Source organism: Cervus canadensis, chromosome 17 (genome assembly GCF_019320065.1).
Source record: "Cervus canadensis isolate Bull #8, Minnesota chromosome 17, ASM1932006v1, whole genome shotgun sequence".
In the NCBI taxonomy this organism is placed as follows: Eukaryota; Metazoa; Chordata; class Mammalia; order Artiodactyla; family Cervidae; genus Cervus; species Cervus canadensis.
In genome coordinates, this window is record NC_057402.1 from 62,325,768 (window position 1) to 62,451,633 (window position 125,866).

Consider the following 125,866-nt stretch of genomic DNA (forward strand, 5'->3'; position numbering starts at 1 on the left):
AGAGGGCTTGGCCGGGATTCCAGCCTGGCTCTGTGTACTCGGCCTCTGAGCTCCAATAACTCAGCAAGAGGGAGGGTGTGGAGAGGATGGTAGACACAGCAGGCCCTTGCTCTGCATAGAGCGCTTGGGGGGCCCTGGCAGCTCGGGGCCCCTACCCTACCCTCTCCTGGGAGCTGGCACGTCAAAAACATGCCTTTGCCCAGTGCCTTCCAGTTCTTAGAATACTGGCCATCAGATAGGTGGGTTTTCTTGACATTTCTGACATTTGACTTGGCAACACGCCACAGTGACTGCCTGCCCCCAGAGCCACCTTGCAGCCTCGAGGCTCACGGTGCAAGGCCTCAGTCAGCTCGGGCTGCCATGATGAAATACCGCACACCAGAGCCTCAAACATGAGACAGTTATTTCTTGCAGCTCTGGGGGCCGGAAGCCCAAGGTCAAGGTGCCAGCAGATTTGGTTCCCATTGGGAGCCCCTTCCGGCTTGCACACAGCTGCCTTCCCACTGTGTCCCCACACGGTGGAGAGAGCAAGTGAGCTGGGGTCTCTTCCTCTCCTTCTAAGAGCTCTAATACCATCTTGAGGGTCTCACCTCCCCGACCTCATCTTAACCTAATCACCTCCCGAAGGCCCACCGCTCAGGCCATCACATTGGAGGTCAGGGCCGCAGCCTGTGACCTCAGGGAGGACACAGACATTCTGGCTACAAAACTCGTTCAGGTTCTGAATGTCCAGTGTCACTGGGGTGCACGGCGCACATCTTCCTTCGGTCCCAGTCTGCTCCTGCCAGGGGGGCAAAGGGCACAGGGCGCCTTCCCTGTGGCTTCCTGGGAGGCGTCAGAAGGGCAGAGAGGCGGTGAGGGGTGGGGAAGGGAGGCTGGCTTTAGCTTTGAGGTGTGTCGACTTCCACCCTGACACCCTGCCCGCAGCGGGGGCACAGGCCGGCATGGCGCAGCTTCCTGCTCTGGGCGGAAGAGTAGAGCAGGGGCTGTTCCCAGGGCGGCGTCTGGGCAGGAGCACATCTCACAGCAGCTCCTGAGGCCTGTGCAGTGGCGAGCAAGGGCCCTGGGAGGCAGCCTGAAACACTAGCTAACACATGCTTGGAGCTGAGCCTCTAGCCCACGTTAATGGGGCCGACTGCCCCTCCCTCACCCCTGGTTCAGGCCTTGCTTGATTTATTCCATTTTTCTTCAGCCACTCAGTCCTGTCCGACTCTTTGTGACCCCAGGGACTGCAGCACGCCAGGCTTCCTGTTCATCACCAACTCCCGGAGCTGGCTCTAACTCATGTCCATTAAGTCAGTGATGCCATCCAACCATCTCATCCTTGTCATCTCCTTTCCTCCTGCCTTCGATCTTTCCCAGCATCAGGCTCTTTTCTAGTGAGTCAGTTCTTCATATCAGGTGTCCAAAGTATTGGAGTTTCAGCTTCAGCATCAGTCCTTCTAATGAACACCCAGGACTGATCTCCTTTAGGATGGACTGGTTGGATCTCCTTGCAGTCCAAGGGACCCTCAAGAGTCTTCTCCAACACCACAGTTCAAAAGCACCACAGTTCTTTAGCGCTCAGCTTGCTTTATAGTCCAACTCTCATGTCCATACATGACTATTGGAAAAACCACAGCTTTGACTAGATGGACCTTTGTTGGAAAGTATTGTCTCTGCTTTTTAACATGCTTTCTGGGTTGGTCATAACTTTTCTTCCAAGGAGCAAGCATCTTTTAATTTCATGGCTGCAATCACCATCTGCAGTGATTTTGGAGCCCAAGAAAATAAAGTCTGTCACTGTTTCCATTGTTTCCCCATCTATTTGCCATGAAGTGATGGAACTGGATATCATGATCTTAGTTTTCTGAATGTTCAGTTTTAAGCCAACTTTTTTACTCTCCTCTTTCACCTTCATCAAGAGACTCTTTAGTTCTTCTTCACTTTCTGCCATAAGGGTGGGGTCATCTGTGTGTTTGAGGTTATTGCTGTTTATCCCGGCAATCTTGATTCCATCTTGTGCTTTACAGTCAGAGGGCCTGAGCACCTCACTCTGTCAGGGGCACCCCCTTATTTCTCTGAATCCTATCTCTCCCTTCCTTGCTGCTGCTGTGATAACTGCCCTGGGAATCTGGCTGGAAGGGTGGATCATTCCCACAGACAGCCGGGCCTGTGGGGAGAGGCTGGAATCTTCTGTCGGTAACAGGGCCACATTTTTCACTTGCATCAGCATTGAGAAGCTGCAGAGCCCAGTTTTCCTGTAATTTGCTCTTCCCACTCTTGCAGCCCCTGGCCGGATGATGTCATGAATGTCTCTGTGTCCACTGCTTCCTACAAGGATTTCTTTGGCAGGCCGTGTGGAAGCCTGAGGCCCACCAGAATGTTCCATCTTGTTGGACTGTCCTTCCATTTCTCTTTTTCCATCACCCTCTTGGTCCACCCTGAGACTTTCTGAATCAAATCAAGGCAGCGCATTCTGGCTCAGCCTTCTCCGACCGAAAGTTCACTGTTTGCTTACAAACCAGGAAGCTTCATCTTGAGAATCTCTGAGAAACTCACTCAGCTGATTACAACATTGCTGGACTTTTGGCAGAACATGTGTTTATCCATTTAATTATCATTATTAAGTTTCTCTCCCACTCAAATTTTTGGCTTTATGTATTATATCATTTTTGGCTGAGTGTGCCTAACTGGGAGGGGGTGGGGTGGTATATGGAAGAGTAAAAAGATATAATTTGTTCTTCTTGATTATCATGCTGTGTACTTAAACATTCATTTTCTCCCAAGGACAACTATCTGAGAGCTCCCCATGGCACTAAGCAAATACTCCTTTCTTGAAATCAATTTCTTTTGTTTCCCTCAAAAACTCCCTCCTATTGTTTCTGCCCTCCTCAAGACTTACTCACACTCAATCACTTCCTACTGGGGTTATAAATAGTTTTTGTTTCACCACTTGTCTAAAATGATGTCTTTTGAATATCCCAGAAACCAGACAGAGAGAAGAAAGTTTGAATCTCAGCTCTGGAAAGTAAAATGTTAGTCATCTGCTTTACTCACTTGTGAAACATGGTGAAGGATTAAAATCCAACTCGCTTGTCCAGATTTCCAAAGTTTCCATAGTCCCACTTATTCCTGTAATTCAAATCAACTTCACCTGTTACATACGCCTTCTTTTCTTTGGTATATTTGCATTTCCGTCGACTGTTTCCAAGCCACTGGCAGGGGAGACAGTGGGGAGCTCTGGATGACGCTCCTTGAGAACACAGGCCTGCCCACTTTCCCACTCAGACCCAGAGGAGAATCTGTGCTGCTACCTCCCAGGACTCTCTTGCCTTTGGGGTACCCTGTTCTGAAAGGATCCCCACATTACATTTGGTTCTGCTGTAACCTAACACACCCCGTTCTCTCTTTTGCTCACCACCAATCCTCACGATAGCTCAGTTGGTAAAAAACGTACCAGCAAGGCAGAAGACACCAGCTTGATTCCTGGGTCAGGAATATTCCCTGGAGAAGGGATAGGCTACCTACTCCAGTGTTCTTGGGCTTCCCTTGTGGCTCAGCTGGTAACGAATCCGCCTGCCATGCGGAGACTTGGGTTCGGTCCCTGGGCTGGGAAGGTCCCCTGGAGATCTTGGAAAGGCTTCCCACTCCAGTATTCTGGCCTGGAGAATTCCATGGACTGTGTGTATCCATGTGGTTACAAAGAGTAGGACATGACTGAGCGACTTAAACCCTCACCAGGGTCCCCTGTTGTAAGTTTGCTTCACAGGGTGTAGGCGCCAGTCTAGAAGGCTGCAGCCAGGAGACAGTCCACAGTGCTGAGGACCCATGCTGTTGCCGATGTGGCTGACATGTCTCCCATGTCTGGGATCCTGATGGATCTTCTCTTTCTCCTCTATTAAGTGGTCCTCAGGTGGTGCTAGTGGTAAAGAACCCACCTGCCAATGCAGGAGAGGTAAGAGATGCAGGTCTGATCCCCTCGTTGGGAAGATCCCCTGGAAGGAGGGCATGGCAACCCACTCCAGTATTTTTGCCTGGAGAATCCCCTGGACAGAGGAGCCTGGTGGTCCCTGGGAGGGAGCTCCAGAGGACTACATTTCCCATCTCCCTGGCATCCAGGGGAGGCCTTGTGACTAGGTCTTGTGCTAGTGGCATGTGAGCAGCCATGCCATGTGGGCACCTCTAGGTTATGTTCTTAAGGAGCAGATGTTACTTGCCTGTCCTACTCTCCATCTGCTGGCTGGACAAAGAGCAAGTCTAGGGCATGGTTGTTATTGTTCAGTCGCTAATTCATGTCCAACTCTGTGACCCCATGGACTGCAGTACAGCAGGCTTCCCTATCCTTCACTATCTCCCAGAGTTTGCTCAGATTCATGTCAATTGCAGAGAAGGCAATGGCAACCCACTCCAGTACTCTTGCCTGGAAAATCCCATGGACAGAGGAGCCTGGTAGGCTGCAGTTCTTGGGGTTGTTAAGAGTCGGACATGACTGAGCGACTTCACTTTCACTTTTCACTTTCATACATTGGAGAAGGAAATGGCAACCCAGTCCAGTGTTCTTGCCTTGAGAATCCCAGGGATGGGGAGCATGGTGGACTGCCGCCTATGGGCAGTCCAGAGTCGCACAGAGTCAGACATGACTGAAGCGACTTAGCAGCAGCAGCAGCAGCAGCAGCATGTCAATTGAATCAGGGATACTAATCTAGCCATTCCATCCTCTGCTACCCACTTTGCTTTTGCCTTCAATCTTTCCCAGCATCAGGGTCTTTTCCAATGAGTCAGCTCTTCACATCAGGTGGCCAAAGTATTGGAGCTTCAGCTTCAGCATCAGTCTTTCCAGTGAATATTCAGGGTTGATTTCATTTAGGATGGACTGGTTTGATCTCCTTGCTGTCCAAGGGACTCTCAAGAGTCTTCTCCAGCACCACAGTTCAAAAGCATCAATTCTTTGGCCCTCAGACTACTTTATGGCCCAACTCTCACATTCATACACAACTACTGGGAAAACCATAGCTTTGAATATATAGATCTTTATCAGCAAAGTGATGTCTCTGCTTCTTAACAGGTTGTCTAGGTTTGTCATAGCTTTCCTTCCAAGGAGCAAGTGTCTTTTAATTTCATGGCTACAGTCACTGTCCACAGTGATTTTGGAGCCCAGGAAAATAAAATCTGTCAGTTACTACTTTTTCCCTTTCTATTTGTCATGAAGTGATGGGACCAGATGCCATGACCTTCACTTTTTGAATGTTGAGTTTTAAGCCAGCTTTTTCACTCTCCTCTTTCACTTTCATCAAGAGGCTCTTTAGTTCCTCTTCACTTTCTGCCTTTAGAGTTGTATCATCGTATCATCTGCATATCAGAGGTTCTTGATATTTCTGCCAGCATTCTTGATTCCAGCATGTGCTTCATCCAGCCCAGCATTTCACATGATGTAACCTCCCTGGTGGCTCAGAGGTTAAAGCATCTGCCTGCAATGTGGGAGACTTGGGTTCGATCCCTGGGTTGGGAAGATCCCCTGGAGAAGGAAATGGCAACCCACTCCAGTATTCTTGCCTAGAGAATCCCATGGACGGAGGAGTCTGGTGGGTCCACGGGGTTGCAAACAGTCGGACATGACTGAGCGACTTCACTTCACTTCACTTCACTCTGCATATAAGTTAAATAAGCAGGGTGACAATATACAGCCTTGATGTACTTCTTTCCCAATTTGGAATCAGTCCAGTTCTAACTGTTGCTTCTTGATCTGCATACAGGTTTCTCAGGATACAGGTAAGGTGGTCTGGTATTCCCATCTCTTTAAGAATTTTCCACAGTTTGTTGTGATTCACACAGTCAAAGGCTTTGGCATAGTCAATAAAGCAGAAGTGAATGTTTTTCTGGAACTCACTTGCTTTTTCTATGATCCAGCAGATGTTGACAATTTGATCTCTGGCTCCTCTGCTTTTTCTAAACTCAGCTTGAACATCAGGAATTTCTTGGTTCATGTGCCACTGAAGCCTGGCTTGAAAGATTTTGAGCATAATCTTGCTAGTATGTGAAAGGAGCACATTGTACAGAAATTTGAACATTCTTTGGCGTTGCCTTTCTTTAGGATTGGAATGAAAGTGGACCTTTTCCAGTCCTGTGGCCACTACTGAGTTTTCCAAATTTGCTGACATATTGAGTGTAGCACTTTCACAGCACCATCTTTTAGGATTTTAAATAGTTCAGCTGGAATTCCATCACCTCCACTAGCTCTGTTCATTGTAATCCTTCCTAAGGCCCATTTGACTTTGCTCTAGGTGAGTAACCATGCCATCACAGGCATCTAGTTCATTAAGACTTTTTTAGATACAAGATGGAAGCGCCCCGGCCCCTGGCATAACACACGGGGGAGAAGCTGCCCATTGACCCACAGTGGGACTGTCATGCCCTGAGACGTGGGGTCTGCAGTGGGGACCCAGCACCGAGCGGTGGGTCCTCTGTTACAGCAGCCTGTGTTCCCATCCCGCCCCCCTCTGTGGCTTCCCTGGAGCTGCCGCCCACTCCCCCATGGGGCCGACTTCCCACAATGGTTGACACCAGTGCCTCGAGGGCCAGCCGCACAGGCAGTCCAGAACCTACAAATCTTCTGGCCAAGGGACCGCTCCTGTCCTTGTGGGTTCTTTCCAGCCATTCTCTGTCCCCACAGAGACATGCAGGGCGCTCACATGGCACGGTGAGGCAGGCCCAGCCTGTCCCTGCTTCAGTTCTCTCACCTCACTTAGCACCCTCACACACTCACCCACACACACACACACCCTCACACACTTAGCACACACTTTAGCAATGAGGTAACAGCCTCTAACCCACAGGGAAACTGTGAGGCTTTCAAGGCCCAAGTCCCTCCAAAGTACTGGGAGCAGACTGTGGGCCTGGGAAGCCTTGACTCTATCCCACCCGCTGCCCACTCCCCTCCCCGAAGAAGAAATTCACACACAAAACTTACGCTGTCTGCTGGAAAATCACCTGGAAGAACAAGGGGGTCAAACCCCCCTAAAACCCCAAGCTAGCCAAGCCAGACCAGGCACGTCACCTCCTGCTGTGCTGTCCTGGTTGGGAGCCCAGCAAGTTCCAGGAAGGGCAGGGGCCTGGGACTCATCAGGAAGACCATCCAGGCCCAACCCTACTGCTCATCAAGCTCTCAGCCCCGCCAGGAGCCCCGGAAGGGGCCACAGGTGCTGCGTGGAGCCTGGGAGCCCCTGGCACCATACCTGGGCCTCCTGCTGACAGGAGGAGGATGTCCCAGAGCTCGGAGCCCAGCCCCGCAGGGCTGCGGCCGCCTCCCAGCCCAGATGCAGAATCAGCACCGCCCCTTCACTTGTCTGCATGCGGTCCGAGCCTCGACTCTGGAAACCTACCGCCGCTTCCCCGCAGCTGTGCCGAGGGGACCTGTTGCTGCTCTCCCCGGCCAGGCTCCAGCTCTGTGTCCTCTGGACCCAGCCGCCCCCTCCCTGGCCTCACCCTCAATGCCTCCGGTGCCCTGGGCAGCCCACTCTCACGTCCTGAACTCAGCAAGAACACCCGCAGGGACCCAGGCCCGGGCACCTGCTTGTCATCCATCATCGTTTCAAGGCTCTGGCCTTTGCGGAAATCTTTCCACCTGAATGATGCTTTCCAGAAGCCCTCTCACTCCTCCAGAAGGTAGGCTCTCGGCAAACCACAGCCATGGAATTTCTTAAAGAATGGAATCAGATACTGATAATGCAGGACTTCTACCCTGCATCAAACCCTGAGCCACTGAATATTAGCCAAGAAAAGCTCCACATGGAGGAAAGCTGGTTAAGTTCTGACACTGCAGAGCTCATCAGCAGAAACACCGTTTCTTTCTGAGATGTTCCCAGTTAGGAGAAGGAATTCACACCCTAGATGACTGTTCTTGTGTGAAAGGTTTGACCTTATGCCTCCGTTTCTCAATTTGCAAATGACTCCGAGAGGACACTCTGAAAGGACATGCCGCAGGGTTTGTGAGAGAGCCTGGAAGGAGGGTTGCCTGGGGCACACACACTGTGTGACGCATGGCAGTTTGGAGGAAACTGCCTTGCCAGCCTTTGATCCTAGGACTCCATCCTCACCCTTGCCTCCTGGATGATGTTTTTGTCTCTTTCCCCTCATCAGAGGATGATGTCTGGATGATGTCAGGAATTGCCTTTGAAACATTTTAATCACTGTCTCTTCATCAAGTATTATAACGGATGGATACTGAGCATTCATCGTCTTAAAACTTTGTGTTAAGTGCCAAGTACTGGATAAATAAGGTACATGGGCCTCTGTCCATGAGGGTCATGGTCTGATGTTGGAGAGTCCCACAAGCTGGAACTAAAGAGCAGACAGGGACCAAAGAGACCCGACCTATGCTCAGGATCAAAGAAGGCTTTGGGCTTAGGCCAGCAGGATGCCCAGGTGTGGACCAGGGGCAGAGAGTGTGAAGTGGGAGGGGATCAGGTGTGGACCAGGGGCAGAGAGTGTGAAGTGGGAGGGGACCAAGTGTGGACCAGGGGCAGAGAGTGTGAAGTGGGAGGGGCCCAGGTGTGGACCAGGGGCAGAGAGTGTGAACTGTGGACAGGGCCCAGGTGTGGAGCAGGGGCAAGAGAGTGTGAAGTGGGGAGGGGGTCCAGGTGTGGAGCAGGGGCAGAGAGTGTGAATTGGTGAGGTGGTCCAGATGTGGACCAAGGGCAGAGAGTGTGAAGTGGAGAGGGGCCCAGGTGTGGACCAGGGGCAGAGAGTGTGAATTGGTGAGGCGGTCCAGATGTGGACCAGGGGCAGAGTGTGTGAAGTGGGGAGGGGCCCAGGTGTGGACCAAGGGCAGAGAGTGTGAATTGGTGAGGTGGTCCAGATGTGGACCAGGGGTAGAGTGTGTGAAGTGGGGAGGGGCCCAGGTGTGGGCCAGGGGCAGGGAGTGTGAAGTGGGGGAGGGGCCCAGGTGTACCAGGGGCAGAGAGTGTAATTGGTGAGGTGGTCCAGATATAGACCAGGGGCAGAGTGTGTTGAAGTTGGGAGGGCCCAGGTGTGGACCAGGGGCAGAGAGTGTGAAGTGGGAGGGGCCCAGGTGTGGACCAGGGGCAGAGAGTGTGAAGTGGGAGGGGACCAAGTGTGGACCAGGGGCAGAGAGTGTGAAGTGGGAGGGGCCCAGGTGTGGACCAGGGGCAGAGAGTGTGAACTGTGGACAGGGCCCAGGTGTGGAGCAGGGGCAAGAGAGTGTGAAGTGGGGAGGGGGTCCAGGTGTGGAGCAGGGGCAGAGAGTGTGAATTGGTGAGGTGGTCCAGATGTGGACCAAGGGCAGAGAGTGTGAAGTGGAGAGGGGCCCAGGTGTGGACCAGGGGCAGAGAGTGTGAATTGGTGAGGCGGTCCAGATGTGGACCAGGGGCAGAGTGTGTGAAGTGGGGAGGGGCCCAGGTGTGGACCAAGGGCAGAGAGTGTGAATTGGTGAGGTGGTCCAGATGTGGACCAGGGGTAGAGTGTGTGAAGTGGGGAGGGGCCCAGGTGTGGGCCAGGGGCAGGGAGTGTGAAGTGGGGGACCCAGGCCATGCCAGACTGCAGCAACACTGGACCCAGAGAGGTGAGCGTGACTGCACCCCAGGAGGTGACCTGGATGCACCCAGAACTTGGCACTAGTCGGTGGGAGTTTGAATGTCTCCCCAAGGGCAAAAGGGCGCACACCTGGCATTTGAGTGCTAATGGGTCAGCTATAGACGTCAGTGACTCCCAGCTGCCATCAATTTTAAGCCATCTCAGAAATGTTGAAGTGTAAAAAGCTGTATACATATTCCAAGATGAGAAGTGTAAGCCTCAGAGCCTGACAATCTTTTTCAAGTCCAGAAAGGATCCACAGGCGGGTTTAGAGGACAAGGAGAGCCCATGGGCTTCCTGAGGGGGCCCCACCCCCACCACGAAGCTGCCTTTCTCGCCCAACCCACAGCACCCCGAAAGTCTCCTCAGCGCCGTCTGCCCCCACCCCCGACTGTGATGCAGCGGCTCCCCTCAGTGCTCAGCACCACTGATATTCCCTGTTCGCATTTTACCCACATTTTAAAAAATTTATTTAATTTTTTATTGAAGGATAATTTCTTTACAGAATTTTCCTCTTTTCTGTCAAGCCTCAGCATGAATCAGCCATGGGTATACATATGTCCCCTCTCTTTTGAACCTCCCTCCCATCTCCTTCCTAACCCTCTAGGGTGATATGGAGCCCCTGTTTGAGTTTCCTGAAACATACAGCAAATGTTTCAAAAATCACAGTGCCTCTAACAACCAGTATGGACATTGAAGGTGATGGTGTTTTTCTCCCCAGAAAGCTGTTAAACTGATGGTGTCATTTACAACCTGGCCTTAGGCTCTAGAATATTTGGTAATCCACAGGCCTAACAGATTATGCTGTGAGGACTGTGATTTACTTAAAAAATAAATAAAATAAGGCACTCATGCTTGTTTTTCTTTTTAAATACTGCTGTCTCCAACTCATCTCTCCTTTTTGTAAATGTGCATGGGAGCTACTTATAAACAAGTTTCAGCTTCTATTGGGTAATTCCTCTCAAAAAGAAAACAACTGAGGGATATCTGGACGGTTACAGGAATTAGAATCCCAGATATTTTAGAGCGTGCCTTTTGCACCCACACGACATGGTAGAGCTTTTGCAGAGGGAGGAAAGACCAGCTGGGCGTCTGACCGGCTGCAGTCTGCTCCACTGGCTGCCGGATGTTTGATGGTGCTGTGTGACACACGGCAGCTTGGTAATCGTCACAGCAGTCCTGTGACTCCTGCTTGGTGGTGGAGACTGAGTCTTGGGGACCGGGGGGTCTGCCTGACACCACAGAGGCATGCAGTCAGGGCTTGAAGGCAGAAGCGTCTAATCCTGCAGAAGCACAGAGATCCCAAGGGCGCACAGTGTCCTCGGAGCTTTAACCCATGGTGCAAATCAGCTTTCCTTAATCCTCTTCCTGGGGGAAACTGGCGTGCACGATTCGCCTCCCCGCTGCAGAGCGTGTCCGTGTCAAGTGGGTCCCTGGGTGAGGGTCAGCTCGCGGGCCTGTCTGCCTTCTCTCTGTCTCTGCCCCCAGCTCATTGCTGGGAACGGGCTCTTGGCAGGCCTCGTCATGTTCTGTCCCTTCCAGAGGGTAGTGAGGTCCATGCGGAGAGGTCAGCCTCCTGCCTGGTGTACCCAGCACTTCTCTGCCTGGAGGCGGCAGGCTCAAGAGCCACCTCCCTTCACCCCTGCAGGCTAGGGCCCGGGGGCCATCAGGGCGGTGTTGGGAGCACTTCTGTCTGATGCAAGGACCTAGAATGGGGTAGGGGGGTCCCCACCTTCTCCCCAGCCTGGTGTGACCCCTCAAATCCTCACACAAACCTCAGCCAGAAACGCGTGCCAGTGTCTAGGTCAGGTGGGCAGTGGTCTGGTCACTCCACACCATGCCCTTTGGGGACCTCAGCCAGCGGCCAGTTGGGCAGTCCTCTCTTGGACAGCCTGGATTCTGGGGTGATTATTAACAGTCCGCCTCCCTTACTTGACTGCGCGGGTGGGGGGAGCCACAAAGTCTGCCAGTCCCTCCAGAGCAGCCTGTGCCAACTTAGCCTTTGCCCCTCCCCCCACCCCAGTCCTCTCTTCCTACTGCTGGGGGGCAGGGCTGCTGGGGACGCAGCACGAGGCGCTGATGGGGGTCGGGCAATTCCAGCTGCTCTTAGGAGGCCTTCAGGGTGCTTCCTCTCCAGGCCTTCCAGTTACACAAGCACAAGCGTGGCCTTGTGCCAAGCCCAGCCTGGGATGCTAGAAGAGGGTGCCGGGGAGCGGGACTGACTCTTCTGAGGCAGAAGCTTATGCGTCCCCTTCCCATCTTCTGCTCATCGCCCTAAAGCTCAGGCGCATGTCCATCACTGCTAGCACCGCAGCTCCACTGTTTCACGGCCTCCCGTCACTTTGCTGAGCAAACACTGAAAGGTGAGTCCTCATCTTTTCTGTCTCAATCGAGTGTCCAAAGACGCTGGGAACTCAACTCGACAAAGGAGGCCTCAGACAGGAGGCTTAACGTGGTGAGTGTTTTGGGCTGAGCTGTGTGTCCTGCTCAAATCCCTGTGTTGAGGTTCTAACCCCCAGTACCCCCGAGAATGTAACTTATCAGGAAACAGGGTCTTTGCAAATTGAACCAAGAGGAGGTCATTAGGGTGGGCTCTAATCCACTATGACTGGTGTCCTTATGCAATGCAAAAACTTGGATGCAGAAAAACACACATACAGAGGAGGATACCAGGTGAAGACAAGAGTGGGAATCAGGGCAATGTTTCAAGAAGCTAGGAACGCCCAAGGCGGCCAGCAACCACCTGAAGCTGAGAGGCCTGGCTAGAGCTTGTCACAGCCTCCGGAAGGAAGCAACCCTCCTGACACCTGGATCTCAGACTTGTGGCCTCCAGAACTGGAGGACAATACATTGCTGTTGTTTATGCACCCAGTCTGTCTAAACTCACACAGTGACCAACATCCTGGATTCTCCAGGAAAGTAACAATTCCAAATGTTCTGAACCTGAATCCTCAAAAGCTGCTAAAATGTTGCAGAAGTTCAAATTTCAGTTAGAAAATATTCTTTCTCAAGCTCTGCCTCCCAGATTCCTTAAAAGCATCAAAACCCACTGAGGGACCATACATCTTGATTTAGGGTTCAGAAAATACAAACACCACTGATACAAGCCTGCCTTGCCAGGACTGGCTTTGCTCAGAAGGGGAGCCACCATGTTCCTCCTGCTCTCCAAACACACACGGGACGGTGTCAGGGCTGGGCCCACCCTGAGGGAGGCCTAGCAAGTCCTTGTGGTGCCCACAGACCGCTGACTCTTCTCAGCAGAAGGCTGGAAGCCCTGTCAGGGAGAGCCAGCATGCACAGCGATGATGCTACCAGCTTGAGCTGCCAGGTCATGCTCTCACGGTCCGCGACATAGGCATGGAGGGCACACACAGGAGGCCAGCCCCAGCTGACTGCTTCCATGATGTCCGTCACCGCCTGTCTGTGCTTCAGCAGGTCTCAACCCCACTGCCGTGACCCGATCCACCGCAGTGACAAGTTAGGGTAATTCTAGTAAAACCAACCTCTGGCTTTCTGGGGGGACAGGGTAGGGGGCAGGTTTCATGCACCATTAAGTTTCTCAAGCCAGACCGCTATGGGTTTTGGTTGGGTGGTGCTACTTGGCTTAGGTAAGGACATTCTTGTCTGTCCTTCTCCAGATGGGCTGAGAAGGAACCCAACGCCCTGGCAACATGAGCAGCACAGAGTGTCCAAAAGTCTCAGTGGGCTTTGTCTGAGTGGAGAACACCGTTCACTGTGAAATGTGCTCAGGCGGCTTCCATCAAGACCCAACCAGTGGTGGCACATCACCCAAGTTCTGGGTGAATCGTTAGAAATGCCCCCCGGGGACCCCAGCCAAGGACTCAGATAGACCAAACGCAGTGCAGTGCATGTCTGGGTGAATGTGTGTGTGTGTGTGTGTGTGTGTGTGTTTAAACACAAGCAAGTCTGAGTCACAGAATTAAAACCTAAGGAAGGGAATCTTCAAGTGAGTCTCTTCAGCTCTATCTCTTTGGGACCAACCAGCTTCAGTCATCCATTCACTTTGTTATTCAGTCTTTGGCCTAAGAGGTGAAACACATGATTAGCAAAAGAGAGGCGGTGGTGGGTCGGGGAGTGGTAGAGAAAACCACCATGTTTACAGAAACGAGGAACAAACCCTCCATCCAAACCCAAACAAACAGGCCTGGCCAGGCCATCCCTCCACTGGCTGGCCTGCTGCCTCACCTCACTCCAGCTCAGAGTAAACAAGCTGGGAAGGGAAATGCGAGTCGGGTGCAGTGCTGAGCATCCCCAAAAACTGTCTAGTTCCTGGAAGGGACACAAGCCATTCCCAGCCTCCACTAAATGGCCAGATGTTTTCCTCATTAAGACTTTCCTAGGGTAGAGATGACCCTTGCCTGTTTAATGCAAGATTAGTTGTCTTTCTGTAAGGCCTAGGAGCTGTCTACTTTCAATTGCCTTTAGAGACAAAATTCTTAAAATGTCTTCTGGTACACAGCATCGTTTATGAAATATTTACCCTGACTCCAGCCTAGCTGTCAGACTGACCTCCAGCTTACAGGAAATACCAACAGTAAATGATGAACAAGCTAAATGACATAAAGAATAAACAGTCACACAAATCCAGATTATGAAACATTCTCTAAGGCAACTCTTCTAGACTCTTTACTCAATCTCAGGAAACTAAAAATCAATAATAGATAGATAAGGTAGTGTTCTAGACTAAAAGAGACACAGTTAAAAGTGATGTATAAACCTAGATTAACTTTTGATTAAAAATATCAAAATAGTTACAACAGACATTCTTGTGGTAATTGAGAAAATCAGAATATGGTATAGATACTACATTTGCTATCATTCAGTCACTTAGTCGTGTCTGACTCTGCGACTCCATGGACTGTAAGCACGCCAGGCTTCCCTGTCCTTCACTATCTCCCAGAATTTGCTCAAACTCATCTCCATTGAATCAGTGATGCCATCCAACCATCTCATCCTCTGTCGTCCCCTTCTCCTCCTGCCCTCAATCTTTCCCAGCATCAGGGTCTTTTCTAATGAGCCAGTGCTTCACATCGGGTGGCCAAGGTATTGGAGCTTCAGCATCAGTCCTTCCAATGAATATTCAGGGTTGATTTCTCTTAGGACTGACTGGTTTGATCTCCTTGCAGTCCAAGGGACTCTCAGAGTCTTCTCTATCACCACAGTTCAAAAGCATCAATTCTTCGGTGCTCAACCTTCTTTATGGTCCAACTCTCACATTCATACGTGACTACTGGAAAAACAACAGATTTAACTCTACAGACCTTTGTCAGCAAAGTGACATCTCTGCCTTTTAACAGGCTTTCTAGGTTTGTCTTTCCCAGCATCAGGGTCTTTTCCAATGAGTCAATTCTTCGCATCAGGTGGCCAAAGTGTTGTAGCTTCAACATCAGTCCTTCCAATGAATATTTAGGTCTGATTTCCTTTAGGATTGACTGGTTGGATCTCCTTGCAGTTCAAGGGACTCTCAAGAGTCTTCTCCAACACCACAGTTCAAAAGCATCAATTCTTCAGTGCTCAGCTTTGGCAAAGATTGAAGGCAGGAGGAGAAGGGGATGACAGAAGATGAGATAGTTGGATGGCATCACCGACTCAATGGACATGAGTTTGAGCAACCTCTAGGAGTTGGTGATGGACAGGGAGGCCTGGCGTGCTGCAATCCATGGGGTCACAAAGTGTTGAACACGACTGAGCAAGTGAACTGAACTAGGTTTGTCATTGCTTTTCTTTCAAGGAGCAAGCGTCTTAAAAATTTCATGGTTGCAGTCACTGTCTGCAGTGATTTTGGAGCCCAAGAAAATAAAATGTTTTATTTTTCCTGTTTCCATTGTTTTCCATCTATTTGCCATGAAGTAATGGGACCAGATGCCAGATCTTCATTTTTTGAATGTTGAGTTTTAAGCCAGTTTTTTCACTTTCCTGTTTCACTTTCATCAAGAGGCTCTTCAGTTCCTCTTCCCTTTCTGCCATAAGGGTGGTGTCATCTGCATATCTGAGGTTATTGATATTTCTCCCAACAATCTTGATTTCAGCTTGAGCTTCATCAAGCTTGGCATTTCACGTGATGTACTCCGCATATAAGTTAAATAAGCAGGGTGACAATATACAGCCTTGACGTACTCCTTTTGCAACTTTGAACCAGTCTGTTGTTCCATTTCTGGTTCTAACAGTTGCTTCTCAACCTGCATACAGGTTTCTCAGGAGGCAGGTAAGGTGGTCTGGTGTTTCCATCTGTTTAAGAACTTTCCACAGTTTGTTGTGATCCATACAGTGTTCTCACACTGTTGAGAAAGTTCTGGGATCCACTACAGACTTCCCAACCTGGGGGTCTGGCAAAGGGGACTGAGAATCCTTAGGGAATCTGACTTTGAAGGTCAGTGGGATTTGATTACAGACCATCCACAGGACTGGGGTAATAGAGACTCTTGGAGGGCACACACACACACACACACACACACACACACACACACACACACACACACACACACACACACACACACACACAAAGACCCTGTATGCACCAGGACCCATGAGAAATGAGCAGTGACCCCACAAGAGACTGAACTAGACCTGCCTGTGTTTGGGAGTCTTTGGCTGAGATTGGGAGGGAACACAGCCCCACCCGTCAGCAGAAAATTGGATTAAAGATTTACTGACCATGGCCTTGCCCACCAGAGTAAGACTCAGTTTTTCCCATAGTCAGCCCCTCCCATCAGGAAGCTTGCACAAGCCTCTCATGAGGGCAGACAGAAGGAAAACCACAGTGACAGAAAACTAACCAAAAAGATCACATGGATATTACATTAGAATATGGATCACCATTATTTTCTTAGGAATGATGTTGGCATATGTTTATATTGAATATATAATGTCTTTATTCTTACAGGGTATTTAGATTTGTTTTGATGTCCACAACTTACTTTTTTACAATTATTTTTTTACAATTGTCATGATGTCCACAACTTACTTTTAAATGATATGTGTATACACATAGGGATAAAGCAATGATGTTACAATCTTCACAGTTGTTGGGTATACATGGAGATACTCATCATAGAATTTTTTCTACTTTTTTATGTGAAGACATTCATGTTAAAAAGCTGGTAGGAAAATAAGCAAAATAAAAATACAGAGAAAACCAAGAGAATAAAAATAAATAAAAGATAAAATATTTTTAAAACTAAAATTTTTTTTAAAAGGATGGGGAACTGGCTGTAATTAGAAGACCCATTCCAGTACTTTCCTTCTGAAAAACAGTGGAGAAAGTATTTCTGCAAGCACATATACAGGATTTCACTACAGCAGTTATCTCTCAGTACCTGTGGGTGACTGGTTCCAAGACCCAGAAGAAAGCAAAATTCAAGAATGCTTACATCTATAAAATGGCATAGTATTTGCATATCACTGACTGCACATCTTCCTCTATACTTCAGGTTATTTATAATATCTAATACAAAGTAGATACTAGGTACATAGCCATCAGTACAGTGTCAATGCTATGTACAAAACTGTTGGTGAGTAGCAAATTCAAGTATTGATTTTTGAAACTTTCTGGAATTTTTTTCTTCCAAGTGTTTTCCACTCATGATTGGTTGAATCTGCAGATTTGGAATCTGAGGAGATGGACGGCCAACTGCACTAGTGAAACAGGAAAGAGCAGTGTTATAAAATCCCAGTGCAGGTCAGAGGTGACGTCTCAGGATGAGGGAGGGGCACAGATGTCAATGAATGCTATTATCAGTGTTCTCGTTCTTCAGTTGTGTGGAAGCTAGTACATTATTAATAAATGCATAAATAAAATGGGCCAGGCACAAACCAAAGGTGGTAGCTCAAATACCAAGTAAAATCAAATAATGCCCAGTTCCTATACTTGGTTACGTGAAAATGAGAAAATGTCCTCATGTAGGAGTTAAATCCTCTGAACACTGAAACAAGCTATTATACTCATTATTTGAGTATAATAATAAATAGAACCATTTCGCTTATTTATTCAGTCTACAAATATTTACTAAGGGTCTGCTATATTCCAGGTGTCTAATATGTATTATAGTATTTACTAAGAACTAAAGAGCCTCTTGATGAAAGTGAAAGAGGAGAGTGAAAAAGCTGGCTTAAAATTCAACATTCAAAAAATGAAGATCATTGCATCTGGTCCCATCACTTCATAGCAAATAGATGGGGTAACAGTGGAGGCAGTAAGAGACTTTACTTTTTGGGCTCCAAAATCACTGCATATGGTGACTGTAGCCATGAAATTAAAAGACACTTGCTTCTTGGAAGAAAAGCTATGACTAACCTACACAGCATTTTGAAAAGCAGAGACATTACTTTGCCAACAAAGGTCCATCTAGTCAAAGCTATGGTTTTTCCAGTAGTCATGTATGGATGTGAGAGTTGGACTATAAAGAAAGCTGAGCACTGAAGAATTGATGCTTTTGAACTGTGGTATTGGAGAAGACTCTTGAGAGTCCACTGGACTGCAAAGAGATCCAACCAGTCCATCCTAAAGGAAATCAGTCCTGATTACTCATTGGAAGTCTGATGCTGAAGCTGCAATTCCAATACTTTGGCCACCATGCGAAGAACTGATTCGTTCGGAAAGATGCTGATGGTGGGAAAGATTGAAAGCAGGAGAAGGGGACGACAGAGAATGAGATGTTTGGATGACATCACTGACCTGATGGACATGAATTTGAGCAAGCTCCAGGAGTTGGTGATGGACAGGGAGGCCTGGCGTGCTGCAGGTCATGGGGTCGCAAAGAGTCAGACACGACTGAGTGACTGCACTGAACTGATAGTATGTGTTAAACATATACATATATATAGATATATAAATTATTGCTTATATATATATAAATTACTGCATGCTATATTCTAGGTATATATTATTATGTAGGTAATATATACAAATATATGATATATATTTACTGAGTTGCTGTTGTTTAGTCACTAAGGTGGGTCCTACTCCTTTGCAATCCCATGGACTGTAGTCCGTCAGGCTCCTCTGTCCATGGGGTTCCCCAGGCAAGAATACTGGAATGGGTTGCCATTTCCTGAGGGTCTGCATAAATCAAAGGCTATGGAGATAAAATAATGGGTAAATACACATGTGTATAAAAATATAATAAACAGAAATAAGACTAAATCACATTTCTGTCTAAAGTAACTAGGACTATTCTGGAAGTTTAAGGAAGCCCAAGAAAGGGGTCAGTGAGCAGTTCTACTTCTTCCCCTGGTTCCTTATCCATGGGAAACACAAGAATCGTCTATTTACCTATGTGTCCATCCACATGTCCATTCAGCTATGCAGAGATTCAATAGGTTTGAGCTTCTAGTATTTGTCAAATACTGTTTTTAGTGCCGGGGCTGTATCAGTGAATAAGATAGGCAATGCCATCGATTTCATGGGGTTTACAGCTTAATGTAGATAATTAAAACACACATTAAGCAAATTTCAACCTGAGAAAACAAAAGCTCTCAATGATATAGTGATTGAGAAGCAGGTTGGATACTTTGGATTCTAGAAAGAAATTAGCAAGAAACAGACAATACAAAATAGTTTCTGCTATAACCTCAGTCCCTGGAGAAGCACCTGGCACATGGAAGGGGCTTAATATACATAAAAGAAAAAAATTGAATGCAGAATGTTATTAAGCTATTAACAAGAATTAGTTACATCTATACATCTACATTTGGTAACATGAAAGGGTCTCTATGAGTAGAGATGAACTGCAGAGAGATCATTTTGTAAAACTAAATTCATAGGGAAAGAGCTGTTAGAATTCATACTACATAGTTAACACTGGGAGGAAAAGAGAAAGGACTTCCAGTTCTTAATACATATTTATTGTTTACATTTTAAGGGTATACACTCATTCTGAAATAACAAGGACTTTTTGAAACACACACAAAGTGACTGTGTGCATCAGGAGGGACAGCCTGCAAGTGGAGCATGAAAACTGGTGAGGAATTTGACCCAGTCATGAACATTTACACCAGATAGTCACTTTACCGGTGAGGGCTCTTCAAACTTTTGGGTAAGCAAGCTCCCTGATGCTCCCAGGGCCCATCATGTGTTCAAGAAAATACCAGTGTGGAGCATGCTACACTTTCTACACATGCGTATGTGCTATCTCAGAAAAAAGGAGCAGAAAGCACAGTATAAAACCAGAAAATAGAGAAAACCATTTCAAGTTTCAAAGTACAGCATCTGGGTGGCACTATTGAAGTAAAATTGCCAGGACCTACTGTATTTAAATTATCCAGATTGTCACCTTGAAGGAAGATTAGACTCTGACTTGATGAACTCTCAATCCAGGTGAATTCTCTTTCAAGTTTACAACAAAAAAAAGACGGGGAGGAGGAGGTTGTAATGGTTTCCCAGTCTAGAGAGACCTGCCGCGTGGTGGGAATATCAAACACCTGGAAACAAAGGCATCTCATGCAGATTTTTGTGGAAGGATTAAAAAACTAACAAGCATGCGCTCCGTAAATTCTCCTGGCCAGTGGTGGCCCAAGAGCCCCACCACGGACAGCTGCACACAAAAACGGGTGGCTGGGATGCCGGCAGGAGTGTCCGGGGTGAGGGCTCCCTGACCCTGGAGGCTGAGCAGGGCAGTCACGGGGCTCAAACTCCTAAAAGATCCTGTAATTTTCAGTTGACTAATGGGGGGGAAATCAACATGTGAATCACCTTTCAAGTATTTAATTTAATTAGACAAGGAAAATGAGGCTTCTTTAAAATTCTTACTTGGTATTAACTTCTGTCACGAAGCAGCCTAGCGTAATTGGTAAAAGTGAAAAAGTGATTACTGAGGCTTAAGCTTATTTATCACAGCTGTTGCACTTTTACAAAGTGAGTTTTATGGTGTTAAACCCTTCGCCAGGGCGGTTCAGGCCCCGAAGCATGGATTCCAGTGTTTTCAGAAACCACCTCTAAGAAGCTGCAGTAACAAACAGTCTGGGTGGGGACGTGAGGCGAGCAGAGGAACGCACAGCCGCCCGCTGCAGCCCACCGGGTCCACCGCCCGGGTGCCTGTTCTCCCCGGTCCTGTCTTCTCTGCCACTTTAGAATCAGACGGTCATGGCAGGTGAAGGGGCTCTCAGCTCGGTCCCTCTAATCTTTGGCAAACAACTTGCCCAGGGTCACACAACCAGTTACCAGCAAAGCCAGTTAAACCTAGGCCGCGTGACGCCCAAGTCACAGACCTTTTCTGTCTCCAGCAAGCTAATCAGAAAGCGCAGCAGCATCTCGGGAGCTGGAACCAGCCGTGCTCCTCCCAGCGCTCTGTCTGGGGCTCTCCTGTGGCCTTCCTGCTTTCTCACTGCACTGGTCACTTGCATTTCCCTCCTCATCTCCCCAAAGGTCCAAACATCCGGAAGGCTTCCTGACCCCATCCTGCTTCAGTCACTAGAGGGCTGACTGCAGCGGTAGGAGGCACCAGGTCCAACTAACTGCATGCCAAGAGAGACACCTCCCCACACTAACAACTGAAGAATTTTAGGAGGCACTTTCCTCAAGTGGACCAAAACTTCCACCTAATGAGTGGTTGTTAGCAATGAGCCAGTCTCTGTGTGGGAATCCAAACACTGAGGACAAAACAGATCCAATCTGCAAATAACCTACCATCAAGGGGACAAGAAAACAATTTTTCTTTTCATTATTTGGTAAAATGTTAAACGAAAGCTCAGAGAATAATAGCACAAACACACATGTACTCCCGACCCAGACATCTAAGTTTTGTCATATTCATGTGGCCTCTCCCCAAGCCAGATCCCAAATAAATAAAACCAATATTACAGCACACCAGGGTCTTTGTGAATCTGGACCACCAGGCTGGGGATTCCCTTGCATCGCCCTTTAGGAAAAGACTAGATTAGACATATTGGGAGATACAGGAGTTGGAGAGTAGGACTGGTAAAATCCTTCCAAGAATTCAAAGGCCCTACATATTTCATGAAGCCTCTTCACCCGATAAAGGGTCTGGCCCTCTAACTCCGCCTCAGCCGCTGCACCCTCCTTAGAGTCCACGTGGCCGGCAGGGGGTAGGCTGCCTGCAGTCAGCGTCCCAAGACCTGCCCAGCCAGGGTCTGAAGCACCGGGCAGGCTGAGACCCCCTCGGGGAGGTCCTCACTGGGGATGCACTCTGCACTGTCCTTGCCTCGTGGGTTCCAACCTGTGTCTCCTTCCAACAGCCGTCCGCTCCTCAGGACAGTGACCTGGGCCACTCCTTACCTGTCTGAGGCAAGGCCTGGGTCGCCTGCAATGGCCTGTCACACTGAGAGGAGGCACTTGGGACATTTCCTTTCCTTCAAGTTCTCTGTTTTTCCACTTTCCAGTGATAACAATCAAACCTATCATGTTGTAAACAATAAAATGTGCAATTTTTCCATAATAATTACACCTCAATAAAACTTTTTTTTTTTTTAACGTAACTGATTCTTCCTTTTAGCGGTCAGAGGACATCCCAAGATGACTCCATGCTGGTGGCTCTCAAGAGTGGCTCCTGGGCCGGCAGCAGCCCCACTGGGTACAAACCTACACTCATCTCCTAGCTGATTCATTTGATTTCCTTTTTGAAAGCAGGGAACGACAGCTTAGCCCCCAAGAAGTCCAGGCTGCATCCGTGGGCTGGGTAAGGGTTCGCGGGTGCTGGGTTCCCTTCGGGGCTCCCTGGGACCTCAGGCTGCACCCAGCCTGACCACCTGCCATCAGTAATTCGGAAAATGCTGCTTATCCTTCTCGCACCTTTGGGACGCACCGCCGGCCGCCTGCCTCGTGGGCGGTGCCAAGGCACATGCTGGCTGGAGCAGCCAGAGCCAGTCTCCCCCACCCCTGAGCAGGCCAGAGCTGTCGTTATTAATGTTTGGCAGACATATTATCTACAAGCTGTTAAACTAGGTTGAAGAATAATAACAGCAGGATAATAGAACTACAGGCTACTGGTTTTGTCTGTGCCCAACTTAAATTAAGCAGTTGCAAAAGATAATTAGAGACATAAAGGCCTAGACATAGAGTCAGCTTGTCATGTGGTAGGAAAGATTTGTAATCTTTAATCACATAACACATAGAGAGCTATTCAAGGCTGCCCATAAACTTAGTTGCTGTTCAGTCGCTAAGTCACGTCTGACTCTGCAACCCCATGGACTGCAGCATACCAGGCTCCTCTGTCCTCCACTATCTCCCAGAGTATGCTCAAATTCACGTTCATTGTCCATTGCTGTTCCATGTCCAATTTTAACTGTTGCTTCTTGACCCACATACAGGTTTCTTAGGAGACAGGTAAGGTGATCTGGTAGTCCCATCTCCTTAAGAATTTTGTTCATCCCTTGAATCAGTAATGTTATCCTCTCATCCTCTACTGCCCCCTTCTCCTTTTGCCTTCAGACCCTGATGCTGGGTCTTTTCCAATGAGTTAGCTCTTCACATCATGTAGCCAAAGTATTGGAGCTTCAACTTCAGCATCAGTCCTCCCAATGATATTCAGGACTGATTTCCTTTAGGATGGACTGGTTGGATCTCCTTGCAGTCCAAGGGACTCTCAAGAGTCTTGTCCAATACCACAGTTCAAAAGCATCAATTCTTTGGTGCTCAGCCTTCTTTATAGTCCAACATTCTCACATCCATACATGACTACTGGAAAAACCATAGCTTTGACTAGATAGATGTTTGTTGGCAAAGTGATGTCTCTGCCTCTTAATATGGTGTCCAGGTTTGCCATAGCTTTCCTACCAAGGAGCAATTATCTTTTAATTTCATGGCTGCAGTGATTTTGGAGCCCATGAAAATAAAGTCTCTCACTGCCTCCACTGTTTCTCCATCTATTTGCCATGAAGTGATGGGACCAGACGCCATGACCTTAGGTTTGAATGTTGGGTTTTAAGCCAGCTTTTTCACTCTCTTCACCTCATCAAGAGGCTCTCTAGTTCCTCTTCACTTTCTGCCATTAAAGTGGTACCATCTGCCTATCTGAGGTTATTGATATTTCTCCTGGCAATCTTGATTCCAGATTGTGAATCATCCAATCTAGCCTTTAGCATGATGTACTCTGCATATTAGTTAAATAAGCAGGTGACAATATCCAGTCTTGTTGTTCTCTTTCTCCAATCTTGAGCCAGTCTGTTGTTCTGTGTCTGGTTCCAACTGTAGCTTCTTGACCTGCTACAGGTTTCTCAAGAGGCAGGTCAGGTGGTCTGGAACTCCCATCTCTTTAATAATTTCCCACAGTTTGTTGTGATCCCTTGAATCACAACAGTCAAAGGCTTTAGTGGAGTTAATGAAGCAGAATTCCCTTGCCTTCTCCATGATCCAGTGGATGTTGACAATTTGATCTCTGGTTTCTCGGCCTTTTCTAAACCCAGCTTGTCCATCTGGAAATTCTCAGTTCACGTACTGCTGAAGCCTATAAAACAAGGGACTCATTTCACATGTGGCTTCTAAGAATCACTAGAACTTCTATACACACAACTACGGACAAGTAGGTAGGCAGTTTCTGTAACATCTCATAGTAACTGTCGGATTTTTCTCATTCTCTCCCATTTGCCATGGAAGAGCCTAGATTTAATACCCAAATGCAATGGTTCTAAGGGAGCCTCCAAACCAGCAGTGTCTACATTATCTGCATTAGAATCACAGATTCTCAGGCTCCATCCCAGCCCTAAGGCATCAGAAACTCTGCACGGCTTGGCAGTATTTTAACTAGCCCTCTAGGGAATTCTGATGTCCACTCAAGTCTGAGCCCCACACCCAGTAATGCACACAGAGGTGCACCAGAATTCCACACTCTTTGAGTTTAGAACGTGGAGGTCCTCAGTCACGCACAGCCCTACCCAGTCTCCACATACCTGGTCTCCCCACCGAAGCCCCGTTTCTTTCTGCTCCCAGGCACACTCCTCATCATCTGGGCTCCCATGCTGGCTGACTCTGGTGCTGGCATGATGCTGGCCCCTTTCTGGTGCTCCAAAAATATGTGTTGAATGGGGAAGCAATCCTCAACTGATCAGCTCCAAACTTTACCTGATTTTGTAAACATCTCAGTAAAGAACATGAGGGTGGAGTCTGTTCAGGTTGTGTCAGGAACCTCCCAGCAGCACTAGGCTGGGGTTCAGCTGCATCAGGAAGACCAAAGAACTGCTCTCAGGAGCTTTATTACTGTTAACAGGGTCCAGTCTGACTGGAGGAACAGATCAACTTACCTATCATGTAATGTTGAGGTTCTACTAAGCAAGAATTTTATTTCTGTCCATTAAATCCATTGAAACAGAAAGTGATTGAAGAACATTTTAATTTATAAACATTTTAAATGAAAAAGGTAGTAATGGTATCAGTTAATCTCAGGTCAGGTCAGGTCAGATTTTTTTTTTTTTTTCTTGAACCTCCTAATAACTTCCTAAACATCAAGCATTTCCATGAAACTAGGCAGTTAATTACAGGCTTTATGAGTAAGTGCTTCTACAGAATAATATATGGTTTAGACGTTCCATACTGGAGTCTGTGTACTTGTCCTTTTATCTTAATGCATGAAAGTGTCAAGAACAAGGGGTTACATACTTCGGGGAGCCAGCCTGGCTCAAGAGTGGGAACTGAGATGGCATCCCCTGATCCTGCTTGCTGTGGTCCCCTGCAGGGCCCATTCTGGCAACAGGGACCCTCTGGGTGGCCTCAGGCAGATGAGTAACATCAAGCCTCACCATCCAGGACCCTCCAGGTTGCTCCTGTTCCCATCCCAGTCCTGAGACAACATGGGACCCTGCAGAGGACTGAGCGCGTGGTGACGCGGAGGCTGGACCAGCCCACATTCCCTGCTGCCAGGCCGCAGGCAAGGCTGGCAGCCTCTCCTGGGTCTGTGGCATGGGACCCCCAGGTCGCCTCCAGCTTCACAGGTCTCTCTGCACCCCCTTCTCACTGAAGACAGAGCCTGGTCCAGGACCGATATGGAAACAGTTAAGCCAGGAAATGACACGGTGGGGGAGGAGGGTGCCCAGGGAGCAGCCCCCAAGCCCTAGCCCCATCAGGGCCCGAGGGGGACTCTGCGCCCGGGAGGCAGGAGGTTTGCACCATGCTAGTCGCTGACCTCAGTGTGGCCTTCGGGCAGGACCCCCAAGGTGGTGGGCGAGCCGCCCTTGGCACTGGGCTGGCAGGGAGACAGATGCTCAGAAATGCTCCAGGGGTCAAACAATGTGCTGTTTCTGACCCTAGGGAGCTACATATCCCTCTGACGACGTGACGGCCCAGACTCTCCTCCCTGGAAAAGTCGTGTATGCACACGTACAACGTCTGCACACCCTGAAGAGGGTTTCCTAGTTCTGCATGAAGAATTCGAGGAGCAGAGGCACAGAGGAAAAACAGCAGCTGGGACCTGTGATGAGAGAGGCAGCGGGAGCTCCTGTTGGGAAGAGACATGAAAACCTGGCCCGGCAGAGCTGGGGGGAGAGCGGGGTGGGAGGACTCCAGTTCAGCCCTGACTGTGCAAACGATCAGGACACCCACGGAGCAGAGGGGAGGCGAGCACTGCGCGGGAGCAAGTGCAGAGCCCACTTCCGGCTTTCTTGCCTGGCCCCAGGGCTGTGAAGGGGCTATCTACCTGTCTCCTCACTCCCCAGACATCTGGGAACCACTGCCTGCCTCCTCACAGGTGTTGGTCCTGCTGGGCCATAGAGCCTAAGGCAAGGCCAGATCCCTGCCTTCCAGATGCTTCTGGTGTGGCAGATGGACACGCAGACGACTTTCTCCCCTGGAAAGAACTACAGGGCGACCCCTTCAACGAGGACGGGGAGGGAAGGGCATCCTCATGGCTGGGACAGCAATGTCTTGGAGAAGCCGCCCCAAGGGACACCAGCCTGGGACAGGCTGAGTGCCCAGCAGGGTGGGACCCCTCCTGTGCTCCCACCAACCACAGGACTACCAGCTCCCAGGTACTCACAGCTGGTACCAGCCCCCTCCATCAGCCCCTCAGCTTCCCATCCCCTCCAGACATGACCAGCCCAAGTTACTGTAAGTCCACAGGCGGCCCTCAACACAGAAGCCCTGCTCACAACTACACAACTACAGCTGATCTCTCTGCAGAGGGGCCACAGGCCTATTCCCCTCCCTAGGGAGGAGAGAGCCATACTCTCCTTTCTAACACATTTTCTTTCATCAGAACCTCATACTGCCATCTCAGGCATTCTTTCTAAGCCACACACACACACACACACACACACACATCCCTCTGGGCTAGATGGCATCACACACCTGTCATTTACATGTTATGGAGCAGATATACCTAAGGACGGACTTAGGAATCAGGACAAAAGACAAGCGTTCTGAACAGGCTCCAGCAGAGTTGCTGCTTCCGAGGCCACGCTGGGTTGGGACACAGCAAAGCTGGGCAGGCTCGGGCAAGGCAGTGTACCACGCTTTTAAAGGGCCCAAGGCAAGGCTGCGATGGCTACCAGCTCTGCCTGGCTCAGAGCCAGGCTCCTGGGGCACCTTGTCTGTCATCAGACTGTGGCCATGGCCCTGGTCCACTGCTCCCAAGGGGCCTGCTCTCCCCACACAGAGAGGCCAGAGGCAAGGGACTCGAATCTCTCCATCTCTGACATTACTAGGAGCTAATGAACCAGGATGAACTAGGAGGCCCTAACCACTACGCCTCATGCTCGAGAAATACCTGCCGGGGTGGGGATGTGTGGCGACTGTCACTGGGTTCAGCAGGAAGCTGAAAGAGAAATGACTACCTTGATACTGATGTCTCCACTGTAATTTTAACCGTGAGACCTCAAAATGTTCTATGGACAGTATAACGAATCAGTTACCTCAGCCTCAAGAACCGATAAATCAGGGTAAACTAACAAATGATAGCCTCCAAGTCGGCAGCTCCACTTAGCTCACCATATCTAAATGAATTTTCTATTTGCTGGAGATCATTATCTGACAGATAAACTTATCAATCAGCTTCTTACAGGAATTTCAACTGAGGCCTCTAGGTAAGAAACACCTATTTTGAAGTGTACACAAGTGCTATGTAACACAAGGATATTTATGTCAGTTCAACCTTAATTCTAAGTCAAAACACCCAAGTTCCTCTCTCTACTCCTATAACTCTCAACGGAAAAATACACTGTGAATTTGAGGGATCATAATATATGATGAAAAGATGGTGGTGGATCAATCTCTTAGCTGCCTGTAATGAAAACTGAAACAAACAAAAAAGCTGAGTATAAACACCACTGGCATCTCTGTGCAGCCTCATACGTGCAGTTACTCAACTTGCCCTGTAAACACAGAATCAAACAAACACTGGCAATGCTGTTCCTAAGGGTGCCCCCCAAACCTAATTTCTTACAGTCAAGATTATTCAAAAAGCACAGTGAAGACCAAGATGGAACTCTCAGCAACTGTTTTGTAGGAAATTAGTCTTGTGGATGCATGGGCTTTAAATCCAGAAGGGATAAAGTCCTGAGCCCGGCTAACTTTCGCCAAAACGTATCTCATTCCATCACTGTTAACAAGTGACCGACTTCTGTTCCACAGAAAACACACCTGACGTGAGTGAGGGCTGAGCTGCAGGCAGGCCAGGATCGCGAGGACCCCGGGGCTGGGGAGCTGGGGCCGAGCCTTCACTGGCGGTCACTGGGGCAGGGCCACAGCTCCCAGCCACCTCAGTCCTCCACTCGTAAGAGAAGGGCTCCTTTGCCTGTAAAAGAAAGGGTTTGGACTGGATTAACTCACTCGAAGAATACTGACTGAGCGCCCACTACGCGAGGGGACCAGGCGGGCACAGCAGAAAGGAGCAGCGGTGAGATGCCGTAGCCAGCAGGGCTCCTCCGCTCCCCAGACAGGGAGGGCATCCACGCCGCACGGGAGAGGGCGAGGGCACACCAGGGGTGGCGGGCCGGGCGCTGCACCTCAGTCCCCACCGAGCTGCCCGGAGACGGGTGGGGGCGCAGCTGTGACCCGTGAAGACACCTCAGTGCGCTGGACTTGCAAGGGGAGGCGGGGGAGCCTTCAGAGGCTCAGTGCACTGTGGGGGCCCTGGGAGGGGGACTCCCGGCGGGCAGGATGCCCCATGACCAGAGTCCCGGGGCTTGTTTGGGAGTCTGCCACCCCGGTGCCCGCATGTCACGATCACGGGGGTCCGCTGCTCAGGGACCATGTCACCGAGGGGAGGGGAGGGCTGAAGGGTGGGGGCGCAGGAGAGGAAGGAACAGCAAAACACAGTCCTGGCAGGAGGTGCCTGAGATCTGGAGCTGAGAAATGCTGATGCTGCCGTCCACACGGCCCTGGGCTCCTTGAAGGCTTGAGGAAATAAAGTAACTGGCTGACAACCAACTGCCACAGGCACCTATGGCTCTTTCAGCAAATACTGTGTGAGACCCAGGCAAATGAGACCCAGGATCTGTCCTTAAGGAGGTCACCGTGCAATGGATTTAAAGAAAATGACTTCTTCAGAACATCGGTAGTAAAAAAAATTTTTTTAAATATAAAAAAGAACATCAGTAATAAACTAGGAAGAAATGCAATTTGTTCTCTCTGGTGCTACCCAAGATGGAAAACGGATGTAGCCCAGTCTTATTCGTCTTCTTAAATGATATTACACTATATTTCCTAATGATATTAAGCTGCATTTCCATCCATGTAAGGAGGGAACTAAAAATCTTAAAAAAAAAAAGCAAGTGGGTGAGGCCATGCCTTGTGCACATGTGTGTACTTCACTAAAGGGTTAAGGGGACAGAAGCAAGAGAGGGAAAATTTAGAAAACCTCTACAGAAATACAAAATGGTCATGTACAGTAAGTCCACCCCTACAAGTGTTCTTTTTTTTTTCAGTAAAGAAAAAGAAAATTAAGTGGTGACCTGACCCAAAACTATCAGAGGAAGAAAAGCAACATTAGTTCAAGACTGAGAAGCAAGAAAAATCTGAGTCTGTTTGCCAGATAAAATAGGAAGTATCTGCAGCTGGATTCCCTGTGCCGGTCACAAAGCGTCAGTTTACTCATCACGTAACTGAGCTTCTCAGCTTCAACTGATCCCCTTGTCCAAACGCAGCCATCTCACTTCTGATTCATAAAATACTATTTCACAGAAAGTGAGTCATTTAATGACTACCTAATGTAACATAAATTAGACTTTTATGCATTTAAAACAATTTCCTAATTACAAGGAAACATTAAAAAAAGGTTCCGAGTGTGATTTTTTAAGATGCTGGAACAAACCAAGATTTAATATAAAATATATATAATAACTACACATGATTTTTTTTTTTTGAGGCCGTATCTGCAACAGAGTAGAAATATTTTGCTTTAATCTGATCCTTTACTTCTAATGGTTTATGGGTCTTCAGAATTGATGAAGCACTTAGCCTGCGGGTGCAGAATTGAAACCCAGCAGGAGACACTCTAGGCACAGGCGAGTAAGAAATGGAAACACCACACTTGGTAGAAAACACTCCACAAGAGGAGTTCACGCACTGCAACAACACTGCCACTTTTGGGTTTTATTCACACAATGATCTCTCATAGGACTTCAGTCTTTTCAAATGGGATTGAGCATTGTTAACTGTCACTCAAAAATCAGTTTTTCTGGAAGATAAATATCTACAAAATGTACCATGATCTTAGAGAAATATAAGACTTTGATCACTATTTATCAGCAGAGCCATATGCTGGTTGACCTTTTTGTTTTTTATCTAAGAATCAAGAGATCTTACTATAAACCTTACTGGTAACGACAAAATAATGATAAAATAAAGCCAAACTGTCTTTGTATCTTAGGAGTCTACATCAACCTAAATAACAGTATCTGGCAGTGGATATTTAAAATCTTTACTGGTATTGAAGCTAATATAAACTCTGACATCAAAATATGTAAGATGTGTTATGAGAACATAAAGCCACATTGTTACATAAATACAAAATGATATAAGTCCACTTTCTTTTATCTTTGAAACCCAACTACATGGGATGTGGAGACTTTTTTTTTTTTTAATCAACTAGATAATCTGTTTTATCAATAGCTAGTAAGCCATTTTTTGTAAATTGTCTTTCAGCTGAAAAAACAATACACTACTTACATCATATTGGAAAAGGAATGACCTCAAGATTTCCAAGCAACACAGCTATTTTTCACATCTGAACTCCCCTGCTGATCATTAGGAATAGTTTCAAATGTCCCATTCTTGGCTTCCATTTGTGCCAAATCCTGGACAAGTCTGTAACAAGGTTATGGCTGCAAAACACTGTGTTTCTGCACGAGGTGCTAAGTTGTCTGCCCTCCCTTCTTAGCACACCATCACTCATTAGTCTGAGGCCTCTCCTAAATCAAGCTGTGCTTATGGGACACAGAGGAAGTATGAAATCAAAGCTGTTTGTTATATCTCTTGCAAGCTAATAAACTACCTCAAATTCATTATTTAACTGAATATACTGTTCTGTGCTTAGAGATGCTGTGGTCCAAACTGTCCTCAGTCAGAATGAGGCAGAGGTGAATCTGGCCCCAAAAGGCTCAGTGGCGGATCAACACGCAGAAGAAGGGGATAGATAGTCTTTTGTTGGAGGGTATTTGAAGAATGTGTTAAAAAGCAGGGTGGGGGCGGGGAGGATTCTTAAATGATCTAAAATAGTGCTACTTCCTGTATTACATTCTTACCCAATTCTTAATTATCTAAAATGCTGAGTTCACTTTCTTTCTTTTGACCAAATAGCTGGAAGTATTAAAAAGTTAAGGCAGACTAGAAATAAAACACAGTTCCACTATGTTTTAAACCAGATTTAAGTGATTTTTTTTTTTTAATTCAAACTGACCCAAAGCAAAACTTACATTACAAAGGAAGAACAAAATACATTATGATATAACACACTAGGAGTTACATGAGAGCTAAATTTGTGGGCCAAGGGCCTCATCCCAGTGACACTCTGGGCTGATGTGCAATTCTGCAGCAAAGTTAGAACCTCCGTTTTTGTATGGTCCGCTGTGGTAATTAAACTACACATTCTCATCTTGTAGGGTGTGTATCTGACAAACCAAGCTAGACTCCCTCATGCTCCAGATGTGTACTCTTGCTACTGCCAGAACACTGAATTCTCTAGCGGAAATGCTGCTCCAAGCAGGACTGATAATGAATTAAAAAAACAGAATTGTCAAGTCCTCCAAACTAACAAGCGTGGATTATTCTGTAGTAAATAGTTTAGAAATATGGAAATTAAATAATCTAAAAAACACCCTTACTCTGCTGTACATTTATAAACACAAATATTTACACACACAAAAAAAATCTTCCGTTTGCAAAAGATGAGGTTTGCAGTTCATTAATGATCATAATCTTTTATGAGCTGGTGTCTTTGGTGTACTTGCCAAATACATTTTTATAAAGGTTTAGTAACAGGCTTAAATAATAAATTTCAAAAGAAACACAGAAGGATCAGTGACAAATTTGATACTATTCTGAACATTTCAGTCAAGATTCTGGAAAAACCAGTTGATTTTCTGAAAACATCTGTCCTCATTATGTTACGACAGAGTGCTTCTCTGCCAATCAAACTGGAGAGCAGACCTGCACATTCATCCCTGTATTCCACCAGTTACCAACTTTGAGACATTTTAGTTACTGTTAAAGATGATATGTGATTGGGATTCTAGTAACAACAAAAATAAAACATTCTTTTCAAGCTTCCAGAAAAATCAAACCTCAAACAAATAATGGAATTACACACTTCTTCATTAAATAGAAATTTGGATTCCAGGAAGAGCTCTCATAATTTTTTTTTTCCTCTTAAGTCTAAGCAGCAATACAGAGCAAAGAATTTACCTTAATCTGATCTTTTTACTTGGAATTTCCTGACTCTAAGTCAGCGGTGAACTTAGTTTTGGAGATCTCCGAATGGCCGGGGAAAGAAAATCATTTTAAACTAACTGAATAAATTAATAGACACATGAGGAGATGAGCCCTGTGCGAACATAACAGTAACATCACTGCTCAAAGGCAGGGTTCTGCCTGCCTTCCCACATCCCTGTCTCCCTGGCCTGGGTTCAGGGAGAAGCAACACCATTCATTTCCAGCCAAGCCAGGTCCCTGATGCCAAGTGTGCCTTAGCTCTGACCTGGCTATTGGTTTCCAGAAGGAGAACACAGCTCAGCTCCTAGCTTCACAAGGATTCTCTCTCAGAAGATAACTTTTTGGAGATATTTTTATGGGAAAAAAGTCAGAATACCCATTTCTATCGATCACACCCCAGTTACAGTTTTTGGATGGTTGCAAAACTGGCCACACACTGAGTGGTTCCCTGCGGAAGAGGCTACGTACCCCATCCGTGATCCCTCGCATCACCCTCTTCCCGAAGCTGCCCACTGCTCAGAAACCTGCTCCCAGCCCAGGCCCAGCAGAGCAGGTATCTGATGCCAGAGCTACTTCGCATCCAAGAGAATAAATTTTGTGCTTGAGGAAATATCACTGTTGGCTCTGATAAAGGATAAAACCAGAGGAGACTCCTAATTCTACCTAGTTATACTTTTCAGGTGAAATAACTTTATACTTAATGACTTAAAACTAGAAATTGAGACAAGAGAAGCCCTTTCTTTTGTAAACTTCTGATAATAAATTTATTACTAGTGTGTAAATATTCTGAAATTTCCCAAAGCACTAAGGACAATACTGGGATAGTTTTAAAGCTTCTTCTGGAACTAATACGATGACACATCAAGCACAGGGCTCATTTCCAAGGGCATCTCCATAGATTCCTAATACCTCTGGAACCACTGTTATTCACACTTTATCATATTTATGTTTACACTGCAAACATATGCCGATCAACCCAGAAAATAACTGTTCTGAAGAGCGTCACTGTGTATAACTTTAAAAGATAGGAAATGCTTAATTAGCATATTAGAAATTAACCAGACTTACAAATGTGCACCCATTAGAAATTTTACCCTTTAGACATTTTATTTCAACTGGGACGAAATAAACACCATGAAACCATCCCAAATTATTTATCCATTAAAGCCAAATGATTTAACAGTATTTTGGCTATTTTTAGGGAATACTCTACCACCAGGACATGAAATTTTCTGCTTAAACTGAAGTAAAAGACAAAGCTTAAAATGGAAATTGCAACTGACACTATGTTCTGCAATTAAAATTAAAGTGGCAGTTCCTGTTCTCACAGGCATGTCAAAGCCAGCTGTGGAATGAGGAACATCAAGTGAAATAATGGATAAAATACACCAGAAAGAGTTTGCACTGGAGGCACTATTTTAAAAACAGAATACACGGGCTTTATAAAGTTTTTTTCTTTCCCACTAATTGTTTTAAAAGCACAGTTCAACTAGAGACAGAAGTTGAGACTCAACGTCTCTGGGTAGTGTACTACAGCTGTTAAAAGTGAGTTAGAACGAGCACACCAACAAAGGCAGAGGGATTGTAAGTCATCCAAAGCTACATTAATTAGGAAAAGAACAGTTTGAAACAGCCAATTTGTACTCATTAAAATGAATGAGGTGACGGCATTACTTAAAAAATTTCTTAGGGCATTTTCCAGTAGGACCCTGGATGCCCTGGCTGAAATTGTGCCTCCAAACTGTAACAAGTGCTCTGCTGGTTTATAATATTGTGCACGCCAATGAAACCATAAATTTGGAAAGGGTCAATTCTCCACTCCAAACCTGCTTGTGTCATTTTGGAAAAACAATTGTTTTAAATGCAATATTGTATAGAAAGCTTGGACCTCTTAAACTTGGACCAAGAAACCAAATTAAGACCTTCAAGCATGTGGTGTGTGTGTGTGTGTGTGTGTATAAAAAAACCTCTCCCCTACAATGAAAACCAACCAAACAAACAAAAAAACCTGTAAGTGTATACCTGCTTTCTGACTTCACAGCAAATCAGAAATTGCATAGGATATACTTTGTGCAAGGCAAAAAGCCTTTTAAGTATCTGGAATATAACTCCTAATCTTGCTCACAGTTCTCTGTGTATCAGATATCATCAAATTTGTGTTTTAAGTAGTCTTTCATGACCTTGGCAATTGGTAGTTCATCAAGTAGTTTTAGGTTTTGAAGGCCTATACACTGTCGAATTTTAATTCGGCACAGGTCCTGCAAGTTTCTGGGCTGTCCTAAAAAGACAGAAAAAAGAAAATGTTACAAAGCTGCAAAACACAACATTTAAGGAGGGCTTTAAGGTTCTGAAAGGAGTATTTTATTTCATTGGGAAGTGTCTCTCTACGGACTTTACATGCAAAGGAGCAGAGAGATGAGCTAGGAGGATGCATCCTGGGTACCATTACATGGCATCTCACTGATCCTTTTCACAGCGCTGGATGGTGGGTAGTTTCACTTCCATTTGACAAATCGGGACACTAAGGATCAGTGATTTTAGTCAACTGCTCAACATCAGACAACCAACTGAAGTGTTTGAGACTGAGACTAAAACCAGTTCTTCTGATTCTCAGCCTGGTTTTCTTACCATTACAAATCGGAATGTCAGCTCTTGTCCCAGGTAGGCCTCTAATATGCGGGTTGAACCTGTGTGAGCAAATCCCTCTTCTGGGCCTCAGTGACTCCACCTGAAAAGTGAGGGAGCTAAGTTCCTCCTATCAGCTCCCTGTCCAGGGCATGGACCCCAACCCCGGGGAGTTCTCCCAAATGAGGTGTGCCCCTCTGTTCCCCATGATTCTAGACACAGCAGAACCCTGCTGTGGGGAGAAGGGAATGGACTGGGAGGGCGGGCAGGGAGGTGGAAAAGGCATAGCAAGCTATCCTGAATTTTCGTGTCTTCAAATATGCCATCCTGACCATCTGCCAATAAAAACCTATGCTATAAATGAACTCAAAAAAAAAAAAATTACACATTGTAATTTCTTTCACCTTTGAATACTGTGTTTCACCAAAACAATAGAGATGACCACAAACAAGAGCAAAATTCTTTGCTACCAAGCCTCAGAAGTGTTTGGATTCACATAAATTTCTACTTTTGTATTAAATGGCAATAATGATACAAATTAACATATGTTGAATGTGTAGTAGTCTTATAGGCTCCTGACATACACTAACTTGTTTTTATCCTTTTACGAGGGAAGTACTTTGATCATCAACCCCATTTTACAGACTGCTTGCATCTCCAACATTAAGTAACATGCTTAAAGTCAAGAACAATGCCATACTTCAGCAGTTCTCAAACTTTTTGGTCTCAAAACCTCTTTACGCTTTAATTACCATGCAAGAAGTTTAAACAGAAAGTTCAGAAATACATATTAATTCATTTACAAATAATAAAGATAAGCCTATTACATTTTAACATAAATAACACTGTTATGAAAGTAACAATATTTTCAAAAATAAACAAAAAGAATGGCATTTTTTCCCATTTTTGCAGGTTTTTAAAGGTCTGGATGAATGGATAATAGCTGAAGTCTCATGTATGCTCTCATATCCAACCTGCTGGGATGAAACCACATCACCCAGTCTCTGAGGAAGTTCACTTACTCTCGTAAAAGAAGGAATGTGGAAAAGACAAAAAATGTCTCAGTATTACAAGGAAAATCATTTTGATCTCAATATCCTGAAAGGGTCTGGTTAATTCCAGGAGTCCCTGGGCCATCCATGGAGGACTACTGCTATACTTCGTACTTACTTGAATTGTACCTGTTTATAGGGATCACCATTATTAAAAGTTATAAATGAAAAAGGGTCCTTAAAACTCAGACCTCTGCACTGTAAGGCCTGTGTGATCATGCGCTTTCCGAGAGGCCCTAAATACATGGTCTCCTAGCAGAATCACAGCTGAAGCTACTGCTCTCCTGAAGAACGGCTGTAAGCCAGCAGCACGGATCTCCATGGATGTCCGCCTGAGGACTGTGTGAGGCTGCTGTGCGCTCTCGGTGAGGCTACATCCTCCTCACCATCCAGATCTCCGCTAAAAAGGCCACGTCATCAGAGCAGACGAGGTCAGGTTCCCTCTCAGATACTTCCTGAGTTCCGTTTCTCTGGAGTACTGAACACGGCTATGATTTCACATTTACTCGGTGATTACCCATTAATGCCCATCTTCTCCCTTATACGTTCCATGAGGGTAAGACGATTTCTGGCTGCCAACACCTGACACAATCAATACTCAACAAATATTAGCTGAACAGATGAATACTTAATAAGCTTGTCCTAAGAGTATAAAACAGTCAACTGACTCATTGCAAAACACACCCATGTCAACAGCAAATCATTTCTTATTATCTGTTTTGAAATATTTTTCATCACCATTCATGGGCTACCTTTAGGAAGAAAATAAATTATCAGTCATTTTTCAATAAATGCTTAAACTATTTGATCTACAAATGCAAACCAGAGTATGAATCATATTTGAATCTTTTTTTAAAAAGAATTTGATTTTCCTAAAAGATGGCAGGTTCTTTTGAAGTACAATATTAATGAAAAGAGCAACCACAATGTATTCAAGGCAAAACAGATGAGATAAAATTGACATATATAAATATACATGTATACTTAAATGAAAACATCATCTAACAATGTGGAAAAATTACTATATTACTGGAATTTGCTTAGCTAAGGTAGAAAAGATGAAGACAAAAGGTCTTGTTCTGTGGAAGATTACAGTCTCCAAAAATGAGCACAGTATCTCCAAAGACCTCACGCTCTTCTTTAAATAACATGACTGGATACCCCAGTGTTAAGAGACAGTATCTGGGTTCCCTCTCCTAGAAACTGACTATGGTGAAACTCATAAATCAGAGCTCCCAACTGACTCTTGAGACATTCACTCCTGGCACACAACTATCACCAGGCCATTAAGTCTACAAAAAGGAACTGAGGTCACCACCCAAAAGTCCAGGCTGAGCTCCTAGCCAACTGCCTACACAACTAGCCAGGCATCAGAGTGAGACATTTTGAAGGTGGAAAGACCCCAGTCAAGTGGAGTGACCCCAGGAAGATGACAATGCTTGGTGCAGAGAAATAAAATAATCAACTGTTATCATTTTAAGCCACTCAATTTTGCAGCATTAGATAACTGAGATTCTGGAATGTGGAAGTAGGGTGTTACCATTAAAAAAAAAAAAAAAAGAAATCTAATAGGTAGCTTTGTCATTGGGACCGGGAAGGGGGAAGAGCTTTGATGAGGCTGACAGTCAGGGCTAAAAGTTTTTAAAATGTTACTAGAAGCTAGAGGACAGGGAAGATATAGTTTGGCAACACTGTCACCTGGGGTAAGGGGAAAACTGGAAATGCCCTAACAATCTAGGTAAGAAAATTTCCCAGGCAGAATATTACAAGTGCCACTGGCTCTCCTCATTGGCTGTGATAAATCGAAAGAGGGCCAAGATGAGCCAGCAAGTTGAATTCAAGGGACACAGCTTCAGAAAGCCACCATCCGCAGGAGCTACTGGTGCATGAGCCTTTCCAGGTGAAAATGTGCTTCCTATGCCTGAATATCAGAAAGCTTTACTCAATTTGCTACTGAATTCTCTTCTTCTTAAGCAGTGTGTTGCAGCAGTCTCAATGTTTGAAGATTTCTTGACCATATGTAACTCCTGTCTGCAGAAATACCTCGAATAGTAAAAGCCACAGTTAAACCACCAACTGTTATACCCAGTAGCTCTTGGGTGAGCTACTTAGCCTTCTACTTTGGTTTCCACATCTAAGAACTGAGGATGACCTACACAATAGGCCTTACAAGCATAAGAATTAGTTTTGGTAAAGTGCTTACAACAGGACCAGGCATATAGTAAGAGTTATAGAGTATTTGGTATATAAATGTTAAAACAGTAATTTTAAATACTGGAAGGATATAATGTTTTGGTTCTCCTTCTCAGAAAAGTAGAGGGCTCCTTCTTGGAAGGAGCTCTGTTTTCCTGCTGCTAAGATGATAAGAAAATGAGTTGACAGTTTCATAGTAAAGGAGCATGATGCCCAGTTCTAGGCAAACTGATGGAAATTATATTCTGGAAATCACTACATGACTTGGATTAGGCAGAGATGGGGGAACCTTGTAGAAGAAGCTGTGCAGTGATGAAGTGAGGGGTGTCCACAAATACACAGCTATGTCCTCACCTTGGCAGGTAGTGGCACTGGGTGAAAAGCAGGCTACATGATAAAAAGTAATAAAGACTACTCATTGTAATGATTGCTATTTCCAAGACTATTTAAGGAGCCATTTTTTTCCAGGAAAATCATTTTAGGAATAGAGGATTATGACTGAATAAAGAAGTACAGGCATACCTTATTTTATTGCACTTTGTAGATACTGCATTTTTACAAATTGAAGGCTTGTGGCAACAAGTTGAGCAAGTCTATCAATGCCACTTTCCCAACAGCACTTGCTCACTTCATGTTTTTGCATCACATTTTGGTAAGCCTTACAGTATTTCAAATATTTTCTATTTCTATTATTGTACTATTATCTCTTATTATTTTATTATTATGTTATCTGTGATCAGTGATCTTTTTTTTTGAAGCCACTGGCTAAAGGCTCAGATAATGATTGGCATCTTCTAGTAATAAAGTACTTTTTAAGTTAAGGTATGCACATTATTATTACTTTTTTTTTTTAGACAAAATGCTATTGCACATTTGGTATACTACAATATAGTGTAAATGTAACTTTTCTATGAACTGGGAAACCAAACAATTTGCCTGACTCCCTGTACTGCAGTGGTCTGGAAAAGAACCTGCAACATCTCCAAGGTACACCTGTACTTACTTTCTTGTCAACACATCACTCAAAAGTCCTTACTGAGCACCTACCATGTACTTAAAAATGCACTGTCCCAAAGATTAAAGGGACAAAGGAAAGGAGGAGACAGAGGAAAAGAAGGCAGAGAAAGAGAATAAAAGGGAACAACAACAAAAATCAATACACGTACACGCTGTTTACTAGGTGTCTCACTCCTGTGCTGTTAAACAGCAACTGCCGTGTTCAAGGGATCACAATAGGGGACACCGAGGGAGACATCTCTCTCTCTCACACACATACACACACACACACACACACACACACAAGAAGTATAATTTAAGGAACTATAAATGCTATGGGGGATGCAGAGACACTACAAACTATTATTCATACTAATGAATTACAATGGGATTACCTAACACTTCAAAGGGTTATTAGTTTTTCCACTTGGTAAAGAAGCCCATCATTAGTAATAATTGGGCTGGTATAAAATAGGAAATCAGCTTTTGAAGAGCCTGGTCTAGAACAAATTACAAAACCAGGGCTGCAGCATAATTTCAAAAGTTAAACACCCTAAAGCATTAAATATCTCCTTTTGACATGACCACCTCTGCATTTGCCTTAAGCCAAAGAAAAGCACATACTGCTTTGTAACAAATAACAGAAATTCTTAGAAGGCTACACAAGAAACAGAAAGTAATACAAATATGATAGAAATGGTACAGAATAAGGTCATACTTTCCATATCAAAGACCTTAAAATGTAGTGTAATCTGACTTAGAACTGTGCACTGTATCATCCAAGCTACTGCTGCTGCTGCTAAGTCACTTCAGTCGTGTCCGACTCTGTGCAACCCCATAGACGGCAGCCCACCAGGCTCCCCGTCCCTGGGAATCTCCAGGCAAGAACACTGGAGGGGGTTGCCATTTCCTTCTCCAATGCAAGAAAGTGAAAAGTGAAACTGAAGTCACTCAGTCATGTCCGACTCTTGGCGATTCCATGGACTGCAGCCTACCAGGCTCCTCCGTCCATGCGATTTTCCAGGCAGGAGTACTGGAGTGGGGTGCCACTGCCTTCTCCAAGTCATCCAAGCTGACGCTGTGTAACTCTGGATTCCATCCAAGAGTGAAATCAAAGTAGCCTTTTACTTTTCAATACCATGATTCTTATTTTGAGGTGAGCTAGCAGCAGTAGCAGCACTACCTTTGTCCTATAAAATAAGATTTAACACATTTCATACTAAGCCAGTAAAGGGCGTTCAGGGACAAGAGCAAGAGAATAAAGCGTGCTCATGGAGGATCTTAAAAGGGAAACTAAGATAAGATGGAGGTACTGGGAGACCATTCCAGATGTTGACCCAAGATGAAAAGTGCTAAGTAAATAAGGTTAGCCTATTATAAACGCAGTGTACTATTTATTTCTAAAAGTAATTTTAATAATTGATACTAAATAACCTAGGAAGACTACAATGCAGAAGTGTAGCAAAATCCCCAACTAGAATAAAAATCAATAATCAAAAATAATCTTTGTTAAAATGTGTTACACAAATTATTTCTCCAAAGAGCTATACTAAGTATCACTATTTTGATAAGTCATACTAAAAAAACAAACAAAAGAAAAAGTCAAAGAAATTGGTAACAGAAGCATGTGAAAGGAACACAGGAGTAGTAAGGGCACCTGGGGCAGAGGAGCTGCTATGATCGCCTGCTTACACACCCGTTGCTGTACTGGACTTAGCCCAGAAAGTCACAGCCTAAATTTCACTTTCTTAAAATTACTTTTAAAAGTACTTGACAGATTGTCATTGCAAAACGATTAATCCAACTCATTCCCATTTACCTCATCTTTTTTCTCTCAGAAACAAGAACCCTTTATTTTTCAAATTCCTTCTGATCAGTGTAATCATTAAAGCATTTTTATTTAAATAAAAATATTTTAAAATTATAAAGTACTTAAATTATCAAATACATTAAAATTATTTAAAATTTAAATAATTAATCCCTTTTATTAATTCCTTAAAACACACAAATCAAAATACAACCCAGCACTACCTTTTACATACCACTATAGCATATTGAGTGGTTGCTTCAAGCACTGGAACAGCAACTACTAGAAACACAGATTATTACATGGACTCTTCTGAATATTAAACACAAACCCAACTGGCATGTTCTCTGCCTTAAGAATAATTTCTGCAAGAGCCTACCATGCTATGTAAAATAAATAAACAGACAGATAAATAAGGTGTTTAAAAACTAGTTAAGTGGTTAACTTACTCAAGGACTCCTTCACCTCTGACATGCTTCTGTGCACGGTGAATCACTGAGACGGCATCTACAATCCAGGGCACTAGTCTTCTAAATGGACAATGAATCTGTTTTACCCCCAGAGCACCTGACAGAACAATCACTGATCTCTCTCTACAGATCCTAAGTAATAAGTGTGCTGGCATTGACCAAGCAGTAATTTAAAACTTCCCATCTTATTCACAGATTGTAACTGCAAATGGAAATATGTTAGAAAATCATTAAATCCTAAAACACTAGGTTAACAGTGTGTCCTTAAAATTTTGAATGTAGAAATTGAACATTGCTAGGTCTTAACTTTTTTAGTTTTAGGACCTCTTTGCACTCTTAAAGTTGGAGGACCTCAAAGAATTTTCGTTTATGTGCTGTTGTCGAGTTGCTAAGTTGTGTCTGGCTCTTCACAACTCCGTGGACTGTAGCCCACCAGGCAAGGACACTGGAGTGGGCTGCCATTTCCTTCTCCATTATGTGTGCTATATCTAACTATATTTACCAAATCTAGAAAATTTTAAAATACTGATTCCTTAAAATAAGAGTGATAAATTATCAGCTGAAATAAATTTTTATGGGGGAAAAAAAAAGCTGCTTTCCAAAACAAGAAAGATTTCATGAGAAGAGTGGTACTGTTTTACATCTTTGCAAATATCTCTTAGGTCTGGCTTCAGAGAAGACAGCTAGAATCAGAGATCTGCTTCTGCATACCATCTGCTGTTAAAGAATATGCTGTCTTGATTGAAGTAAATGAAGAAAATCCAGACTCACAATGGTAGTGGGAGGAGGAAGGGATACTTAATGGCCTTTACAGATAACCATGGATCTTTGATACTACACCAAAACTCAACAAGAGGTGCTTTTTAAAGGTTAGATGCAATATGGAATCTGACCCCAAATCAGTGAACTTTTTTATATCCTTTCATATTAAAATCCGATTGGTCTATTTTGCCCTTTGAAGGGATCTTTTACCCATGCACGATTGTGTAACATCATGCATTAGTCATCTGGAAAACACTGATTACCTGAGTTATGCAGATCTTTCCAATGGTGACCCAATTCATTGCATGATAGCAAAAAATTACTGTTGTTAATAGCTCTTCTGATTTTGAAAAGTTTTTACATATTGGTAAACTGTCAATGTCCTAGCGGCAAATATAAGCTTTTCAAAATTCTAACTTTCACTTGAAAGCTCAAAATTTGTTGCTCATCATAAATACTTTCAGTTGTTTTCCTTAAGGTGACAAGTGAGCTTTATTCATTTTCAAGAAAATGTTTACGAAATACCAAAGCCTAACCAGCTTGGCTGTCCATCTCGTATTTTAGGTAAATATGGTATTCCATCAAAAAAAAGTTGCTGGTTCAGATCAAACAAATCACAGATATACTTTCCCTTAATTCAATCACACTTTGTTACAGAGTAAGAACACTTTCAATTTCCATCCCACAGAATATTAAAAAAGGTACATACTCAAATGGATAAGAATTTAATAAAATTACATCAAAGACATTCCTAGATGGATCTGGAACACTCTACTCAGACTGCCTTCTGGTGAAGAACACCACTGCCAGCAGCCTCTGGGCCACGACTTTCATGCTTGCTCAGGTGCCTGCTGTTCCACCCATCACCGCTCACACGTCAGTGCAAAGTCAGTGCAGTCAAAGAGGCCCGTAATATCTTAGCACTGTTATGAAATTAGTTTTGATCTCATGTCTTGAGGACCCCCGAGAGTCCACACCGTTCTGTATGAATCCAAAAACAAAATAAAATAAAACCACAAGCAGCAGGATATCATTCCCTTTAAGAGTGGTTATTGGCAAAAATTTTTAAAAGGAGGGACCCCACAGACTCTTAATTCCCCTGATTTTCAGAGAAGGCCACAGCCCCGTGGGGTGGGTGGGAGGCTAGGCAGCCTGCCCAGGCGTATCAGGTAAGTCAGACGCTGGGGCAAGAGCCCACTGTCTGCTCTCCCCGCCACAGGACGCAGCTGACCTAACAGCAACCAGACACAGGCCCCGCTGAGAAACCGTCGGGGTGCCGTGAGGGAGACACGGGCCTCTGAACCCAAGAGGGCAAACGCTGCTCAGTCCTAGGGACCGAGGACAGGATGATTTTCACATTGTGGACGATTTTCACGATGTAACTGAAAAATGATAAAAACAATGAACAGACTTCTGGTTTCAGCTCCAACATAAAAGAGAACTTGAAGTAATCATAATCACTCCAGTTCCTACATGAAGAAAAAGCTGAACAAACTCAGAATCAAGGGTGTATCTAGGACCCATCAGTAAATGGATGTAGAGGGCAAACCTCCACCATAGAATCTGGAGAGAGAGGCAGATCTGTAATCAGAGCTGAAATCGGTGCACTTGGGGCAGAAGCTACTGGAGCCACAAACTAGTAGGAATACTTAAATGGTCCTTTAGATAAGCAGCCAAGCACTGTGCGTGGCCCAGTCTGTGAGTGAGAGCCACAGTCTTAGGAACGACTCACATGTTCTGAGCTGTCCTTTCAGGGACCCCTCAGGTTCTCAAGGGAGAGGCAAGGAAGACCCCTGGTGGCTCTGGCAGGAGGAGGGTGTGAGCACTGACCCGAGAGACACTCGGAAACTTCACAACAAAGGTCTGTGAGCCAAGGGAGAGACCTCACCAGAGTCCTAGCCTACCTGGAGAATAAACGTTTCTCTGACCCCTCCACCACAGTCCTCTCACCAAAGTGTGGGTATTTGGGGGCGGAGTACCGGGTAAGGCAGGAAACAGCGGAAAGGACAATACTTTCCTCATGGACTTTCTCTCTCTCTCCTAAAAGACGTTCATATTCTGAATACCTCCTTGACTAGGGAAATTTACATGGTAGGGCAGGGAGCTGACAAGGGGGAAAGAGCACCAGCTTATAATCCAGTTGCTCAGGGAGGTTTTCATTATTATTAAACCATTTCCTCAAGGGAAGCTTTCCTTATGAAATAATCTTTCTTGAAGTTTTGGTCTTGTACCTCTTTTAACATTTTCTTGTGCTTGCCATTTCTTGTGCATAAATGTTAATTTTTTTCTTTTGAATTGGATAAACATTCCGACAATCTCTGCTCTTCAGCTAGAGAATTTTTGCCCCTTCCTATATTGCCAGAATTTCCATGATCCTCTTAGCTCTATAATGGTGTTTTTGCAAACTACACATACAAATTACCCTAATTAACTGCACACACTGGCACAATCCTCAGAATGAGAGTTCTCAACAGGCCTCCGTAAGGGGTCTCCACCAGGACGCCTGCTGCTGCCTGTCACCAGCACGTCTTCCTGCCCCCGTCACACCTTCACTGACCTCAATCATGCGTCTTTAGTTTTATCTGCTCCATTGTCTCTGCTTTCTTTTTTTCTCCAAGTAAAAGAACTAAGACCCAAAACTAGCTTCTTTAAGGAGGAAACATCCTTCCCTCAGCAAGGTGATCCTCATTCTCTAGGTATGATCTTTGGCTCTTCTTGGTTGTATTCATTATTCCCAGGCACAAAAAAGCTGGTCCTTCAGTTGACTGGCTTTCTGGAGGAGGCCACACTGAGTTCTGGACATTCAAGAAGGCAGAGGTTTCTGGAAGTCTGTCTGTAGAGTAACAGCAGCTTTTTGTGGCTTCTCCTTCTACTGTGATCAACAAGGCGCCTGCACATACTACTTTGTAACTAAGCCACTTGATCTGCCCTGTTTTTATGGAGTGTGTATCAGAGGTTTTATGGCAACTTTTCTAAAAAGCCACAACAACTTTTAGGTTCTAAGATTACAACTGTTTTGAGCTCTTCCGACTTAAATAATGTGCTCTCTAGTCAAAGTGGAACAATGAAAACTAACATGGTCCTGAACAAAGACCACCAAGTGCCTTTGCTGTTCTTACACCTCAGGAGTCTCTCAGATCAGAGGCCGAGGATGCGGGGCTGAGGGAGCAGGGGCTCCGCAGCAGCACAGGCAGGAAGGAGCTCAGGGACTTAACCTGACGCTCCCTGAAGCACCCAACCATCTTTCACTCTGGTTTTCAAGAGAGCCAGTACAGAGCTCCAGTGAGCCATCAGTTACAGTCAGTCCTTCCAGCACACTAGGAAAAAGAAAACCTCATAAACAATGCACAGGTGAAGCAGAAACACTTCATTTGCTTTTGGCAGAAGACACCACTGATGGCAAAGTCAAGATTAATGAATTATGTCACGGCATCTGAAGACAGAGGCTAAGTGCAGCCTTCCAAGGACAGGTGTTCCTTCGCTTCTGAAAAGCATGCCAAGTTTGCTAAGCCACCATCCTCATGGTTGCAGTCAGCCAACCCACCTTTTCTGCGGACCTACTAGGTGCACGGCTTTGCTCCAGGTGCAGTGGAGAACTCAAACACAACGAGGCAGGCATGTCAATTTTTCTGTCCTCCCTAATTTTAAAGGTACGTGTGCATCTCTTTTTAACTCAACACTTGCTCTCCAGCAGCACTCCATGGTGGCGCTGAGCAGCTCCAAAGGGCCGGGGACAAAGGGCCGACTCCTCCCATCCCTCTGGTAGCCTGTCTTCACAGGCAGACCGCACCACAGTTTAGAAAGCTGAAAACAGGCAGGGCAGAATAAGAATCTAAGGGATTCGATCCACAGGTAGTAAGTCAGCCCCTGCTGTTCATCCACCTTCATTTAATACTTTATTTTCTTTAAACAAACAAACAAACAAACACACACATAGCACTTATAATGTGCCAAGTATTGTTTTAAGTGCTTTATACATATTAACTCATTCAATCCTCACAACAGGCCTATAAGCCAGATATGATTACCCAAATTTTAAGATAAGGACACTGAGGCACAGAGCACTTAGCAAACCTACCCAAGGTCACAGGTAGTATGTGGTAGAGTTAGGGCTGGAGCTAAGTCTAGTCAGTTGAGTCCTAGTCTACGACATTAACCACTGATCAAAGTCTTTAACAGGCTGCGGCATTTACGTGTGTAACAAGCCTTCCTGAAGGCAGCCAGGTAATCTAGTATCAAAGTTAAAGCAACAAGAAGACACTCAGAATTTATGTATAAGATACACTGTATAGGCTATACAACAGAATTCTAGCCTCAAGTCCAAGAGTAATTTTATCTTTCACAACACCAACAACCCCTATCAGTCTGTAACTGAAAACTACTAGAATATTTGCTGAAAGAATCAGCATTTGAACTTTTGCTGAAGTCTTTTCCTAAAATATGGCCTGGATCTGAAGTCAGCGGGGAGGAATCAGCACACACAACACCTCCTGTCTCTTGAGTACATCACTGTGTCTCAAAAGCTTTCTGCAAGGACTCACCTACCAAACAGCTCAAAATACCTCCCCCAAGGCAGGCATATCTGTGCTGAAGAAGTCGACAGCCACTTGGCACTTGCAGATATTTAAATAATTTATAAATACAATAAAAAACATTTCCTGTGTGGCACTTGCCACAAAATAAGAGCTCAATAGCCACATGGGGCTAGTGGCTACCAGAATGGACAGCACAGAGACCATTTCCATCATCACTGAACGTTCTATCGGACAGCGCGAGTTAGACCCTGAGTGTGATTTTTCTTTTGCTTGAGTCTGAATATACTTAGTGGTAATAATTTCATCCTGTCTTTCTTATTAATAAACAAAATCCAAATTATATCTCATTTCTTCATAAATTTTCTACTCCCAAATTCAGTTCCAAGGAGGACAGTGGATTATTTACAAGCAGGTCAAGTAAGCTCCTAATCCTCTATTACCTGGGACCTAGAATGTCTTTCTTCTTCTATAACAATGAATGAAACAAAAATCAGTTGAGGAAAGGGGAATGCATTAAAAATTATGGTAGACAAAATGCTTCGTTTATAGACAATAGCTTCATGTTGAATATGAAGCTCCCACAAGGAAGTCGGAGAGGAGAGGGTAGCTACTCCACACAAACCAATTCCTCCACCAGAAAGACACCACACACGTACCATTAACACGGGGGACCAGACACTTCGTGGCTTAAAAAAAAAGTGCCTACACAGAAACAGGCCAGTTACACTGTCCTGTGTGGGCCAGAGGCAGTGGCACCAGATTCTTTACTGGGAACAAACTTTACTTACAACAATTTCTAATTTCTAGCATCCTTAATCTGTACTCCTAGGATGCCTAACAAATAACACTGCTATTCCATTCCATGTGTGTTCACACTGTAAAGAAGCAGAAACGCAATGATAAAACACAAGCACAGCTTAGGAGTAAAGCATAAGTCTAAGACACTTCCATTGCTAAGGATGCTAAGATCCAAAATTCTCCTTCTAATTCCTCATTCTCAATTTCATGAAAGCCTGGAAAAACTATGTTTATGACTAGTAGGAAATGCCCTGTTCTAGCATTGATCTCTGTTAATTAAAAAAATTCTGCTCTTTGCATCCTTTTCGCCAATTTTTCTCTCACCTATCTATGCCTATTTACTTTTAGTAACACGATTATTTTTATGAAATCCCGTGATATAGAGCTTTCTTTTTCATTTCAGATGAGTGGAATGAGCAGCGCTAACAAGAATCATTAACATCTGGTCATTTTAAGTTGTAAAAACACCTTAAGCTCCTCAGAAGATGCAAAAAAATTTTTTTTAAATGTAATAAGAGCAATAATTAAATTACATACTTGTGACTTCTTGTAAGAAATCCAAACATGGTCGACTACTTCCAGAAATGCTTATTGAAACAGCCAGTGGGGTCTGTCCTTCATAGTTCCTTGTGTTCGTGTCCGCTCCATAATTATATAACATCCGTGCACAAAGCACATCGTCCCTAAGGGCAGACAAATGTAAAGGAGTCTGTCCATCTTCTAAGCGACCCAAGTTTGTGTCTGCTCCTCTCTGGAGGAACATTCGGCAATAAGAGTGATTGCTTTTAATCACAGCGTATCGCAACAGGAAACCGTTCTGAATGTCGATGTTGGCGTTGTGGTCCAGGAGGATTTTCACACAGCTTGACCGCTCTCGGATAATGGCGAGCTGAAGCGGCGTTGTACCTTTATCACTGAGCGGGTCAACCTCAGCCTTGAACTCCAGTAGGAGTCGGACAAATGAGTCCCTACCATAGTGAGCAGCCACATGAAGGGGAGTCCAGCCATCATTGCTTTTTGCATTAATAATGTCGCTCCTGTATTCAGATTCTAACATCAGGCGTGCAATCCGGGCCCGGCCATGCATGGCTGCATAATGAAGAGCAGTGAAGCCTCCGATTAAGTCCTTAACTGTGGGATCAGCTAGAGTTAAAACCAAAATGAAAACATTAGCAGACTCTGGGAGAGAAAGCAACAAACTCTGCCATGGCACAGCACATCTTAGCCAATTCTCACATGAAATGCAGAATGATTAAACACATAATGAGCATCAAGTCCTTCCTGCTTCCGCTTAATTGAAATAGTTTTAATGGAAAATAAATTTTAGTAGAAAGCCATCAAACCTGGATCAACAGGATGAGCATATGACTTACAAAGCATTTAAAAGATAAATACGGCAAACACAGAGCTCAGATCGCCACACCCCTTCTCTGTGCTAACTTAACCAGCTGCCCTTGGCTTCCCAACTCCCTCATCTCTGCACTGTTTCAGGTTTCTCTTCTGTTTTGAACTTTTTGTTTTATTATCTCTTGTGCTGCTTCTTGGTCTTAAAAAGAAGCATGTGTAGCAACATCTGCTGCTCTAAATTACGGATGTACTGTGGTCTGGCAGACTGTGTTATTTTAGGGTGTATTAGGTAAAAAAAAAAAAAAAGTTTTTTTGTGGTCTACAAAAATTCCAAAGTATGTAAGGTATATATGTTAAGTGATCTTGATAAATCATGTTTCTATAAGATAAAGGTCTATTCTGAATTCTTTGTTTTATAAGAACTCTGGAGTTTTACAAGAATTAGGCAGCACACATTGTGTGAAAAATTGGGAGAAACTTCAGCACTGTGTAAATATTATTTTCTAAAACAGTTCCAAACCTCTCTTCTAAATCAACAGATTTCTGGAAGAAAGAAGTAAAAGAGAAGACAGAAACTAAAATGACTTATCAGTTATGTGACTTCTCTAGCCAGAGACTTTTGTCCCCTGTCCCCAGTCCTTCCTGAAGCTAAGAGTCAGCTCTGCACCACTCGCATCCCACTGGCCTTCCTGGGCAGGGGACAGATGAGGCGAAAGAACCTTTATTCACTGCAGGCAGGTCACTTACTTCCCGGAGGCCGGCAAGTCCACGTGAAGATAACTGGTTGGACCTAACTACCTAATAAAATGCTTTCTTCTTATAAAAGTCACCCTTAATTCTTCGTTCATTCATGAAAGAGAAAAATTCACGAGTGTTTTTCAAACAAACAAAAAGCCTCCAGAGTTATGTGATTAAACACTCACGTATTGCTTAGTAAAAATATTTTTTTTAGTTCTATAACATTTTATGACAGTTTGGGCTCTTAGAAAAACCTATGAGGCAGAAAAGTATATGTAAAATAGTAATAATACTGTGGAAAATACAAATTTCAATTAAGAACTAGCTACAACAAAAGCTATAAAATGTTAACACTTCTGAGGTAAGTTATATCAGTTGAATTTCTAAAATTATTTCATATAAACTGATATTATACAATAGTAATAAGACTTTTCTGTGTTTAAAGAAAAAAAGGGTATCATATCTGCCCTGGTCTTCACTGAAAGAAAAATATAGTATCTATTCAAGTTGCGACTTAAAAAAATAAATAAATAAAAGCAAGAACATTTAAACAAAGCACACTGCTGCCATCTACTGGTAAGACGTGAACACGGGCTACTAATGTTTCCATTTTGACAGAAGATGCCCTCAAGTTTTTTTTCAGATACCTTACTTTTAGATCTAGAGTGAGGACAGGCATGAAATCTAAAAGAACCTCTACTATTCAAACAAAACCATAAATCTTGCCAAGACAGTCATTTCTAATCTATATCCAACCAATCAACTGTTTCCAAACACTGTCTCTTATCTGTTAGTGAAATTCAAGTTCAATACTTTGACTTCTCCCACCTTTCATCTACCATGGGTGCCTTTAAAAATGCCAGCAAATAGTCTCATGTGTTATTTTACAGTAAAATTAAAATTACGTTACATGAACCTGCACTTGCATCTTTGGTTTTTCACTTCAGGTTTTTTTTTTTTTTTTTGGTTCTACTTATAAATTAGTGCTATACTGAGCTAGGAAAAACAAATATTAACAAATACAGCAACGATCTGTTTATTCTAAGTAAAAAACATTAAAATGCATTATTTGAGTACATACTGGAAACAAAGCATAGAATGAAGACTGTAGGTTAACAACACATGAAATCTGTACAGTTACTTTTCTCAAGAAATTAACAAATGGAAAATATAAGACAAATAAAGATGAAAACAAAAAGTTATTATTAGCCAATGCAATAAGAAAAAATCTTAAATGTAGTAGCAGAAACAACAAAACACTTAGATAAAATTCTATAAGAAACAGGCAAGACTTTCTTTGACTTAACTGAATTCACTTCATCTGTGTCTGTTCAAATGTTCCTTCATCAGAAAAGCCTTCCCTGAACACCATCAACCTTATAACTTTACTTCAGGAAGCTTTCTCTCCCCAGGTGCACGTATTTAATACAAATTATAGAAGTCTCAAAACACCCATTTAAACTTACTGAAAAGTTTAGCTATATATATATATATATATATAAAAGCAGAGAAACATTCCCTACCAATATGACTTCTTTCCAATAGCTTTACCGTGGTACAATAAAATGGAGACATTTTAAGTATACAGGTTAACAAACTTATGAATCATATAGTCATGTAACTACCACCACAACCACAATAATTCCCATCCTCTTAAAAAGTTCCTTCCTGCCCCTTTAGAGACAATTCCCTGCCCAGACTCTAGGCCCCAGGCAACTACTAATGCTTTGTCTTTCTAGAATTTCCTAGTTTAGGCTTTTGCATTTGACTTACTTCAGTTATTGTGATGTTTTTGAAATTGATCCCCATGTTGTTGTTGCTCATCAAAAGTTCATCCCTTTGTACTGCTGAACAGTATTTCATACTATGGATATACAGTTTATTTATACAGTCATTAGCAAATGGACAAATGGGTTATTCCTAGGCTATAATGAATAATACAAGTCTGTGGATTTATGTTTTCATTTCATTTGGGAAACGACCTAGGAGAGAACTGCAGGCTCACATGTTAAATATACATCTGCAGGATTCCACGGACAGAGCAGCCTGGCGGGCTATGGTCCATGGGGTCACACAGTCAGACACGACTGGGCAACTAACACTTTCACTTTTCAGTCACTCAATTGTGTCCAACTCTTTGAGACCCCACGACAGTAATGTAGCACGCCAGGCTCATCTGTTCATGGGACTTTCCCGGCAAGAATGCTGGAGTGGGTTGCCATTTCCTCCTCCAGGGGATCCTCCTGACTCAGGCACCGAACCTGCGTCTCCCACATCTGCACTGGCAGAAGGATCTTTTTTTTTTTTTTTTTACCACTGAGCCCCTTAAGAATCCCTAAATATAAATTTAACCTAAAAAAGGTACCAAACTGCTTTTCTAAATGACTACACAATATCACAGTCCCTAGCAATGTATGAGAATTCCAAATGTTCTACATCTTCACTAATACTCAGCATTATTAGTAATGTTAACTTTACCAGTTCTGTTGAGTATAAGGTGGTAACTTGGTGGGATTTTAATATACATTTCCCCAATGACTAGTGATATTGGGCTTATTTATATACACTCTTTACGGGAAGTGTCTCTTGAAATCATCTACCCATTTTTATTATGTACTTTTACTCATAACTGAGTTTAAAACCCAACTGTGTATATATTCTGGATACAAGCCTTTTTGTCTTGTATTTTCTCCTAGTCTACTGCTCGCCTTTTCACTTTCTATAATGTGTCTTTGAAAGAGCAAAAATTTTAAATTTTGATGAAGTCTACTGTCATTTGTTCTCTTTGACGGTTTGTGCATTTTGTGTTCTGTTTAAGAAATCTTTGCCTAACACAAAATCACACAGATTTTCTGTTTTCTTCTAGAAGTTTCATAACTTTAACATTCATATTTAGAGCAATGATCCACTGCTAGCTGGTTTCAGTGTAGAGTGTAACATCAGATCAAGGTTCATTATTTTCCATATAAGTGTCTATCTGTTCAATCACTATTTGTTTACACGAAGCAAGAACTTTCAGATGTACAAGTTGCATTTAGAAAAAGCAGAGGAACAAGATATCAAATTGCCAACATTTGCTGTATCAGAAAAAGCAAGGGAATTCCAGAAAAACATTGATCTACTTCCGCTTATTGACTACACTAAAGCCTCTGACTGTGTGGATCACAACAAACTGAGGAAAATACTTAAAATGGGAATACTAGACCATCTTACCTGTCTACTGAGAACCTATAACGCAGGTTAAGAAGCAACAGTTAGAACCAGTCATGGAACAACAGACTGGTTCAAAATTGGGAAAGGAATACGTCAAGGCTGTACACTGTGACTCTGCTTATTTAACTTCCATATAGAATATATCACGCAAAATGCCAGGCTGGATGAATCACAAGCTGGAATCAAGATGCTGGGAGAATTATCAACAGCCTCAGATACGCAGATAATACCACTCTAATGGCAGAAAGTGAAGAGGAAGTAGTGAACTAAAGAGCCTCTTCATGAGGGTGAAAGAGAGTGAAAAAGCTGGCTTAAAACTCAAAACTGAAAAAACAAAGATCATGGCATCTGGTCCCATCACTTTATGGCAAATAGAAGGACAAAAAGTGGACACAGTGACAGATTTTATTTTCTTGGGCTAAAAAATCACTGTGGACAGTGACTGCAGCCATGAATTTAAAACATGCTTGCTCATTTCTATGATAAAACTAGACAGTATATTAAAAAGCAGAGACATCACTTTGCTGACAAAGGTTTACACAGTCAAATCTATGGTTTTTCTGGTAGTCATGTACAGATATGAGAGTTGGACCATAAGGAAGGTTGAGTGCTGAAGAATTGATGCTTTTGAATTGTGGTACTGGAGAAGACTCTTCAGAGTCCCTTGGACAGCAAGGAGATCAAACTAGTCAATCCTAAAGGAAATCAACCCTGAATATTCACTGGGAGGATTGATGCTGAAGCTCCAATACCCTGATGCTGGGAAAGATTGTGGATAGGAGAAGAAGGGGGCATCAGAGGATGAGACGGTTGGATGGCATCACTGACTCAATGAACCCGAGTCTGAGCAAACTCCAGGAGATAGTGAAGGAAAGGGAAACCTGGGGCTCTATAGTTTATGGGGTTGCAAAGAGTCAGACACAACTTAGTGACTGAACAACAAACAAATTTGTTTAAAAGACTACCTTTTCCTCAATTATTTATCCTGGTGCCTTTGCCACAAAAGTTTACCATACAAGTGTGGATCTATTTCTGAACTCCATTCTGTTTCACCAATCTAAAAGTGTAACCATACACCAATACCTGATTATCTTGATTACTGGAGCTTTATAGTAAGTTTTGATAGCAGGTAACATCCTCAAACTTTCTTTAAAACTGTTTTGGCCAATAAAGTTTAGAACCAACCTACCAATTTCTTCAAACAAGCCTGTTAAAATATTGATTGGAATATGCTAAATATTCCAAAAATGTAAACCTGTTCCAAATTATCTAAATACTATTTATTCTTCTAAACGTGAATACAGAACACCTCTCTAATTATTCAGATCTTCTTTAATTTCCCTCAGCAATATTTTGTACTTTTCAGTGTATTAAGTATTGTACATCTTTCATTACACTTATTACTAAACTTCGCTGCTATTATAATGAATTGCTTTACAGTTCATTCTCTAAATATAATTTGCTGGTACAGAGAAGTAAAATTGACTTTTGTGTATTGGCCTGTATACTCTGTAATCTAGCTAAATTCACTTTATAGTTCTAGACATCTCTGTAGATGTCTTTCAATTTGCTAAATACACAATTATGTTCTCTGCAAATAAAGACAGCTTTACTTCTTCCTTTCCAATTCCAGGACTTTTATGTGAATAACAAAATGTGAATAAATGTAGTAAAAGCGTATACACTTGCCTTGTTCCTGATCTTAGAGGGAAAGCATTCAGCAGTTCATTTACTATGATGTAATTCTGTAGTCTTTGGAAAACCTGCAGTTTTCCACAAGTGCCTTTCTTTAGGGTTTGGAAGTTATCTTCTGCTTTTGGCTTGCTAAGAGTGTTACGATAAATGGGTATACTATATTGTCAACCCCTTCATGGATCACAGCCTTGGTGTGGTGAAGGGGCTTGCATAACTCAATGAAGCTATGAGCCATGCCGTGCAGGGCTACCCAAGACAGAAAGATCACTGTATAGAGTTCTGACAAAATGTGGTCCACCAGAGAAGTGGCAACCGACTCCAATATTCTTGCCCGGAGAATCCCACGGACAGCATGAAAAGGCAAAAAGATATTTGACTCCAGTATTCGTGCCTGGAGAACCCCATATACAGTATGAAAAGGCAAAACGATATGATGCTAGAAGATGAAGCCTCCAGGCTGGAAGGTGTTCACTATCCTACTGGGAAAGAGTGGAGGGCAATTACTAACAGCTCTAGAAAGAATGAAGCAGCTGGGCCAAAGTGGAAATGACACACAGTTGTGGATGTATCTGGTGGTGAAAGTAAAGTCTGATACAGTGAAGAGCAGTATTGCATATTAACCTGGAATGTTAGGTCCACTGTTAGGGTAAATTGGATTGTGGTCAAGCAAGAGATGGCCAAACAGAACACTAACATCTCAGGAATAAGTAAACTAAAATGGACGGGAATGGGAGAATTTAATTCAGATGACCATTACACCTACTACTGTGAGCAAAAATACCTTAGAAGAAACAGAATAGCCCTCACAGTCAACAAATGAATCTGAAACGCAGTTCTTGGGTGCAATCTCAAAAATGACAGAATGATCTTGGTTCATTTTCAAGGCAAACCATCCAACTTCACAGTAATCCAAGTCTATGCCCCAACCACTGATGCCAAAGAAGCTGAAGTAGACTGGTTCTATGAAGACCTACAACACCTTCTAGAACTAACACACAAAAAAGATGCCCTTTTCATCACAGGGGACTGGAATGCAAACGTAGGAAGTTAAAATGTACCTGGAATAACAGGCAAGTTGGGCCTTAGAGTACAAAATGAAGCAAGGCAAAGATTAACAGAGTTTTGCCAAAATACACACTGGTCCTAACAAACATTTTTTTCCAACAACATGAGAGACAACTCTACACATGGACATCACCAGACAGTCAATACCAAAATCAGATTTATGGTCTTTGCAGCCAAATATTAAGAAGCTCTACACAGTCGGTAAAAACAACTGGAGTTGACTGTGGTTCATATAATGAGCTCCTTATTGCAAAATTTAGGTTTAAATTGAAGAAAGTAGAGAAAACCATTAAGCCATTCAGATATGACCTAAATCAGATCCCTTATGATTACAGTGTGGAGGTGATGAACAGATTCAAGGATTAGATATGGCAGACAGAATGCCTGAAGAATTATGGATGGAGGTTCATAAGACTGTTCAGGAGGCAGTGACCAAAACCATCCCAAAGAAAAAGAAGTGGTTGTCTGAGGAGGCTTTACAAACAGCTGAGGAAAGAAGAGAAAGATATGCCCAACTGAACACAGAGTTTCAAAGAGCAGCAAAGAGAGATAACAGCCTTGTTAAATAAACAATGCAAAGAAATTGAGGAAAACAACAGAATGGGAAAGACTAGAGATCTCTACAAGAAAACTAGAGATACCAAGTGAACATTTCATGCAAGGGCATGATAAAGGACAGAAATAGTAAGGACCTAACACAAGTAGAAGAGTTTAAGAAGAGGTGGCAAGATTGCAGAGAAGAACTACATAAGGTCTTAACCACCTGGATAACCATGATGGTGTGGTCACTCACCTAGAGCCAGACATCCTGGAGTGTGAAGTCAAGTGGGCCTTAGAAAGCATGACTATGAACAAAGCTAGTGGAGGTGATGGAATTCCTGCAGAGCTATTTCAAATCCTCAAAGATTATGCTGTTAAAGTGCTGCACTCAATATGCCAGCAAATTTGGAAAACTCAGCAGTGGCCACAGGACTGCTGTGGAAAAGGTCAGTTTTCATCTCAATCCCAAAGAAGGGCAATGCCAAAGAATGTTCTAACTACCATATAATTGTGCTCATTTCACATGCTAGCAAGGTTATGCTCGAAATCCTTCAAGCTAGGCTTCAGCAGTATGTGAACCAAGAACTTCCAGATGTACAAGCTTGGCTTAGAAAAGGCAGAGGAACCAGAGATCAAATTGTCAACATTGAGAAAATAAGGCAACTCCAGAAAAACTTCTCCTTCACTGACTATGCTAAAGCCTTTGACTGTGTCAGTTCAGTTCAGTTGCTCAGTCATGTCCAACTCTTTGCACCCCATGAACTGCAGCAGGCCAGGCCTCCCTGTCCATCACCAACTCCTGGAGCCCACCCAAACCCATGTCCATTGACTGTGTTAGCCATTGACTGTGTGGCTAACAATAAACTGGAAAATTCTTCAAGAGACAGAAATACCAGATCACTTTACCTATCTCCCAAGAAACCATGGGGTCAAGAAAACAAAAACACACATAACCAATAATAAGTATCAGGTTTTCACTACAGATTCCGTAGACACTAAAAGGATAATAAGGAATATAATGAGCACCCTTGCAGTTCAAGAGTGTAACAGTTAGAACCAGACATGAAACAACTGACTGGTTCAAAATTGGGGAAGTGCTTCCCTGATGGCTCAGATGATCAAGAATCTACCTGCAGTGCAGGAGATCCGAGTTCAATCCCTGGGTCAGAAAGATCCCCTGGAGAAGGGAATGGCTACCCACACCATTATTCTTGCCTGCGAAATTCCATGGACAGAGAGGAGCCTGGCAGGCTACAGTCCATGGTGTCGTAAAGAATCGGACACAAGTTAGCAACTAAACAACATATTGTCGATTCCGTTTTCTGCATCTATTGGAATGATCATTTGGTATTTACTTTTATTCTATTAACAGGGTAAATTACTCTATATTTTCAGATATTAAGGAAAGTTTGCATTCCTGGGCTAAACACTCTTTAGCTGTGATATATTCTTTTTTACATAATGGTGAATGAGACTTGATAGTACTTTGTTAAGGGTATTTCTATCTGTTGTGGTCTGTTGTTTTCATTCCTTGAAATATCTTTACTTGGTTTCAGGGTACTACACACCTTATACAATAAGTCTAGGATCATTTCCTCAGTTTGTTAATGTTTATGCCTTTATTATTTGAAATAATTCAACAGAAAAGGCAGCCGGGTCTAAAGTTTTTAGTGTAGTTTTAGTTATGAACTAAGTTTCTTTGATGTAAACTAATTATTCTGTTTTTCCCTTGGGTCAGTTTTCGCCATTTGTGTATTTCAAGCAAACTGTCCATTCCTTCTAAATGGCAGAAGGGTGCTCATTATATTCCTTATTATTCTTTTAGTGTCTGCAGGATCTGTACTGAAAACCTATACTTGTTATTGGTTATGTGCATTTTTTGTTTTCTTCATCACCTTGAGGTTCATCAATTTTATTGATCTTTTCAAAGAACCAGCTTTTTCTTGGTTTCATCCATTTTCTCCATGATTTGTCCATTTTCAATTCCACTGATTTCTTTTCTTCTATTATTTCATTCCTATTCTTACTCTGAATGTAATTCTAGTAATACATAGAAACTGTACCCTGAGAGCCCCTTCCTCTCCCTTCCTTTGCACTGTTACTGTCATATACATTACATCTTTATATAAACCCAACAACCGTTTTATAATTATTTATGTTGTCTTTTAAGACATGAAAAGGGGGAAACGTATTTACATTGTCTATGGCAGCATGCTCCTAAGGGGGCCCCTCCCATAATCCCTGCCTCTTGATGCTCATGCCCTTGTGTAAATCTATCCCCATGCATATGAGCAGGACCTGTGACTTCCTGCTACCCCAAACAACCTGGCAAAGGTGACGGAATGCCACTACTGTGTATGTCATGATACACGAGGCTCCATCTTGCTAGCAGACTCACTGCAGCAACTCTCCTTGCTGCCGTCATGAACTAACAGGTCTTAGTGGGAAAGCCCACAGGACAAGAATCTGCAGTTTATCTCTAAGAACTACTGGCAACCATCAGCGAAGGCCCTCAGCCCTACACACCCAAGGGAATTATTCTGATGACAACCTGAGTGAGTTTTGAAGCAAGTTCTTCCCCAGTTAAGCCTACAGATGAGAACAGTCTGGCCAACACCTTAAAACTGGGAAGTAATAATAGCCATAGGAACAAATATACTGTTTTTTACATGCATAGTTACCTTTACCAGTGATTTTTACTTGTCCTGTGAATTTTGATTACACATGGTACTTTTCTTTCAGCTGAAAGGACTTCTTTCTTTGCATATGATGGTATGCTTAATAATGTTCCACAGGTTTGTGGGGCCCCTGAGTGAGGCTCTGACACTGCTTACAGCAAGCAAGAGAACCACCTCACATGTAACAGAAGACCTGGCAAATCAGACAGCTATATGGGCTTAGATAAGCTGACACATATTCCTGGAAATTTGGAAGGCTGATGCATGCTTAAGAAAGACCAGAGAGGACCCCAGTTATCTACTCATCTCTGGTTAAACATGAGGCCAGAAAATGAAAGTTGGGGCATACTGGTAAATTATCTGATTACTGAATGTGTCTCAAGCTAATACACAGATCTCATTGGCAAAGTAAAAGTCTTGCTGCCTCAAATTGCTTAAGCACAACCTCTGACCAGTTACTGGTCAAACATAAACTATTTTGACCATAAGCTATGTTAAATATCTTATTGTCGTTATTTTTCAAAGTTCTTTTTTATGTATGTTCCTCAGACTGGATAATGTTTATTGATCAATTTTCAAAGTCACCAATTCCTTCTTGGGCCAGTTCAAATCTCTGTTAATCACTCTAATGAATTCATTTGTTACTGTACTTTCAATTCTAGAATTTTTATATATATATAATTATCTATATTTTATATATATATACACACATATATACATATATAGTTGCTGTTGTTCAGTCGCTCAGTTGTGTCTGACTCTTTACAACCCCATGGACTGCAGCACGCCAGGCCTCCCTGTCCATCACCATCTCCTGGAGTTTACTCAAACTCATGTCCATCGAATCGGTGATGCCATCCAACCATCTCGTCCTCTGTCGTCCCCTTCTCCTCCTGCCCTCAATCTTTCCCAGCATCAGGGTCTTTTCTAATGCGTCAGCTCTGCACATCAGGTGGCCACAATATTGGGGCTTCAATTTCTTTATTGATCATCCCTATTTGATGAGTCACTGTCACATGTTGACATTTCATTCTTTGAACATGGTTTCCTTAGTTCTTTGAACACCTTTATAATAGCTATTCTGAAATTTTGTTAAATGTAGCATCTGCCTCTTCACAGACACTTTGTATTAGCTAGTTTCATTTCCTATGTATGAGCAATACATTCCAGTTTCTTAGTAAGTCTCTTGATTTTACTGAAAATTGAACATCTTAGACTATATCACAGCATCCTTGAATTTTGATCCTTACCTCTTCTAGGTCGGCTGCTGTCACTATTAGTTTTAGTGAATTGCCTAAACTAATTCTACAGTTTGTCTTCCTTAAGAGTATACAGGGTGTCTCTGCTCAGTTGTTATTATCAAAGCATGGCTTCTAGGGGCTGCTCCTAGGAGTAACTGATGTTTGACCAGTAACTGGTTTGAGATCGTGCTTAAGCAATTTGAACCAGTAAGGTCTCCATTCTTTGTCAAGGAGGTCTGTGTGTAGGTTGATACACACATTTAATAATCAGACAATTTACAAATATGTCACAGCTTTCATTTTCTGGCTTCAAGTTCAAAGAGAGATGAGTAGATAACTGGGGTTCTCTCTGGTCTTTCTTAGCATGCAGCGGCCTTCCAAATTCCCGGGAATACATAGCAGCTTATCAAAGCCCACATGGCTATCTCGTTTGTCAGGTCTCCTGTTAAATGTGAGTCGGCTCTTTTGCTTGCCTCAACTGGTATTAGAGCCTCAGTCAAGTAGCTGCGCTGCTGGCCTTTGCAGTTTATTCACCACCTAGATCAAGACCAGGGTTATTTTCAACGGCAGTCCAGGCACGGGGCATTTCCATGGGCTCCAAAATCAGGTCAGTCCCTTCCACCGCAGGATTCCAGCTCTCCTGACACTGTGACACGGAGCTTGCTGGAGAGCAGACAGAGTAAATGGGAACAGCCACTTTGGGCTCTATTTCTTCTTTTTCAGGTTTAAGTTAAAAAATAACTGACTTAAGATGGCTTGTCTTTCCTACTCAAACATCTAAAGCTATAAATTCCTCTCTAAGCACTGCTTTAGTATATCCCACAAATTCTGATATGCTGTGCTTTCACTATCGTTGAGCTCAAAATTTGATTTCCAAACGCCTGAGGCTGTCCTAGATATGTTATTGTTGTTGATTTCTAATAGAATTTCATTGCAGTTAGGGAATATACCCTTAAACTTCTACTTTTAAACTTTTACTTTTAACCTTTACTGACACTTACTTTATTGCCAGCATATGGTTTATCCTAATGTCCATAACATGCACACAAAAAGAATGTATATTCTGGAGGTGCTGGGTGCTATTTTCAAAAATAATATGTCAATGTGTTTGATGATGTTTTTAAGATTTTCTTTAGATATTGATATTTTAAAGCTAGTTGTTCTATCAATTGCTGAGAAATGTTAGAATATTCAAGATTGTGAAATTGTCCATTTCTCCCTTTCGTTGTCAATTTTTTGCCTCACGTATTTTGAAGTCCCCTTTTCGGGTGCCTGCACATTTTGTGAGTGTTATTCCTCATAGTGAAGTGCCCCATTTGTCACTATGAAATGTCTCTGTTTAGTTCTGATAGTAGCCTATGTCTTGGAATCTATTTCATATGCCACTAACGTAGCCTCTCAGGCTTTCACATGCTTGCCATTTGCATGGTATATTTCCATGACATATCCCACCCATCTACCTACTTTCAACCTACCTGTACCTTTATATTTAAAGTGTATCTTTGTAAGCAGCATATAACTGAGTTTTGTCTACTTACCTTTCTGATAATTTCTAGATTTTCATCAGAGTGTTTTGTCCATTAATGTTTAATGTAATTACTGATATAATTGATTTAATTTACCATTTTATTATTTGTTTTCCATTTGTCTCCTAGTCTCTCTTCTTTCCTTTACTACCTTTTTTTAAATACTATCAGAACAGTTTTTAGCATTCCATTTTAATTTCTCCACTGATGTTCTAGCCATACTTCTTGCATTATCTTTTGGTTTTTTTTTAAACTGGTTGCTCTAAGGATTAAAATATATACACTAATTTGGGCAAAAACATTACCAGAATATTTACAGAGGTTATTATATGCTTCCCATCTGTGTTTAAAAGCTCAAATAGTTTTGGACATTATAAAATCCTAAAAGTGGGAAAGTCAGAATTTTACAGAATATATGTAAATAGGGATAGTGTGACTGCAGAACTGAAGTTTTTAACTTAACTGGTAAATACAGGCATATATTTTACTGCACTACACTTTACTGCACTTTAGAGATACTGAGTACGTTTTTTAAAAATTGTAAGTTGGCAACATCACCTACAGCAAGTCAATCAGTGCCATTTTCCAACAGTATTTGCTCACTTTATCTCCCTGTATAATATTAGGATAATTCTTGAAATATTTCAAACTGTTTCATCATTATTACATTTGTTATGGTGGTCAGTTATCTTAGATGTGACTATTTCAATTATTTAGGGTTGCCCCAAAACACACCCATGATAAGACAGTCAACTTAATGAATGTTGTATGTGTCCTGACTGCTCCACCAACCAACCATTCCCCAGTCTCTCTCTCTTCTCAGGCCTTCCTATCTCCTGGGACACAAATGATCAGGCCTTTAATTGTTGAAAATGAAGAGTCACATGTCTCTCACTTTAAATCAAAAGCTAGAAATGATTAAGCTTAGTTGAGGAAGATGTTGAAAACTGAGACACGCCAAAAGCTAGCTTCTTGTGCAAAACAGTTAGCTAAGATGTGAATGCAAAGGAAACATTCTTGAAGGAAATTAAAAGTGCTACTCCAGTGAACACAGGAATAATAAAACTGTGGAGCAGCCTTTTTTATGATATGGAGAAAGTCTGAGTGGGCCAAACAGAAGATCAAACAGCCACAACATGCCCTAATTTAGCCAAAGCCTAATTTGAGAAGGCCCTAACTCACTTCAGTTACATGAAGGCTGCAAGAGATGAGGAAACTTCAAAAAAAGAAAAAAAGATCTGAAGCTAGCAGAGGTTGATTCATGAGGTTCCAGGAAAGAGGCCATCTCCATAACATCACAATGTAAGATGAAGCAGCACGTGCTGATGTAAAAGTTGCAGCAAATTCTCTAGAAGATAATTAATAAAGATGGCCACACTAAACAACAGTGATTCAATGTTATTGGAATAAGAGGCTACCTAGGACTTTCATAGTTAGAGAAGTCAAAGCCTGGCTTCAAAGCGTCAGAGGACAGGCTGATCCTTGTTAATGCAGCTGGTGACTTTAAGTTGAAGCCAGTGCTCATTTACCATTCCAAAATCTGAAGGCACTTAAGAATTATATCAAACTACATTGCCTATGCTCTATAAACGGAACAACAAAGCCTGGATGACAGTACATCTGTGTATAACACAGTTTACTGAATGTATGAAGCCCAAAGTCAAGAACTGCTGCTCAGAAATAAAGATTCCTTTCAAATATTACTGCTCATTGGCAATGCAACTAGTCATCCAAGAGCTATGCTAGAGATATAAGTAAGATTAATGCTGTTTTCACACCTAACACAATATCCATTCTGCAGTTGATGGGTTAAGGCATAATTTCAACTATGACATTTTATTACTGAAGAAATACATTTCCTAAGGCTACAGATGCCATAGTGATTCCTCTGATGGATGTGGGAAAAGTAAATAGAAAAATTTTTAGAAAGAATTCACCATTCTAGATGCCATTTAGAACATTCACAACTCAGAGGAAGGGCACAAAATATCAATATTAAGAGTTTGGAAGAAGTTGATTCCAAATCTCATAGATGATGCTGAGAGGGTCAAGACCAACGCAGGAAGGAACTGCAGATTACTTAGCAAGAAAACTAGAATTAGAAGTGGAGCCTAAAGACCTGAGTGACTGAATCACTGCAATCTCATGATGAAATTTCAACAGATGAGGAGTTGCTTCTCATGGACAAGTAATGAAAGTGATTTCTTAAGATGGAATCTCAAGTGAAGACGCTGTGGAGGTTGTTGAAATCACAACAAAGAATTCAGAATATTACATAAACTTAGTCGATAAAACAGCAATAGGGTTTGACAGAATTAACCCCAATTTTGAAAGCCGTTCTGCCGTGAATAAAATGCTATCAAACACACTGCAGGCTATAGGGGAAGTCATTTGTGAAAGGAAGAGTTAATTGATGTCAATTAAGTCAAATGAAGTCAAACTTCATTTTTTCATATTTTAAGAAATTGCCACAGCCACTCCAGCCTTCAGCAGCCTCCACCTTGATGAGTCAGTAGCCATCAACATGAGGCGAGACCCTCTGCTAGCAAAAGGATAACAACTCACTGAAGGCTCAGATGACGGCTAGCAATTTTTTTAGCAATAAAGCATTTTTTAACTCAAGTATGTACATTGTTTCTTTCGACAGGTCCCAGACTACACTACAGTATAAACATAACTTTTATATGCACTGGGAAACCAAAAAATTCCAGTGACTCCCCCTACTGCAACATTTGTTTCACTGTGATGGTCTGGAACTGAACCCTCAGTATCTGAGGTATGCCTGCCGCTACACATGCTATAGACAGCACAGGTTTAGATTAAACTAAAGACAGCCTCATATTACCTTTTTCCCCTCTTGGAATACAGACAGTGTTAGTTAATACAAAGTTGCTCGTTTTCTCTGTGAGACTGGCTTTGTCCCGCAGTGGCAGCAAGCACACGTCACGCAGCTGCTCCCCAGCCAGGCTGCCTTCTGCGGTCACATCCCTGTCACCACAGCACAGAGGGGTAACTTCTGGGCTCTTGAGTTTTGACAGATCTGCGTGATCACTCACTGGTAGTTTCACTGTGCAGGTGTACAGATCTGCCTACAAGATCCAATCCTTTAATGTACCTGAGATTAAAAATTTCTGGTAGGGTGAAAGGCTTAACTTAAACCTCTATGTCTTCCCCCCGGCTCCCCCACCAATTGCTTTGGCTAACTTTCTCCTGCTCATTCAGTAAATGACAACTCTTTTCTTCTTAACCCTCAGCCCCCAAACCTTAGTTATTCTTGGTTTCTTTCCCTCTCACCTCACAGTCAATCTATCATCACATCGTGTTGTCTCCATTTTCAAAATATATCCAGAATCTGACCACTTCTCAATACATTCACTGCTATCACATAGCCCAAGCCACGGATATCTCTCACCTGAACTATTTCAAAGTGTCGGACAGGTTTTCTGATTTTTCCCCTGCTCATCTACAATCTCTCTCAGATCAGCCACAGTGAGTCTTTCAGGAAGTTCATATCATTCCTCAGTTAAGAAGTGGTCAATGGCACCCCTCCCTTCTCACTCAGAGCAAAGTTAAAGGTCTAGGAGCTACAGAACATGTCACTGACTCTCATGAGCCCTGTTTGGTCCCCTCTCCCATCATTCTGCTGCAGCCACCATCTTCCTGGCTTCTTCTTGAAAGTGCTAAGATGTTCCCAACCTAGAGTTTTCACGTATCACTTTTCTCCCAGATACCTACAGGGCTTGGTCTTCATTTCTTTCAGGCCTCAGCTAACATGTCACGTTAGAGACCTTCCGTGAATACCTAATTTAAAACAGCAGTCTGTACCTCTTTATCCCTTCTCTGCTTCTTTTCTCTTCATGATCTGATATCGTATACTGTCAGTTACTGAAACGTAAGCGTCATGACAGTAGGGGCTTTATTTTGTTACTGTAGTCCCAGCCCTCTGAACAGGGCCTGGCACAAAGCAGGTGCTCAGGAAACGCATGTTGGGGTCAGGGAGATGAGGCTGCAGTCCTGTTCAGGGAGCAACGCCTGAAGTCTTGGGCCCTTTCACTGAGTTCACAATGCTACAACCAGTGAGCTCTTCCATCTGCTTCTCCCACTCCTCTCTGTCACACGGCTCACCACTGTCCCCAAAATAAATGACTGGATATGCTCCAATCACGCTGAATTTCAGTTCCTAAAACCAAACATGCTCCCTTTTTATTTCAAGCCTTCATCAGTGTCCTCTGTGTTTGGAATAACGCCACAGCTCCACCCTTCCAGCACCCTACATGGCCTCACCTTTCACGACCGCAACCCAGGCACGCTTTCTGCAGCAGGCCGTCCCTGACCCTCCTGCCACCTCCACCCCAACAACAGTGGGTGGCGGCTCATAGACCGTGCTCAGCTCAGTCTCTTGGGACTGCATTGTCTTCTCATGGGTCACACAGAATCAGTTTACGGGGGGAACTGACGGTGAGCAAATTACTCACCATTCTGTGGCTGAGTTTTCTCAGCGCTCGCTTACTTAACCTCATGAACAGCTGTGCAGAATCAGGCTGATGCTAAATGTTCAACAAATGCTGGCTATAAATCCATCCCCCCACTAGACTGTGGAGTGTCAGAAGTGGAACATAATGATTAGGTCCACATCTCAGGGCATGGCCAAGGCCTAGCATATGTCAGGCGCTCAACAAATACCTGCTGAACAATACCTGAACAAGTGGCCAACGGGCCGCCTCCTCCTCCTCTACCTGTGTGGATTCTCTCTCTGTGTGCAGAGGTGGGGGAGGGAGGAGAGAGAGAGGAAAGCGAACCCCTGTTTCTGTGCATTTCTCCCTGCCCCATGTTTGAATTTTTGACTTCATTTCACCTTAATGTCCACCACAAAATAAGCTTATTAACAGGATGGGGCCAACCTAACTGGAAGTTTAAAAGCTCTTAAAGAAACTGTGGTTTAAGGAAAAGAGCAGGTATGAAGAATTCAGGCACTTTTCTAATCCTACCAGAAGACTGGCCATCTCAATCAATATTTTTTAATAATAATAATAATAAAGGATCAGCCCTGTCTCTGTAAAGCTGGGGAACAATTATCTTAGGTAACTGGTGCTTGCTGCTTCTCTCTCTCTCTCACTGAGAACAATACCGATATGGGTTCTGTCCTCACAAAGCCTCAAACTAGAAGAGAACTAAACAGAATACTACAAAAAGAATATACTATTTTATTATTATATTATTAATTGATAAAATAAACTATTATTTCACTGTTTGTGACAGGAGCTACAATACAAAGGTACAAAGCCTAACAGTACCATATCACAGAGAGATGTGACCAAGTCCGGATGGTGAGGGAAGGCTTCCCAGAGAAGTGTGGGGAGAGGTGAGTGAAGCAGGATGGGCCAGGGGAAGGGGGAGGCTCAGAGACAAACTGGGAGACACGGCAGATGAGCAGATGCTGCAGGGCCACGAGGTGACATTAGGGACTCAGTGCTGGTCAGGAAGCAACAGTCAGAACTGGACATGGAACAACAGACTGGTTCCAAATAGGAAAAGGAGTACGTCAAAGCTGTATATTGTCACCCTGCTTATTTAACTTATATGCTAAGTACATCATGAGAAACGCTCGGCTGGAAGAAGCACAAGCTGGAATCAGGATTGCCGGGAGAAATATCAATAACCTCAGATATGCAGATGACACCACCCTTATGGCAGAAAGTGAAGTGGAACTAAAAAGCCTCTTGATGAAAGTGAAAGAGGAGAGTGAAAAAGTTGGCTTAAAGCTCAACATTCAGAAAACTAAGATCATGGCATCTGGACCCATCACTTCATGGGAAATAGATGGGGAGACAGTAGAAACAGTGTCAGACTTTATATTTTTTTGGGCTCCAGAATCACTGCATATCGTGATTGCAGCCATGAAATTAAAAGACGCTTACTCCTTGGAAGGAAAGTTATGACCAACCTAGACAGCATATTAAAGAGCAGAGACATTACTTTGCCAACAAAGGTCCACCTAGTCAAGGCTATGGTTTTTCCAGTGGTAATGTATGGATGTGAGAGTTGGACAGTGAAGAAAGCTGAGCGCAAAAAAATTGCTAGTTTTGAACTATGGTGTTGGAGAAGACTCTTGAGAGTCCCTTGGATTGCAAGGAGATCCAACCAGTCCATCCTAAAGGAGATCAGTCCTGGGTGTTCATTGGAAGGACTGATGCTGAAGCTGAATTCCAATACTTTGGCCACCTCATGCGAAGAGTTGACTCACTGGAAAAAGACCCTGATGCTGGGAGGGATTGGGGGCAGGAGGTGAAGGGGACGACAGAGGATGAGATGGCTGGATGGCATCACCGACTCGATGGACATGAGTTTGAGTAAGCTCTGGGAGTTGGTTATGGACAGGGAGGCCTGGCGTGCTGTGGTTCAGTTCAGTTCAGTTCAGTCGCTCAGTCGTATCCGACTCTGTGACCCCATGAATTGCAGCACGCCAGTTCATGGGGTCGCAAAGAGTTGGACACAACTGAGTGACTGAACTGAACTGAACTGAACTGAACTGCCCCAAGAGAAGGGGGAAGCCACTGATGGATTTTAAGAAGACATACTTTAACTGTCATTTTTAAGAGATCACTCCATTTGGAGACTGGCCACGAGGGTGCTGACTGGAAGCAGGGATGAAAGAGACATTTAAGAGTTCTGGTGAGGAATAAGGTCTCCATACCCAGAGGTAGAACAGTGCCTCCAATGAAAGGAAGTGAAATGATCTGACAACTATTTAGAAGGATAGTTTCTAGGTTTCTGGCATAGCTTTGGTGCCTTTTACTACAAAAGAACACGGTCAAGCAGCAGCTCATGTTGTGCTATGAGCCACGAGTGAGGAGACGCTGAACAGGCAGCCCTGGTCTGGAGATCAGAAGCCAGGCCAAGACGAAATACAGAGCGTGTCTAACAGCACACAGGGCCAAGGCGAGCGGAGAGCAGAAGGGCTCCACTCCTATTTATGTTCCCAAATTGACACATAATGAGCTATTAAAAACTACTCCATGAAGTTCTTATTCTACTAAGGAAACGTGAAAAAGAAGGAAGTAAAACGTGCCATACAAGAATAAGTGAGGGATTTCTGCAAAATATGTAATTCTGTTGTTTTAAAATTTTATATGGAAATGCAAAGTGATAAGATTAGCCAGGGCTTCCCAGGTGGCTCAGTGGTAAAGAATCTGCCTGCCAATGCAGGAAATGCGGGTTCAATCCCTCGGTTGGGAAGATCCCCTGCAGAAGGAAATGAAAACCCACTCCCATATTCTTGCCTGGGAAATCCCATGGACAGAGGAGCCTGGCAGGCTGTAGTCCATGGGGCAGCAAAGAGTCAAATACAATGTAGCAGCTGAGATACCAACAACAAGCATTAGCCAAGAGAATCCTAAAGAACAGGGAGCGGAGATCTGCTCTTCCAGATATTAAAGCTTCTTAGAGAACAATAATTTACAACAATACTATACTCACCTAGGGACATCCTGACAATAGAATTAATGGAACCATAAATGTTGGCATGAGAAAGAAGGGATGATGTAGGCTTCCTTAATTTATGAAATTGTAACTGCGTGATACACCAAAACCAACTCTGGATGGATGAAGGTCCTAAACATCATGAAACTTTTTAGAAAAAAAATATAGGCAAATAATGACCCTGTGGTATGATGTACAAGACACAGAAAGCACAACTCATAAGCCAAAAGAAAACACAATTTACTTAAAATGTAAACTTCTGCCCAATAAAAACAAGCAAAACAAGAAAGTGAAAAAAAAGCTACCAACTGGGAGAAGACTGTTGCAACATGTAACTAACAGCAGAGAGTATACAAACAACTCCTACAAGCAATCAGAAAAAGACACACAAGCAGCCCAGTCCCACAGGGCTTTGTTCCTCATGTTGCTTTTGCAGGGAGCGGGGGAAGAAGCAAGCAAATCACACAGAAGAGCAAACCACTTGGCGATATACTCCGGGCAAAGGCAGGGGTCTAGGCCCTCTCATACCTGCTAGGGACAGAGCCATTAGCAACCTTCTTTGGAGGACAATTTGTCAATATCCATTAAAAAAAAAAAAAAAACGATCCTTTGATTGTACTTCTAGGAATTATCCAAGAGATAAACTCACACATGTAAAAAGATTAGTCAAGGACATTCTCTGTAATAGTGTTCCTAGAAGAAGAAAATGAAAAATTAGAATGTCCAACAAAAGGGAGTAAGTTTAAAGAAATTACATCCATACAATGGAATCAGTGACAAGGGAACTATCACTTAGTGAACTGTTTTATGAAAAAATCAAGATGCAGAACCAACAATTAACAAAAGGGAAGCAGGCGAGGAGGTGGCGGGTAGAAAAATATGCACACATAGATGCACAGACTCTCTCTTCAGGGACACAAAAGAATTCAGTAAGAGTGCTTCTGGGAAGGAGAGGAAGAGATCCACGCTGAAAGGCAGACGCTTCCCTCTCAACAGTCTGTTCATTACACCTTTCCTTTAGATGTTAATCATGTATATGGATCACGTGTTACCTTCCCAACAAATAAAATGTCCTATTGAGAAACTTTCAGCCTCTCTCAAAAAATAAAAAAGGATGACTTAAACAAATGATAGTATATCCATAGTAATAAACACTACCTAGCAGTTGAAATGGAGAAAGAAATGGCAACCCACTCCAGTGTTCTTGCCTGGAGAAACCCAGAGACAGGGGAGCCTGGTGGGCTGCCGTCTATGGGGTAGCACAGAGTCGGACACGACTGAAGCAACTTGGCAGCAGCTGAAAAAAACAGACTAAACCTACATGTGCTTCCCAGGTGGCACAGTGATAAAGAATCTGCCTCCAATGCAGGAGAAGTAAGAGATGTGGGTTTGATCCCTGGGCCAGGAAGATCCCTGGAGGAGGAAATGGCAACCCACTCCAGTATTCTTGCCTGAAGAATTCCATGGACTGAGGAGCCTGGCAGTCTATAGTCCATGGGGTCATAACAAGTTGGATGTAACTGAGTGACTAAACACACACACATAAACCTGTATGTATTACTATGGGATAGGTACAAGACTTCTTTTTGGGGACAAGACTTCTTTTTGGGGTAATGGAAATGTTTCAAAGTTGGTTGTGGTGAAAGATGAGTAATTGATCTTTCTTTTTTAATTAGTTTTTTAAAAGCAAGGCTAGCAGATGCAGAAAGTAACACAACTAGGTAGAATTTAAAAATCTGAATTCGGTTCCTTCATTTTACTAAGCAGTATCAGAATTTTAACTATTCTGATTCTATACCCACTTCTTAGTTTTTCCAGATCTTTCTTCTGGCATTCCTCATACAGTACTCCTTCATGGCCTTCCACACTGAGGTTTTCAAGTTTCAAGGTTAAATGAGGCATAAGCAAGGGCCACAAGGAGGAGCGGAGGACAGCCACAAAGGAGGCCCAGGCCGGGGAACGGCAGGGTCCTGTCAACGGCCAGATATTTCGGGGATATAATTCTTATTTCAGGGCCACTCAGACATGTGATGATTCCTAGTCTCAGTTTAGCAGTGGCTTGCAGTTAGTCCACGATCACAGCCTTCATATTCCTATCTTCACAAAATCCTCATGACAGCTGTGCATTTTCCGTACTTCAAAATAGTTTCCCAGTTTGACTAGTCAAAGTACACCATAGAAATGGAACTAAATGATTGTTAATAAGCAATCCAGGCCCCAGAGTAGTACATAATGAATCCTGAGTTCCAACTAAGCTGCTTTACATCATAATTTACAAAATAATATGAGTACAAAAAAATACACTTGTTCACCCTGTACACTTGTACAAGTGTTCACCTTGTACACTTTAGGAAAATAAATTAAGTGGAAATCTAATTGGGAAAAAAGTAAGTTTAAGACAATTATTAGTTACTATTAATTATGGGAATGGACAGTTTTTCAAAGCAAAAACATAAAATGGCAAATGTAGCTTCCAACTATATATAAAATTAGACCTCAGATAATCTTGAAGGATACCTAGAAACTCTGTGCAATTCTAGAAAAGGCAAGAGCTAAAAACAGTAATAAAAGCATCTAAAAATGCTTTTAGAAGAGATAAATTCAAAAGATAGGGTATCATGAAGGCCATGGTATTTTTAGGGACCTATGGTATCTCTGTCTGCTTGAGCAATTCTCAACAGGGGGAACTTGAGCAATTCTTAGTTTTTGGGACCACAGCCACTTCTGCTTCTGAAACAAAGCAAGGGGACAACCTGAAGAAGGGTTGCTTTTAGTTGAAATAAGCTGGGGAAATCTGGCTATATAGAAACTAGAGTTACAAGGGGAAAAAAGGCACATTCAACAAAGCAATTTTTCAGACAATCTGGTTTTAAACAAAACTCAGCATAATTATAACATCTTTACAAAGGAGAGAAGTCGAGTATCAGAAAAAAGAAACATTAGAAATTATATATACATGCACACATTACTTTAAACTAAATAGAATTTCATTTGTTTCTCCTTGGGGAAACAAGGTTTGCTCCTAGTAAACTCACCTCCATGCTCTAGAAATACTCGAACACATCTTTCCTTTCCTCTTGCTGCAGAGAAATGAAGCAAGGTCCAGCCATTAGCATCCCGGCCATTTGGAGAGTAGCCTTGCTCTAACATCTTCCGCACTGTGTGAACATCCCCAGCAGCCACTGCAGCTTGAATCTGCAACTCTTCCTGGAGTTCAGGGTTCCTTCGACAATGGTGGTGTAACATCCTAGCTGAGTCCACTTTTTTACAAAGGATTCATTAGGTCACAGGGATCAGCCTTGAAGGGTAGGCACAATACATAAAATTTAGAATACTTGACACCTGACAGTGTGTTCATTAAATATCCCAGAATTTTCCATTGCTAACTCATGTAAGCCTTAGTGATGACAATTGATACTATAATAAATTAACATGTATCTGTTTTGACCAGAACTTTCAGTTCTAAGATTATTAAAGATTTCAAAAAGAAAGCAAGGCATAAAGTTCTAAAATGCTGAAACAGGAAATTTTCTCTTACAGCCTTTTGTAAATTCAAAGCAAATATCAATCAATACAACATAAAAGGGAAGGTGATGCTGGGCAGCTGAAGATGGATACAACAGAGGAAGCAAATGAGCACTTGTTTTAGGATTTCATATTTATCTAAAGCACATGGAAAATTTAAGTTATAAACTATTCAAGAAATCTATCACATATCAATCAGTGAAATACTGAGTATCAAATGGACAATTCATAGACTAGGAAGACAAAAGACCTCCAACTATGAGAAGCAGTTTAACATTTAAAAAAAGGCAAAGACCTTTAGGCTGGTCTCCCAAAATATTTCAATAATATTTTATTTTTAGCCCCAAAGAGTGGAAATCTGTGGGGGATGGGAAGGGGAAGTAGGTGGGGTTAAGCACATTAGAGAAAAAAAATGTGCAGATTATATTTACATTCCTTTCATTTCTGTTTCTCTATCTATCCTTTCCACTTTAGGAAACACGATTTACTACTCCTCCTTTTCTGCCACATTTCTCTGGCACTTTTCTAATTTGCATTTTCCAGAAGTTTTATTCTACAAATATGCAAAGTAGCAACATCATAAAAAATATTTTAAAAGAAAAGAAGTCTAAACAATCTGTTGATTAACCACATAAAAAAGTAAAAGTAGTATATTGAATTTCTACACTTTCTAATAGGTCAAAAGAGGTGTGTACTCAAACTCAGTATAAAATGAGATTTCCTTCATGCAAATAGGAAAAGTTCAAATTGAACTGATGAAAAGTTACATCTTATATGTGTGTATACAAAAACTTTTTTTAGTGTATTTTTAAGTTTTTAAATACACACAGAAACTTAAAACTAACATAATTTTAAGAAGCCATTCCACCTGGGCTAACTTTAAGGACTAGATTAGACTCACCTCCTAATGAGTAGCTTTCACTTCTAAAAAAAAAAAAATTATGTGAAAGTCCCTTAAAGACATTCTGGTCTCATATGTAGGTTAGACATCTTGGGACAATCTTGTTACCAATAATAATTTACCTTGGAACACTTATCCCTATAGATGGTACAAAGGTCAGCTTAAGGTAACTTAGGTCATAACTTAGCTCAGCGGTGTAATCAAATATCCTACCTTGTTTATACACAGAAATTGGTTATTATTGATACAAACTCCTAAGTATCATTACAAAGTAAAGTAATTTAAAAAATATCAGACCACTGCTACAAAGAACTGTTTCCTCAACAAAAACTCGAAAATGAGAAATTTCCTGACAATTTGTTTTGATTTCCCCTTATCTTTCCACTTAATTACTTTTTTAACTGACATTAAAATTAAGTCTCTTGCCTTAGAAATTTTAAAACCAAGAATCCTTCTGGGCTAGGTTTTTGCTTATTTTTAGCATTATAAGGGAAGGTAAAAACCATTCGAAGAAATTCACAGAAACTACTACTGTATACTCAAAACAATCACCTTTAACAGATTTTTTTTTTTTTTTTTTAAACTGGGATGATTACCTTGGCACTTAAACAAGGCATTCTATACAGGGAAAAAGATTTAAACAATATCAAAACAAACCCAGATTTTCTTTAAGCAAGTGTTGTGTTTAGTATACATTAGGTAATCTGAATGAGAAATAAAAATGAAATGGATTTTCCCCTAGAACAGCACAGACAACCTATGTCACTCAGTCACTTACCTTATGAAAGAATGCCCCTTTTCCTGATATGTGGATTGCCTAATAATCATTGTGCACATACAGCATTGTGAGTGGGGGCTTAGAGTGTCTCCAGATTATGGTGTTAATAAACTCTTTCTTAACCTGAAAACAAATGAAATAACAATCATGGAAAATTTTCTAAAAATAATAAAGAACCATAGCTGCCTAAATAGTCTACCTTTTGATGAGCTAACATTTCAGCACATTACAACAACTTACAGAGCAAAGAAAGAACTCAAATCAATTCTTAGAAGAAATTATCTCAACATCTACATTAATCTCCAACATGGTATAGGATATGATTTATTGGGGGAAATTTTTTATTTTTTTTTCTGAAAAGGCAGTTGTTTTTTTTTTTAAATAAAGAAAATAATAAATCACATACTTGGAATTTGGAAGCAAACACAAATTTTTTGGGGGGTCTATTCAGAATATATTTTCAGAACTGAATTACTTTTTAAGTGACATCATTAATTTCTTGCTCTTTCTAAACAATGAAAATACATGTGCCTACAATACAGTAGGTAGCCAGGGCCAAAATGGGATCTATGACACTAAAAGGAGGTTGTCTTTTTTTTTTTTTGGAGGTTGTCTTTAAATGCTTGTTTTTCGTATATGCAAAAGACATCATGTTAATAATTCTGAAACTATTATGCCATTATGCATACACCAAACTAGGCAAAGATTAACAATAGTCTTGCTGGCTTCTCCCATATGAATTCTGAAAAAATTCTCTACAACTAAAAGAAAAGGGATCTTTCTTCACGTCCATTAAATCCTAGATCTATGAATTCCACTAGGGTTAAGAACACATGCAAAGTGACTTCCACACATTACACGAGAAACCCTCCAGGAATTTCTCACTGGGAGAACTGCCATCCCATTCTAGTGGGGTGGGTGTGCCAAGCCCTCTGTCACTTAAACAAGGAAAGGTCACACTGCCCAGCACCTGGATGAGCTATGGGGAAAAGTGGCAGTCACAGGCAGTCACAGGCAGCAGACCAGAATTTTCAACCAACCCAAATCAGTGCAGACTACTTTGACCCTTACCTCTTTTCACAACCTATTCTTCCTTGTCAAATTTCTTCAAGGAAACCAAAGACTCTGCAAACATGCACTTGGAAATAAATAATATTTAGCTTAAAACTGCCTAACACTTTTAAATAAACAAACTAGGCATGATCAGCACTCCTACACGGCAAGCTATAAAAACTACAAAGCCGAGGAGATAGTAAAGGACAGGGAAGCCTGGCGTGTTGCAGTCCAGGGGATCGCAGGGTCGGACACGACAGAGAGTGAACAACAACAACATGTATGGACGTGAGAGTTGCACCATAAAGAAGGCTGAGCACCGAAGAATTGATGCTTTCGAACTGTGGTGTTGGAGAAGACTCTTGAGAGTCCCTTGGACTGCAAGGAGATCAAATCAGTCAATCTTAAAGGAAATCAGTCCTGAATATTCATTGGAAGGTCTGATGCCGAAGCTCCAATACTTTGGCCACCTGATGCAAAGAGCCACCTTACTGCAAAAGACCCTGATGCTGGGAAAGATGGAAGCTAAGAGAAGAGCGAGGCAGAGGATGAGATGGTTAGACAGCATCACTGACTCAATGGACATGAATACTCTGGGAGACGGTGGAGGACAGAGGAGCCTGGCGTGCTGCAGTCCTTGGGGTCACAAACAGACACAACTTAGCAACAGAACAACAACAAGCCTTACAGAAATGGTTGACACTGGAACTGGGCAGGAAATATAGAAGATGAGCCTAGAGCATCTTACAGTGCCAAAAGAGAAGGAAGTACTCCAAGAAAAATGCAAAGATGGAGGCGGGGGGTGTGATATGTCAAGGGGATACAGGAGCTAACTAGAAGAGCTCTCAATAGCCAAGGTGGAACGAATCGAACAAGAATCAAAGTACTATTAGATACTAACCCAAACTACACACAAGTAACAGTAAGTCTGTATTGATAATGAGCAACTGATTGAATTAAAAAGGGAGCAAAGAAATAAATCTCTTGTGCAAAATTCCAAATAATGCGTGTAGATTGACCCCCTCCCTTTACCCTTAAGGAGGTGGAACACAACTCCCCTTTCTCCTTAACTGTGACTTCCTTTCAAAGAGGATGAAGCGGGGGGAGAAACTTTTCAGTGGGAAACCTGAAAAACAGTGCCTCAGCTAGGTAATTATGGCCAGCATCAAGAGCTCCACACCATGTTGTTAGTATGATATGATGAGAATGGCGATTTACCTCTGTGCTCCTTCTCCCCAAAACCCACAGCCCCAGTCTAATCGTGAGGTAAATAACAGACTAATTCCAATTGAGGTGCTTTCTACAAAATATCTGAAACTCTTCAAAATGTCAAGACCATCAAAAACAAGGAAACAAAGGAATCTGAGAAACTGTCACAGTCAAGAGGAGCCTAAAGAGACAGGACAGCTAAATGGAATGTGATATCCTGGATGGGATCCTAGAACAGAGAACAGTTATTAGGTAAAAGCTAAAGAAATCTGAACAGAGTATGGATTTTAGTTAACAAAACTACTCAATACTGGTTCAATAATGGTGAAAATGTGTCTATTAATGTAAGATGTTAATTAGGGGAAGATGAGTGTGTAATACATGGGAATTCTGTATCACCTTCAATATTTTTCTGCAAATCTAAAACTGTACTAAAATAAAAAATGCAAACTAATGTCGTCAGTGATGAGCCTGCAGCATTTCCACACAGAACATGTCATTATTCTCCATGTGATCCACACCTCCATTTCAAGAATGAACACCACCGGATGCCTTACTTATAAGTATTTCCTCGGTAACCCCTGTCCTCCTAAGAAAAGTGAAGATGACTTTTTACAGTCTTGAGCCTTTAAGAGTCCCTGTTTTTGCTATTGTTGCCTTCCATACACCCATCACCACTTCCATGAAGGCAGCGGAAACAGTGGGGGGTGGCAAGTGAGGAGGGAGTTGAAGAGAATATTAAATGGCATTAATTTATTACTAATATCAAGAAAGGTTTTGTGCTAAAAGTCAAAGTGACTCAATTATTCCTCTCTATAAGCAAGATGCACAAACAACAGTAACTCATGATAATCCCACATCATCTATTCCAATCAGACAAACAAAAGTGTACTGAGTACCTTATAGTACCTGGCATACTATGAGTCTTTGGCCACTGGTATTATCCCTGGAGAGAACTTTATAATAGAGTTTTTCGCATACTTCAAACGAATCAAATATTCGTAGAATGGTTAAGATCATTTTTCTTTATTCTGACAATACCAAGGTCTATAAACAAAAAAAACACAGGTTTAAAGCAAAAAAAGCACTTTGTGCTTCAGTCTTTATGGGAAAAAAAACATAGACACACATACCATGCACACACGACTCCTGTCTGCTTAAAGTATGAAGGCCAAAGACTTATTACCAAAGTATCCTAATAGTCTAAAGCATCAAACAACTTAATTTCATCACGGTGTAATTTTAAGAAAGTTTGCATTTAATAGAGTATAACCATCCATGTATGTGTAAGTAAAGGGAAAAAGGCTACTGAACTCAGAAAGTAAACGTAATATTCAGTGGTAAAGTTACCTATTAAAAACTACAGAGGAAGTCCAGAGATAAGATGGAAAAAATCTATTTCCCCTCAAAAAGTGCAAGTCTGAAAATCTGATAGCTCATGGAGTCACCTATAAAAGAATATGGTGAAGGAGGCAATTTTTTAAGTAAACATATGTACAATGTAAGTTGACTTAGAATGACTAAAACTCTGAGGGTGCAATCTTTAGCAATTCCATTCTAGGTTTCAGTCAGAAAAGGGAAAAAAAAAAAAACATACTAACAAGGAAGACTTCAGAATTATATATCAAAATGAACTGCTTCCCAATGTATATCACTTTTATAAAAGATTTTACTGCCCAACGTTAATAGTGTTTAAATTTTACAAATTCATCTTTTCTACTTTACACTTTTCTTAAAAAAGAAAACAATCTAGGCCTCCGAGCTTTCACAATGTTGACCATATTAGAAACTACAAATTTAGGAATTAAATGCCATCTAATTTCCATACAGATGTCAAGTGAACCTCATTAAGTTAAAACCAAAGCTTTTTGCTTCATTTAATTAAAAGAAATCTATATTCATGGAATAAAGAATAAAATAGCTATAAAGCAAAATATACTTAAGATCTGTCTAAATTACATAACTTGCACCAAATTTGCCCACATGTCCCCAATTTCCTTTGGCATAAATGATTAGTCATTAATAGCTTTTGCATATTACTTTCACTGAAAGTCCACACATTTTTTGATTAAGGGACACAAATTAGAACTGTGCTTTCAGATTTCACACGAACTGGAAACAAGGTAACAGCTTGCTACTCAAAAAAAGAAATAAGCATTTCTTTGCAGAATAAACAGAGATACAGGCTGTAAGGAAATAAAATCAGTAACTCCAAGGATACTGGCTCTAAGGGGGAAAAAAAAATACCAAAAACCATGAATAGCTCACAAGTCCCAAGAGGGAAGATGGATGCAGAAACACTACAATGCCCAAAGCATGTAACATGGCTGAGATGGATGTTGATGAAGTCAACTCATATAACCAAAAGCCTGGAACCCAAAATGAAGTAGAAGTGTATTTTATATCACTCAGCTGAGCACCACAGTGTTTCTGCTCCAAAACAAGTGAGGGTATTCATATTTCCTCCAAATTACTGGGCCTCCATATAGCAAGCATTTATTATCATGCACAACTTTTCTATAAGCTTCCTAAGTTCTAACAGACAGACCAACAAAATGTGGACAAGGCAACAGAGGAAATTTTGTAGTTCACTTACTTTGACTCAATTCCAAGTATAAATCACAAGTATCATAAATGATGAAATCTTGTCAACCTTATCTTTTTAACCTATGTCTGGCCTTACCATCTTAGCAGCCTCATGTCAGTACCTAAGTTTATGAGAAAGGAGATAAGTCTTCTATGTAGGGCATACTTTCTGTTGACGATGAAGTGAAAAAGTTGAAAGTCAGGTATTAGATATGCTTACACAAACGACCTGATTTTACAGACTTTTTAGCAATCATATGTACTTCTGTGTTATCAAAGTTAAGTGTGAACGAAATAAAGCGGTATTTGTATGTGTCATAACATAATTGTGAATGGCATCGCTTTAGGTATGAAGACAATAAGTGCTGGCCACAGCATACTCAAAATGCATCACTTCAATTAAAAATCAGTGATTCTCCCTATGGGCTCATAAATCTTACTTAGTTACCAAAAAAACTTGTTTATTTTTTTTCTTTTCAAAACCATGTGACTGACAATAGAATTAACACAAAGTTAACTACCAGACTGAAGAATATAAACCAGTCAATAGGCTTTTTTGGTAACACAATATTCACATTAAATGTTTGGCATAATCTAGACCAAATACTCTCAATCATGCTAATATTAGGAACAGATGTTGACAATTTATATATACTCCATAATCTTAGAAGAACCACCAAAAGCTGAGAGGATCAATGAAATAGTTAAGAAATTAGAATGAACAGAGAGGAAAAGTAGTATTCTCTCTTTACCTTATATACTTGACTCAGCACAGGTGATAAAACCCCTCAGAAATGAAAACATGCTAGAGTTCAATCTAAACCAGAAAAACATTTAACCGAGAAGGCCTGAATAGAAAATATACATAATTCATCTTTACCTTAAAAACATGCTTCAAGTATTTTAGCAACTTTTTAAAAGGTCTAAAGTAATCATTAGGCATTTCTCTGGATTCACATATTTAAATAATGAAAATTGCCTTCTACCTAGCTTTTAGTGAAATGCAGTGAACCCTACACGTACAGGGGGCTTCCCAGGTTCCCAGTTGGTGAAGAATCTGCTTGCCAATACGGGACACACAAGAGATGTGGGCTCGATCCCTGGGTGGAGAAGATCCCCTCAAGAAGGAAACGACAATCCACTCCAGCATTCTTGCTTGGAAAATTTCATGGACAGAGGAGCCTGGTGGGCTGCAGGCAATCGGGTCACAATGAGCCGGACATGGCTGACCATACATGCACTCTACATGCAGGTACAAAAGGTGCCCTAAATGTTCACTATGGAATAGTCATTAGTCAATACTGATTCTAAATCCCATTCAGTAGCATACATTCTCATTTTGGTATCCAGTTCCAGGTCTCAAGAATACGCAAACCCTCAAAGCCCTTGGCTGCACCTTGACAATTAAAAGAATCAGGTAAGAGACTAATTTTTTTATCCAGAAGGCAGAAAGTCCAGAGGAAGAGAACAAGTCAAAGATTTCCTAACAATTTTTGCTATTTTAAGCACTTCTTTGCATGTAAAATTCCCTAAAAAACCTGTGATATTAAAATAACTCTGAGATTAACAAGCGACTTTATACTCCTGTTATTGGATGTTAGAGAAGTTATTCACTTGGCTCATTTCTGAATTAACTCTTACATGATTTCCCTGTTCATATCCCCTCTTTAGGACTTACATGAATGTCCTAAACTTACCTTTAGTGCATTTTCTAAGGTGGCAACAAAATACAGATGCTTAAATTTCAATCTAACAAATTCTCTATAAGGGTTTCAAAATGAGAAATCTTATGAAAAGTGCCAAAATAAAACCCTACATTCTAAACATATCAAAACATTCTTTTGCTTTTAAATTCCTGAGCGTCAGATGATTAACAAGATATTGTGTAAAGTTTCATAAGTACTAGAAAATCTGAGATTTAGCAAATATGATCTTTTTATAAGAGTTTCATAGCCCGTACACATCTGTCACACAGAAACACACAAAGGTCCAAAGAGTTAATTATACATAAGTGCTTCAGGAGAGTATTGCTTTCACGTCATTCACATTATTAAGGTACACAAATTCACTTTTTACTATAGGAAAAAAAGTCACATTATTTTCTGAAACTCACAAATTTCAAGCTATTACTGAACCTTCCTTCACCAACTCTTGTGAGGTAACTCAAAAGATATTCTGATGGTGGTAGAGGAAAGATGATAGCAAAGAAGAGGAGAAAACAGAAAATTGTGGTTTAATTAAAAAGCAGAGTCATCCAGAATTAACAAGCAATTAACAAGGAATTGGGGAATTCCTATGAGAATAAGAGGGGCAAGGGGAGCTACAAAAAAAGGTCTCAAAGTCTCTGAGCAGGGTAAATGGTGGAGTGTACCAAAAGATAAATGCAACACATGGAAACACACTGTTCAGAGGGAAAGGGGTAAAATAAGGTCCTGGGAAAGAGAAGTTATTAAAATGTTAAAGACTGGGGCACGGGCAGCGTTTTTGTTTTTGCTGGAAAGCTAAAGGCCAGGAAAGGGGTGCATTGCCAGGTAACTATTCAGAAAAGAAAGCACCGATTAATGAGGTAGGGGCCAGGAATAAACAATGGGGGAGGGGAGGGCTGGCTCGTTACCTTGACGGTGGAAGCTGGTCAGAGCTCCGCGGCTGCTCGGGCGGGTGGGCAGACCCTCTCCTGCCGTGGCTCGCCCCCCAGCCAGCTCACACCTGGAAATCAGAGACCCGTGAGCGGGGCAGAGCCCCGGGGCCGGGACGGAGGGGGCCCCGGGGCAGAGAGCGGGGCGGGCCGGCAGGAAGCGGCAGGCTTCCCCTCCGTCCCGGGCCGGCCCCTTCCCCTCAGAGGGGTAACCGACTTTTACCTGTCTCCTCAGCTGCTGCCTCCCTTCCTTCTTCCAGCCGCCTCCACACTCACCAACTTCTCCATTGAGGAAACAGCCCGGGCAGGGCCGGACCCGGCTGTCCCTACTCCTCCGCGGCGCCTCCCGGCCCCAGCCTGCCAGCATCCAGACGGCCCGGCCGGGCGGAGGCGGCGGCGGTGGCCGCCGGGCGGCCTGGGGCAGGGGTGCAGGGAAGAAGTCCCGGCGCGGGCGGGGGGCAGCCCCGGTCCGAGCGCTCTGGGCAGGGGGCTGCCGCGCTCCTGGACGGGGGCGCCCGGCCACTGAGGGGCCCGGGAGGGCTCGGGGCGGCGAGGGCCGGGCTCTCACGGAGCCCGGAGTGCCGGCCGCCGGGGCGCCAGGCAGGGGGCTTTCGGGATGCACTTTGCACCGGGCCACCCCCGCCCCCTCCCTCCAGCACTTTGGGGTCACTGGGATGGGACCAAGCTCGCAGCAGCCAATCAGCGGCCGCACTGGAGCCGGAGCCTGGAGCCGTAAACCAGGTCTGAGGTGGGTGGGGGGTGGGGGGTGGGGGCGACTTGGTTGGTTGGTTGCTTCCTTCTCTCCTCCTTACCCCAGCAGCCCCCACCCCTTTGCCTGCCGTAAAGAGGCCTGCGTGTTCGCGACAGTTAGAGGAGGCGTGCCGAGCGAGGCTAGGAGTCGCCTCTGATTGGCCACATTCACTCCCTCCCCACGTCGTGGCTCCCAACGCTCCGCCCCTGGCGGAGGGACTCCACGCGGTTGCTAAGAGACACTACACGCCGAACAGGACGTCTGCGCATGCGGGAGGGGGCAGCGCGTTGTACTTTCTGTGAACTACGGTGGCCCGGAAGGGGCGGTGCTTGCTCGAAAGGCAACGCGGAGGTGGCGTGGCTTGGGGCAGATCCCCAGCAAGTAACTGGGAAAGGTCGCTACGCTCGGCGACTGGGGAAGCGGCTGTGCGGACGTTGAGAGGCTGTTCCGGGGCTTAAGACTGAGGAGGTGTCAGTCCCCAGGAAGCGAGGGGAGGCGCTCCTCGTCCCGCCGCCCTCGTCCCGCCGTACTTTTCGGACGCGAGCGCCGGCTCCTAGGCAGGCTCCGCTCCAAGGCCTGAGGCTCCGTTAGCTCCCAGCTGGGCGCGCCTCGCTTCGCGCGGAAGACGACACTGTGGCTTGGCGGTGACGCTTCAGGGGCTTTCCTGCGAAGACAGCGGCCCTTGAGAATTCCGGCGAATGAAAGGGGAAAGAGTGGAAAATGTGGGAGATGGCCATGTTTATTAAGTGCGTTTTTCACTTACCAGGTATTTATCCTAAGCTGGTCAGTGTCCTTGCCGTCAGGGAGACAACAGCGAACAAGATATATGTAATCCTTTGCCCTCGAGGAGCTTTCGCTTTAGCAAAGAGACTGACAGACACGAAATTATTTATCAGATAAGGATGGGGTCGAGCTTGGCTTGGACGTGATGGCTCTTTTAGCTAGGAAGGGTCTCTGAGGAAGTGATATTTGACTCGCCATCTGAGTGAGGAAGACTCAGCCATGCCAAGATCTGAGTTGGGGGAGGGGGGCGGATTTTGCAGGCAGAGACATCAAAGTGCAAAGTCTCTGACGCTGGAATAATCTGTGCCGTTGCTAGGAACTGCAGGAAAGAAGGCCAGCTAGTCAAGCAAGGAAATTGATCATGAAGTTGGTTGTGGGAGTGGACGGTGTGCGACAGCCTGCAGATCTTGCAGGACCTTGTAGCAGGTGGTCGGGAAGATCTATTTATGTTTTGAAAAGATCACTGGCTGCTCAGTGGAGAATACTGTAGCTGAGAGTGAGGTTACTGCAGATGTGAAAGACTGTTGTGGTAGTTCAGGCAACAATTGACATTATTTTAAACTTACTCAGCCAGTACAGCAGACGTTTGGCTACCACGAGTGTCCTCAAGAAAAGCCTATCTAATTTTTTAAAAAAGTATGTATTTCAACATATCAACTACTTTTATGTAATAAAATACATTAAGATGTTTTGTGGCAGATGGGGGTCACTGCAAACATTTCGAATTGCTATCCTGGTATTTTATTGTACATTATTATTCATTTATCAAGAATATTCATTGTGCTGCCTTCTACATAAGCTGTTTATTGGCTTAGGTAGGCAAACTGGGCTCAGGTCTACCCAGGGAAGCTCATAGTCAAGTGTGGGGAAACCAAATTAGAAAATTATTACAGACAATTCAGTGAGAGAAATACCATGTATAGGCTGAGGGAGCACTTGGCCAGGCCCTTTAATCCTGACTTGGATATGTGATAGGCTCCCCAAGACTGGAGGTTTTCTCTTTGAAGGTTGAGAGTGGGAGGGGAAAGGCTGAGTATGATTTTAGGGAGAATGGGCCAAGAAAAGTCATCCTTAAAGTGCGCAGAATTTCTGAGGCCCTCAGAGAAAACCTGGAGCTAACTTTGTGGGGCACAGACATAAGAAGACCCCAAGAGTCAGATCTTGAAGGGCATGCCAAGCTATGTTCAGGGAGTTGTACTTTATCTGAATCAAAGTGGAGAAGTTTTTCAGAAGGAAGTGCATGTCGGATGGGCCAGGATATAATCACTTGGCAAGGCCTCTGTTGTGGTTCTCCCGGGTAGGAGTGGTGTACAGTCACAGTGGCAGGAAGGATGGAAAGAAGTGAAGTGAGGGAGGGTCTGGGAGGATAGCCAGGTTTCTTGCTTGGGTGACTAGGAGATACAGGTGCCATATACTGAGATAGCAACTTTGAGAGACCATAGAGTGAGTTGAGTTTGTGCTTAAGGTGCTGTGGAAATTCCAAGTGGAGCTGTCCACTGGCGTTTAGATATTTGAGAGTGGACCCCAGAAGAGAGCTAAACCTAATTGTGTTTTCTGGAGTTGTTAGCGTAAAGATATTAATTGAAGACATTGAGAAACTGTGAAACATTAAAGAGACTACAATCTGTTGTATTCATGGGTTCTGCTTCTGTGGATTCAGTCAACCTCCATTCAAAAATATTTGTAACAAGAAAAAAGTCCAGGAAGTTCCAAAAAGCAAAACTTCAACTTGCCACCAACTTAGAAACTATTTACATAGCATTTACATTGTATAAGATATTCTAAGTAAGCCAGAGATGATTTAAAGTATAGGGGAGGATGTGCATTGTTGTTACTGTTATTGTTCAGTCGCTAAGTTGTGTCCAATTCTTTGCAACCCGGTGGACTGCAGCACCCCAGGCTTTTATGTCCTTCACTATCTCTGAGAGTTTGCTCAAATACATGTCCATTGGGTCAGTGATGCTATCTAGGCATCTCGTGCTCTGCCTCCCTCTTCTTTTGCCTTCAGTCTTTCCCAGCATCAGGATCTTTTCCAGTGAGTCAGCTCTTTGCATCAAGTAGCCAAAGTATTGGAGCTTTAGCTTCAGCATCAATCCTTCCAATGAATATTCAGGACTGATTTCCTTTAAGATTGACTGGTTTGGTCTCCTTGCAGTCCAAGGGACTCTCAAGAGTCTTCTCCAACACCACAGTTCAAAAGCATCAATTCTTTGAAGCTCAGCCTTTATGGTCCAGTTCTCACATCCATACATGACCACTGGAAAAATCATAGCTTTGACTAGATAGACCTTTGTTGGCAAAGTGACGTCTCAGCATTTTAATACTTTGTCTAGGTTTATCATAGCTTTTCTTCCATGGAGCAAGCATCTTTTATATTCATGCCTGCAGTCGCCATCTGCAGTGATTTTGGAGCCCAAGAAAATAAAGTCTGTCACTGCTTCCACTTTTTCCCTTTCTATTTGCCATGAAGTGATGGAACTGCATGCCATGATCTTAGTTTTTTCAGAGTTGAGTTTTAAACCAGATTTTCACTCTCCTCTTTCACCCTCACCAAGAGACTCCTTAATTCCTGTTCACTTTCTGCCATTAGAGTGGTGTCATCTGCATATCCAAGGTTGTTGATATTTCCCTTAGCAATCTTGATTGCAGCCTGTGCTTCATCCATCCTAGCATTTTGAATGATGTGCTCTGCATATAAGTTAAATAAGCAGAATGACAATATACAGCCTTGACATACTCCTTTCCACAGTTTTGAACCAGTCTGTTGTTTCCTGTCCAGTTCTAAGTGTTGCTTCTTGACCTGCATACAAGTTTCTAAGGAGACAGGTGAGATGGTCTGGTATTCCCATCTGTTTAAGAATTTTCCACAGTCAGAAGCTTTTGAGTAGTCAGTGAAGTAGAAGTAGGTGTTTTTCTGGAATTCCCTTGCTTTCTCTCTGATCTAACCACTGTTGGATGTGCCTGGGTTATTTATATGCAAACAAGGGACTTAAGCATCTACTGATTTTGGTACCCCTGAGGGGTCCTAGGACCAGTTTCTACCCAGAAAAGATTGTAGGAGAAGAACTATCTGAGAAGGACTCTCCAGAGAGGGAGAAAGGCCTCCAAAAGAAACTGACTTGTCAGGAATTAGTGTGTGTGTGTTGTTGTTCAGTTGCTAAGTCATGTTCAACTCTTTGCAACGACATGGATATAGAAAAGGGCAAAGTTTTTTATTTATTTATTGTTTTAGCTGCACCATATGCCACGTAGGATCTTAGTTCCTAGACCAGAAATCAAACTTATGCCCCCTTCAGTGGAAACTTGGACTCTTAACTGCTGAACCACCAGAGAATCCCAAGGCAAAATATTTTTTAATGGAGGACTACACAATTATTATCTGTGTGAACATGTGCCTATTTCTCCTTTAAAGAATATAGCCCTTTGGCCAGCAATTCTGCTGATGAAATTGTAAGCAGAAACTCCTTTTAGGAAAAACCCTTAAAGACTTGGCAGGGGGAGGAGAGTGAAAAGACATATTATAAATTGAGAATCATCATGCATGATAGAGAAGACACTGAAATAGTGTGGATCAGTGATTAATAGTCACAGTGGTAGCCCTAAAGACTTCTTTCTCTTGTTCTGTGTCAGGCTTTTCAGAAAATACAAATTCTTGAAAGAACATTCTTACTAAACATTTGCTTAAATTAGAAAAAAAGTAGAAGTTTTATACTACTAAGAGCCAGGCTGCAAATTATACAGGATAAGTTTTTTAAAACTTCTGTTTTTTTTAACCAAACCCACCCAGGAAGTATAGTATCTAACTGTATATTCAAAGAAATATGTGCAGGACTGCAAGCAGTTTCCAAAGGGATTTCAACAGGTGCGTGGAACAATGGTACTCTACTTGGAGATTACTCTTCCTAAAAAAACTACTTTGAAGGCTACTACATATTTTTGTGTGTATAATTTCCAATTAAAAAAATTAATTTCTCTAGAAACCAGTTATATTCAGACATATTAAGTGGTATGATACATTAGCAACTTCTGATCTTTCAATTCTCTTATGATTTCTTCCTGATTTATTATAAAAACAAATAACATCACAGAAAGTTTGGACAACAGCTTATAATACCTAAACTTCAATACAACTGCCAACTTTATTTTTGCATGCTCCTTTTTTGTCTTCAGACACTTTCAACAATACATGTGCCCTGAGGGATGCCATGGCAGTCCGGGGGTTTGGACTACACATTCTCTAGTCAGAGAACTAAAATCCCATGATCCATATGGCATGGCCAAAAAAAGAGAAAAAAACCAACTTGTGTTATGAGTTTCTAGACTATCTGTACATTTTGCCTAAATAATTGCTGCCTCCATCTTGGAAAGTCAGATTGCTACCTGACATCCGCTAGCACTCTTGGGTTCTGGAATTGCATAGAGGCTTTACGAATTATCTGGGCCAATGATTTTCAGGTTTCTTAGCAATGGGACTCCAGTGAAAAAAAAAAACTCTGTTGACAGTGGTATTTTGCTAGTATGAATGTAAATTATATATAAAGTTCAGTTTTATAAAGTTTACTGACTACAGAATCAGGCAGTTTCAAATTCCAAAAAGAATAAAATAAATGAATAAATCTGTGAAGTTGTGGAGGACGTGTTCAGTCTCACAGCATCATCAGCCCCATGCAGTTCAGTTTGTTGCTAAATATTGCTTCAACCAAGACATGAAGGTCTCCGAGCTTCTTAACAGAAGTTTGTATATGAGTTGTGTCCTAACTTTTCCTAGCTTTTCCTTTTCTCTGGTCACTTATTTTTCACTTGAAATCCTTTGTTCAGGTTGCAACAGTTTGCAAGACTACTGAGAGATAATTCTATCACAACCAGGGAACATGGCATACCATGCTTCATAGAACGTGCTACTGAATAATTCTAAATTGATTTATTGTGTTGGTGATCTCAAATTTGATTATTCTTAAACTGTAACTTTTCATTGATTTAGCAGTTTAAATTGCATAATATTTTTAGCAAATTAAACTTGATTAGATTTCACCAGACATACTGTACTTTGCATCCAATTAGGTGATATCGAATTCACACAAATGGAAACACTAATTTTGCAACAGATAAATGAAGTAATTCCAGATCAGCGTTTATGATGTTTTAGTTCATAAAACCCTGCTGTGCTTAGTCGCTCAGTCACTCAGTTGTGTTCGACTCTTTGCAGCCCTTCAAGCCCACTAGGCCAGGCTCCTCTGGCCATGGGGATTCTCCAGGCAAGAACACTGGAGTGGGTTGCCATGCCTTCCTCCAGGGGGTTTCCCAACCCAGGAATCAAACCACAGTCTCCTGCATTGCAGGCAGATTCTTTACCAGCTGAGGTACTAGGGAAGCCCCCATAAAACCCTGACTCAGTCTTAATTGAGTTTCTACCCGATATAGAGGAGTACTTGATCATTGGAAAAATGTTCAAGCCCCACTGCAGCAACTCTGACTTACTTGGTACCCAGGGCTCAGGCATTTTTTCCTAGTGCTCCAGTGAGTTCACTGTGTGACTGAAGTCAAGAATCACTGCCCGGAAGACTGTGTCTCAGCCCTTAAATTCAGCGGTATTGATAATACAGAGAGAGCACGCTATGCTGTGAATGACAGCAGATACCGTTTCTGTGACTGCGGGGAAATTGAGACCTACATGTTAATACGGCCACCAGACAGCCTATCATCTGCCTTTCACCACAACTTTGTTCAGCGGTACCTGGCAGGAAAGGGGGAAGGGGCTGGATATAGAAATTCCTCTTTATAGACTTTGACCTTACAGTCCCAACAAAAAAAGTGCTGAAAGGAAGGAAGCTAACTACTGGCTCTCGAGCTTCCTTATAGGCCTGATCAGACTGTTTTCCCCTTCAGGGTAGTCTTAATTCGCCCTTTACTGTGACTCAACGTGTGCAGCTCCAACACATTGAGCACACTGTTAGGTAACACAAGATAGAATGAGCTCACAACTCAAGCCCTACCATGGATAGTACTGCTATGGATAACATTTATTTTTTGACATGAAAGTTTTATTGTATTTTAAGTTAAAAGTTACACAGCAGTTAAAAGTTTTTTTGAGATCAAAACAGTACTAAAATGAACTTAGTACCCGATTTTAGGATTATTTCAGACATACATATTACTAATGAACGCCAAATGAATGAAGTTAATAGATCTCTGAGAACTTGACTGAAACAATATTCAGCCATCAAAACATTCAATAAATATTTAATGCCTACTGTGTACCTGGCATTTTGCTAGGAGCTGGGGAAGAAGTGTTGAACCAGACTCCTCTTTAAAGCAGGAGTCTTAGAAATCACTGCATGGATCATTTAAAGTCCAGTTGTGACATATTCTGTAAGACGACAGTGATTCTAGAAGACTGAGGCTAGGTATCAGGAGGACCTAAGCTTGCTGGAGAAAGTCATTATATTTGAAGCTGAGCTATGCTTAGTCACGAAGTTGTGTCCGACTCTTTTTGACCCCATGGACTGTAGCCCACCAGGCTCCTCTGTCCGTGGGATTCTCCAGGCAAGAATATTGGAGTGGGTTGCCATGCCCTTCTCCAGGGGATCTTCCCAGTCCAGGGATCGAACCCAGGTCTCCTGCATTGCAGGTGGAGTCTTTAGCATCTGAACCACCAGGGAAGCCCAAGAATACTGGAGTGGGTAGCCTATCCCTTCTCCAGGGAATCTTCCCAACCGAGGAATCAAACTGGGTCTCCTGCATTGCAGGTAGATTCTTTACCAGCTGAGCTAGTAGGGAAGCCCATATTAGTTTCAGGTGAGCAACATAATGATTCAATATTTGTATATACTGTAAAATGATCATCACAATAAGTCTAGTTAATATGCATATCCTCATATAGGTTTTGTGTGTGTGTGATGAGAACTTTTAAGCGATGGGAACGATGTACAATACTGTATTGTTAACTATAGTCACTGTACTGTACATTACATCCCATGACTATTTTTGACCCCCTTCACCTGTTTTGACCACCCCACCCCCTGTTACTGGCAAACACCAGTCTCTTTTCTGTACCTATGAATTTGTTGTTGTTTTTATATGTGTGTGTGCTCAGTCTTTTTCAACTCTTCGCAACCCTATGGACTGTAGCCTGCGTGGCCCCTCTGTCTATGGAATTTTCCAGGCAAGAATACTAGAGTGGGTTGCCATTTCCTACTCCAGGGGATTCCCAGCTCAGGGATCCAACCCACTTTTCTTGATTTCCTGCATTGGCAGGAGGATTCTTTACCACTAGCACCACCGGGGAACTTTATTTATTTATTTATTTTATTTTTTTAGATTCCACATGTCAAAGAGATCATATGGTATTTTCTCTTTATCTGACTTATTTCACTTAGCATACTACCCTCAAGGTCCATACACGTTGTCACAAGTGACAAGATTTCATCTTTTTTTTATTTTAATGACTGAACAATAATATCTATCTATAGATAAGTCACATTTTCTTTATCCATTCATCTGTTTAATAGACACTCAGGTTGCTTCCATATCTTGGCTATTGTGAATAATGTTGCATTGAACATAGGGGAGTATGTATCTTTTCAAGTTTGTGTTTTTATTTCCATTGGATAAATAGCCAGAAGTGAAACTGCTGTTTCATTTAATAGTTCTAGTTTTAGTTTTTTTGAGGCCTTCCATACTGGTTTCTGTAGAGACTGCACTCACTTATATTCCTACCAGCAGTGCACAAAGGTTCCATTTTCTCCACATCCTCACCGAGACTTGTTATTTCTTGTCTTTTTGATAAACAGCCGATCTAATAGGTATGAGGTAATATCTCATTGTGGTTTTGACTTGCATTTCCCTGATGACTAATGATGTTGAGCATCTTTTAGTATTACCAGTTGACCATCTGTATGTCTTTGGAAAAATGTCCGTTCAGATCCTCTGCCCATTTTTTAATCAGCTTTTTGTTTTTTGACATGGGAGGATTCTTTGCTACAGAATTTATGTGAATTCGTTATATGTTCTGGATATCAACCTCTCATCAGATATGTGGCTTTCAAATATTTTCTCCCATTTTGTGGGAGAAAATATTATCTTTGCATTTTACTGCTTGATTCCTTTGCTGTGCAGTTTATAGAAACTAAGTGTGTGTTGATGGATGAATGGATAAAGAAAATAACAAAAACACCAAGCTCATGGATGCAGAAAACAGATTGGTGTTTGTTAGAAATTGGAGGGGTGGGTGGAGGTGGAGGGCAAATGAGTGAAGGGGATCTGAAGTTACAAACAGTCAGTTATAAAATAAATAAGATGTGGAGCTGTAATGTACAGCAGAGGTCCCCAACGCCTGGGCCAGGAGCCGTTATTGTCATCAGTCCATGGTCTGTTAGGAACCAGGCTGCATTGCAAGAGGCAAGCAGGGAAGCTTCCTCTGTCTTCCATCTGTATTTGCAGCCACTCCTCATTTCTCGCATTGCCACTCATCTCCACCTCCTGTTAGATCACCTGTGGCTTTAGATGCTCACAGAGCAAACCCTACTGTGAATTGAGCGTGCAAAGGATCTAGGTTGCACACTGCTTATGAGAGTCTTATGCCTAACAATCTGAGGTGGAGCTGAGGCGGTGATGCCTCCAACTGGGGAGGGGCTGCAAATACAGATTATCAGTAGCAGAGAGGTTTGACTGCACAGAGCCGTAATAAGTCAACTGCTTGCAGACTCATCAAAACCCAGCAGTGAGTGGCAAGTGACAATTTAAGTACATCTGGTGTTAGGCTTTCTAGTGGTAAGTGAGCTGATATACTTCAACTGTACAGCTGTATCTGGTGGCAGGATTTTAGTCAGAATCTGATACTTATTTTAGTCTGCGCATGGCCTGCCCGTTATTTTATTTACCACTTCTGTCTATGCCCTCTTTCCTACTCTACACACTTGTCTTAGTCACAGTTTTGGTAAGCCCACAAGCTAACCCTAGCCAACGTGAGTGAAAAACAAACATCACTGGAGAGTTCATTTGAAAAGAGGGAAAGATTCAATGATGAGACAGCAGAAAACTCTAAGACTGTCAGCAAAAAGAAAGCTGCATTTAAAAGAAACACTGAGTTCCACTTAAATTATGGGTTCATTGCATCAGGTGCTTCATATTCTCCAAGCTCACTTTGTATCATATGTGGAGACACTGGCTATCCAACGAAGCCATGAGACTGGAAAATGCTTTGCCACTTGGAGACCAAGCACTCTGTATTAAAAGACAAGTCTTTGGAGTTTTCCAAAAGAAAAAAGACATGAATACAAACAACAGAAGCAATTATTGAAGGCCACCACTTCATCAAATGTGTCTGCACTGAGAGCATCATTCTTAGTGGCTGACAACATCGCTAAAGCTAAGAATCCCTTTCCTGTTGGTGAAGAGATGATCTTGCCCGCCGTTTAAGGACATTGTCCTGAACTTTTAGGAGAGGCTTCAGTTCAAAAAGTCTTCCCTGGTGGCTCAGAGGTTAAAGCGTCTGCCTCCAATGCGGGAGACCTGGGTTCGATCCCTGGGTCGGGAAGATCCCCTGGAGAAGGAAATGGCAACCCACTCCAGTATTCTTGCCTGGAGAATCCCATGGACAGAGGAGCCTGGTAGGTTACAGTCCACGGGGTTGCAAACTGAGCGACTTCACGTTTCACTTTCACTTCAAAAGGTGGCACATGTTCCTCTTTTGACTAACACCGTAACTAGATGAACTGATGAAACAGCAGAGGATCCTGAGGCACAATTATTAGGGAGGATTAACGAGTCGCCATGGCATGTAATCCATGTTGACAAGTCTACCAGCATTGACAACAAGGCAACAAAGCTTGTCTTCATGCCATATTTTCAGGAGGGTGTGCATAACAAAATGTTATGTGCACTTTTGTTGCCAGCCAACACCACAGCTGCAGAACTATTCCTGTCATTAAATGACTACATATCGGGGAAACTGAATTGGTCATTTTGTGTCAGTATGTGCCCGGATGGCGTGGCTGCCGTGACTGGACGACTGTTTGGCTTCACTAATCAGGTCAAAGAGGTCGCCTCTGACTGTGAGTCTTCACACAGTGTCATCCATAGAGAAATGCTGGCTAGCCAAAAAATGCCACCTGAGCTTAACATGTTTTGTAGGATGTGATTAAAATTGTTAATCACATTAAAGTACATGCCCTTAACTCACATCTGTTCACATAGCCATGTGAGGAGATGGACACAGAGCTTATATGTCTTCTCTTATACACAGATAGTTTTCTAAAGTTAGATGACTGGCCAGAGTTTTTGAGTTACGAGAGCTGCTCCAGAGATTTATTTTAGAAAAACAGTCACCACTGGCAACACATTTCAGTGACACAGAATGGATTGCAAACCTTGCTTACTTGTGTGACATAGTCAACCTGCTCAGTGAACTCAATTGGTCACTATAGGGAAAAGGACCAGTGTGTTCAAGTTGGCAGAAAAAGTGGCTGCATTCAAAGCCAAACTGGAATTATGGGTCGATGAGTGAAAAAACATTGGGGTTTTTGACATATTTCAAACATTAGCAGAGATTTTGGAAAGGAACTAAGTCAGGGTCTTCTTTCTCCCAGCTGGTGCATGATCACCTGTGTCAGCTTTCAAAAGAGTCAGCATTACTTCCCAACCACAAAAGACCTCTGAGCTGGAAAGGAATGGATCCATGACCCATTTGTGAATAAGCCAGGTGAATCGACTTTGTGCAAGTAGAGGATCAACTAACTGCTTGAGATCACAAATTACAGTGGCCTTAAAAGTATGTTTGAGACAACTTCAGATCTCCATGTGTTCTGGATTAAACTCAAGGCAGAATATCCTGAAATTGCCACAGAAGCACTAAAAAGCCTGCTTCTGTTTCCAACATCCTCTCTTTGTGAAGCGGTGTTTTCTGCAATGATGGCAACCACGATGAGATTATGGAGTAGGCTGGACATAAGCAGCACACTTCGGGCGTCACTGTCTCCCATCACCCCCAGGTGGGACTGTCAGTCGCAAGAAACCAAGCTCAGGTCTCCCGCTGATTCTACATTATGGTGGGTTGTGTAATTATTTCATTACATACCATGTAATAATAAGTGAAGTGCACAGTAAATGAACTTGAATCCTTCCGAAACCATCCCCCCACAGCCCTCAGTCTGTGGAAAAATTGTCTTCCATGAAACCAGTCCCTGGTGCCAAAATGGTTGTGGACTGCTAATGTACACCTTGGTTAATAGTCAGTACTATTGCCTTTGAAAATTGCTAAGAGAGCATATCTTAAAAGTTCTCACCACACACAAAACTTTTTTGAAATGTTGGTGATGGATGTTAACTGGATATATCATGGTGGTCATTTTGCAATATATAGATGAGAGTGTCATGTTGTACACCTAAAACTAATATAATGTTATATGTCAATTATACCTTGATTTAAAAAAAAAGAATCTGGTAAACAGTGCCTTTCTTTTGTGCCTTTCTATTTGTGCCTTTCTTAACTTGCCACCCCCTTAAAAATGGGGGAGGAGCATTGTTTTTTCTCCCATCATGTCCATTCTCTTTTAGCCATTTTACACCATAAATACAAGTGCAAAGGATGTAACAGAAAGGAGTCGGGGGACAGGCTCTGGAGTCCGTCCGCCCTGTGTTGTCTTGTCTAACAGGGCCGGCTGGGGCGCGGGAAACACTGACAGATGTGCCCTGGGGGTTACTGTGCAGACAGCCACATTTAACGTAACCCTTCCAAAGTCGTCATGTCCTTGAACATGGAAGGAGAATGAGGCTTAGGTGGTAGCTTGCCCTGTGGTAACCCTGATGTGGTGGAGACGTGTGACTGTAGACCCCAGATTCCAGGCTCTTAGCAATATAGCACTTTGGGAGAAAAACACTTTTAAGTATTGCCTTAATCATATATTTTAAGTCTTTATAAGTTAATTATCAGGCTTTTTCTTTATGCTAAAAAAAAAAAGAAAAATATTACCTGACCTGTATCAGAGTTCTGCCAACAAGAATTTAATAGGAGGTCAATTTACAAACGTGAGACAAGGTCTAAGTGTTCTTAGCGTTTTAGCAGTAACCTGGAAACTTGTTGGAAATAAAACTTTGGGGCCCCATCCCAGAACTACTGTATCTGAAACTCCTGGGCATGCAGTCTGCTCTTATGTGCCTTGCAAGTGCTTCTGAGGCCACTAAAACTTGTTCTAAGGAAGTGAGCAAGGGACGGCGTCCCCTGGGGCCTGGTAACTGTCAGTACGTGCTCTCGGCCTGCAGGTAGGTAGAAGGAACAGTTCCTGAACCTGGAAAGAACAGCCTGTCCCCACCCACCCCCACCCCAGGTCTCCTGCAGCGTGTATGGGTGTGGAGAAGGGGGAAGAGTAGAACCAGTAGGACGAAGGGAAGGTGCCTCGCACAGGACACGGTGTTGGAACATGCCCTTCCCTCTCTCTCTGTCTCTGGGGTTGGGAGGTGCTCCTGAAATCAGAGTTGACCAGGGGCGATGGCCCTGGCGGTGGACATGGGTGATGGGAACCTCTGTCCTTCCCTGCTCTGGGCCGGCAGTGCCTTCACCACCTTTTCAGCCTTTCCAAACCTTGGCACTGCCACCCACGGTCTCCTCCCCCTCCCAGCTTCCGGTAGAGTCTAACCAGACCCAGACCCATTTTATTTTTCTGGACAAAGGAAATGCTGTATTAGTTGGGGGAAGGGACTGGAGTCTCAGAAGCAGCCTTTGTTTAGAGTGCCTCAGCTTCTACCTTAAGAATCACAGCATCCTTGTAAATGGAGAGAGAGAGAAAGTAACTGTCAGCCTTTGGTCAGGTTTGAACCTATTGTTGCATTAGGCATATTGTTGCCCCATATTGAGAGATTCCAGTCACTTTGGAAACTATTAGCTTCTCATAGAAAAGCAGTTTTTTTTTACTTTATATATTGATCATGAAAGTCGTTATTTTCCTGTATTCCGAATTTAATGTAGAGGTTATATATAAAAACTTTCTAAAAGAAGTGGTCATCTTTTTTATTACAAGACAAGGTGTAAATTACTACCAGCTTCTTTTTTGATAATTTTAAAATTAAGTTGTGGGAGAATGTTTTATAGTAAATAGACTGCACTTAAAGGTGCTGCTGCTGCTAAGTCACTTCAGTCGTGTCTGACTCTGTGCGACCCCATAGACGGCAGCCTGCCAGGCTCCCCCATCCCTGGGATTCTCCAGGCAAGAACACTGGAGTGGGTTGCCATTTCCTTCTCCAATGCATGAAAGTGAAAAGTGAAAGTGAAGCCGCTCAGTCGAGTCTGACTCTTAGCGACCATCCTCAGTTTTCAATCCAGATTTAAGATTGGAGTTCTAATATGTTTACATGCATGCGTGCTAAGTTGCTTGAGTCCTATCTGACTCTGCGATCAAACCCGTGTCTCTTGCATCTCTTGCACTGTTGTTCGGTCATACCCGACTCTTTGGGAACCCATGGACTGCGGCACGCCAGGCTTCCCTGTCCATCGTCAGCTCCCAGGGCTTGCTTATACTCACATCCATTGGGTCAGTGATGCCATCCAACCGTCTGGTCCTCTGTTGTCCCCATCTCCTCCCACCTTCGATCTTTCTTAGCATCAGCATCAGGGTCTTTTCTAATGAGTCAGCTCTTCGTATCAGATGGCCACAGTATTGGAGCTTCAGCTTCAACATCAGTCTTTACAATGAATATTCAGGATTGATTTCCTTTAGGATGGACTGGTTTGATCTCCTTTCAGTCCAAGGGACTCTCGAGAATGTTCTCCAACACCACAGTTCAAAAGCATCAATTCTTCAAAGCTCAGCCTTCTTTATGGTCCAACTCTTATATCCATTTATGACTACTGGAAAAACCATAACTTTGACTGTATGACCTTTGTTAGCAAAATAATGTCTCTGCTTTTTAATACTGTGTCCAAGTTTGTCATGGCTTTTCTTCCAAGGAGCAAGCATCTTTTAATTTCATGGCTGCAGTCACCATCTGCAGTGATTTTGGAGCCCAAGAAAATAAAGCCTCACCATTTTCATTGTTTCCCCATCTATTTCCCGTGAACTGATGCAATTGGATGCCATGATCTTAGTTTTTTGAATGTTGGGTTTTAAGCCAGCTTTTTCACTCTCCTCTTTCAGTTTCATCAAAAGGCTCTTTTAGTTCTTCTTCGCTTTCTGCTGTAAGGGTGGTGTCATCTGCATATCTGAGGTTATTGATATTTCTCCCAGCAGTCTGATTCCAGCTTATGCTTCATCCAGCCTGGCATTTCTCATGATGTATTCTGCGTATAAGTTAAATAAGCAGGGTGACAATATACAGCCTTGACGTACTCTTCCCAAGTTTGAACCAATCTATTGTTCCATGTTCAGTTCTAACTATTGCTTCTTGACCTGTACACAGATTTCTCAGGAGGCAGATAAGGTGGTCTGGTATTCCCATCTCTTGAAGAATTTTCCACAGTTTATTGTGATCCACACAGTCACAGGCTTTAGCATAGTCAATGAAGCAGAAGTAGATGTTTTTCTGGAATTCTGTTGCTTTTTCTATGATTCAGTGGATGTTGGCAATTTGAACTCTGGTTCCTATGCCTTTTCTAAATCCAGCTTGAACATCTGGAAGTTCTACGTTCACATACTGTTGAAGCCTAGCTTGGAGAATTCTGAGCATTACTTTACTAGCATGTGAAATGAATGCAGTTGTGCAGTAGTTTGAACATTCTTTGGCATTGCCTTTCTTTGGGATTGGAATAAAAACTGACCTTTTCCAGTCCTGTGGCCACTGCTGAGTTTTCCAAATTTGCTGGCATATTGAGTGCAGCACTTTCACAGCATCATCTTTTGGGATTTGAAATAGCTCAGCTGGAATTCCATCACCTCCACTGTTTTTGTTCATAGTTTTGCTTCCTAAGCCCACTTGACTTCGGACTCCAGGATGTCTGCCTCTAGGTGAGTGACCAGACCATTGGGTTGTCTATTGCCTTGCCAGGCAGGTTCTTCACCACTAGTGCCACCTGAAAGACCCAAAGTATTAGTTGCTCAGTCTTGTTTGACTCTTTGAGACCCATGGACTATAACCCATCAGTCTCCTCTGTCCATGGAATTCTCCAGACAAGAATACTGGAGTGAGTAGCCATTCCCTTCTCCTAGGGATCTTCCCAGGGATCAAAACCAGGTCTCCTGCATTGCAGGCGGATTCTTTACTATTTGAGCCACCAGGGAAGCCCTAATATGTTTATGTTTATATTTTAGTATTGATATTAATGAATTCCTTGATATTAATGAAGTCCTATGCATATTGTTGCTAAGGATCAGAAGGCTGATGTCTATAGACAAGTTTTTTTTTTAATTTAGCTTCAATCTGAGCTCATTGTAAATTCACTTGAAGTTGTAAGAAATAATGAAGAGAGATCCTGTGTACCCTCCAATGGTGGTGTCTTGCAAAACTAGTACCGTACCACAACCAGGATTGACACTGATAGAATCAGTGCACTGCTGCTTGGGCTGTCCATTTACCTGTATTCATTTCTGTGTGTATATTTAGTCAGTGCAGGTTTGTCATATAAGTAGGTTAGCATGTTCCCCATCAGCTCTGTCATCATAGGGCCTTTATAACCCTGCTCACCAAGTAGAAACGACCCTCCCTGACCTCTGGCAACCACTGATCTCTCCAGCGCTCTAGTTTTAGGCGTTTCAAGATTGAACTGTACAGTATGCGGCCTTTTGACATGGGCTTTTTCCTCTCAGCATGATCCCCTTAAGGGTCATCCAAATCATTGCATGTGTCTATAGTTCTTTCCTTCTTATAACTGAGTAGTATGGATATACCACAGTTATTTATTCATCCATTCATAGTTAACTATTCATCATTCATAGTTAACTGTTCATCCACTGAAAGGCATCTGGATTGTCTCTGGTTTTATGCTGTGAATAAACCTACCCTGAACTTTCACATACAGGTATTTGTGTGAATAGAGGTCTTTATTTTGCTGGAATAAGTGCCCAAGTGTGTAATTACTGGATCAGATGGTAGTTGCATACTTAGTTTTTGTTTTGTTTTAAAGACTGTATGTTTTTTAGAACAGTTTTAGGTTCACAGCAAGGTTGGGAGAAAGGTACAGGGATTTCCCGTATATCTTCTGCCTGTACACATACATAGTCTCCCTCATTATCAGCATCCCCAGATGGGATACCAGAGTGGTACCTGTGTTACAGCTGATAAACCTACATTGATGTGTCGTAATCACCCAGATCCATAGTTCGCATTAGGGTTTCTGTTCAGTGTTGTGCCTCCTGTGGGTTTAGACAAATGCATGGTCACATGTACCCTTCATTATAGTGTCAATCAGAGTAGTTTCACTGCCCTTAAGGTCCTGTGCCCCACGTATTCATTCCTTCCCTCGTCCCTCAGCTTCTGGCAACTGATCTTTTCACTGTCTGCATAGTCTTGCCTTTTCCAGGGTGTCATGTGATTGGAGCTTCCCTGGTGGCTCAGCTGGTAAAGAATCTGCCTGCGAGGCAGAAGACCTGGTTTCGATCCCTCAGTTGGGAAGATCCCCTGGAGGAGGGCATGGCAACCCACTCCCGTATTCTTGTCTGGAGAATCCCATGGACAGAGGAGCCTGGTGGCTACAGTCCATTGGTCGCAAAGAGGTGGACACGACTGAGCGACTAAGCACACACGTGTAATTGGAATCATACACCCATGTAGCCTTTTCAGATCGATTTCTCTCACATAGTCATATGCTTTTTAAGTTTCCTCCATGTTTTTTCATGGCTTGATAACTCTTTTTAGCATGAATAGTATTCCTTTGAGTGAATATACCACAGTTACAGATATTCATTTACCTAGTTAGGGATACCTTGATTGCTTTCAACGTTTGGTGATTACATGTGTAGGGTTTTGTCTGGGTGTAAGTTTTCAGCTCCTCTGGGTAAACACCAAGGAGCACAATTGCTGGAATGATGTATTCTAAAAGTATGTTTAGTTTTTTAAGAAACTGCCAAACTGTCTTCCAGTGACTGTACATTCCTAATACAATGTAGAACAGTCTACTTTCTCTGTGCGCTGGCCAAAATTTGGTGTCGCTAATTTATTTTAGACATTGTGATAGTGGTATTTACTGTGGTTTTAATTTACATTTCCCTAATGGCTACTGTGGTTGAACATCTTTTAGTGTAATGTTGAGTTTTGAGAGTTCTTTATGTTTTCTAGATCCTAGTGCATTGTTGGATATGTGGTTAGCAAATATTTTCTCTCAGTCTCTGCTTATCTTTTTCACTTTAAGTAGGGTCTTCCACAGAGCAAAAGTTTTTAATTTTGTTGAGGTCCAATTTATCATTTTTTACTTTGGGAGCCAAGTCTAAGAGCTCTTTGCCTAGCTTTGGATCCCAAAGATTTTCTTTTTTTTCTAAAAGGTTAATTTTAAGTATTAAGCCCATGATCCATCTTGAGTTAATTGTTGTGAATTGTTGAAATTATTTTAAATGAAGTTAAATCACTGTCGTAGTCACATATTTGTACTGCCTTTAAACTGTTCATGAGCTGATGTCAAAGTATGATCAGTAGATAGGCTTTTCACCCAGGATTTGATGTAGCTACTAAAAGTAATTTAATGTAGAAGTCAATCAAATGGGAGTCCTGATTAACGTTTCAACCTTTGGTTGCCATTTTTTGAAAAAATTAATTGTAGTTTACACTGGGAAGTGCAACAGGTAGAAGTGGTTCTGGGGATCAGTATTCCCTTTTACAGTATTACAGGAGTACATATAGAAACCATTAAAGATTAGGCCGTGGGAGTTACTCCTTTTACTTAGGAAGTTTATTAGAGAGCTTCTATTCAACCATTATCCTGAGGCTTTTGGAGCATCAGAGGAAATTTAAGAAGGGGTACTGGCTCTGGTATTAGACTTTCTGAGTTCAAATACTGATTCTGCCACTTAACTGGCTCCATAATTTGAGCTCTTTGTGCCTTAGTTTCCTTATTGTGAAATGGGTGTAGTACTTAAGTATCCACCTCTAACAGCTGTTGTGAAGCTATCACTCACTTGAAACAGTTTCTGATACATAGTGGGCACTCAATAAACTTTAGCAACCATTATCCCTAAATCATTCATTTTGTGTGAGGATGGGTGGGACCATCTTTTTAATTTGAAAATGGTGGGGACTATCTTTTTTATATTAAGACTAACGTGGTACTATTAAGGTTTGACTGCAAAATTCAAATAGTTTATAGCCCTTAAACATTACAAGAGAGAGTTAAGCAAATTTTGTACTTGTAATGGGCACACCCTTAGCCCCCTAATGTGGGAGTTCACACTCCTCTGCCAGGAGGTGTTTTCTGAAAAAAAACTCCAAAGAGCACCACTCATTCACTAGTCCTAATTAGGTCCCTCCTAACATTTGTGTCCTTTCCAGGCTAGGCAGATCTCTCTCATTTATCCAGGATAACTGGATCCACAGCCTGTCAGCACTCTAAGCGTCTTTTCCCAGACACTTTGCTTTGTTGGAATCTCTTAAGAACCTGGTGTTTGAGGGGTGTGCCTTTCTCCAGACCAGTATGGTAATGTAGCTTGAGATGTCCCCATCTTGTAGCAACCGTTCCAGGAAAAAAGTGTGGCTGGTTAATCCCCTAGCTTGTTTTCTCAGGATTTGAACTTGCCCTTAGTGGTATAATTGCTTGAAAACAGCTGCAGTTCTCAATTCTCAGTGGGCTACCATAGACATTTGTTTCAGTGCAATTTTGTTTGGCCAGTATTAGTATCTTAAAAGACACTGAAATTAGGAAAAGTTTATGATAGAGTAGAAACGGCCTAGCACCTATTATCTTCATTCATTCATTATCTGCCTGCCGTTTGTGACCCCTAGTTTATGCTGTTGTGATTTCTTCTGTCTGTAAAGCATATTTTGACTCTGTGTATCTTCAAGTTTATAGTTTTTCAATCTGATTTCTCATAACCACTCTTAGCAAGATCCTAGATCCCACCATGATAGAAAACAGCCAGTTCTCCTCTCCACCCATAACCCCTTAAAGTGTTTGCTTGTTTACCTATTTATTGGCATTCACATTTTAGTTTTGTGTGTTGAAATGATTGAACCATTTGCAATGGCCCTTATAGGCTGAAAATAGTTGAAATAGCAGTTTTATTCTCCTTTGTGGTAACATTTAAGAACTTAGGATGTATAGAAATATTATCATAGAATATTTTATATATAAAAATCTCAATAGTTTTGTTGGGAAGAAATGTTGTAACTAAACTAAAAATAAGCACAATGGAATTCCTCTTTGAAGGAGAATGTGAAAACTAATTTCTGCTGTGTGACAGACAAAATATACCAGACAATTAATGAGATGATTTTATTCAAGCTGATGCAACAGGGAGAATGTTTATTAATGGGGAGCCTCTCAAAGGAGAAAATGTGGAGTTTATAAAACTAGGAAGTCAGTAAGGAAGGGTGGAGGTGGGTCCTATCACCAGTGGTCAGCCCTTCCTTGGAACACAGAAGGTGTAGTGCTTCTTAACCATGACTGCTTTCTGGGAGCACAAGGCTCAGGTCAGTTTTAACGTTGCCGGACGGAACAGGGTTACTGCTATTACCATAGTTACATTTATAAATTGTGTGAGATACGCACCACAGAAGTTTCATTTATAACTTTAAAATCTATAGGATTCTTAATATTTCTGCACTAAAGGACTGGAACAGGGCAGCTTTGCCTTATAGGGGTGACCAGGAGTTGGAGGTCCTTCTAAACGAAGCGAGAGGAAGAACCCACTGCAGAGGGAGGGTGGAAGACCAGGGGCAGGCCAGCGGCCCCTAGTCAAAGTGGGACCCAGTGAAGGTGACAGCGCTCCCTCCGAGACCGCTTCCAGTGGGGTGGGAAGGGGTGAAAGATGGGCGTTTGTCAGTGGGCCAGGCTAAAGGAGAGAATTCCATGGATTTTGTTAAAGGATGCATTTTAAAAGGACAGCATCATGACCCATGTTAAATCAATGTGGAACGAATTTATTTAACTAATTAAAGAACTAGCCAAATGTCACAACCATTTTAAAAGCTATGAACTGTGAATTTATATAGAGAAGCAGTATTGAAATGAGTTTACTGATGGAAGTAAAACTGGATTTTCCCACTACAGGGAGGGTTGCCCTTTCACCAGACAATTATGGGCATGTCCATAAACAAGAATTATTTGCATTGCTATTAGTTACCTACAATTTATGAAGGTGTAAAATAGTGTAAAGAATATGCCTGCCAATGCAGGAGACACAGATTGGATCCCAGGGTTGGCAAGAGCCCCTGGAAAAGGAAATGGCAACCCACTCCAATATTCTTGCCTGGGAGATCCCATGGACAGAGGAGCCTGGTGGGCTGCAGTCCATGGGGTCACAGAAGAGTCTGACATGACTTAGCAACTAAGCAACAACAACAAAGCAGCTCAAAGGCGGTGAAAAGACCAAGCCACATCGGATCAGGTAATTCCCAGGGGCCCCGTTATTCCATTGAAAGGCTATTCAGTAATCTCTCTTGGTCACACCACGGTCTTTAGTTTTTTCTAGCCATCCCTGCTCTATAGTAACTACATGCTTCCTCTAATATTCATCTGTCAGTTGTTTACCCATTTTTCTCCTTAAAAGCCATGTCTGATTTTTTCCCTTCTTTCTGATCTCCATCAGGTTAAAGGAGCCTGGGACATCCAGGATATATAAATTTATAACCAACTACAAATGCAAATTAGTTTGCTCATGTTTGGATTGCTTTTGCTTAATATCCTGTCTTTTTCTTGGGATGGCATTTAAATTTTTTTAATTTAATGTGATGAAAATTAATATTGAGAGTCCCTTGGACAGCAAGGCGATCAAACCATTTAATCCTAAAGGAAATCAACCCTGAATAGTCATAGGAAGGACTGATGCTGAAGCTCCAGCACTTTGGCCACCTGATGAGAAGAGCCGACTCATTGGAAAAGACTGTGATGCTGGGAAAGATTGAGGGCAGGAGGAGAAGTGGGTGACAGCATGAGATGGCTGGATGGCATCATTGATTGAATGGACATGCGTTTAAGCAAGCTCTGGGAGATGGTGAAGGACAGGGAAGCTGGCATACTGCAGTCCTGGGGTCCCAAAGAGTCAGACATGACTTAGAGACTGAAGAACAACGTTATAAATGATTACCAAGGTTTCTTTAGATTAAATAATTTTAAGTTGGGAGTTAATCAGCAATAACCATAATAATTTGACCAAATAGCATTCTAATGTTAGGTTTTCAGCTGTAAATGGAAGGTGAAAGTTAATGAATTTGTGTTATGGGCCAAGTGGTTCTCAACCTAGACAGTTTTGCCCCACCCTCAATCCCCGGGGCCTGCTCCTGACATCTAATCAGTAGAGGCCAGAAATGCTGCTAAACTTCCTACAATGCATAAGACAGCAAAAGCAGAATTGCCCAGCAGAATTACCAAAGCAGAATTACCCAGTTCCTACTGTTAATCATGCCAATATTGAGAAACCCTAACAGCCCATTGAAGAATGTTAGAAGAAAGCTGAAGTTTTTGCTATGATAAAACTAAAAATAATTTTATGGTCTTAAATCTACATGAAAAACATACATTTTGTTTTTATACATTAAAAATAATGTTATTACCAATTTTCCATATTAAAAAATTACACAATATTACCTTTAACTTGAGAGACTAAATAAATAGAAAGAGATGCTTTTCCATTAGAAGAGGGTGAGACGAATTGAGAGAGTGGCACTGTAACACCTACATTAACATATGTAAAATGGATAGCCAGTAGGAAGCTGCTATGTAACATGGCCTAGAGGGGTGGCTGGGGTAGGAGGTTCAAGAGGGAGGGGATATTTGTTCACTTAAGATTGATTCACATTATTGTACAGCAGAATCCAACACAACTTTGTAAAGCAATTATCCTCCAATTAAAAATAAATTTAAAAAAGAAACAGGTGCCTTTCCTTTGTAATGTGTATAACACTTGCACTTTTAAAATTACTTTTCCTATTTTAGGTTTCACCGAAGAAACATCTTAGAGAGTCATCGCATTTCCAAGATTAACATTTACAATTTGGAGTTATTGACCTTCTTATAAGAAAGACTTTGGCCATCAAAATGAAAACTTTCTTTGAAGTTTTAGAACAATTATACAAGAAGGTACTTCTTGGAGCCACACTTGAAAATGACAGCCATGATTACGTCTTTTATCTCTACCCAGCATTTTCAGATCAAGATTGTTCTGCAAGCACCTCCCCAGACTGCTCAAACGCCCTTGATGTTCAGGACAAGCAAGAGCCATCCTCTGTCAGCTTGCCTACCTTGTCCGTAGCACCTGTGTGTTTGCAGAGACATTCTCAGATGAGCAATACCCGAGAAATAACGCTCCTTCAGTTAACAGTGATCAGAGTGATGATAACCAGAATATTGTCTGTGGAAACTGAATTCCATGCAAAGGAGAAATACAGAGATATAATTAAAATTCTTTTAAAATCATCTGACATCGAGTCTCAATTAGTAAGCCCATTTGCTTTTTGTGTTTTTTTTTTTTTTTAAGATCTAGATTTTTTAAACAAAATTTTAAAACATTCAGCTACAGTAGGTAAATGTATTTGTTTTCCTGTAGACCTGTATGTTCCAGAACTCGGAAAAATTATTATCTCACATGGCAGCAAAGTGCCTTGCACTAATTCTGTATTTCCAACTGAAGGAAAAGGTAAGATAAGTAATCAAATTATGTTACTATTACTTTTATATTTTCTTTAAAATTGACCTCTGGCATTCAGTTTTTAATCAATAAAATATTTGCTTACATAATGTGTAAATCCACAAAAGTGTTAAGAATAGAATAATATGTTGGTGACTTATTTCAAGGATTAGAGTCTTAAAAACGTTATAAATCATTACAGATAAGATTCTCAACTCAAAAGATAGACTGCAGGTCGCAGAGTCCATAACTGTTCAGATTCTCAAAGGAGTAGGTGGGCTTCCTTGCTCCCTTCCAAAAACAAAGCTTAGGAGCCCCTGCTTGAGACTAAGACCATTTTCATAGGTTTAATATAAATTCTAAGAGTGGACCTCAGCGTAATGAAAAAATATGAACAAATTAATCAAATTTTTCTCTTATCTCTGAATTAGTTAATATATATAAACATTTACTGACTTCTTTTAGCTGTAATTGCTTGTTCCTTTCTTAAAATAACATTCTTTCCTGAATTCAAAAAGGTGGTATGTACAATAGAAAATTTGGAAAAAGGGAAAATGTATAAAGACCAAAATAAAAATTTCATATCATTCCAGACACCAGAGATAATAACCACTGCTAATATTTCATGTTCCTTCTTGGTTTTTTATTTCTATGGCGTATTAAATTTTTTTAACTTAAGGAATACTGGGATATTTATGTCCTTGTTTTAACAAATATTATACTTTTTTTTTTGGAATGAAGTAAACAGTGTTGTATAGAATTGTGTAAAATAGATAATTTGTAATGGCAAAGAAAATGTTGTATTACAACTTACTACTTAAAGTTTTTTTCTCACTTATAGATAACACTGAGTAATTTCTGGATTTCTTTTTGTCAAAAAAATATTTCTGAATATTCTGAAAGTAATAAAGTAGTATACTGCCTCTGGATACTTACCTTTGTAATTAAGGAAATCTTTAAAGATACATCTTCACAAAAAACAGGTATGAACTGTGTTCCCCCATAAACAGTTGTCATTGTCTTGTTCCAAGGGAGCATTATATTTTTATGAGTAAAACTTATTTTACAACCTCTGATTGTTTTGAAGTATGAAAAACTAAAAAACCATGCCCCATAGTCTTTGATTGAGGATACCTTTTTAAAAGGGAAAATGTAAAACTTCACTATTACTGGGCTTCCCTGGTGACTCAGACGGTAAAGCGTCTGCCTACAATGTGGGAGACCTTGATTCAATCCCTGGGTCAGGAAGATCTCCTGGAGAAAGAAATGGCAACCCACTCCAGTATTCTCACCTGGAAAATCCCATGGACAGAGGAACCTGGTAAGCTACAGTCCATGGGGTCGCAAAAAGTTGGACAAGACCGAGTGACTTCACTTTCTTTTCACTATTATTAAAAATTGAAATTAAAGCTTTTCATTTTTATATGTCCTTTGCATAGTCTGATGTTACTGATATTTGTAAAATGGATATTAACCGTGATTATTAGCTGTTGGCATGTTTATCTTCATTTGTTTGTGTTAGAGGTAAATAATCCAATCCATTTTTTCATCTTACAAAGTGATGATAATTTTAAAAATTGAATTGTAAAATTGTGTTTTAAGAAAACTTTGTTTTTCCTGTTGCTTATAATTACTATTTTTATAATTGCAGAAATTCTAAAACAGTTCCTGACTCCTTTTGACACTCTTTTTGAAGTCTTTTATAATTCCTTATTTTCTCAGCATTTTGAAAACCACCAAGATGCTTCTAAACTAATAAACAGTTTAATATGTTTCCTGGAATTGCTTGAACTTCTTATAGCCTCCAGAATCCACCTGAAGTTACATTTCACTTGCCAGAGGATTTTATTTTTGAAAGCTTCTTGTGTGTTTGATGTTATTACCTGGCCTGTTCAGGCTTTTGTCAAAAGGAAGTTGATCATCGTCATAAAAAAGTGCCTTCTGTGCAAGGCGGGTGAAGACCTTTGTCGGGGATCTGTCCCTGCCTTCATGCCACCAGATGATCCTTTGCATGTGGACCTGCTGGCTTTGGCCAGCGCTGTTCTGCAAGCTGTGGATTTGGGCTTGTTGAGGACGTTGTCTGTCCGTGGAAAACCTTCCTGCTTTGGAGGTGGTGAAGTCCTACCTGGATATGAGCATGCCACTGGTCCAGATCATGTGATTCTTAGAGCATTGAGTTTACTTATCATAAGATCCTTAGAAATCAAGTTTCAAAATTGTGCTTCAGCAAATGAAATGAAAGGTAACTTTCTGAATGCCTTTTGTATGTAAAGTAATGGATAATTATTTACTGAAGTAAAATTATTCATAATTATCAAAGCTCAGGATTGTAATTTCACTAACTTAAGTTGTATCTTATTCTAGTTATAACTTATTAAATTTTCTTCCAATAAAGATAAAAAGCTAGAATTGTCTTTTAAAAAGTTTCAGTTTTGTGTGCTAAACTGAATTTGCATAGCATAGTTAATAACTGTAGTTAAAAGAAAAAAATTGTTGAGTCTCTTCAAAGTAAGCAATGTTAGTCAATTCATGTTCAGCTATATGTAGTATATTATTCATATTTTCCTTCACAAAATTGGTATATCTACTAATACAGAGTTTTGATAATTAGGAGTTGAATTAAACTAATGTAGGGTGTAATCCTGTGCAGTTGTCATTTACAACACTAGATGGCGTTCGTTACATAAGTCAAGAGTTTTAAATTGCAGTTAACACCTCAAAACCTTTTTGACTTTTGTGCTTAATAGTAGTACTTTCTTGTAATGCTTTAAAAAACTTTAAACAAACAAAAACTTTTTCTGCTGGTATTTTGAAGGCAAATTATTTTTGTTTGGTTGTATTGTTGCCTCTAGTACAAACACTGTGTCATCCAGTGAAGCAGATTCTGTTGTCTACTATTTATTCATTTATATGTTTTTAGCAAGAATTTGTGTAACTTTTATTTATCAGAGATACTAGCTATATGGCACTGGGATATAGATGATCTGGCTGTGCATTTTAACTATATCCTACCGAGTGGGTCTTTTTTTTTTTCCTCTGAAGCTCAGTTTCCTAATGTACAGAGTAGAGATAATCCCTAACTCAAACTTTTGAATGTGTGAATTATGATAATGCATTTTAAAGTACTCTAGATGTTATAAATGTATGTGAATAGGTAAGTTGTTATAAATGCATTCATAAACTGTTGTTTTCTCTTTAAATTTTTCATTTTTTGAAGTTGATTTACAGAGGTTCATGTCTGAGTTACTGATCTTCTTAAAGCCTCACCTTCAGCCCTCTCTGCAATCACACAATCTCTGTGAGTGGTTGTCTAGGGTCTTCATAGAACAAGACGATGACATGCTGGAGGCTGCCAAAGCATCGCTGGGCATCTATCTGAAGTTGACCAGGTTTGTATATTTTAAAGTAATTATACTAACTAACATGGCCAGGAAAGCAGAAAACATTTTTTAAAAACATGTATTGGACATACAATTTACTTTCCATCATTAGGGGAAAAAAATCCCTAACAATCTTGTGGTTTCCTTGTAAGTTCCAATTCCTTTTAGACTGCCCTACATGCAAATAGATTACATTTGAGTTCTCATTATGAAAACTTGGATGACTAAGCAGATCTAGGGATTAGAACTAAACTGAGATTAGACAATATGGATTCTGGCTGAGTCTCCATCTTTGCTTTACGTGTGTGATCAAGAATAAGTTAATACCACTGTCATAATTTAATTGACATTTGAAACTCTTTTCACCCTTAAGGCTAACTTTGTCTGTATTGAACTTCTGTAAGGTGATTTTTGCCTTTGTAAAGCTGAATTCAAACTTGTAAGTAATCAAAGGAACTTGTAAATTTCCATTTTAATATACAGTTGAATTGGTACTGATATCATATTGAGGCAGATATCTGAAATTTATTATGAAGTTATATTACTGATGACATTTTATACTGATCCTATTTCTGTTTATTGAAAGAGCTATACTTGGTTTATATCTTATGGCAAATATCTGTAATTGGTTATGAAGTTAATAACTGATGACCTTTTACAGTATTTCTGCTTCTGCTTTATTAAAACCGTAAAGTATTTGCTTTATTTCCATTTCTTTCTTGGCTTCAGAGAAAGGGATTTCTTACTAATGGTTGTCGGTGTAGTGTTGTGCTGCCAGTTCTTACTTGTATTATGACACTTCTGGCAATGACTGCTTTCAGACTGTAAGTGTTTGGGGCCAATTTTCAAAAGGTTCTAATCAAGAACACAGAATGCATGCATGTGATTTGAATTAGGCTCAGAAACGGTCAAATACAAATTCAGTCTGAATACATATGCCTTGAAGAATATATAGTCATATTCAAAGCTGACTTCTTACGACTCAGGAAGCTTCTGAACTAAATTTATTTTGCATATGAATTTCTAATTTTCTTGAATTTCATGTGATCACAGAGGCCTGTGCTCATGTCATATGTATTTTTTTTAATGTAACTGAATTGGCTAAGATTGGTTGTAAATGATAGAAATCAATATAAACTAGTCTAAGCCAAAAAAGGAATTTACTTCCTGGGAATTCCAAGGAGTCAAGTTGGCATCAGGTGTAACTGTGCATGACTCAAATCATGTCACTGATTATTTCTCTTTGTTTCTGTCTCATAGCTTTGAGTTCATTCTCAGGCAGGGTCACCAGCAGTGCCAGACTTACAGCAACCTTACAGATAAGATCTTTAATAGTGCTGGCAGAAATTCCAGAGGAGGTCTGATTAACCTGTATGGGTCACAGATTCATGTTGGAATCATGGTGTCTAGGACCATGGGTACTCTGATTAGTTAGCCTGGAACACATGCCCATCCCTGTTGAGACGAGTGTGGAAGGAAAGGAAGGAGGTTAATTCCCACCTTACCATGTGGAATTAGTTACCTGTAGGAATAACAGCAGCAGCAGGAATAAGAGACTCTGATGTCAATAGACAGGAAGACTGAGGACATTTGTTGGACAGATAAAAACTAGAACTACCAAAGTCAAAGGATGTTATTTATTTTATTGGATCAGGTTTGTATAGAATTTGTAGAGAAAGAGATTGTTTTGAATTTTTTTCTTTTTAAAATAATGCATAGATTAAAAAATAATCTGGCAGAATTTATGGTATGTGAATTATATCTGTCAAAACTTAAATTTATAGAGTCATTAATCTGAGGTGTCTGTTATTTTCAGAGAATGTGAAGCTACTGAAAGCTTGACCCAAGAAAAAGAAATGTGGAACCATCACACACATGAAAATGGCTATAATCCACACTGTATTTTTTTATTTTTATTAAAAAATATAGGATTTGATTCTACTGTTCTTCTTGATTTTTTGATTTCATCAGAAACCTGTTTTCTTGAATATTTTGTTAGATACTTAAAATTATTGCAAAAAGACTGGGATAATTTTTTCACCATTTGCAACTATTTTGATGTAACTGAATCTAAAGATAACATACATATTTGTTGTTGTATCTCCTCACTTGTCCAAAATAGAAACAGCAACCCAACAGAAGCTAGTCCTTTGGCTGTTCTTGGTAGTCACACAAATGCTCATTCTTGGGTCTCCTGGGCCTCTGCTGCTTCTTCTGAATCACTGAACCATGGTGTAACGACAGAGAAGGCCTACACCAAGCCCCAGGCTAATTGTCTTTCTACCCCAGGAGCTTCTCAAAGTCTGGTAGATTATGACAGCTCTGATGATTCTGAAGAAGGATCCACAAGCCTGTGTTTAGTAAACAGTAGACTAACATCTTCACACCAAGAAGCAATGAAGAAAACTCAGGACACATTTGGAGCAAGTGGGGATAAAAAAGAACTTAGCCCAGAGTCTCAGTCAAGGCCTCTGGTTGCTAAAGAATCTAATACCCCATTCTCTGTTTATTGTGACGTAGCCCCAGATAACACTGCTTCTGAAGTGGGAATATCTTACAGAACAGTAAAGTGCTTTGAAGAGCTACAAGGTGCCATTTACCGTTTGCAGAAGAAAAATCTGTTCCCATATAATCCAACAGCACTTTTAAAGTTGTTAAAACATATTGAGATGATATATAATAAAAGTATGACCCCATTGTATAACAGTGACATTTTATTTCCAGGAACTGTTTTTCCTTAATATAATTGTGCTTTAATGAGATAACAGTATTAAAAATAATTAATAAACCTCAAAAGAGTTTTCTAAACCATGCTTTTCTTTTGCCTTTTGGGAGCAGCCTAGTGACTGAAAAGGATACATCAAATAACAAGTCACTTGATAATAGTTGCACAACATTTGAAATCTATGGTAGTTCAAACTTGCTCAAATTTGGGATAGTTATTGTATTAATTTCTTATTGATACTATAACAAATTCTCACAAACTTGGTGGCTTCAAAGAACAGAGATTTATTCTTTCTCAATTCTGGAGGCTAGAAGTTCAAAATCAAGGTGTCTGCAGGACTGCACTTTCTCTTGAGGCTCTAGGGGAGAATCTTTCCCTGCCTCTTTGTGTTTTCTGGCCATTGCTGTGAATCCTGAGTATTCATTGACTTGTAGCTACATCACTTCAATCTCCTTCTCTGTTATCACATGATGTTTTCCCTCTGTGTCTGTTGCTGCTGCTGCTGCTAAGTCACTTCAGTCGTGTCTGACTCTGTGGGACCCCATAGATGGCAGCCCACCAGGCTCCCCTGTCCCTGGGATTCTCCAGGCAAGAACACTGGATTGGGTTGCCATTTCCTTCTCCATCCCTGTGTGTCTATCTGTATCCAGTTTCCCTCTTTTTAAGTATACCAGTCACTGGATTAGGGCCCAGTCTCATCCAGTATGACCTCTTGTTGTTGTTGTCTGTTGTTTAGTCACTAAGTCATATCCCATTCTTTGAGACCCCATGGACTGTAGCCCGCCAGGCTCCTCTGTCCGTGAGGATTCTCCAGGCAAGAATCCTGGAGTGGGTTGCCATTTCCTCCTCCAGGGGATCTTCCCAACCCAGGGGTCAAAACTTAGTCTCCTGCATTACTAGGTGGAGCCTTTATCGCTGAGCCACCAGGAGAGACCCAGTATGAGCTCATCTTAGCTTAATTATATCAGCAGGGACCCTATCTGCAAATAAGGTTGCATTCACAGGTCTGGGTAGGCGTGAATTTTTGGGAGGGACACTATAAGTCAGTACCTTTATTATTTCCCTTTAGGTGTTTACATGTAATGTGATATGTAAAAAACTTAAATCTTAGTGGTTTTTTAAAGAGAAGTGATTAGCTTCATGTGTGTGTATATATATGTGTGTGTGTGTGTGATCTATGAGAACACAAGTATATTTTTTAAAGATACTTTAAAAAGAAATTCTTTCCTGTTTAAAATTGTTGTGGTATGAATAATTCTGTCTTTTAGAGAGGAGGCAGTAAATTCAAGTTTTCATGTCATTACAAGCATGCCTCATTTTACTGTGCTTCACTTTGTATTTTGCAGATGCTGCATTTTTTACAGGTTCAAGGTTTGTGGCAACCCTGTGTCATCCAAGTCTTTTGGTGCCATTTTCCCAAAAATATTTGCTCACTTTGTGACATTATTGTAATTGCAATATTTCACACCTTCTCATTATTATATTTGTTACAAATATAAAACTGCTAACAGATGAGGAGTTGCTGCTTATGGATGAGCAAAAAAAGTGGTTTCTTAAGATAAAATCTGCTCCCAGTGAAGATTCTCTTAAGATTGCTGAAATGACAACAAAAGATTTAAAAATATTTTATAAGCTTAGTTGATAAAGCAATGGCTTTAACATTTTCAGCATTGCTGAAGGCTCAGATGATGGTTAGTATTTTTTTAGCAATAAATATTTCTTTATTACAGTATGTAGGCATAATGCCATTGCACACTTACAGACTACAATATAGTGTAAATGTAACTAGTTTATATGCACTGAGAAGCCAAAAAGTCAGTGTGATTCCCCTTACAGTGATACTTGCTTTACTGTGATAATTTGGAACTGAGTCCAGAGTATCTCCAAGGTCTGCCTGTGAGGAATTTGTATACTGAGAGTGTAACTGTATTCTGCTGGTGAGTCTGTCCGTAAGGCAGTCTGAAATGTCATCCTTAAAACATTTTTAAATGATCCTTTTATAGATAAATATAAGGAGACTGAACCTACCAGACATTAAAATATAGTTTAGTGTTAGTCACTCAGTCCTATCTGACTCTTTGCAACCCCATGGGCTGTATGTAGCCTGCCAGGCTCATCTCTCCATGGGATTCTCCAGGCAAGAATGCTGGAGTGGTTTGCCATTTCCTCCTCCAGGGTGTCTTCCCAACCCAGGGACAGATCCAGGGTCTGTTGCAAACAGTTTCTTTACCATCTAAGCCACCAGGGAAGCCTAAAATATATTTTAAGGCTGTGTTAATAAAACAAATTAGTACTCATTCAGGTAGAAATAGAAAAATCAGTGGAACTAAATAGAGGATGGCTTAATCATTATAACAATGAGATGCTAATATTAACCAAAGAGAAATGCAGAGGTCAAAAAGTTTGGTAACAGAGTTGGGGGTATTCATTGGGGCAGCTTCTTCTATGTGAAAGAATGTATCTTCTGCTTATAAAAGCAAAAGACCAGAAATATCTGGTTAAATGTCAAAATATACATACTCATAGTATATGTGCTAAGTTACATGTATACTTCTGGAAAGAATGGGCCATATTCATGTTTACAGAAATGAAACGCCTACAATAAAAAACATCAGAGTCTCATTTGTTTAAGGAAAGAAGTCAGGGAAGGAGTAATGCACACACTTAACATATTTATATATGCTTTTGTAACAATATGTAACAAAATTTTGTAAAATATGTAACAGCATATAAGAAAATACTAATAGCAGTTGCCCTGGGAAACAGATGTGGAGTAGAAAGCTTGACTTCTCATTGTATATCTTGTTTTACTCTTACTTTTTAACTGAATACCTTTTTTTTTTGTTGTTGTTAAAATTACTTTTTTTTAAAGAAAAGAAACCTGATTCTTTATTGTTTCTAGGTGTACATAAATGCTAAATGCACTAAAAGCCATGCTTATATAGATGTGTTTTTTACCTGTGTTTCTGTATAAGATTAATAAGGAACCGTCAGCCCCTTGTTATGTGTAAAATGAGAAAAAGGCAATCTCATGTGTATGCTGAGTGCTGGGATTTCAGAGATGCTACATGTATAACTAAACTTTAGGTGTAAGTCAGTCTGTCCTACCCTCACTGAAGCCCTAGTATTGGTGAAGATGACTGATGCTGCAATGTGATAACTTTCCTGGCTGTTCAGAGTATCCAGAGCTGTCCTGAGTTAGTCCATAAGGGAAAACACAAAACTAGTGATACTCACACAATGAGTTCCTAGTCTGTAACTCCACCTCTTCTCCAAGTAAATACATATGTGTGTTCAAGTGAGCACCATTTATTTAATCTAAATTTATAAATCAATAAATTATGAATCTATTGTTTTAACTTAAAATAGATGCAGCAAAATACATACATATATGACTTGAATTTTCACAAATAGCATGTTTATGAAACCAGTACCTGAATCAAGAAACATTACTGGCACTCAGGAGTCCCCCTGGGAACCCTCTCTAGTCATACTCACCGGTAGCCTTTTATGTAAATGGATCATAGAGTATATGTTCTTTTATATATGGCTTCTTCAATGATATTTGGAAGCATGTTCTAATTTATTTTTTAAATAATTGCCAAGTAGTTGCATTTCAACTGTTACTAGTAACAAAATACTTATAATTCCTTAAAATTGTATATGGCACTCCCAGTGTGCTAGGATGATGAAATTGATAGTGGTTGAAACAAAATAGAGACTGAAACAGGTTATACAGGACCTTGTGTAATTGGCCCCAACCTGTTTCTCTAGCCTCACCTATGGTTCTCCCCCAACCCAGTCTTAGGAACACCACCTTTTGCCCTATAAATTTGTGAAGCCCCATCTTTTTGCCTTTTGTTGTGGGTTTTTAAAATTTTATTTATTTTTTGGTTAAGCCTCATCTTAAATGTTGGACCTGTGAAAACTCCTCCACCTGTTTTGAACCATTAGATCCTACCTGCTTTGTATTCTCTTCACTGTGTTCTTTCCTATATCATAGCATTTGTCACATTATGTTTTAATAGTTTTTTAACAGCCTCCATTTGCCATGTTCTTTTTACATTGTCCCTTGTGAATAGCATCATGTCTGCCCCATTATAATAAACACAACCACAAGTGTTGAATAAATGAGAAGAGATCCTCTCCAAGGACTTGATAGTCTCCTGGGGCAGACAGGTGAGCAAAAACTTAGAATCTTTAACTTGAACATCAGTTACACTTTCCATACACCAGCTGCTGTTCCAAGTGCTCAGATTATCCTCATAATAATAGGCAGGTACTATTATGATCCCTGTTTTGCAGATGAGATTAATTTGGTAAGGTGACAGAGTCAAGATAATGCATTTAGTCAGTCTAGTTCCAACCTCCTCTCCATAACTGACTGACTGTCTTCAAGCAGGGGGTGATGCACTGTTAATATTAGCATTGCTGCTGTGAGCGTGGTGAGTGGTATGAAGAGAAGCCCTGCTGGCAGGCTAGCTTAGGGCCAATTCATTCACGACCTTGTGTGCTGTGCTAAGGAGTTTTGACTGTTTTGTGGGCAGTGGAGAGCCCATGTGGTTTTCAAGTCAGTGACTGGTTTTGTGTTTTAAGAAAGTGACTTAAATAGCACTATAGTACCAGTGGCTAGGCAGACAAGTAGAAAAGACTGGAAAGAGTCCTGGGAACATCCCGCTGGCGTCAGGGACAAGGAGAATGGAGGAGGAGGAGTAAAGCCTTCTTGCTGAATTTCAGCATCAGGCCCCTCCGTCCACAGATTCATTAAAACTCGAATAAAGAGCAGTGCGCCATGCAGGGACTGACTTACAGTCCAAGAAAGACAAGGTGTTAGCCAGTCTTTGGCCTGAGGGACCCTAGACCCACCTGAGGACAGGATGCCACACTGCAGGGGGATTAATTAGGGACGTCTGAGTGTTGACAGCCAACCCCCACCCCCACCATTACACTTTTCCCCAGAAAATTAGAGGAAATGTCCATGGAGTCTGACCAACCTAAGAGAAAAGTTCTAAAGATACAGTGTTGTTCAGTCACTAAGTCATATCCAACCCTTCGCAACCCCATGAACTGCAGCATGCCAGGCTCCCCTGTCCTTCACCATCGCCCAGAGTTTGCTCAAATTTGTGTCCATTGAGTCCATGATACTATAACCATCTCATCCTCTGCCTCCTTCTTCTTTTGCCTTCCATCTTTCCCAGCATCAGGGTCTTTTCCAATGAATCAGCTCTTCACATCAGGTGACCAAAGTATTGGAGCTTCAGCTTTAGCATCATTCCTTCCAATGAATATTCAGGGTTAATTTCCTTTAGGACTGACTGGTTTGGGGGGCTTCCCCAAAGAAATTATTCCACCAAGCCTGCCAACTCTGAAATCCAGTCACAAACTTCACCCGTGGGGAGAGTTTCTAGTTGGCATTTATGTGTCCAACTCTTAGAAAGGAGTGAATAGCCAAGGAACACAAGGCATTTGTGGAAAGTCTCTTTAACATTACAGAGCCTAAAACAAGACAGACTAAGCAAGGAGGAAATTAGTGATATCTTCAGAGATAAATGGTTATAAAGATATTAGAATATTCAGGAGGAGAAATAAACTTCTTATAAACAAATAATGCAATAGCAGAAATGAAAAACGCAATAGAAATGTAGTAAGTTGAGGAAATCTTCAAAAAGTATAACAGCAGGACAAAAAAAAAAAACTTGGAAAATAGAAACAACAAAATTTTAAGACAGCTCACAAGATTGTATAACTGAATAGCAGAAGTTCTAGATAGAAAAGTAGGAGCAGAGAGGGGGAAGTACCAAAGAAGTCCAGGAAAAATTTCCAGAACTGAAAGACCGAGTCTTTAAACAATATACGAACATACAACTGGGAGAAAAAAAAAAAGCAAACTAAATTTTATGAAGAAGGAAGAGGATTAGCCTGCGTTCTCACTTGCACTTGTGTAGTGGGAGATGCTCCTGCTGCTATTCCCGGAAATAGGGAAGTGGAACATCACAGATTGTGACGTGTGAAGTGGAACTCCACAAAGAGAAAGAGTTTTGCTCTTAACCGGGTGACTCAGGCACTGTCTTCAGCACGTGTTGACGCCCAGCAGACAGACAGAAATCCCGTGTTGAAAATTAGAAGATCCACATTACAGCAGGAGTCATTTGCATAGAGCATTAAGAAATTCACGGAAGAAGGTCTGACCTCCCTGAGACTGGAGAGAGGAGAGGAAAGAGGCCTGGGTGAAGAAGGAAAGTGGAAAGAATTCCAGGGACAGGAAAACAAGAAATGCTTTGTGGAAACTCAGGTCAAGTACGGCTTGAACAGGGAAGTTTATGTGGAGTTTAGTATCTGAGAAGAAGACTCTGGGTGTTTTAACCATCAGGAAGCTCTCGGTCACTTGTGAGAGACCACGTGTGGACCCAGGCGTGCTCAGGAGAGGAGGTGGACACCACGAGGACAGTGGTTTTCAACTGATCTGTGTCCTCTGTCCCTCTGAACACTGGGATCTGTCGTGGTGTCTTTGAAATGCCTGTGTTGGCATGGATCTGAACGCCGTCCCCAGAGGCAATGTCTGGTCCTCGAGCCCCGGCTGAGGCTTGGACCTGCCTCTCACCTCCCTCCTCAGGTCCCAGCCAGCCCACTCGGACTGCTCAGGGGTGTGGGAATGTGATCTTAAACATGAGCTTTAATTGGTCTTTTGTATCATTTGTGACACCATACAGAGTTATCTTGCTTTATATTAAAATACTCACTTGAAAATTGTGGTCGATAAAATGCCTTTTCTAACTGTATTATTAATCATAGCTCAGACTAGCAAACCAACTGTAAGTTTTTCTGATTATTCTAAGGAAAGTGAAGCTGAACAAAGCAGATCAAAGCCATCACAGTTAACCTCCTAATTATTCGGCTCACTAGTATATTTTTTTAAGATATAGAAAAACAGGGGTCCCCTTCTAAATTTGCCATGACGTTAACCTTTCAAGTAGATTGATTAAACTGTAGTGCGGTTACTCACCGCATTGGGTAAAATACATATTTATATATATACCATGGATTGCTTGCATTTTTTTTTTTCTCTTTGGGATTTTTGCTATTTTTTTTTCAAGGTAGGTATAGTTTCCTAATACTTAGAGGAACTGAGAAATGGAATGTTATCAGGGTATGATTTCCTTACCAGTGAGAAAAGTTTAAGCATTTTTAGTCTGGTTTGAGACAAGCGTCTCCCTAATCATTGAAAGCTGCAGAGTTTAAAACATGGATTTATATTACAGATATTGTCTAGGAGTGGGGATTGGGATTGTCTGTGGCATTATGACAGCATATGCTTTTTTTAAAAAGTGCTTTAGACCTCCTGCCAGACACACTTCTCTCCGGAGGCCCACAGAGTGAACACGCCAGCAGCACATTTATGATTGCTTATGACTTTGTTTTTTAATTTATTGAGCAAGTTTTCCTGCAGTCAAACTTTTTTTTTTAATTTGCTAAGGGAAGTTTATTTTTCATTTCTAAATTGCTGACTTTTGTTTGTTGATGTCTATAAAAGATAAGAGTAGTATAGCCCACTATGGTAAAATATAATTGAATTTTTGACTGCCAATTTTCCTGTAAATTGTCTTTTAAATTTTTTTTCTGGTTTAGCTATTTTTTTTTCTTTCTGTAATAAAGTGGAAAGATTTCCCTTACTCACTAGATTGTTGACAAGTAAATCATTTTTGGTATCATGTAGCATTCTTTGTTTGAATATGGCACATGTCCTCTTACTTGTGTGTTGCTTTTAATGTGTGAAATGAATGATTTTATGGTTATATGGAAGGGAAATGAGTGGTGGACTAGGAGACAAGATTGATTGGCAACCGCATTTCCCTATACAAATGAGTTTTATTACAAACTAATAGTGAAACCAGAGTAACAGTAAGGAGTAATCACAGACAGCCCAATTCTCTGAAATGTCTGTTTGGGTAAAAAGTATGTCAGTATGAGCATAAGGATTTGGGAATGGACCTTGAACAGCACTGCACTTCCTGGATCAGCATGGAGAGTGAAGAAACCACTAAGATTCCATCAGAAGTAGTTCTTTTAACAGCATTGTAAAAAGTTAGTTAACAGTATTGTTTGTTTTCTTCTTTAATAGTCTGTTATGGAGGGTGGCTACAGGGCCATCTGCAGCAAAGGTATGTCATCCCAGTTGTTGTAGGTCAGTGGTGACATGCCCACTGTAGGAGGCTGGACGCACAAACACAGCAGTGGGATAAGAATACATGACACTCGAACTCATGCCATCTGTGTTTTCCACCCGGGCTGTGCTACTTGATTTGTGAACCAGTGGATGGGAAAAAATCACTGTGGTATCTGAAGAAAAGTGCCTTGGGACCATCCAAGATCAGGGTTTGAGGTTCCAAATGTATTCTGTGATTTATAAGCTAAAACTTTGGGTATGAGTTCTTTGGTCTGATCATGTGTGATCAGCAGATAATACATAAATGAACTTTATATTATAAACACAATCAGAACTTTGTTCCCTTTTAATAGCTGAAAAGTTGTTCCTTTTTAAAATGTAGCATAGTTTTAATCTTAAAATGATTTTTCTCATCATAAATTACTTATTTGCCATGAATAGTTTATTCTTCCATGATATTTCCTGCTTTCTCTTGGCTTGCAAATGGGTTGTTAGTAATTTGTACCTATGTCTCATAGTTACTTGGAAAACATACCTACTTTTTAAACTATACAAATCATTACCTTTTATGCTTTCAAAAAACATGTTTGAAAATTCCTTTATCATCAAAGCCAAGACTGAAGCCATAAGCCTAGACTCCATTATGTGCCAAATTTAGTTCACTTTTCCTTTTATTGCCCCATTTAGTTTTCTGGCCATTATTAATTTCATCTGAATTCATTAATCAAAATGTTGTCCCCCCCCCCCAAAGCTTCTAGGAAGCTTCTAGCTTCCTTTAGAATATATGACTTATACAAATTTTACTTTTGCCTTTTAGATGCCATTTCATTATCACCATTTTATTTGTTAGTTAGTCTTAACTCCCTTTCACACTGTATCCAATGAACTAATCTCAATTTTGGTTCCTCTTGGGTAATGTTTCCAAGAGGAAAGTCTAGGGTACCTCTCAGCAGTTTTTCTAGGAAGAGGGATATATTTTCTGAGACCTCATATATTGTGTATCAGAATGTCTTTTGGTTACCATTCATTTTGTTGACTGGATTTGACAACTTGTTTGGGAATAGTTTTTGTGTTGCAACTTTTCTTAAACTGTTGCCATTTTGTTCTATTGTTTTCTATCTCTAGCTTCTGGAAGAGAAAGCTGAAACCATCCTCATTTGATTATTTTTAGGTTATCTGATTTTCTGATGGCTGTGTCCAAAATAATTTATTGTCCTTGAAATTCAAGAACATCCTGAGGTTCTCTCTAGGTCTGGCACTGTTTTGAGTATTCTTGCTTGGAACAAGATGAGTCTTACATACCATCCCAGATATGTTCTCTGGGTTCCCTTTTGCCATGCCTTCATGGCAAGTGTTTACATTTCATTTTGAAATCATCATTTATTTGCAGATTGAGCTTCTGCTTTCTAATCTCCATGCTTACTTTCCTCTCTTAACACCCTCAACTTTGTTCTCTTTTCTGTGTATTCTGGTGGAATATCTCTACCCTTCTTCACTGGAGATGGAAATGGCAACCCACTCCAGTACTCTTGCCTGGAAAATGCCATGGACGGAGCCTGGTAGGCTACAGTCCATGGGGTCGGGAAGAGTCAGACACGACTGAGCGACTTCACTTTCACTCTTCACTTTCATGCATTGGAGAAGGAAATGGTAACCTACTCCAGTATTCTTGCCTGGAGAATCCCAGGAACAGAGGAACCTGGTGGGCTGCCGTCTATGGGGTCACACAGAGTCGGACACGACTGAAGCGACTTAGCAGCAGCAGCCCTTCTTCATACTTGATTTGATTTTCTCCAATGTCAGTTCAACTCATCATCACCTCCAAAGCAGGTTTAAATTATGATTATTTTTCTACTTCCTTGTAATCTCCTTTCATCCATCTCTTCATATATTACCTGCATTCCAACTCCTTGTTTTATCTCATCCTGAGCACTCCTTGATGCCTTATGTTTTTATTTCCTGGGGAACTTATAAGACTTAACACTTAATAAGACTTAATAATTAAGTTATTATTAAGAACATTCTTTTCTACATTTTTTGTGCACTCAAATAGTAAAAATAGCTGTCATTTTCTGAGTGCTTAATTTTTACCACATAGTAGTAGTGTGAAGTTGCTCAGTCGTGTCCAACTCTGCAACACTGTGGACTGTAGACCGCCAGGCTCCTCTGACCATAGGATTTTCCAGGCAAGAATACTGGAGTGGGTTGCCATTTCCTTCTCCAGGGGATCTTCCTGACCCAGGGAGCAAACCCATGTCTCCCGCATTGCAGGCAATCTCTTTACCATCTGAGCCACCAGGGAAGCCCATACCATACTAAATACTTTCCAGACATTTTTTTTCTCATTTAATCCTTAGGACACCCTGCAAGGAGTAATTATTAACCTTATTTTACTCATGAGGAAAAAAGCATTTAAAAATACTAAAAAGTCCAAGGTCAGACAACCCAAAATTAATAAATTGAAAAGTCAAAGTTTAAACCCAGGATTCTCTGGCTCCAAAGCCCGTTTTCCTTACCTCACTATACTATCTTCTCTATAAACGACTTTCATATTTTAATAAAATATTCAAAAGAATAACACTCCCCTTTTACTGGAGATTTTTTTTTCACTGCCGCATTTTCTGTCTTCCAGTTCCGATCTATGTCTTCATTCAACCTTGTAATGAGAGATCACTGCAAATGCGGGTCCTCTTCCTGTCCCTACGCTCCAAGTTATGAGCAGTCTGTAGGCCAGTTACCGTGGTATTTGCCCCCTGGAGAGGTTGTGTAGTTGAACAGCAAGGGCACCGGGTTTGAAATAATGAAAAACCCAGATTCGAAGCCCACTTGTGCTATGTGGCAGCCGTGGACAAGTTACTTCGCCCCTGTTAGCGTGTCACCGTGCGTGTCGGAGGACGTGCCGCCCCAGATGAAGTCCCTGCCACCGTCAGCACGTTGTTGACTGTGGTGGGTGGCGGCCTGCGGGCCCACCCGCCCCGGCCCAGCCCGGGCGCCGCGCACCCAGCGGCCATGAGCCGTCCGTGTGCCAGGATGCACCGCCGCACTGGCCGCCTGGCCCGCGTCCCAGGATGCACCGCCGCACTGGCCGCCTGGCCCGCGTCCCAGGATGCACCGCTGCACTGACCGTGTGGCTTGGCTTGGCGACGGAGCCCGGCCTCAGGCCAGAGAGAGAAAGCTGCGGAGAGGGTGTGGCTCGGGGCCCGCGGTGCCTCGAAGGCTGAGGTCAGTCCCGGTCCGGTCCCCGCGCAGGCCGTGTCGGGCCTTTGTGCGGACGCAGGCCGAGGCCATGCCCTGTCCGCCGGTGAGCCATGTACCAGGCCCCTTGCCGCGCAGGTCGAGGCCAGGTCCGGCCCCGGCCTCCGGCAGGCCGCAGCCCTGTCCAGTCCTGGGCTGAGTCTCCGCCGTCTCGCTGCAGCCCGCCTGCCGGCTTTGCAAAGTCGGTTAGACTCGTCCCAGGACTCCAGTGCCAAGCGGGTTTCCCTCTTTGTCTTGCCCTCATGGGTTTTTGTGAATTGCTGGGTTGGCATCTTCTCACTCAGGTGACTAGGGGTCAAGTCCACATTTCTGCGGAGTTCAAGGTAAGGGAGTCCGGGAGACTGTCCGGAAGTGGACTCAAGGCCTAGACTCGATTCATAGACCGCTGTGCTCTCAGTATCCCTGGCCAGCACTTCTGAGGGGCCTTCGTTTTTCTCAGGTGAAAGTTTTTATCCCGGTGTGACTTTAAGGAAACTCTTAACAATACCCTTTTTTACTCTAAAATGCAACCAAATGTATCAAGGACCCAGTATGTGTTTACACCCGGTTGTGAGATTTGGGGGCTGGGACCTCAAAGATGAAAGGCACCCATCCTATTCCTCATAGTCATAGCTTATAGGCCTAAATCACCCTATGATCTTTGATGTTTATTCCAGTTTTTCTTTTACCCCATCAGAAAATGTGGGGTAAAAGAAATCATTTAAATTTAAATCAACTGAAATGAGGGGGGTGGTGGAATGTGAAACTGTAGAAAGGGTAAACTGATCCACTTAGGTTGGTTTGCCTACTGTGAATTGTGCCTTATCTTCCATTAATAGTTCAGTAAACAAATTTAGTAGGTCCAGACCAGCATTTTTTAAGATTAGAATAGACAATAGAGTACATTATAAATAGTATGGATAAGTATTGTTTTGTGAAACTTTGAGTTGAGCATACATGCTCAATTGTGTCTGACTCTTTGTGGCTCCATGGACTGTAGTCCACCAGGCTCCTCTGTCCATGGGACCTTTCAGGCAAGAATACTGGAGTGGGTTGCCATTTCCTCCTCAAGGGGATCTTCCCAACCCAGGGATTAAACCTGTTTCTCCTGAGTCTCTTGCATTGCAAGCAGACCCTACCCACTGAACCACTGGGGAAGGTTTCAGTTATGTATATTTAATAGGTATATTTGTACTAGGTTGTGATGTAAAGTATACTTATTGTGGATTACATCTTCAAAATTGTTACAGGTTTAGATCAAGACAAATATGTTACATGTATAGAAAGTAACTTTGCAGTAGTAATAATTTATCGTGATATCAATTATTTGCAAAGATTGAAACTATGAAAGAGTCAAATGGTATTTCTGCCCTAATTAGCTCCATGTTTTATAATTACTACACAGGGTATTAGCATGGCATGTGTTTGGGTATCTGATCCATCATGTTCATTGTAAATCATTGCTGATGTGTAAGGAATGGAATGGCAAAATTGCTCCAATATATGAGATCAGTCACTCTAGTTGTTGCTGATAACAGAAGCCACAAACCATCATTGTTATGGCAAAAATATGCATGATTTATAGGTTATGTCTGTTGTTGCCGTGTGTGACCATATGAAGATCTTTGCTTTACATTTTCTCTGCTAAAATTCAGTAATGAAGTTAAATAATACAAGAGTTTTCTGGTCTGTCCTAATTATGATGTTACTTTTTCTGAAAACTTGATGCAGAGCATATCTGACGTCAAAGGGGTTTTGTTATTGAAAGATGTTTTTCTTTTCAGCTTTGATAAGAGATTTTTTAAAATTTTTAACTAAAATTTAAAGCTCTTAATGGTTGTTGTTGTTCAGTCACTAAGTCATGTCCAGCTCTTTGCAACCCCATGGACTGAAGCATGCCAGGCTTCCCTGTCCTTCACTATCTCCTGGAGTTTGTTCAGATTCTTGTCCATTCAGTCAGTGATGCTTGCTATAATAATTATTTTTGCATTTTATATTTGTGTTTATTTGTTGACTAGTTGATTTTGATTTTAAGGATTTAGATAACTTGAAGTTTGGACTATAGTTGTTGAAACTAATTTCCCAGTGTATGATTTATTCTCTGATGTGTCTGTCCGACATTTAATTTTAACTGGCTAATATTTTATTTTGCAAATGGACCTTGCAAAGAGTGTACCATCATCAAGCAATCTACTTTTTTTAACCGTACTGATTGGTAACTACTATGATAGGAATTCCACAAACGTATGAATTAATGAACTCTATAAATTATTCATATAAACATTTG

The 125,866-nt window shown here is 42.0% G+C and overlaps 2 protein-coding genes across 9 annotated transcripts; one reads left to right on the forward strand and one right to left on the reverse strand.

Annotated features, from left to right (window-relative positions):
- Positions 1–31,324: 31,324 nt before the first annotated feature.
- On the reverse strand, positions 31,325–82,594 carry ASB7 (ankyrin repeat and SOCS box containing 7). Of its 4 annotated transcripts, none has more exons than XM_043489398.1 (7): positions 82,072–82,592; positions 81,828–81,919; positions 77,537–77,674; positions 74,366–74,488; positions 72,197–72,459; positions 48,177–48,782; positions 31,325–34,679 (listed from the first exon to the last, which is right to left on the reverse strand). In XM_043489398.1, the coding sequence occupies exons 5-7, from the start codon at positions 72,405–72,407 to the stop codon at positions 34,540–34,542; spliced, it is 957 nt and encodes a 318-aa protein (XP_043345333.1). In that variant the 5' UTR covers positions 72,408–72,459; positions 74,366–74,488; positions 77,537–77,674; positions 81,828–81,919; positions 82,072–82,592; the 3' UTR covers positions 31,325–34,539. The 4 variants fall into 4 exon arrangements, with proteins under 4 accessions (XP_043345333.1, XP_043345334.1, XP_043345332.1 ...); XM_043489399.1 differs by having other exon boundaries at positions 77,527–77,674; XM_043489400.1 differs by lacking the exon at positions 77,537–77,674 and adding an exon at positions 35,030–35,129 and having other exon boundaries at positions 34,543–34,679; positions 82,072–82,594.
- Positions 82,595–82,909: 315 nt separating this feature from the next.
- On the forward strand, positions 82,910–112,264 carry LINS1 (lines homolog 1). 5 transcript variants are annotated; one of them, XM_043489394.1, is made up of 8 exons: positions 82,910–83,365; positions 86,132–86,208; positions 105,386–105,886; positions 105,996–106,085; positions 106,918–107,059; positions 107,728–108,318; positions 109,294–109,465; positions 111,273–112,264. In XM_043489394.1, the coding sequence occupies exons 3-8, from the start codon at positions 105,488–105,490 to the stop codon at positions 112,195–112,197; spliced, it is 2,319 nt and encodes a 772-aa protein (XP_043345329.1). In that variant the 5' UTR covers positions 82,910–83,365; positions 86,132–86,208; positions 105,386–105,487; the 3' UTR covers positions 112,198–112,264. The 5 variants fall into 5 exon arrangements, with proteins under 5 accessions (XP_043345329.1, XP_043345328.1, XP_043345327.1 ...); XM_043489393.1 differs by lacking the exon at positions 86,132–86,208 and having other exon boundaries at positions 82,910–83,345; XM_043489392.1 differs by lacking the exon at positions 86,132–86,208 and having other exon boundaries at positions 82,911–83,365.
- Positions 112,265–125,866: the final 13,602 nt, after the last annotated feature.

What these genes read in the sequence shown, in the direction of transcription:
- ASB7 (XM_043489397.1), bottom strand. Translation starts at nt 72,407, where the DNA reads ATGTTACACCACCATTGTCGAAGGAACCCTGAACTCCAGGAAGAGTTG. An exon ending in AGTATTTCTAGAGCATGGAG is followed by an intron (nt 48,783 to 72,196) that starts GTGAGTTTACTA and finishes TTTTAACTCTAG; the next exon opens with CTGATCCCACAGTTAAGGAC. An exon ending in TTTCTTACAAGAAGTCACAA is followed by an intron (nt 34,680 to 48,176) that starts GTATGTAATTTA and finishes CTGTCTTTTTAG; the next exon opens with GACAGCCCAGAAACTTGCAG.
- LINS1 (XM_043489394.1), top strand. Translation starts at nt 105,488, where the DNA reads ATGAAAACTTTCTTTGAAGTTTTAGAACAATTATACAAGAAGGTACTT. An exon ending in TACATCTTCACAAAAAACAG is followed by an intron (nt 107,060 to 107,727) that starts GTATGAACTGTG and finishes TTATAATTGCAG; the next exon opens with AAATTCTAAAACAGTTCCTG. An exon ending in TTCAGCAAATGAAATGAAAG is followed by an intron (nt 108,319 to 109,293) that starts GTAACTTTCTGA and finishes CATTTTTTGAAG; the next exon opens with TTGATTTACAGAGGTTCATG.